The sequence below is a fragment of the Balaenoptera borealis genome (genome assembly GCF_965194805.1).
Source record: "Balaenoptera borealis genome assembly, chromosome: 17".
Lineage (NCBI taxonomy): Eukaryota > Metazoa > Chordata > Mammalia > Artiodactyla > Balaenopteridae > Balaenoptera > Balaenoptera borealis.
Genome location: NC_138876.1, coordinates 59,635,258 through 59,779,436, shown reverse-complemented (window position 1 = coordinate 59,779,436; position 144,179 = coordinate 59,635,258). Strand labels below are relative to the sequence as shown.

Genomic DNA, 144,179 nt, shown 5'->3' with positions numbered 1-144,179 from the left:
TTCTCCTTACCATTGTCCCTACCCTCATCCCCATATTACTGTCTTGTCTGGCATGTCCTACCTTCTTACCTCTGTCTATTGTCAATCCTTCAAGGCTTGGATCTAGTAGCAGCTCCTTCACAATATGTCCCTCAATAAATCCACACTGATTTATGTTTTCTTAGACCTACCACACCAGTCATAATTTATCACTACTTACTTACTACTTTGTATTAGTCACCGTTTTATTTTTGTTATCTGTTCCTTTTCAACTTGATTGCAAGCTCACTGAAAATAAAATCTATAGCTGGGTCATTTCTCATCTAGTATATAGGGTCAACTTTGTATAAATACATAAATACTCAGCGTATTAGATAGAATAGAGATTTTACATAGAAAAATTTAATATTCAAATTCTATTACAGTGGATTTTCCTAGGATTTTAAAAGAAATTATGTTTTGCTTTCTCCACTCACTGAAATAGTTTTCCTATTTATGCAACATAATTCAGCATATGCAACACAATACATAAACATCATACAACAAATGCATCAATAATAAAGCTTAGGAAAGACTAACTTACAGGTATAATAATCAAACTCAAATATTTTTTCCTCTCTTTTCATATTCATCAATGGCATTAAAGCAGATTCACTCAAAGTACTCCAGGGTAGATATGAGTTTATCATCCTCATGATGACTTTATGTGCTCAAGGATAAGAAGTTATATTCTTTTTTTTAAATTTTATTTTATTTTATTTTTGGCTGTGTTGGGTCTTCACTGCTGCATGCGGTCTTTCTCTAGTTGGGGCAAAAGGGGGCTACTCTTCGTTGAGGTGCTCGGGCCTCTCACTGTGGTGGCTTCTCTTGTTGCAGAGCATGGGCTCTAGACTCGCAGGCTCAGTAGTTGTGATGCACTGGCTTAGTTGCTCCACATGGCATGTGGGATCTTCCTGGACCAGGGCTTGAATCCATGTCCCCTGCATTGGCAGGCAGATTCTTAACCACTGCGCCACCAGGGAAGCCCCAGAAATTATATTCTTTTTTTTTTTTTTAAGTTATATTCTTTATCTAAGTTCATTTAACTACTATTTTATCTATGTTTGCCTTCCACAGTTATACTGGAATTATATATTTAGAAAAAATAGAATCTTGGAGGACCCATATTTAAAGAACATGTAAAATGGTAATGATTATAAAATTAAATAAATTATAAAATAACAAACCCAGCCATGAGAAAGTACCAGCACAGATAAGAACTGTCATCTGGGTACCGTTTCCTCTTGGAAGACAGAACCATGCATGTAGAGGGCCGACTGTAAGTTATACTCGGATTTTTGACTCTGTGTTGGGCGCTTGGCACCCTAACATCCACTTTGTTCAAGGTTCAACTGTATATCCTTTCAGTGCTTTTTAATGTAGTTTGGTTCATAACATATATCAAGTTATGTAACATTTATCAGGGACATTTTCCCATGAAATATATGCAAATACACATTTTTATAGGCTCATAGTCTTCCATTGGATTTAACCAATCTCTATCAATAGACATTAGTTTGAGTCACAATATTCCATTGTCTCTAACCCTTTTAACCATTTAGTTTGCTTGTTTATTTTGTCTTTGTGCTAGTATAAACACTGCACAAAAAACATATATATTCTTGTACCTACATCTGTGTGCTCTTGACAGATTAAGAAACATGATTTAAAATTTTTTCTTCTGCTTATGTATTCATTGAAAACAATCACAGAAATAAGCAAAATCTCAAAGAAAAATCACCCATAAGCTTGACATTCAGAGATAATCACTCATAACATAAGGATCTCTGTCCTTCCAAATTCTCTGTTTATCTGTATGGTTCATTTTATTTTATTTTTTTTATTGAAGTATAGTTGATTTACAATATTATATTAGTTTCAGATTACACCATAGTAATTCAATATTTTTATAGATTATACCCCAAAGTTACTATAAAATAATTATCTATATGGTTTAAAAGGATAACAATATTCATTTGTTTCTCAGTAGAATCAAAATTCAAAAATTCCTTTGTTCCCATTGCATCCAATGATGTGATTATAAGCTCTCATCAGAAAAAAAAAAAAAAAAAGTTTTCCTTGGAATATATACCTGGAACTAAATATCTTAGAAAATATATGTGCAGTTGTGAATGTTGCTTTTTCTGTTCCTTTAAAACCCTTGGAGTCCAGCTATTTTTCAGTAATGAAAACATCTACAATTCTGGAGGCTGAGCCATGCCAGGTGTTGGTGAAGACAAGATTGGGTAGAAGAGCAGGGCAGCCAAAATGTGCCTGCACTCACCTGCAAATACCTTTGGAGAGAGACCAGGTTACTATCTTATCACCTTCTCTGGGGAGGTGGGAGTTGGGTGTCTCTGTCCTAAGGAGGAGGGGAAAGGGCAATACCGTGATTTCCAGTTCTAAATTTCAGCTTTTTCCTTCCCTTGGAAAGATGGTTTGGGACGAACTCAAACTTCCATTTAAAGTACACACAGCACTTTGAAATGATAAGTTGTCATTTGGGATACGTCACTTGCTCTTAACTTACTTTCTGTGTACGAAATTTCTAGTTTATCAAGAAGTTTCATCCTCTGTAAAGTGAGGAACGTGGACCAGGTGATTTATACAGTTTTTCTCAGCTGCGAGCTACAGAATTCCAGGATTCTAACTCTAATCCTTAAATATTGAAGGGATACCATCACACATTGCCCAGCACAAAACAGGCTCTTGGTAAACATCTGTTGAGTTAAATTAAACAGGGACAGAAAAGATTAAAGCTAACTAGATTAATTACTCTATAAAAAAATAGAGACTCTGTATAAATGAAAAAAGCAAATTCCACTGTGGCAGGATGTCCGGTAATTATTTTGCTCTTAATTAGTCTTAAGCTGATGATTGCCAAAACTTTGACTGGTAATAGAAGTAGAGCCTCAGATATAATATAACCAGATTGAGGAAATAAATATTAAAGTTTGAATTCATTCTGACTGGACACTTAATTAAAGTATGGCAAATCAGAGAAGAATCCATTGCAGATATTCAAGAAAGATGGAAGGCACCTAGTGGATAAAAAAGAATGACCCCTATGTTTATACTTCATCTCACCCTCCTTTGTCATCAGAGTAGAACTAGTAGGAATTCTCTTCCATCTCACATACTCACCTCTTGTTCTGCATGCGGCCCTTTGATGACTTCTTGTCCTCAAGATTGTTCACTTAAACAAGTTTCCCCTCTCTAAATACATTGGAGGTGGGCCTGGGGGTAACCCAGACGTACCATGGAACTTGTCCCAGGTCACCCCCTCTTCAAGAGAAATGGGAAAGACTTGAAGGCACTGGTGCTGAAATCTGGAGTGAACTCATGGGAGGCTGAGCCACATGGACACCCAGGTTGGTTAAAATGTGAGTATCCTCAATGATCTATTCTCATACTCTTAGATTGTGTCTTTAAAGAGAAAGTGTCAAGAGGAAAAATTAGGTAGTTATGGGATCTGAAAAACTGAAGTCTCCAAACACTTTAACTCAATATAAAGTCAAACAATTTTTTAAAATTTAAATGAAATTGGAGGATTGTCTCAATGCTTTACTTTGAAACTGCATGTCTGGTTTCAGCCAATCTGACTCAGTATCTCAAACACCCATGGGACATACATGACTTTCAGAACATGAATGCCAACCACTGTTATCAAGTCAACACTGAGTTTAAGACACACTTCACTTTACCAAGCACTTACAGGTGTGAGGTAGCCCAAGTGCATTTAGTCTTTGAAAAGATTTATGGTTATCTGCAGGGGGTATATACGTGTGTGAGTATTCTCACAAATGAATATATGAGATTTGCATCTTTAGAAAATGTGCATATCTTGTTTTTGTTGTCATGCCATAACAAACTAGTACAGTTATTGCAAGAATGCCCAGGAAATTTCCTCATGACAAAAAATCAACCACGTTTTTCCTGTCACCATGGAGTATTCTGCCTGCCTATGATAGACTACTTGAAAAACAGAACTGAAATGATACTCAAGTAGACCTTGTCTACCAATGTGATAATGTAAGTCCAATTAGTACAATGTGTACCTGCATTACGTAGTGTGACGTCGGTCACTAAGGCAATTCCTGTAAGTCATATTTACTTTAACTTGTAGACCATTCCATTTATTTGCTTCCGTTTATAATCCTTTAGGATTTCCAGATTGTGCCAAATGGGTCATCTGAATCCATGTGCAGAGTGTACAGAGAATTTGAGGTGCTCTCACATTGTTGACTCCCTGTGGGGAGCCTTTTTTGGAATGTAAAATTGTGTTCACACCCTAGGAGGTCCTTTGCAGCCAAGGTCATACGGGGTCTGTCTCTCCTACCAGATCATCAGCAATGCGAGTTCGGGGACTATAGTCTCAGCGTGTTTGCCTCAACTTAATAAATATTAGTTGAATAAACAACTATATCCGCAAACAGGAATAATTAGCAAAATTGTTAAAGCTCATTTATTCTTTTCCTCTCAAGTTTGAATTAATATGTTCTGCTACTAATAAGGGCATTCGTGCTTGAGATGGAGGCTATTTTTTTCTAAAGATAAATGAGTAAAAGTTATCCTTCCTTAGGGTTACCGTTTGGTACAGTGCCTGACTCATCTTGGGTTCAGTAAATTGTTCTTGACTTAAATGGACTTAGCCACCCTATATATTACGAAGATCCATTCAGATGATAATAATTTTACCCTGCTGAGTACTTTCAAACTGAAATTACATAGGAAAATAATTTTTAAGTAATATAAATAATATCTAAAGTGCCTAGAAAAATACTTGGCATCTAGTAAGTACTCAGTACATATTAATTCTTTCCCTCACACATTTTTTTTTATCATTATTATTATTGTATTTTTATTTTTGGCTGCATTGGGTCTTCGTTGCTGTGCACGGGCTTTCTCTAGTTGCGGTGAGCGGGGGCTACTCTTCGTTGCGGTGCATGGCTTCTCATTGCTGCGGCTTCTCTTGTTGTGGAGCATGGGCTCTAGGCACGCGGGCTTCAGTAGTTGTGGCACGTGGGCTCAGTAGTTGTAGCTCATGCGCTGTAGAGCACATGCTCAGTAGTTGTGGTGCACGGGCTTAGTTGTTCTGCGGCATGTGGGATCTTCCCGGACCAGGGCTCGAACCCATGTCCCCTGCATTGGCAGGAGGATTCTTAACCACTGTGCCACCAGGGAAGTTCCCCTCACACATATTTTAAAAGCATAATGAAAACCCTAACTCTAAAGCTTGGTGGAAATACATAAAATTAATGTAAGTAGAGGGCAAATGGCAAAAAGAAAAGCTCAGAATTATCTTTTGACCCAGCAAAGAGGTTTAACTATCTCATCAGAATTTCCATATGTTACCCTGCCCTTCACATGTTTTTTGGCATCATAGTGAAAATGCATCTAAATTAAGGTTGCCAGATAAAATACACAGCACTTAGTTAAATTTGAATTTCAGACAAACAATAAATACATTTTTAGCATAAATATGTCCCATGTAATATTTGGGACATACTTATGCTAAAGAATTACTAGTTGTTTATTTGATATTCAAATTTAACTGGGCACCCTGTTCAATTTTTTTTAATTTTAATTTTTAGCTTATAAACAGTATAAATTTATTTCTCATAGTTATGGAGGCTGGGAAGTCCAAGATCAAAGCACTAGCAGATTTGGTGTCTATTGAGGACCCACTTCCTGGTTCATAGATATCTTTCTTCTTGCTGTAACCTCACATGGCAGGAGGGGTGGCACTGTATTTTTATTTGCTAAATCCGGCAACCCTAATCTAATAGCAATGAGTACCGGCAGTATGAAAACCAGTAATACTTTGGTGAGCTCTTTTTTTCTTTTTCTTAAAGAATGTTTGATTGGCAGTTGACCAATTTCTTTAAAGTTTTTAAGCTAATTTTTTCCTCATCCTACACCTATGGTTAGTTTGCAGGGTGATTTCACCTTCCTTTAAAAAAAAATGCTCTAGAATCAAAATGTCTATTTTGACTCTGCATGGTCACCAGAATGTGGCTTACAAGAAGGGAACAGTTGTTAGTCCTGGCTAAAAGCCAGACATTTGGTGCAGAATTATCAGTTGCTTATTCTACTAGAAGTTTCAGTGGAAGCTTGTAAAGCAGGTTTTCCTTATTGGTTTGGATCGAGTAGCCAGGAGACCATTTACATTGCTGTTTATTTTCATTGCATAGTGAAGAGCCCCAAGCATTCACACTGAAGAAGACAGGGCAAAGCTCGATAAGCAGTGTGGCTACGGGCTAATGACCAGCTTGTGACCTCACCAGTAAGCTCTGGGGCACAGAGCAGAGCAGCAGTGAGCCAAGTTTGGATGGACACCACCAGCAAAGAAAGAAAAACCAGAAGTTTTACTAAATTGGTCATTTTGTGGACACTTTTTTCCTCATTACTCACCACTCTCAAGAAGCCATATAAATCATCTCATGCCTGAAATCTAAAATTCCAAAGAGCTGGGTAGGTGAGCAGCTGTGAGAGGCTGAGGCCTCTTGCCAACATAAAACCCGAAGAACATTCCGGGTCTTTAGCCAGCTCCACCAAAGCCCTCTTCCCTTCCTACTCAGAGCCCTGGGGATTGGCCAGCCTGTTTCCTTTCCACTGTTACCACCTGTTATTTCCAACTGCGTTTCTCTCCTCCCTTGGTACAGAAGACAGCCCCACAGCTTCTGGCCTACCTTGTTCATACCATTTATTGACCGCTCACCGTGCATCAGGCTCTCTACTATGTACTTTTTTTTTTTTTTAAGTTTAATTTTATTTATTTATTTATTTATGGGTGTGTTGGGTCTTCGTTTCTGTGCAAGGGCTTTCTCTAGTTGCGGCAAGTGGGGGCCACTCTTCATCGTGGTGCGCGGGCCTCTCACTATCGCGGCCTCTCTTGTTGTGGAGCACAGGCTCCAGACGCGCAGGCTCAGTAATTGTGGCTCACGGGCCTAGTTGCTCCGCGGCATGTGGGATCTTCCCAGACCAGGGCTCGAACCCGTGTCCCCTGAATTGGCAGGCAGATTCTCAACCACTGCGCCACCAGGGAAGCCCTCTACTGTGTACTTTATACCATAATATTGTTTAATCTTTATTGTAGTCTTGAGATAGGCATTGCTGCCTCCCATCTTACTGAGGAGGAACAGAAATTCTGGGAGGTCAAAGAACCTACCAAGAGCTTAAGTAATGAAGATGCACTTCAAATACAGTTATTTTACCTCAGCTCAGTTCCTGAGTCAAGCGACATCACTTGTCTAGGTGACACTGCCAGTAAAACCATAAGAAATGGGCTTTCCCTAATTTAGCACCAGATCGTCTCACAGGAGAATACAGAGACCACAGACGTGGTAATAATGGATCTTTGAGGCTTAATGAGACTTTCTGAGGTGAGATGAGGAGATAGATAAGCAATCTGGTAAAGAAGTGGTTTTCAAACTTTGATGTATACGACATGGCTCCAGTTATTAAAGAGTTAAGTGGTAGAGTGTGGCTTCCTTCAGCACTGGGAGGCAGAATTGTAAAAAAGGAAATGCAAAGAAAGACAGTCAATGTTTTGAAAGTAGTTTGCTCAGGCCACATATATGATAATGGTGGAGGCACAGAGGCCCGAGTCAGTAACATCTGGCAGGGAGATGGGTGAGGTGAGGGCAGGGAAGGTTTTAGAAGAGAAGTACCACTTGATTTAATTTCACCTTATTACTTTATTTTTTCATTTTTATTTTTTTATAAATTTATTTATTTATTTATTTTTGGCTGCATTGGGTCTTCGTTGTTGAATCTTAGTTGCTGCGCGGGGGCTTTCTCTAGTTGCAGCGAGTGGGGGCTACTTTTCGTTGCGGTGGCTTCTCTTGTTGCAGAGCTTGGGCTCTAGGCACGTGGGCTTCAGTAGTTGTGGTGCATGGGCTCAGTAGTTGTGGCTCGCGGGCTCTAGAGCGCAGGCGCAATAGTTGTAGTGCACAGGCTTAGCTGCTCCACGGCATGTGGGATCTTCCCGGACCAGAGCTTGAACCCGTGTCGCCTGCATTGGCAGGCAGATTCTCAACCACTGCGCCACCAGGAGAGTCCCCACCATATTACTTTAGCTAGAACTCAATCTAGTCCCCTTTTCTGGGGATTTTTTTTTTTAAACCTCTTTTTTTTTTTTGGCCAAAAGAACGCTGCTTCCTCATATGGAGTCTATGAGATTCTTTCTGCTCTCTTTGGCATAAGAATAATCTTGGTCCTCTTAATTTCCTGGTTCTTCACTCTGCAGTGTGAGAGATACAAGGTCTGCTGATAGTTCAAGAACTAGCTTCTTCCAATACAGCAAAACTTTAACAATGATTCCTTGCAAACATTTGCAGGTACTTATATTTTACAGTTTGCCGCAAGCCTGTGATAAAATTGATTTACAGCATAAATAGGTTCTTAAAGGAAATGTTCCTCTTTTCTTCCTAAATATTTTGAAAGCATTCCAATAAAGCTAAATAATTTTGAAAAATAGATATTATTCACAGAAATAGAAATGGGATCACAGGGGAATCTAATAGTAGGTAATAAGGATGATACTGGCATAAGAAAATCTGTGCGGATTTAGTGCACAGCAGCTGAATTTTGTGTGTGGTCGCGAGCATACATCAAATATCTCCAGAGGAGGAAAGAGAGAAAGAACTGAGTTTTATTACCAGCCTTCTCTATGCTTAGAATGTTCATTCTCCATCTTATTTAATCCTCATAACAATCTTTAGCTGCAAATGATATTTTTCTGCACGTTCTTACCGATCCTACAATCCTTATACTTCCTCTCAGGACAACTTCTAGTTAATTATTTAACACAAAACAAAATGAAACAACACGTTGCTTTAATGTGATTTAGGGAAGAGTGAAGTAACAGATTCTCACTCTTTGATACGTTCTTTCTATACTTAGCAGTGCAACAGTAAAATCACACAGAAAGTAGTGTTATTGAATCATATAAAAAATACAGTAGGTAACAATTTATCAGTGTCTTGGAAAATGACATCAGGAAGATGTAGAGAGGAGGAGGATTCCAGTGAGAGAGACTCAGTATGTAGAAGGCAGGGAGGTATGAAATAATGGGGAAAAAAATGAGAAGGAAGACTGTAAATGATTCAGGATTGCTACAGAGCAAGGGTTGGCAAACTATGACCATAGGCCAAAGATGGCCAGTCATCCAGTTTTATATGGCTTGTGAGCTAAAAATGGTTTTTACAACACTTTAAAATGTTTGGAAAACAATCACAAGAAGGATATTTTATGATACATGAAAATTATATGAAATTCAATTTGTGTCCATAAATATAGTCTTATTGGAATGCAGATACACTCACTTGTTTACATAATATATATAGTTGCTTTCACGCAGCAACTGCAGAGTTGAGTAATTGAAACAGAGGATGCATGAAGCGCTCCCATTGCTTCCCACTGTGCATCATAGTGATGTCCTCATAACTCTACAGCATTTTGAGTATGACACATATCAGTACACCAGAACATTTACATTTATTACCAGTGCACACCTATCAGGTCAAAACAAGAAAAGTAGAGGTTTTTTTTCAAAATTAATTAATTAATTAATTTTTGGCTGCATTGGGTCTTTGTTGCTGCGCGAGGGCTTTCCCTATTTGCGGCGAGTGCTGGCTACTCTTCGTTGCAGTGTGCGGGCTTCTCATTGAGGTGGCTTCTCTTGTTGTGGAGCACAAGCTCTAGGCCCGCGGGCTGGCTCGCAGGCTCAGTAGTTGTGGCTCGCAGGGTCTAGAGCGCAGGCTCAGTAGTTGTGGAGCACAGGCTTAGTTGCTCAGTGCTATGTGGGAATCTTCCTGGACCAGGGCTCGAACCCATGTCCCCTGCATTGGCAGGCGGATTTTTAACCACTGTGCCACCAGGGAAGTCACGAGAAAAATAGGTTTTGAATGTCACGTTTTAAGGCAAAGTGGAGTGTGGATTATTTTGTTATTATATGGCAAAGGATTGTGTTTATTATGCAAAGACATGATAGCTGTGCTAAAAGAATACAATATACATTGGCATTACCAGACTAAGCCCTCATCACAATATTCCAACTCACAGGAAAGTCACAGTCAGAAGAAATAGACAGTTTTAACTTAACACAGAATATCTCATCACAGCAAAATTTCTGCACAAAAATAAAAAATGAAAATGGGGCTGCAATCAAAGGAGGTTTCGGAGTGATTTGTTATTCAAGCAGAAAGCCATTTACCAATACGAGTTAATTAAATTGTGCTTGATTCCAACAGCTGAAGAAATCTGTACATAAAAATAAACATGTTTAAGACTGTTAGCCTCTTAGTGAGAACAGTTGCTTGCAGAGTTGAGGACCTGCGGAGCAAAGTCAACAGTTAATTTAAAAACAAGGCAAATGATTTTGCATTGTGTTCCTTGGCTCTGGATGAGTTGACAGATGTTACTGAGCCTCCTCAATGGTTGGTTATTCAAGGAGTCCAGGTGGAGTTTGAAGTGACTGAAGAATTAGCCTCTGTGAAAAGTATGCCTGGAAAAAGCATAGGCGAGATAGAAGTTGAGAAACATGAATTCAGCACAACCTGAAGCGGAATCTGCTATGGCGTGTGACAACTGATGATGGGAAAAATATGTGTGCAACAGAAAAAGGCTCAGTTGGACAAACTTACAAAGCTTGTGAAAAAGGAAGGTTTTTCACTATTTGTTCATCAGGAGCTAGTTTGCAGAAAATACGTGACTTTATCGTTTTCTTGAAATCTACTGTGTGTTATTGCAGTTTCAGGGGTGAACTTCATTGCTGTCGAGGACTTAACAATCGTTAGTTCCAAGAATTCTTATCAGAAATTGAAGCTGAGGATTTCCCCGGTGGCACGGTGGTTAAGAATCCGCCTGCCAGTGCAGGGGACACGGGTTCGAGCCCTGGTTCGGGAAAATCCCACATGCCGTGGAGCAACTAAGCCAGCGCACCACAAAGAAGAGTAGCCCCCACTCACCACAACTAGAGAAAGCCTGCGCTCAGCAACAAAGACCCAACGCAGCCAAAAATAAATAAATAAATATATATATATGTAAAAGAAATAGAAGCTGAATGTCTTGACCTGCCTAATTACAGAGCAGTTCAATGGCTTAGTGGTAACGTTTTATTGTGATTTTTTAAAGTTTAGGGCTGAAACTGATTTTTTTTTTTTTTCCTGAATGAGAAGAACCACTCTCAAGTATTATTACGCAACACTGAATGGCTTAGTAATAGCTTTTGCTTCAAATCAGGTAATGTTTCTTAATGAATTCAACTTAAATTACTAGTTAAAACAGTTCTTGTATGTGCAAATTATACCGTGGTAAAGTCATTTTGAAGACAATGTTGTTTAAATTACAAATAATGTCAAGTTACTTTATATACTCCCATGTTGTGAAAAGTGAAAACAAGAAGTAACATCTCCATTTCCACAGAAATTTACAAACGATATATTTTCTAAGCTCTAACTACAGTACTAGCAGAGTTTTTGGATCTCAGTGCAAGATCCAAAGGAAATTTCCATGTTTCAAAATCCATTTAACTATGTCATTGAGGAGCTTCCACCTAAGTTTCAATTAGAAGTGATTAATCTGCAACGTAATGATATGCTGAAAAGCAAATATTGAGAAGAATCGAATTCTATAAATTCATTGCCTTCCCAGCAATGAATATGTTCAATGAAAATTCTATGCTAATGGATTGGTATCAGTATTTGACAATACCTGTCTCTGTAAAAAGACATTTTCAAAGATAAATACATAAAATCTCATTCTAGATTAGTATCAACAGATAATTGCAATACATTTTGATAATAGGAAACACTAATATTGAACCCTAATTAAGTAAAATGTTATTTCCACAAATTCCGTTCTTCTCATTAGACTTGTATTACGAATAATTGTACTCAATTACTATTACTATATTTTAAATTTAATCAATAAAACTTTGTGGAAATTTGTTTTCTATTTTATTTTTTTTATTATTATTTTTTTACAAACAACTTTGACAATGAAGTTTATGTCCCCTCTGCACACCAACTAATCACTATATTCACCCACATTGACCCAAACCTTTTTATCCCCCTAGGTCTACACTACCAGCCTTCTGTAGTGATCACCATAATGTACTCCAATGGCAAAAGGTAAACCACTTGTTCTATTGATAAAAATGTAAATCTGGAATAAGTAAATAGAAAAGGCATTTTTTAAATGAAGGGGTTTTTTTGTACAGTCAGGTGCTCATTCTTGTTTTTTTTTTTTTTTGACTAACTGGATGTTTATTTAAGCAGCTCCCTACCATTGATCATTAAGCTTATTTCCAACATTTTATATTATAAACAGCATTTTCATGACTATCCACGAAACTAGAGTTGTCTTTCTTTCCCATAGCATATTAGTTTTCTCAAAACTGCATTTTTTTGAATTTTATTTTACTTATTTTTTTATACAGCAGGTTCTTATTAGGTATCCATTTAATACATATTAGTGTATATATGTCAATCTCAATCTCCCAATTCATCACAGTGCCTCCACCTGCCCACCCCGTGGTTTTCCCCCCTTGGTGTCCATACATTTGTTCTCTACATCTGTGTCTCAATTTCTGCCCTGCAAACCGGTTCATCTGTACCATTTTTCTAGGTTCCACATATATGTGTTAATATACGATATTTGTTTTTCTCTTTCTGACTTACTTCACTCTGTATGACAGTCTCTAGATTCATCCACGTCTCTACAAATGACCCAATATCGTTCCTTTTTATGGCTGAGTAATATTCCATTGTATATAAGTACCACATCTTTATCCATTCGTCTGTTGATGGGCATTTAGGTGGTTTCCATGACCTGGCTATTGTAAATAATGCTGCAGTGAACATTGGGGTGCATGTGTGAAATTTGTTTTCTCTCTATTTTATTTTTATTTATTTTTATTATTTATTTATTTATTATTATTTTTTTTTTAATTAATTTTATTTTATTTTTGGCTGCATTGGGTCTTCGTTGCTGTGCGCAGGCTTTCTCTAGTTGCGGTGAGCAGGGGCTACTCTTCATTGCGGTGCACAGATTTCTCATTGTGGTGGCTTCTCTTGCTGCAGAGCACGGGCTCTAGGGTGCACGGGCTTCAGTAGTTGTGGCACGTGGGCTCAGTAGTTGTGGCTTGCGGGCTCTAGAGCGCAGGCTCAGTAGTTGTGGCACACGGGCTTAGTTGCTCCATGGCATGGGGGATCTTCCCAGACCAGGGTTTGAACCCATGTCCCCTGCATTGGCAGGTGAATTCTTAACCACTGTGCCACCAGGGAAGCCCTCTATTTTATTTTTAATTTTTATTTTTTTATTGAAGTATAGTTGATTTACACTGTTGTGCTAATTTCTACTGTACAGCAAAGTGACTCAGTTATACATGTATATACATTCTTTTTTATATCCTTTTCCATTATATTGGGTATTGTTCCCTGTGCTATACAGTAGGATATTGTCGTTTATCCATTCTAAATGTAATAGTTTGCATCTACTAACCCCAAACTCCCAGTCCATCCCTCTCCCTGTTGGCAACCACAAGTCTGTTCTCTATGTCTGTGAGTCTGTTTCTGTTTTGTAGATATGTTCATTTGTGCCATACTTTAGATTAGATTTAGATTCCACATATAAGTAATATCATATGGTATTTGTCTTTCTCTTTCTGACTTACTTCACTTAGTATGATAATCTCTAGGTCCCTCCATGTTGCTGCAAATGACATTATTTCATTCTTTTTTATGCCTGAGTAGTATTCCATTGTATATGTGAACCACATCTTCTTTATATAAATATCTACACAATATCTTCAATTTTGTCTTTTTGGCTATGAAGCCTATTAATCTGCCCTTTACAGAAAAATTTGCTGACCCCTACTCTAGAGTAAAAAGTGAGGGGTTAATTCTGGTTCCACTAATGGCAGCAGCTTGTATTAAACTAACCCTCCCACAGATAACATTTATAAAGTCTTTAAAAAAAAAAAAAAAAAGGAGTTCCCTGGCAGTCCAGTGGTTAGGACTTCATGCTTTCACTGCTGTGGCCCGAGTTTAATCTCTGGTCGGGGAACTAGATCCTGCAAGCCACATGGCATGGCCAATATAAAAAAAAAAAAAAGAGAGAGAGAAAAGAAAAGAAATCCAAGAGAGTTTCAAATATGCGGAAATTAAACAGCACACTTCTAAATAACACCTGGATAGGGAGGGTGGGAGGGAGACGCAAGAGGGAGGGGTTATGGGGATATACATATGCATATAGCTGATTCACTTTGTTATACAGCAGAAACTAACACAACACCATAAAGCAATTATACTCCAATAAAGACGTTAAAAAAAAAAAAACACATGGGTCAAAAAAGGAAACAGGAATATTAAAACTATTCCAAACTGAATGATGAAAATATAAACTAATAAAATTTGTGTTATTTGTTAAAGCAGTGTTCAAAACAAAATTGGTAGCTTGAAGATACAAAAGATATCTTTTGTTATAAGATATCAAAAGTATTGAATCAGTGATCTAAGTTTCCACATTAAGAAACAAGGAAGAAACTTCCCTGGTGGTCCAGTGGTTAAGAATCTGCCTTCCAGTGCAGGGGACACTGGTTTGATCCCTGGTCAGGGAACTAAGATCCCACATGCCACGGGGCAACTAAGCCCGTGTACCACAACTAGAGAGCCCACATGCTGCAACTACAGAGCCTATGTGCTCTGGACCCCACGCGTCACAACTAGAGAGAAGGCTGTGTGCCACAACGAAGAGCCCGCGTACTGCAACAAAAGATTCCACATGCCACAACTAAGACTCAAATCAGCCAAAAATAAATAAATAAAAATATTTTTAAAATGCTGAAAAAGTGTTTTACAAAATTCAGCATTTGTTCACGATAAAAATTCTTAGCAAATAACAAATTCCCTGAATCTGATAAAGAGCATCCTTAGCTAATCATATTTAATACTGAAAAACTGAATTTTTTCCTCCTAAGATCAAGAACAAGGCAAGAAAGGGTGTTCAGTCTCACCACTTCTATACAACATTGTATAAGATGGAATAATAGTAGAAAAAGAAACAAAATACATATAGATTGGAAAGAAAGAAATAAAACTGTCTTCATTCATAGATTATATGATCATGCACATAGGAAATCCTAAGTAGTTTACCGAAAGCTATTAAAACTAATAAATAATTTAGCAAGGTTGTAGGATACATGGTCAATATACAAAAATCAAATGTGTTTCTATGCACTAACTTGGACAACTGGCAATTGAAAGTATTTTAAATGTTATTTACAATAGCATTATATAATAGCATCAAAGTATATTAAATACTTAGGAGAAGACTTGTATACCAAGAACTATAAAACATTGCTAACAGAAATTAAAGATCTAAATAAATGGAAAGATAAACTCTGTTGTTGAATTGAATTACTCAATATGGTTAAAAATGTCAATTCCTCAAACTCATCTATAGAATCTGTGCATTTCCAGTCACAATCCCAATAGGTTATATTGCAAAATTGACAAATTTGCTGTAAAGTTTAAATGGAAATGCAAAAGATCTAAAATAGCCAAAATAATCTTGAAAATAAAGTCCAATGTGGGAAAAAAAAAAAAAAAGAGTCCAGTGTTGGAGGGCTCACACAATTGTGTTTCAAGACTTAATATAAGGCTACAATAATCAAGACAGCGTGGTATTGGCATAGACAAGGATACTTACACAGCTCAGTGAAACAGAATAGAGTCCAGAAATAGACCCACACTTATTTGGTCAATTGATTTTTATAAATTTACCTTTTCAATGGGAAAAGAAAATCTTTTCAACAAATGGTGTTGGAATAACTGAACAAATACATGAAAAAATTGGACTACATTCCCTACAGCACACTATATACTGAAATTAATTCAAAATAAATTCTACATCTAAGTGTAAAAGCTAAAACTACAGACTTTCCAGAAGAAAATATAGGACAATATTTTTGCAAACATGAATAGGCAGATTTCTTAGGAAAAGTACAAAAAAAGCACTAAACATTAAATAAAGATTAAATTTATCAAAAATTTAAATTTTGAAATTTTGCTCATCAAAAATGTCATTAGTAGGTCTTCCCTGGTGGCGCAGTGGTTAAGAATCCACCTGCCATTGCAGGGGACACGGGTTAGAGCCCTGGTCCAAGAAGATCCCACATGCCGTGGAGCAACTAAGCCCATGCGCCACAACTACTTAGCCTGTGCTCTAGAGCCCTCAAGCCACAACTGCTGAGCCTGCGTGCTACAACTACTGAAGCCCGTGCACTCTAGGGCCCGCATGCTGCAACTACTGAAGCCGGCACGCCTAGAGCCTGTGCTCCACAGCAAGAGAAGCCACCACAACAAGAAGCCCACGCACCACAATGAAGAGTAGCCCCCGCTTGACGCAACTAGAAAAAGCCCACGTGCAGCAACAAAGACCCAATGCAGCCAAAAATAAATAAAAATTTTTTTAAAAGTCATTAGTAAATGAAAAGGCAACCAACTAAAGACTAACAAAAGTCATGTATCTAGAACACACAGAAAGAACTACAAGTCACTAATAAAAAGAAAACCCAATAAACAAATGGGCAAGACTTAAACAGGCACTTTACAAAAGATTACAAATGATCAATAAGTACATGAAAAGATGTTGAACATTAGTAGTCATCAAAGAAATGCAAAATAAAACCACAATGGGATTCCATTTCAGACCCATAGAGTAACTAAAATGTTAAAAACTGACAACACCAAGTGCTGGTGAGCATGTGGGATAACTGAAACACTTCTACATTGCTGATGGGCAAATAAATTGCTACAAACACTTTGAAAAACTGTTTTGAAATTCCTTACAAAAGAAATCCAGGAATTCTCCCCCTAAGTGTTTGTTTATCCAGGGAAAATAAAAGCAAATGACCAATGAAAGACTTGCCTAAGAATGTTCCTAGTAGCTTTATCCATAATAGCCAAAGTATGGAAACAACAAATGTCCATCAGAAGAATGGATAAGCAAATTGTGATATATTTATACAATATGAAACTCCTCAGCAATTAAACAAGTGAACTATTGATATACAGGAGAACATGGAAGTCAGGCACAAAGATGTACACAGAGTATGGGGATATATGTATATGTATAGCTGATTCACTTTGTTATAAAGCAGAAACTGACACACCATTGTAAAGCAATTATACTCCAATAAAGATGTTAAAATAAATAAATAAATAAAGCTAATATTATGGCCAATAAAAAAAGAAAAAAAAGAAGTATACAGAGTATGATTCCTCTTATATGAAGTTCAGGAACAGGCAAAACTAATCTATACAGATGGAAATTAGAGTATGTGGGGCAGGTATTAACTAATCAGCTAGAAGGGGACACAAGGGAAACTTGTGGGGTGATGAAATGTTCCATATCTTCACAGGGAAGTTGGTTACACAGGTGTATACATTTTTCAAAACTCCTTGAATTGTACACTTAAGTTCTTTGCATTTCATTACATATAAGTATTAGCTCAATTAAATACTGAGTGCAATTAAGTAAGAGAGGCTGGGAAGATGAGGCAGGCCCAGTAATGCTTATCCATGAAGGGCCTTGTACACCTTTGTATGTGCTAAGGAGGTTGGATTTGGCTCTGTAAGCAATGGGGAGCTATTGATGGGTAACAAGTAGGGTAGTGCCATCAGGTATGCATTTTAGAAGGTTACTGAGGTGCTTCATGTGAAGAAAGAAGTTAACTTTCCTAATACCCTTTTTTTATATCAATATTGTCAATGGAAATGCCCTTGTCAGTTGCATTATTGCCAAATATTTTCTCCTATTCTGTAGGTTGTCTTTTCATTTTGTTCATGGTTTTCTTTGCTGTTCAAAAGTTTTTAAGTTTGATTAGGTCCCATTTGTTTACTTTTCTTTTATTTCTTTTGCCTTGGGAGACTGAGCTAAGAAAATGTTGCTAAAATTTATGTCAGAGGATGTTTTGCCTATGTTCTCTTCTAGGAGTTTTATGGTATTATGTCTTATATTTGGGTCTTTGAACCATTTTGAGTTTATTTTTTACATGGTGTGAAGGAGAATTCTAATTTTATTGATTTACATTTATTAGAGAAAATCCCACTGTTGGTGGGAATGTGAATTGGTGCAGCCACTATGGAAAACAGTATGGTGGTTCCTTAAAAAACTAAAAATAGAGTTACCATATGACCCAGCAATCCCACACCTGGGTATATATCCAGAAAAACTGAAAACTCTAATGTGAAAAGATACATGCACACACCAATGTTCATAGCAGCACTATTTACAATAGCCAAGGCATGGTAACCACCCAAGTGCCCACCAACAGATGACTGACTTAAGAAGATATATATAAAATAGTGGAATATTACTCAGCTATAAAAAAGAATGAAAGATTGCCATTTGCAGCAACATGGCTGGACCTAGAGAATATTATACCTAATGAAGTAAGTCAGCCAAAGACAATTACTATATAATACCATTTATATGTGGAATCTAAAAAATAATACAAATAAATCTATATACAAAACAGAAACACACTCACAGACATTGAAAACAAATGTATGGTTACCAAAGGAGAGTGAGGATAGGAGGGAGAAATTAGTAGTATGGGATTAACAGATTCAAACCACTATACATAAAATAGATAAGTAACAAGGATTTACTATATAGCACAAGTATTATATTCAAAATCTTGTAATAACCTATAATAATAATATAATCTGAAAAAAAAACTGAATCACTTTGCTGTACACCTGAAACTAACACAATATTGTAAATCAACTATACTTCAATTAAAAAAATATGGAATCAAACTGGATTTCTGTAGTCAATGTGTTCTTCTTCCAGAATTTTCTGGAATTACCCATCCATCTTCTCTGATAATTCTGCAGAAGCCAAGTCCAGCAGACGACTGGTCCTCAATGAAGTGGCTGTTTCCATGAGATTAAGCAAAATTTCTGGTTAAAATACAATCCTTACGTCTGCTCACTCAGCTGTATCACTTCAAAGAGAAAAACAAATAAAACGCAGCTTCCTGTCATCTCCCAGCATTAAAGGATGACAAACTACAGTTGCTTTCCATTTTGACTAGAAGCAAAACTGCAGATAAATAACATAACAGATCAAGAAGCCAAACAAACTGAAGTAAACTCTTCATCAGCAAAAGCCAGCCAGTTAAAGACAGGGTGAAAAACTCCCACACTGACACCCTCTCCACCTCCAATGGAGGAAAGAAAAAGAAAGGAAAGGAAGAGAAGCTCTTTTCGGAACAAGCCAATTATAACGTAATACTGTACCTAAATTACTGAAATCTATACGTTATTTTCAGCTACTTATAGGGAATTAAAAAGAAACTACTAAAAGAATAGAATTGTACTCACTTACCATGGAAGCTTTTCCTTTTCTAGAGATGAATCCCAACACGACATTGCAAATCAACTATACTTCAATTAAAAAAAGTTATTAAAAATGTATGCGAAGATCCCACATGCCACAAGGCGCGCCCAAAAATAAATAAAGATATTTTTAAAAAGAGTATAAAAATGAATCCCTCCTCTTGCTACCTGACAGAAAACTTTGACTATTAGAGACCAGGATGGGGACTTTTGGGGTACCCAGAGACGGTCCTCACACTGTCTGAACCTTTTCTCTCCTGTCTTCAGAGAGAACTCATTGTCTCATTCATTCATTCATTCATTCAGTGTCTACTCCCTCTCCATAAATATCGTTAGAGGACCCCATGAAAACATTATATATACCTTTATGGTTGTTGCTTTTTGATGATGACAACATTTGATGAATTTACTTTGTAAAGCAATGGCATATACCTTCTTCCACAAATTTTCAACCTTACCCCCATCCCCTTAGGGTAAAGGTAGTAGCTTTTCATAAGAAGGCAACCACATTCTGATCCCTGTTTTTTAAAAATGTAAGCAGAGGGATGTCGAGAATAGCTGTAGAAACACTTCGATGACAATTACATCAATTAGATCACCAAAGATCATGGGCAAGTCACGCCTTTTACTCTCAGCAACCTTACTATAGAAAGAAAAGTTTAGAGTAAGATTTTTCAATGTGCTTTCTGTGGGTTCAGGATTATGTGAGGTGCTTTTAAAAAATGTATATTCCTAGGCTCTAACCCAGAGTTACTGAATCAGAATCTCTGGGACTGAAGTCCCTAAATCTTCTTTTAGAACAGGCACCCAAGGAGAGTCTTATATGCTATAAAGTTGACAAGCACTGAACTAATGATCTCCAAGGTCCCTTCCAGTTCTAAAGGTCATGACCGCTGTGTAGCAGAGATAGTGTCATTGAGAGGATTTTTTTTTTTTTTTTCATTTGTCCATGCCATGCGGCTTGCAGTGATCTTCGTTTCCTAACCAGGGATTGAACCTGCGTCCTCAGCAGTGAAAGCGTGAAGTCCTAACCACTGGACTGCCAGGGAATTCCCCGAGAGGATGAGATTTTTTTGACTGAGGTTGGGGGATGTTGCAGTAGGGGGATAATTTTGGGAAACAGAGAACTTTAGAAATTATACAATCGAGTATACATAAAAAAAATTATATAGAAACAAGGATGATGACATTTACCCCTCGAAAGAGTAAAATCAATGTTATTTTGAAATGAATACTTCTGGCATGTTTTGTAATGGAGAAGCCTACTAGGAATAACCATCTTAAAAATGTGTGGTTGATAAATTAAGCTATAATTAGAAAGAGAATAAGAGAATAAATTCCAGATGCCTCTATTTCATGTAGCAGCACAGTGACACTTAAGCAAAAGCTGTTCAACTTAAGTTAGAGATGACAAATGTTTGCCACAGAATGGAGTAAATATTTTTGGTAGAATGCCTTTAATCATCATTCTCGTGGTAGATTATACTTTATTGGTGATAGAAAGAAAACAAACTGAAGAATCTTAGCGTAACTGAGGAAGCATAACATTTTGACTTACAGTTAACGGTGATTGTTTGGAAACTGTCATTTATTCAGCTGTTTTGAGAGAGCCACTGAAATAAAAAGCATATTTCTAGGTCAGAAGAATCACAGAAAGGAAAACATTTTAAAATCCAATAAATCCTCTCACTAAGTGAACCGAATTCTCTAGGCTGGAAGTAGCCATACACCCCGGAATATTCAGTCTCTCCTAGGAATACAGTTAATTATTGAAGTAGCCACTAAATGGGTTAGATGATGTCCTCAAAACAGACACAGTGAATTCTTGCCCTATCAACACTTTGGGCCACACTTACTATCTTTTCCTCTGACATCAAAATTAATTTTGAAAATACATGTTGCCCTTACAAGTTTCTGCGGGAGGGCCCTCTGGAGGCGTCTAACCTTATTAAATTCGCAAACTTGTGAGTCTTCTAGGGCTCCAAGTCCATCTCGACAAATGTAGAGTTTATAAAATTATTGTCTGCTTATAGCTCCGTGAGCGCTGCATCCTCTATGGCAGTATAACAACTATTAATTTGTGGAATGTGTTGCATGGTACTTTTGAAAATAATGCTACGCATCCCAATCCATGTACAATTATGATGTCCAGAAAAGTCACACGTGGCCCAGATTTCAGTTATCTTGTCTCACTGTCTGCTTAAGAGCATTGTCTGCTTGTTAGGCACCATTAAAAATAAAAAAGAATATGGGTCTCATTTCAGTCTTTTTAAACTTATCTTTAGACAACTCCCTCTTCAGCTCCCTTTTGTGTGGGACATTCCACATTTCAGCTGCTTCCTCCAACCCTGCCTTCCTTGGACCAGTAGCTATCTTCAACCATCTCTATGAAGAAAAAAAAAGTGTGACCATTTTATAAAACTTCTTGTCTACCTTTCCTCTTCTTGCCTACAAATGTACGTGCAGACCCAGTGTCCAATCCTTTGTTCTCAGAGCAACAGGTATTCCTCCTACTATGTAAGAGCTTTGGAAATAATTTTTACACAGTAGTATTACACACTCATTGTAGAAAAATAAGAAAATCAGATAGTATAGGTACTCAAAAATGACTTTTATCTTCTCACTACTCTGACTCTAATCAATCCTACCCTTTCACTTATTAATCATCACTTACTGCTGTTGACTCCCAAATCCTCATCTTCAGCCCAGACTTCTCTTCTGAGTCCAGACCAACATATCCCCCTGACTATCAGACTGTCCACATTTGGATGTTTAACAGACACCTTAATTCAATCCTCTTACCAGTCGTCTCTATCTTTTCTCCAACATCTACTCTTCCTTCCATAGTTATCTCTTCACTGGGGTCATGATCAGAGTTGTCCCTGATCCCTCCTGCTCGTCATCTCTTCATCTAATCAGTTCTCAAGACCTGCCAATTTTACATCAATATTCTTGAATACTACCCTCAGGCCTTCATTTCTCCAACTCCTTACTCCATCATTATATCCTACCTGGATGATGGCACTAATCTCCCAACTGGTCTTCTTGCATCCAGTCTGGCCCACCCTGCAATCCATCTTTGTTACATTCCCAGACATGCAATTATGTTCACACCCATCACCATAAATGTGAGCTACAGTTCCAAAGTGTGTTGGCCTCCTTGTCATCTTTGGGTACTTATACATTCCTCATATCTGTCGGAAATGCCCTCACTTCCCTTTGCTCTGCCGCTGAACATACTCTCGTCCTTCAGCTCTAGTTTTCTTCCTTCTGGGCATCGTTCCATGCATTCATGGACATGGTTAAGTGCATCTTCCTCTGTGCTCCCATAATACCTATATCTAATCCCCTTTTCATATTCTCTGTCCAGCCACATCAGACTTTTGTCATTTCCTCATATGTGTCAAACTCTGTATTATCCCTGAGCCTTCCCACATGCTTTTACCTCTACCTGGAACTTTCTCTCCCACATGACTCTTTTTCTATCTGTCCTTCAGTTCTCAGCCTAAACATCACTTCCTTTAGGAGGCCTTCTTGACCATACACTAGATTAAGTTCCTTTTTTATTTTATTTTTTTAAGATCACTCATAGATCTCCATACTTCCCCTGTCACAACCCTTTATTGTTACTACTTGGGTAACTGTCTGCCTTCTCCACTATACTAAATACTTGATGGGGTCAGGGGCTGGGTCTTCTTTCCTGTTGTACCCAAGACACGCACCATGCCTACCACCCAGTAGGAACTCAATAAATACTTCTTAAATAAATAAATGAATTAAACTACTTATCACATTGTTGTAATAATCTGTTTAATATGTCCCTCTTGGCAAGGATTGTTCTGTTTATAGTTGCATGATTAACACCTAGTACAATGCCTGTACATGGCAGGCAGTTAATAAATGCAAGTTGAATGAATGATCTGCAATCAGCAAATCAGAACAGCTGGATTTTTACCGAGCTGGTGTGGGCATCTTTTACTCATTCACTTTACAGCCCTCAGTTTATCTGACTATGAGCTTAGACCCACAGGTTATATAAATATGGTATTGTCAACATATTTCTCCCATCAGAAATATAAGCTAGAACCTAGATCACTTCAAATTTGGTTTCCTCTCTTATTTTTCAAACATTATGAGAGTGATATTAAATTATAAGTCAATTTCTGTCCAGAAAGGGGTGGGCAGAGAATATTCTATACTATGAGCCTAACTCTACCATAATAGCTCTGTGAGGCAGTATGCGTATGGTCTTTCTCACAGATGAGAACAATAATGCTCAATTAATTGAGAAACATATGAAGATAGGTGGATCACTAAATCCTACACTTTCCCCATTGTATCATACTACCTAGGCACAAAAGATGCCTTGCTTGGGGGCTTCCCTGGTGGCACAGTGGTTGAGAATCTGCCTGCCAATGCAGGGGACACGGGTTCAAGCCCTGGTCCGGGAAGATCTCACATGCTGCGGAGCAACTAGGCCCGTAAGCCACAATTACTGAGCCTGCGCGTCTGGACCCTGTGCTCCGCAACAAGAGAGGCCGCGATAGTGAGAGGCCCGCGCACTGCGATGAAGAGTGGCCCCCGCTTGCCACAACTAGAGAAAGCCCTCACACAGAAACAAAGACCCAACACAGCCATAAATAAAAAAAAAAAAAGATGCCTTGCTTATTTACCTCTAATGTCTCTATTGTGTTGTATTTCTTATGCTTAAAATTATTCATTGTTTAAACAAGTTAGCTCACATTTATTTGAACCCTACTATAAGCCAGGGACTAAAGTTAGATACTCTAGATATATTAAACTTCAGAAAGTTGTATGAACTTCTTGTCATATCATAGATGTCGAAACTGAGTCTTAGAGTGACTTGGAATATAGTTTGTAAGCAGTAAGCAACAGAACAGGAATTCAGACTCTGACTTGTGTGACTGTAAAAACTCTGGTCTTTCTGCTATACTATGGTGAACACTATATTTCTGTTGGGCTAAATAAGGATGATACTTCAGATAATCCAACCAAATATCTTTGGATCTTGCCTCTGCCTTGGAAGGGAAGGAAAGGTTCTTATAGGGGGAAAACATTTCAGTCCATCAGCTGACACCTTTGACCTCTTCAATGTACAAAGCAGGTCAGAGTAATAAGCCTCAGCCCTTAAGGGCAGGGAAAGGATGAACGGAATGGAGAAATTTTGTGCAAGTCAGTTTACATAGACCAAATAAGAGAGTTAAGTTGTCAGGTGTTAGACAAATGATGATGCAAATTACTTAATGACAAGCAAATATTAGTGTTGGACAGTAATTAAAAAACACAATGAATAATCCTTAAAAATGATGTCCACAAACAACTTCATTTGCAAAACATACAATAAAATATTGACTGTATGCAGAATGTACCTCTAGTAAGCACTTAAGTCTTTAGCAAGTTTCATATAAATAAGGAAGGAGCATCTCTGTATGCTAAACTGCTTCTTTTCAAGATTAGTATAAAAGCATTTTGGAATTGATGGAATTTTTCAGTTTTCCATGACTTCCATTCCCAGAGAAGTCATCTGAAGGTTCTAATCCAAATCAATTTTCAGCAATGTAAGAACTTCACATTAAAATGGTCATAAAAAAAAATCTTACCCTTGGGCTTCCCTGGTGGCTCAGTGATTGGGAGTCTGCCTGCCAATGCAGGGGACATGGGTTCAAGCCCTGGTCCCGGAAGATCCCACATGCCACAGAACAACTAAGCCCGTGAGCCACAACTACTGAGCCTGCCTGCCACAACTATTGAAGCCCGTGTACCTAGGCCCCATGCTCCGCAACAAGAAAAGCCACCGCAATGAGAAGCCCACGCACCACAGTGAAGAGTAACCCCCACTCACCGCAACTAGAGAAAGGCCGCACGCAGCAACGAAGACCCAATGCAGCCAAAAATAAATAAACAAAATAAAGTAGAAAAAAATTTTTGACCCTTTCTAGTTTAAAGGTAATTTTTTCCAGGTCATCTTTTGGCCATTAGTATCAAGTGTAGTCTAAATATCATATTGTTCCTGATTAGCAACGTTGTTTCATGTACATTCTAGAACTTCTTTAACAGTTTCTTTCAGATTCTAGGAAACAGGAACAGGAACTGAGTTAAACTAAAACGCTGCTTTTTAGATGTCCTTCAGAAATATTTCAGTGTGTCTGTATGTTGTGCTCATGAAATTGGCAATCATAAAATCCCAGCGTATTTATAACATTGCAGTACTATGAAAATTGTTCAAGTAATCATCAATCTATGCCAAGGCTGTTCAGGTGGCTTTCCCAAAATTTGTAAGAAAGGAATTGACTTTTCCTGAGTTAATTTTTTAAAATCCATGTATTATTATTTTTAAAATAAACTTATTTTTGGCTGCGTTGGGTCTTCGTTGTTGCGCGCGGGCTTTCTCTAGTTGCGGCGAGCAGGGGCTGCTCTTCGTTGCGGTGCGCGGGCTTCTCATTGCGGTGGCTTCTCTTGTTGCAGAGCACGGGCTCTAGGCACGCGGGCTTTAGCAGTTGTGGCTCATGGGCTCTAGGGCGCAGGCTCAGTAGCTGTGGCACGGGCTTAGTTGCTCTGTAGCATGTGGGATCTTCCCGGAACACGGCTCGAACCCGTGTTTCCTGCATTAGCAGGCGGATTCTTAACCACTGAGCCACCAGGGAAGTCCTTCATGTATTATTTTTAAGGATACTTTCTTTGATTCTGGAAAATATTAATTAACATATAACTAAGAACAGCAGTGGACCTTTAAAGAACATATTTTTCAAACCTGAATGCATGGTCTGATAAGCAGGAGTATAATGAAAGGAAAACAAAGTAGAATCTTTGAAATTGGGACTGTCCCAGGAAATCTTAGACATATGGTGACCATGACAATCATATAGCAGTTTTCGATTTTCATTATCCTTTAAACAAGTAGTCTGCAATTCCTAGCTGGCAATGCAGTGTTATGAATTTACACTGATGATAGTAAATCATCAGAATCTGTTCTTTGTGTCTGAAAAAGAATTAAGTCATGCAGAAAATTCCTTATGGTATCTTTTGTGTGCTCACGCATCAGTACACTTTATTGCCCTGAAAAAATTCTTGGAGAAGAGGAAGTGACAGATTCATATTCACTTCTTTGGAGAGTCATAATGTTCATGGTCTACTTTCAAGTTCATTTCCATTTGCTCAATCATTGATTCTGCTTGATTTGTAAGAATCTGAGAGTTAGGAAATCAGAAAAGATGAATGTATAAGCTGTTTGCTTCCACTTCCTGGGTAACCAATTGTCTTGCCTAAACAAATGGAGAAGAATTTTTAACTGCTTCCTGGTTGTCATACACATGAACCTTCAAATGTCTCAAAAGGTCAGAAAAATGTTAGGGACATAATTGATAAAAAAATTCCTTCCCAAATCAGTTAGACGTCTTCTTAATAAAACATATACTCCCTCTTGCTATTTACTTTATTTTATTTTTATTTCCTGCCCAGGAGAAAGAATGTATAGTTTATATCTAAAACAGAATTTCTTGGGGATTCCCTGGTGGTCCAGTGGTTAGGGCTCTGCACTTTCACTGCTGAGGGCCCAGGTTCAATCTCTTTTCCGGGAACTAAGATCCCACAAGCCGCATGGCACGGGCAAAAACAAACAAACAAAACCCCAGAATTTCTGGGGATAAAAAAGAGGAAGGGTTAGAATATCACACATAAGAGTAATTAGAGACTAAGAAGAACATCAGCAGTTAATTATAACTTGGAGTGTTCCAATAGCATAAAGCTACAAAATGGAACACTTTTCTCAGAATGAGTGGCATCTGTTGCCTCCACAAATGTCTGTACAGTTTATTTGCTTTGTGTCAAATATTCCAATTGGGTAGGCTCTAGGAACCACTACTGCATGTCATCGCCCCAGATTCCTGTAGTATCACACATCCATTAGAAAGAAGCCTTTGAACCCGGTCACAGTCAACAGGTGTCTAATCTTTCTAATACTACATTTTTTGCCCTTGATTCTGCCTCAGCTGTTACTGAAGTTTGCATACTTAAAGCTAGGGACATCAGCTCTTCCAAAGAGCCGCTTTACTTGGGGAGTGATTTTGGCTTGTGAAATTATTTTTGCGAGTTTGGCTTGTGTGTTAGCGTTTTGTGGACATCTGTGTAAATGTAGTCAGAATGCCTATAGTTCTAATCCCAAATAAAATTTGATCAAAAAATATTATCAGAAAAATATATAATTGAATTACATTAACCCTATCTGATGTAATCTTATATCTCTGAGCTGGAATCAGCTTTAAAGGCAATTAAGCTTTAATAATCCTTAAATAATGGGGTGGGCTAGCAGTTTCTTTCTCTCAAATAAAGTACAGGAAGATACTTTTGAAGGTGAAGGGCGACGGTGACAGTGATGATAATTATCACTATGGAGCACTTTGCATGTGCTAAGTACCTTGTATATATCATTACAGTAACGCTGCACAACAACCCGACTAGGTAAAAGTGTTTCATTTTACAGATAAGGAAACTGATACTCCAAAAGGCAGAGCAACCTGTCATAGGATGTACAGTTAAGCAATGCAGAGCTGGGACTCTCAGTGACTTTGACAACAGGGCACATCTCTTAACCGCCGCGCCCTCCTGCATCCCTGATTAACCTAGATAAATGAAGTATTAAAATCCTTGGCACATGTAATGCCACTTTTGTCTACCATTTGCTGATACTACAATTAATAAAAAATATTATTAGTTTATATTCTTTTTAAGATAAGTATAGGGCTTCCCTGGTGGCACAGTGGTTGAGAGTCTGCCTGCCAATGCAGGGAACACGGGTTCGAGCCCTGGTCTGGGAAGATCCCACATGCCGCAGAGCAACTAGGCCTGTGAGCCACAACTACTGAGCCTGCGCGTCTGGAGCCTGTGCTCCGCAACGAGAGGCCGTGACAGTGAGAGGCCCGCGCACCGCGATGAAGAGTGGCCCCCGCTTGCCGCAACTAGAGAAAGCCCTCGCACAGAAACGAAGACCCAACACAGCCATAAATAAATAAATAAATAAATAAATAAATAAATAAATAAATAAATAAATAAAAACAAATGCTACATCTCTTTTAAGAAAAAAAAAAAAAGATAAGTATAGGATAAGTATCTGCATCTCTAAGCCAGATCTATTTTGGGGGATACTGCTTCTCAACATGTCACCTCCACTCTCACGATCCTCAAACTCAACAAATCCCAAGCAGGCTTTGCACTGACCCTCAAAGGTGGTTCTCATCCTGTGTACCCATGGCAGCAAAGGCAACTTCATCCATCCACTCAGTTGCCTAAGCCAGAAACCTGGGTATCATCTACATTTCTCCTCCTCTCTCTCTCCCCACGTAAAATCACGGTCTGTTGACGCAATCTCCTACATATCTCTTAAATCCATTTACCTCTTTCCACCTGCAATGCTCAATGCCTCATTCATACCATCAGCACACATAGCTTAGGCCACTCCAGCAGTCTCCTGATGGGGCTCCCTCTCTTGTCACTCTCCAAACTGTTCTTCACTATTCAAATTGTACTGCTGCAGAGCTATTGCAAGTATAATTCCATTCTTCCCTCTCCCTTCCTTAAACTTTTCACATTTCTCCTGGGGTCAAGTCCCTTCTCATCATGACCTTCACATGATCTGGGTCCTGCTTACCTCTCTAGTAGGAGAGACAGATGACAATGCACAACAAGCCAAGAAACAAGTGCAGGGGTTTACAAGTTGCCCTAAATGGTGTGAAGGAAATAAACAAGGACCTGAGATAGAGAGAAGCAGTGTTGTGGGCTGTGGCCTTTGGGGTTCCTTCAAGTAAACGTAAACTGAGTAGAGAACAATTTAAAGGGACATCCCTGGTGGTGCAGTGGTTAAGAATCCGCCTGCCAATGCAGGGGACACAGGTTCGAGCCCTGGTCCGGGAAGATCCCACATGCTGCGGAGCAACTAAGCCCATGTGCTGCAACTACTGACCTTGTGCTCTAGAGCCCATGAGCCACAACTACTGGGCCCATGTGCCACAACTACTGAAGCCCATGCACCTAAAGCCCGTGCTCCACAACAAGAGAAGCCACCACAATGACAAGCCCGCGCACTGCAACGAAGAGTAGCCCCCGCTTGGTGCAACTAGAGAAAGCCCGCGTGCAGCAACGAAAACCTAACGCAGCCAAAAATAAATAAATAAATTTATTAAAAAAAAAGAACAATTTAAAGACCCTTAGTTGGGGGAGAGAAAGGCACGATCAAGGACTTGTAAAAGGTCTGCGCGTCTGGGACAAGATGAACAGAGGGAAAGTGGCATGAAATGAGCTTCACAGCCCTGCCCTCTGGGGTGGTGTACGGATTTTATCCTAAGAGAAATGAAAATCCTTTGTCATTTAAATAAATATCTCTGGCTGCTTCCTGGAGGGTGGGGCATTGAGAACAGAAGCAAAGAAGCCAGTAAAGAAGAGATTGCAGAGGTCTAACAAGGAGAGATGTCGCCAGACTAGAGTGGTGACAGAGGAGGGGAACACTGCTGAAGAGACCTGGGGTGAGTTTTACAGCTAGGATTGACATGATCTGCCAACGATTTGGATGCAGATGTCCTGGCAAGGGAGGGATAAAGGTAGACTCCAGGTTCCTGACCAAAAGTGCTAAATGGGCCATTTTCTGAGAAGGGAAACTTGGGAGAAGAGCAGGCCTAAAATCAAAACTCTTTTTAAACCAGTCATCTGTTGATGGGCACTTGGGTTGTTTCCAGTTCTTGGCTATTGTAAATAATACTGCTATGAACATTGGGGTGCCTGTATCTTTTTGAATTAGTGTTTTTGTTTTTTCCAAATATATACCCAGGAGTGGGATTGCTGGATCATATGGTAGTTCTCTTTTTAGTATTTAAAGGAACTTCCAACACACAATTGGTTAAAGAAGATTTATATACACAAACACATACATACACACACAATGGAATATGACTCCAGCCATAAAAAAGAGTTAAATATTCCCATTTGCAGCAGCACAGATGGACCTAGAGACTATCATACTAAGTGAAGTAGTCAGACAGATAAAGAGAAATATTATATGATACCACTAATTTGTGGAATCTAAAAGAATGATACAAATGAATTTATTTACAAAACAGAAACAGACTCACAGACATTGAAAACAAACTTATGGTTACCAAAGGGAAAAGGTGGGGAGAGGGGGTTAATTAAAAGTTTAGGATTAACAAATACAAACTACAATACCTAAAATAGATAAGCAACAAGGATTTACCATATAGCACAGGGAACTACATCCAATACTTTGTAATAACCTATAATGGAAAATAATCTGAAAAAAATAGAGAGAGAGAACTGAATCACTTTGTTGTGCACCTGAAACTAACACAATATTGTAAATCAACTATACTTCAATTTTTAAAAAATAGACTCTTTTTAGACATTTGAGATGCTCGTGAGACATCCAAGTGGAACTGTCAAGGAGGCAATTGCTTTGGGGTTTGGAATTAGAGAATAGATCTGGGTCATAAATTAACAGTGGGCATTTGTGCACACATGGGTAGCACATGTGAACATCTCCAGGAAGCTTCTCCTGACTTCCAGTCTGGTTTCAGGCCCTTTTGTGTCTGGCATTGCACCCTGGACTGCTTCCTTCTCCGTAAGGATGACTCATCCTTCACTGTGCTGAGACCCTCCTACGACTGACATGTGTCCCCCATCCGTGAGCTCCAGGAGGCCAGTGGTCAGTCGCTATGCACTGCTCTTCCCCCAATCCAGTCCTATGAATGTTATCCACCCAAAAAGAGAGAAAGTGGGCTCCCAATGGCAAATCTCACCAGTTTCACAATAGTGGTCAGTGTACTTGTACTGGGGGCACACGAGCCCAGGAAGTACATTGATCTGGTCCTCTCCAGAATATGCCTGGAGGACGGCCTTTACCTGCTGCCCCTGTGTAGTCGAGTCTACGTGCCACCTTCTTCTCTTCGTTCTGGCTGAGCTGTGTGTGAGCTAGTGGTCGGGAGGGACTCCTGTGGGTGCAGCACAAAAGGATGGAGTCCTGACCCCTGGGACCAACCAGGCTAAAGTGCCAGATGGCAAGCACGTATTTTATTTAAGAAAATTAAATTTTATTCTGCTTTACAAAGTGAGAATTTTGGAGCAATTTTTAATTTTTAAAAAATTTTTTATATTTATTTATTTTGACTATGCTGGGTCTTAGCTGCGGCAGGTGGGATCTTCGTTGTGGCATGTTTTAGCTGTGGCATGTGGGATCCTTAGTTGCAGCATGCGAACTCGTAGTTTTGGCATGCATGTGGCATCTAGTTCCCCAACCAGGGATTGATCCCGGGCCCCCTGAATTGGGAGTGTGGATTCTTACCCACTGGACCACCAGGGAAGTCCCTGGAGCAATTTTTTTAATTTATTTTTTTATTTATGTATTTGTTCTTTTTTAAAAAAAAATTTTATTGAAACATAGTCGATTTACTATGCTGTATTAGTTTCAGGTGTACAGCAGAGTGATTCAGTTATACATATATACGTATATATTCTTTTTTAGATTCTTTTTCATTATAGGTTATTATAAGATATTGAGTATAGCTCCCTGTGCTATACAGTAGGTCCTTGTTGGTTATCGATTTTATATATAGTAGAATGTATATTTTAATCCCACACTCCTAATTTATCCCTCCTCCCACCCTGGAGTAATATTTGGAGACTCTTGTGTACCTCAAAACTTTCCTGATGTCCCCCATCCATGGAGAAGAGAAATGACTTCCCCTTAGGTTGGAACATTTCCTAGTTGTCAGGTTTTCCCACCTGTCATCCTCATGCAGTTTGGCCTGCATGATGGTTTTCTATGATATTTTTATTAAAAGGTAATGGAACAATATCAGCCTGAAAATCCAGAGAGTTAAGTTCTAGTGTTGGCTCTGTCAACGACAAGCAGTGTGGTCTTAGGCAGATCAAATCAGCTCTGGGCTTCCCCTTTTATAACAGGTAACTCAGGCTCCTTCTGGTTCTAAAATTCTGTCACTCTAGAAACTGATTCATTACAAAGCTTCAAGGTATTACTGCAACAGATAGAGTTGTCAGTATTAGCAGGTTTTTTTTTTTTTTTTTAATATCTTTTTGCCGCTCCTCCCATTCCCCACCCCAGTCATGTATGTTTTTATTTTCTTTCTGGTTCAGATGAAATTTTCTTCTTTACTTGGTGTATTGGTTGCCTATTGCTGTGTAACAAATTGCCCTAAAACTTAACAATTTAAAACAACAAACATCAATTATCTCACAAAGAGGCGGGAATCCTGGAAGAACTTAACTAGGTGTCTCTGGCTTAGGACATCTCAAGTTATCACGCAGCTTTTGGCAGGAAGCTTTAGTTCCTAATCATGTGGGTCTCTCAGTAGGACTGCTTGTGACATGGTTTCCCCCAGAGTGAATGATCTTTGAGAGACAGACAGAGTCAGCAAGCAAGTACACAGTCATGCCACAGTTTTTGTTTTTGTTTTTTTTAAAATAAATTTATTTATTTATTTTTGGCTACATCGGGTCTTCGTTGCTGTGCATGGGCTTTCTCTAGTTGCGGCAAGCGGGGGCTACTCTTTGTTGTGGTGCGCGGGCTTCTCATTGCGGTGGCTTCTCTTGTTGCGGAGCATGGGCTCTAGGCGTGCGGGCTTCAGTAGTTGTGGCACATGGGCTCAGTAGTTGTGGCTTGTGGGCTCTAGAGCTCAGGCTCAGTAGTTGTGGTGCATGGGCTTATTTGCTCCAAGGCATGTGGGATCTTCCTGGACCAGGGACCAGGGCTTGAACCCATGTCCCCTGCATTGGCAGGCAGATTTTTTTTTTTAATTAATTAATTAATTTATTTATTTATTTATTTTTGGCTGTGTTGGGTCTTCGTTTCTGTGCGAGGGCTTTCTCTAGTTGCGGCAAGCGGGGGCCACTCTTCATCACGGTGCGTGGGCCTCTCACTGTCGTGGCCTCTCTTGTTGCGGAGCACAGGCTCCAGACGCGCAGGCTCAGTAATTGTGGCTCACGGGCACAGTTGCTCCGCGGCATATGGGATCTTCCCAGACCAGGGCTCGAACCCGTGTCCCCTGCATTGGCAGGCAGATTCTCAACCACTGCGCCACCAGGGAAGTCCTGCCATAGTCTTTTTACAACCTAATCCCTAAGGTGACAACTCAAGGCTTCTGTCAAATTCCTTTCTCTACTAGCAGCTCATTGAGTCCAGCCCACACTCAGGGGGCGAGCAATGAGCTCCATCTCTAGAGGAATGAGCTCCACATTCTTGAAAATGTCTTTAAAACCACCAGACTTGACTAAATATTCTTAGCCTTCTATTTGTTTGTTTGTTTTGAGTTTATGAAAGCAATTTCTGCATGAGTTGAAATATGAAATTTCATTTTTACTAGAAAAATGTTGAGATTGTGAACCAAATTTTGGTCATGAACCAAATTCTCACTCTTCTCAAATTTGACCACAGGGTTATCCTTGCTTTGAGACAAACTTGGAATTACCAAAAACTTTGTAACTAACAGAATTGTTCTTACTTTGAAACGAATATACATGAAAGAGCACTCGAGACTGATTAATTTCATTATCGCTTTACACTGATAGAATATACCAGACTTCTGGGACAAGAAAAAAACTACTACTTAAAAGAGAATGTGGGCTTCCCTGGTGGCGCAGTGGTTGAGAATCTGCCTGCCAGTGCAGGGGACACGGGTTCGAGCCCTGGTCTGGGAGGATCCCACATGCCGCAGAGCAACTAGGCTCGTGAGCCACAATTACTGAACCTGCGCGTCTGGAGCCTGTGCTCCGCAACGAGAGGCCACGATAGTGAGAGGCCCGCGCACCGTGATGAAGAGTGGCCCCCGCTTGCCGCAACTAGAGAAAGCCCTCGCACAGAAACGAAGACCCAACACAGCCATAAATAAATAAATAAATCCAAAAGTTTAAAAAAAAAAAGAGAATGCTTGCCAACCTAACAATGAATAATTCTGGGTTTTAATGTTAATTTACTTTTGTTAATTTACAGTGGGTAGTAAAATGGTTAATTGCTACTCTTATCAATATCTGTTCTTTCAAGAAGGTTTACTGAGAAGTGGAAATATTACTGCTGGTCATGAGGTTTTTGTTTGCTCTGGGATTAGTAAGGTAAAGAGAACCAAAGGCCAGTTGTAGAATCTGTGTGATATTATATGTTATCCTGACATGTTATTAGATGAAGGCTTTGCTAAATCTTTTTAAAAGAAGCTGGTAGGGCTTCCCTGGTGGCGCAGTGGTTGAGAATCTGCCTGCCAATGCAGGGGACACGGGTTCCAGCCCTGGTCTGGGAAGATCCCACATGCCGCGGAGCAACTGGGCCCGTGAGCCACAACTACTGAGCCTGCGCGTCTGGAGCCTGTGCTCCGCAGCAAGAGAGGCCGCGATGGTGAGAGGCCCGCGCACCGCGATGAAGAGTGGTCCCCACTTGCCGCAACTAGAGAAAGCCCTCGCACAAAAACGAAGACTCAACACAGTCATAAATAAATAAATAAATAAAAGAACGTGAATTTCTTAAAAAAAAAAAAAAAGAAGCTGGTAGAAGTCCCTTGTTTAGCTTTCCTTTTAAAAAACTATTTTCCAGTGTCATAAAATAAATCTATTATATTTTTTATCAAGGCGACAATGGAGATACAAGATTGTCATTTAGATGTTATAAATCTGAGAGGTTGTTAACTTCTTGGTTTCTTCTGAAATTATTGTGATTTTTAACTTTTTTTGTTCTACATTTTCTCTGCCATCACTGTATTTTCTTATACTAAACTGCTATTAGTATTTCCCACTATTTAAGACCTGACCTGAGCTTTACTCTTCAATAAAGTGCCAGATTACAGAATATTTTCACATAGATATATTTTCACTGTTTAAAAAATGGTGCTCTGACCAGGCAAAGAAAACAAACTTATGCTTACCAAAGGAGAAAGGGCAGTGGGAGTGGGGGGAGATAAATTAGAAGTTTGGGATTAACAGATACACACTACTATATATAAAATAGACAAAACAGCAAGGACCTACTGTATAGCACATGTAACTATATTTGATATCAAGTAATACTCTATAAAGGAAAAGACTCTGAAAAAGAGTAAAAAGAGTATATATATATATATATATATATATATATATATATATATATATATATACAAAACTGAATCACTTTGTTGTACACCTGAAATTAACACAACGTTGTAAATCAACTATACTTCAATTAAAAAAAAAATCCAGGGACTTCCCTGGTGGCACAGTGGATAAGACTCTGCTCTCCCATTGCAGGGGGCCCAGCTTCGATCCCTGGTTAGAGAACTAGATCCCAAATGCATGCCACAACTAAGAGTTCACATGCCGCAACTAAGAGTTCACATGCCACAACTAAGGAGCCAGCCTGCCACAACTAAGACCCTGTGCAACCAAATAAATAAATAGATATTTTTTTTAATTTTAGAAAAAAAAAATGGTGCTCTGTGAGGGCAGCAAAAAAGAGTAATTCCAGACCCTCATTTGCTTTTGCATTGGTGGGTCCATGGTCCTCTTCCCATTGAGGTGATCACTTACTTTCTGCAGAGGTGGGCGCTCAGTACCTCAGAAGTCAGCCAGTTCCATTTTTGGATGCCTATCATTGTTTTCTACAGAAAATTCACCTTTAAATAGACTCCTATCTACCTCCCTGCTCTTTTAACTGACTGCTACTATTCTGCCCTCTGGAGCTACACTGCATGGTCTCATTCCTCTTCTCTGTGACTTCAGTTGCTTCAAATATTCTTTTCTTTTCCTTGTGGAACAGTGTTTGTCACCTCCCTAAGCCTGAACACCAGAATACATCAATGTAGTTTAAATTCACACTCACTTCCCTTTTCCTTGTTGAACAGTTTTTGTTCTTGCAGTGGTTCCTCATGTGTTAGGTTTTCTAGAGCCTCTTCGTATTCATCAGGCTCCCAGTTTTCAATAGTGAACTTTCAGGAACCCCGTTCCTAACAAACAGTTTGGTCAGACAGACCCGAGTCTGCCCCTGGCCTGACCACACACCAGTCCAACCTCTCGGAGTGATAATGTCTTATCGACAAATGGGAGGCACTAACAGGACACGACCCAAAGCTTGTTGCGTGGAATAAGTGGGATCATGTGAAGCATTTAGCTCGTTACCTGGTATGTATTAAGCATGTAGTTAATGTCAGCCACATATGTAATTTAAACATACAATCCTACGTTTATCAGTATAGGGTGAGAAAAAATTGTCACCTCCCTAAGCCTGAATACCAGAATACTATCACAGAAGTTTAAGTTCGTATTAACTTTTTCAGCACCCTCATCATACACGGCTGATTCACACTGAGATCATCAAAAGTCTTAAATCTTTTTTACATGTGCTTCTAGTCGACCACATCTTTCTCATCTGTACTCGTGGAGTTTTTGTTTGTTTTATTGTTGTTATTCTTAATGTGGTTTTTATTATTTATCCTTATTCAGTTCTAACCTTTTAAGCGCTACTGATCATCCCAGCCTATGGAGATCATTTTGGATTCTGCGTTCACTCTACTTCCCAGCTGCACGGAGCTATTGGAAAGCCCAGTTGCTGTTTGCCTCCCCGCCTCTGAGACTTTGCAAGATACAGTATATTCTTTGCCAAAAAGAACAGCCTCATTCCTCACACCTCCATGCCGGGGAGCAGCTGCAAGCTCCTAGTGAGCTGCAGGCTTGCCATGGTGCTCGGAGCTTCCGGGAATCCTCGGATCGGTCCACTTTCTTGTGAATGCCAAGGGCAGCTGCCATGTGTTCCGTGGTGGTCACTTTTCACACAGAGTCTGCCCAGTAAAACTGTGGCTTATGTCTCATTTCAGGCTCGTAAGTCCTCTTATCCATCCTCCACAGTGCTGCCCAAATGATCAGTCAAAAATATAAATCTGGTCATGAGGCTCTCTGACCCATCAAAGCTCCATCCGAGCATTGGCACACCAAGACCACACAGTCCAGAGCCTGCCAACCTGCGGCCTCCTGCCCTGCTGTTCCGCTGGCTTCCCGGTGCTCCCCTCCCCCTCTCCTTCACGTCCCCTCCTGGTCAATATCACTGCCTCTTTCAAGACTCGGCCCAAGTGTTGCTTCATTTAGAGAATCTTCTTCAAGACCCCATCCCCTCCCTCCCCTCCGCATTCTAAGGAGGTGCTCCAAGAGCATCTTGGGTCCTTATCACAAAGTTTTACGATTGTGCGTTAGTCGTTTTTCCATATGCATCTGCCTTCACTGGGCTGGAATGTTCTCAAGTGCAGGAATGATATCTTTGATGGCAGTGCAGTAAGAATTCTTGTGAGCAAGACACATAAACTCAATTTTGCTGCCTAGATTTTTTTTTCCCCGCTATGGCACAAAATTTTATTGAAATCTCTCCTTTCCTCTTTAAATCCTTGAGACAAAATATATAAACCAAAGATAGCCTGGACAGTAAGAGTTCATCTAAAATGAATTCTGTCCAAAGCAGTTACGATCCCAAATAAAACTTTAATCTTCTTAAAATTCCTCAGAAAATATTGTACACTGAGGGAAAGTTTTCTTAAAATGCCCTCATTAATTAGTTTCCTTAGCAAATATTTACTGAGACCGCACTGTTTGCTGAGCCCTGAAATAAGCACTGGGTGCCAGGGTGAGAGGTGAAACCAAGTCTTTGTCCTCATGGGATTCAGAGTCTTGTGAGAGACCAGATGCTAAACAAGCAAAAACAATAACGAAATGCTAGAATACGAAGTGCCAGTTATTTGACAAATGCTGGGTATTGCTGTAGAAACTACCCGTGGAACCTGTGTAGATAATGCAGTCTGAGTTGGCCTCACAAACATAGTAACATATAAACTGAGTCCAAATGTGTAAGAAGAAACCAGCCACACAAAGAGTGTTCCTAGTAGAGCAAAGGGCATGCATGAGGTCCCAAGGTAGAAGAAACTTGGAGAAATAGAAAGAAAGCCTGTGCGGCTGCCACCTAGACAGTGCCGGTGAAGCTGTGGGAGCGGAGCTTGAGACGCGATCCAATTTATATATATATATATATTTTTTTTAAATTTTTATTTATTTATTTATTTATTTATGGCTGTGTTGGGTCTTCGTTTCTGTGCGAGGGCTTTCTCCAGCTGTGGCAAGTGGGGACCACTCTTCATCGCGGTGCGCGGGCCTCTCACTATCGCGGCCGCCCCGGTTGGGGAGCACAGGCTCCAGACGCGCAGGCTCAGTAGTTGTGGCTCACGGGCCCAGCTGCTCCGCGGCACGTGGGATCCTCCCAGACCAGGGCTCCAACCCGTGTCCCCTGCACTGGCAGGCAGACTCTCAACCACTGCGCCACCAGGGAAGCCCCCAATTTATATTTTTAAAGATGTGTGAAGAATAGGAGGAAATCTTTGGGGTCTACGGTTAAGGGAAGAATTCTTAGACGGGACACTAAAAGCATAATCCATAATAGGAAAAATTGATAAATCGGACTTTAACAAAATGAAAAACTTTCATTCTGCAAAGGCCCTGTGACAAGGATGAGAAGACAAGCTACAAACAAGGAGAAAGTATTTGCAAATCACATATCAGACAAAGGATTGGTATCTAGAATATATAAAGAGCTCTCAAAACTCAACAGTAAAAAAACCCAAACAAGCCGATTTAGAAAATGAGCAAAATATGTGAACAGACATTTTGCTGAAGAGGATATATACATATGGCAGATAAGCACATTTCAAAAAGATGCTCAAAATCATTAACCATCAGGGAAATGCAAATTAAAACCACAATGAAGGGGACTTCCCTGGTGGCGCAGTGGTTAAGAATCCGCCTGCCAATGCAGGGGACACGGGTTTGAGCCCTGGTCCGGGAAGATCCCACATGCCACGGAGCAACTAAGCCCGTGCACCACAACTACTGAGCCCGTGTGCCTAGAGCCAGTGCTCGGCAAGAAAGAGAAGCCACCGCAATGAGAAGCCCGCACACCTCAGTGAAGAGTAGCCCCCGCTCGCCGCAACTAGAGAAAGCCTGTGCACAGCACTGAAGACCCAATGCAGCCAAAAATAAATAAATAAATTTATTTTAAAAAACCCCAAAAACATAGTGACAACAGCAAATGCTGACAAGAATGTGGAGAAACTGGATCACTCATACATTGCTAATGGGTCTGTAAAATGGTGCAGCCACTCTGGCAAACAGTTTGGCAGTTTCTTAAAAAACTAAACCTGCAACAATCATATGACTCAGCAATTTTACTCTTGGTCATTTATCCCAGAAAAATGAAAACTTATGCTCACACAACAACCTATAGATGAATGTTCATGGCAGCTTTATCTGTAATAGCCCCAAACTGGAAACAACCCAGATGTCTTTCAGTGGGTGAATGGTTAAACAAACCAGAGTACATACATACCATGGATACTACTCAACAGTGAAGGGGAATAAACTTCATACAAAAACTTGAACGAATCTCCAGGGAATTATGATGAGCAAAAAAGAAGCCAAAAGTTTATATACTGTATGATTCCATTTATGTAATATTCTCGAAATGAAAAAAATTTAGGAATAAAGAGCAGATTAGTGGTTGCCCAGAGTTAAGGAAAGAGAACAGAGGGAAGGAGGAAGGTGGGTGTGGTTATGAAAGGGCAACCAGAGGGATCCTTGTGATGGACTGTGGTGGTAGATACACATAAGATAAAACTGTATAGAATGAAATACACACACACACACACACACACACACACACACACACACACACGAGTACAAGTAACTCTGAGGAAATCTGAATAAAGCTGGTGGATCATATCAATGTCAATATCCTGGTTGTGATGTTGTATTATAATTTTGTAAGATGTTACCATTGAGTGAAACTGAGTAAAGGTACACAGCATCTCTCTGTAGTATTTCTTACAAACTGCATATGAATCTACAATTATCTCAATAAAAATGTCAATGAAAAAAACAATCTCAGGAATTCCCTGGTGGTCCAGGGGTGCTTTCACTGCCAAGGGGTGGGTTCAATCCCTGGTCAGGTAACTAAGATCCCGCAAGCCTTGCAGGGGCGGGGCAGGGTGCAGGGTGGAGTGGGGACTCTCTGGTGAGACTGGATTGGATGGAGTTGAGTGAGGGCGGGAGCAGTTAGAGTGGCAGCCGGGAGATGTGTTAAGAGGCACCTGCAGTGGAGATGATGACTTAGAGCGTGTGGGCTGGTCGGGGAGTGGCAGTGGAGAGGAAGAAAACTGGGTTTGCTGTGAACTCTGTAGAGTCTAGCCCTCTGACATTTGAATGTAATTTTCCTAGAGAGCTTCCCAAATCTCCAAATTTTCAAGAACCATAACATAATAAGGATGTCAATATCAATTATGTATGCTTAAAAATTCATTGATATCCCTTAGTCTCTTGGGCCACGATACAAAAACAAGAACAAAGCCCAATGATGAGCAGAGACTGGGCTCCGGGGACCCCTGTAGAGTCTCACGTTCCTACACCCCCAACTCCTTGTAAATGGACTCTGGCATCAGGCTTCACTACCGGCCCCACCTCACCAGCCCAATCAGCTCCAAACCCAGCTCTGTGCTCAGGACCCCGCCCCTCTCCATCTTGACCTTGGATGACAAGGGGATAAGGAAGATGGCAAGGGCGGGGCTTACTTCCCATTTCCCAAGTCCCCCCAACCACGTCATCTCATACACACACCACACCCTCTTCTCATTCCTTGTGTCTTCTTCCCACCCCATCCCTGTGCCTGAGATTAAATACCATACCTTCAAAATCACACACTTTCTACACAAGACCTCTGAAGCACTTTTACAAGAAACATTATATTTCTGAATACGAAAGGCCTATTTGACTACTGTTTCCCTGTGGTGTGATAAAATGTCTTTTCCCCAGAAGGGCCTTCAGAGCCATGAGTAATAATTTAAGATCTAAACAAGGTCCTAGTTTCAAAAGATAGGAGATAATTCAAAGGAAGTGAAGTACAATTCTAAAGCAAATGTTAAAAAAAAAAAAGTAAATGATAAATAAGGAAGATACAACATTTATCTATATTTATTGTATTAAAAACACTAAAAATGAGGAGCACCAAGTGGTGTAGCTGTGAAATATCACGGATTGTGACTGTTTTCTCATCATTGGTTCATAGCGAGTTGAATTTTGAGGGATGCTCTAGACATCTGGCCCTTGGTAACTTCCATTGTGGCTTTCAAATCAGGCCAGAAGGAAGGAGGGAGGTGATGAGGTCCTGAATGTTCCTGATGAGACTGAAAAGGACAGTTCATTTGGAGGGTCCAAATGGCCCCTTCTCCACAGCATCCCCACGTGATCAGGCACAGAAGACATCAGCTCTAGGAGAGCTGAGTACTTAGGAATCACTGGCAAAGTTTGACAGATATTAAAAATTCAATATCAACAGGCTGACAGCTGACTTACAATTTTGGGAGATTTAAAGCTGAAAAGAAGGTTCAGAAGTGAATCAGATATCCAGATTCTTCAGAGTGGGAAGGAATATCACATTTGAAATGGAGTGGGAGGTGATAGAACCACCAGGAATGAGAATCCTGAGGGAGAATGATTAGAGGTAAAAAAAGAAAAAGAAAACACAAAATCGTATTAGGTACTGAAAACACAAGATAAAGCTTAAAAAAAAACCCCACATCTATTTGTTTCATGATAATTCACTATTTTACCTACTTCTTTATTCTTGAAAAATGTACTTTGAAAAAGATTTGCTCTGGAGCATAATGTAGGTGAAGATATGGACACAATTTTTTCACCTGTTAGGTATTTTACTTAAAGCTGCTGTTTCAGGAGTTCCCTGGTGGCCTAGTGGCTAGGACTCACTACTGTGTCAACTACTGTGGTCTGGGTTCAATCCCTGGTAGAGCAACTGAGATGACACAGGTTTCATGGTGTGGCCAAAGTATACTAAAGGTGCTGTTTCTTCCTATTCTTCTGTCTTTTTGTCCACATACAAAAAATGTCATTTAAATATCACTTAAAGTTTTAAACCCTAGGTAAAATTTTAAGTAGCCTTATTCTTTAACTCCAAGCTGACACGCCCTTTCTTTGTGAAGTCTTCCTAAGAGAACGTGTCTTCTCCTTGGTGCCCCACTTCTTCATTAGACAGTAAATATTTGCTTCCTCATCTGACCCCTTCTTTTGTCACAGTGGGAACTGTGAGGGCCTTTTCCACCTTCCACTATTTCTGAGATAAGTCCAGGCCCTGTAACGTAGTAGGACTCAAGAAAAGTCTGTTGAATAAAAGAGAAGCTAGAAAAGTACCCAGTGGGACAGATATTAAAATCATTAGGTCTTCTGGTCACATGGTTTGCAAAGCCCGTGACAAAGTTCCAGAAGAAGAAGGTCTCATTGGTCTCATTTATCGTTTTATCATTTGCATGCCAGCTTCTAGAAAATACTGAAGAATGACTTTTAGCTAAGGCTGCAGTACTGAGCCTCTGTATGACTGCCGGGTAATGACCTGACAACCACATCCATCCTATCGAGCTTCCTGAGCAGTTTGTATATTGTCATTAAGCAGAAAAACAAGCTCTTCTCATTGCAGCATGGCAAAAGTATTCACCTCACCCAGGGTCACTGCTTTAAGCTATAAGCTGATAGGTCCCACTAAAATCTGCTCTGGGGGAACTTGTCTGGACATGGATATTCAAAACACGAAACACACAAAAGCTGTAAAATACGTAAATAAATATACATATAAACAATCTTAAACTTAAGGAAAATTTGCAAGTACAGCACAAGAAACATTTTTTCCTTACCCATTTGAGAATAAATGGCTGACACTATGCCCCACTACTCTCCCATACTTTAGTGTGTATTTCCTACAAATGAAGACATTCTCCTACATAACTACAATATAACAGTAAAATCAGGAAATTAGTATTGGTACTTTAATAAAATTCTCAGGCTCCATTCAAGTTCCTCCAATGGTCCCAATCATGTACTTGGTAAGAAAAGGTGCAGTCTTAAATCCAGATCTTGCAAAACAGACACCGAATTTAGTTATCATGTCTCCTTAGTTTCCTTCCATCTGAACAGTTCTTAACCTTTCCTTGACTGTCATAACCATGACACTTTTGATGTTTACGGGCCGTTTATTTTGTAGAATGTTCTTCTGTTTGGGTTTGTTGGATATTTCTTCATGATTAGGTGCCTGTTATATATCTTGGGCAGGAGTATCACAGAAGTGATGATGTGTTCTCATTTTATCCTATTCAATCGACACATGATGTGTGTTTGTACCATTATTGGTGATGTTAACTTTGATCACTTAAGTTCTTGCCTGCTTGGCTTCTGCAGGGTGAAATTGCTTTTTTTTCCCCATTGTAATTAATAAATATTTTGTAAGGAGGTTTTTGAGATTATGTAAATATCATTCCTCATCAATTTATTATTACTATTAATTTATTCACTATTTTTTGTTTCTTATAATGATGCAATTACATAATTGTTTTAATAGGTTAAGTGATCTGCCTAATCTTTTATCTGTTTTTTGCATCAGCTTTATCTTTTTTTTAACATCTTTATTGAAGTATAATTGTTTTACAATGGTGTGTTAGTTTCTGCTTTATAACAAAGTGAATCAGCTATACATATACATATATCCTCATATCTCCTCCCTCTTGCGTCTCCCTCCCATTCTCCCTATCTCACCCCCCTAGGTGGTCACACAGCACCGAGCTGATCTCCCTGTGCTATGCAGCTGCTTCCCACTAGCTATCTATTTTACATTTGGTAGTGTATTTATGTCCATGCCACTCTCTCACTTCGTACCAGCTTACCCTTCCCCCTCCCTGTGTCCTCAAGTCCATTCTCTATGTCTGCGTCTTTATTCCTGTCCTGCCCCTAGGTTCTTCAGAACCTTTTTTTTTTAGATTCCATATATATGTGTTAGCACATGGTATTCGTTTTTCTCTTTCTGACTTACTTCAGTCTGTATGACAGACTCTAGGTCCATCCACCTTAGTACAAATAACTCAATTTTGTTTCTTTTTATGGCTGAGTAATATTCCATTGTATATATGTGCCACATCTTCTTTATCCATTCATCTGTTGATGGACACTTAGGTTGCTTCTATGTTCTGGCTATTGTAAATAGAGCTGCAATGAACATTGTGGTACATGACTCTTTTTGAATTATGGTTTTCTCAGGGTATATGCCCAGTAGTGGCATTGCTGGGTTGTATGGTAGTTCTATTTTTAGTTTTTTAAGGAACCTCCATACTGTTCTCCATAGTGGCTGTATCAATTTACATTCCCACCAACATTGCAAGAGGGTTCCCTTTTCTCCACACCCTCTCCAGCATTTATTGTGTGTAGATTTTTTGATGATGGCCATTTTGACTGGTGTCAGGTGATACCTCATTGTAGTTTTGATTTGCATTTCTCTAATGATTAGTGATGTTGAGCATCCTTTCATGTGTTTGTTGGCAATCTGTATATCTTCTTTGGAGAAATGTCTATTTGGGTCTTCTGCCTATTCACTAATGTTTTTGATATCTGTATGAACTCACAGCTTCCTATGTTATTCAATGCATTATAGTCTGCTACTATCATTATTTATTTTGTTGCTGAAATTGCCCCAGATTTGGGGAGCCCCTGCAAGGTGGCCTCTGTGGCACCATCATTCTTTGAGCACTTCTTTATTTCAGCCTCAACAGGAGGTTCCAGGCTCATCTTGTACTTTCCCCACCCCAATACCAAAGTTAACCACTTCTCCAAGGGCCTCTGAAGAATGGTACTTAGAAACCAAGATCTGAATGCTACATGTACTCAATTCTATTGGGGTATAACTGCTTCCAGATCCTCTCAGTGGACAAAACTAGGAATATACGTATTTGAATCTCTCTCTCTCTTTCTCCCTCTCTCTCTCAGTCTACTAAAAACTGTGAGTTCACACCCCATATCTCCAATTCTAGCCCAATATCATTATCCTTAATAATTTCTTACTTGATCAGTCCCTCTGTAGGTAAGGATTCTCCTAAAGCTAACACAACCACATTCATCCTGGGTGGATACCCTCTTTGACACCCCTATGCAAGGCAGTCTCTTCACGTGGATACCCTTCTCACCTTGCTTAGGCTCTGACACCCCACCTACACCACTGCGAATCTACTCTTGCACCCACACACTATGCACAGTCTTGTTCAGTCCCACCTAGTAACTTTCGGACTAAGCTGAGTATGGCTCGATTCCTCATCTCTGTGCTGTGTCTGTGACCCACCCCCCCCCCTTTTTTTTTTTGGCCTCACCACGTAGCAGGCAGGATCTTGATTCCCTGAACAGGGATCCAACTCACGTCCCCCGCAGTGGAAGAGCGGAGTCTTAACCACTTGACCTCCAGGGAAGTCCCTGTCTGTGACCTCTTGCTTTCTAGGTATGCATCTTAATATAAACTATGGCTCCGGGCTACAACTTTTGTCAGCGTCCTCTCAGGAACAATGGAACCCCATTCCAGTCCAGGGCTTTAAGCTGTGGATCTCACACTCTTCCACTGCCTGAAATGAGGCATCTTTATTCCCTGTTGCCCCACAAGGATCACACTTGTGGCCTGGCCTGCTTCCTTGCAGACCCAGAGCATGTCAAGCCACAGCTCCATCATGACCACTGCTCTAAGTTTTCTCTTCTTTCTGGCCCCTAAACATTGAACTCTTGTTGTGGGTACAGTCATATCTTTACAGTTTTTGTGCTTTACCTAACATTGCTATGTAATTTGAATACAGAAAACTAGACAGGATCTGGGAAGAGTTAAGAAATGGGAGAGATTTTTTGTAGCTTTAAACAGGATGATAATATAAGTATAGAAAGGATCATAAAAAGTTAAAGTGCCAAAATCCTTTTAAGAAGGATTTAAGAAGCAGCATGTAATTTGACTCCTTTGTTGCATTTACGTTTTTAAGATTAGAGTGCTATGTGAGAGAGTGAGAGGGCCACTGGTAAGGGGCTTCCAGAGTCTGGCCCTCAGCTTTGCAGGATGGGACTGTGCACCCAGAGCTGATAGGCTCTCAGACCTACACCAACCCAACTTCATTGGCTTTGTCATGATAATGACAAAGGTAAAACTTCGGGCCCACTCGCTTGCACTCATCCCTTCCAATGCCCTGGAAGCAATTTTATGTTTGCCATTTTGTATTCTTTTTCTCAAAGAGAGACCTCCCTAATTGTTAAAAAAAAAAAAAAAGATTCAGGTCTCATAAATTCTGCATCTGTAGCTGCAAGGGACTAATGGTTAAATCAGAATGCAAATTTCCAGTGAAAGGAGGTCATTTTCTAAGAGAGCATTCCGCTTACCAGTAGATAGAGGTGCTAGGAGGCTGAATTCATCTTCAGAAAGTAGCCTAGGTTGCTTAGAGAGTGAAGAGAGATGCGTGATCTTGGGGGTTAGCTTATGCAGGCCATGTAAATTTCAAAGCTATTCTCACCCACCTACAGAGTGTGTCTATAATTCCTGTATGGCCTGTTCAGTACATATGCCTATCTCTTTCCAAGAACATATTTGATTAACTCTGCCCCAAATCTTACTTACTGGCTTTTTCTTTTTTTAAGATTCCATATATATCACCTTCTGCCAGTTTTAATATATTCTTTCCTTGTTAGGATATAATATAGTTGATTAGGTAAACAGCTTTCAAGACTCATCCACCCTGGTTGCCACTTGATAAAATCTGATTGTTCCTTAATCCCCTCAACTTTATATTCACAGGTCATCTCTTAGGGTGGGTTAATTTTATCCCCTACTCTACAGATTTGCTGCTCCCAGGTTAGTTCTCTGAAGGTCACCTTGTTTCCAGATGATGGGATCACCTCTCTATTGTCCCCACCCATTGACTTGTATAGTCAGAGCCAGCATGACATTAAGTCTTGCAACTCTAAGCACAATTTGAAATTAATAATAGTTACATAATTTAACAATTAAAACAAATCTTATAGAAAGTAGACACATTGAAAAGCTTCTCCCTTTATTACCTTACTGGGAAAGCTTCTAGAAATCTTCAGGCAATTAAGTTATATAGGCACAAGCAGAAGAAATAGTTTGCATTTTCTTTAAGTGCAACTTCAAGTGATAGGGATTAATGTTACTGTAGACAACCACTGCTTTAGATAACAAGGCACAGAGAGCAGTGTACATAAAGCAGTAACAGTAGAAGACTTGCCTTCCAGGAGCTTAAATCTAACTCAAGAAGAAAAACATACAAATGAAACATGATTTTGAAGTTATTTTTAAATTACAAATAATTATAAATGATTATTGGAGATAAGCCAAGGAAGTGAAACCTGGAAGAAATTAATATAAAAACAATGATGACAGTGGCTGCCACTTATTGAAGGCCTGCTGTGTGATACCCCCGAGGTGGTACTCATAGTATCTACATTTTATGGATGAAGAGATCAAGGCTCTGAGAGGTCTATTCAAGATCACATGGCTAGTAAAAAGGAGAGTTATGGTTCAAATCATTACTCCACAGGGGCTGGGCAAGGGTTTGGAGAAAAGCAATCTAGTGAACAAAGGCACCCTAGGATGACCAGGCTGATTTAGCTGGAGGGCAGAATTCAAGTGGAAAGCAAGGAGGCCCAGGAAAGGAAAGAGAAGGGGTGGGCTGGCAGCAGAGAGTAGGAGGAGGCTGAGAGATTCCCATAAATTTAGCCCTTTGGAGCTGAGGTGATAAGCATGCAAGAATGACCAGGGAGTGGTCCTATTCTCTTACAGGGTTTTGCAGACCTGGAATCTAAAGACCTGGTGGTAAATGGAACAGTCTTTGCAACAAGTAGTCTACATGAATATTTACCCATAATCTAAGTGGTGCCTAGAGAAATAGTAAACAAAGATAGTAAAGCAAGATAGTAACATTGTGGCATGAGAGCTATGAATGCAACAAACAGGGTGACAATAGAGTAACTGCTCAGGGAATCAACTTTAGACAGGGAGATATTGGTCCCACAGGCGATCTTTTAGCCACACCTATTCACTTACGTAAACAGCAAATACTAATGAATTTCGGTAACTTTTTCTGAAATGCATAGAGTGAAGTATTTATATATACATATGTATATATATATATACACAGTGTATATAAATGTACTTCTAAATATACTTCATGAAACGACAAAAGTGTCTCCTACTTTTACAAGTGTTTCCTCTTATAAAACTAGTTATAAGAAATATGCCTTGAAGAGTATCAAAAAGAATATAAACTGAATTCAAAGTCTATGATTTCGTAGGGAAGTTTCCAATTAGAACAGAAATATTTGAAACACATTCTGAAAGACTTAGAGAATGGTGGTGTTATAAGGCAATGTTTTCATTTAAAAATATAAACACTGAGTTTGAAAACTGCTGGCTTCACTAGATTTGTAAGTGAGGGTTGTGCCATCAGAGAATGATCCCAGGGGTATCTGAAATTCCTACAAACTCCAGGAAACTCAAATGCCTCCACAGCATGTATCCTGAAGGAAGTTATCTTCCTAAAAGCAGAACACCCTCAGGTGTAGATATTCAGATCCCATGCTCAGAGAGCACAGCATGAAAGGTCACAGTTATGAAAAAGGTCACATTCTTTTTTTCATTAAAGTAACACTGACCACTACCGCAACAACAGAAAAGAGATGATTGACAGCAGAGGTGGTTATACCAAGTGGTTAAAGCAGCTTAAGTTTCCGGACCCACCCCCAACCCCTACATTCGCACGGCCCCCCTTCCAAGGCCCTACAAGGGGCCCCTAGCAATGTATCCTCAAGGTCATATATTTTTGAAAACTTAGAGGAAGAGAGAGATTCAAATTCTCTTTCTTAAAGAGGGGCCCCTATACTGTATAAACTTCAGGTTCCAAACCCTGGATCCTCCTGATGCCCACCTTGTACCACACACTACACTCAGTGTTGGAGATAAAAAGATGAACAAGACACACTCTCTCTTGGGGAGCAGCTCCGTGTAAAAGCAAGACAAGGAAACCAATTACAGTGGGACACCTGCTTGGTTGTGGATTGTGCAATGAGAACAAAGGCCCAAGGGATGCTCTTTTATTGTTGTTATTAGTCTTTTCACTAAAATTGTTAACTTATTCGCTTTCTTTTACTAAGTGACGAGTGCCCATTAAAGTCCAATGATAAAGAAATGTAGAAACAAACAGTTAATAACCTCTATAGAGATCTTTATTACCCTTCAGGCCCGATGAAATGCCTCATGTCATGAAGCTATTCACCCCAGGCTCTTTTGGATGCTTATGACTTTGTAGCACTCACATGACACTTAAAGTAACATAGGAACGTGGGACTGGTCAGGAGAACTGAAAACAGGAGAACTGAAAACTGAAAAGGTATTCAGGTCTTGGCAATTAATCCTTAAGGTTCACAGGTAAGAACATTAGGAGATAAGAATGGAGAAAGAGGCAGGACTGTGGGCCTGGAGTTCCAGATGGGGAATTCTAGACTCAACTCCAGATGGTTTCTCTGCAGGGCATCAGTGTAAATAAGCACTGCTTTAGAATAGCAGTTGTGGAACTTCCCTGGTGCTGCAGTGGTTAAGAATCCGCCTGCCAATTCAGGGGACACGGGTTCAAGCCCTGGTCCGGAAAGATCCCACATGCCGTGGAGCAACTAAGCCCGTGCGTCACAACTACTGAGCCTGTGCTCTAGAGCCCGAGAGCCACAACTACTGAGCCCGCACACCACAACTACTGAAGCCCGTGCAACTAGAGCCTGTACTCTGCAGCAAGAGAAGCCACTTCAGTGAGAAGCCCGCGCACCACAATGAAGAGTAGCCCCTGCTCACTACAACACGAGAAAGCCCGTGCACAGCAGTGAAGACCCAACACAGCCAAAAATAAAATAAAATAAATAAAATGGCAGTTGTGCCTAGAGTTGGATTTGGTGGTGTGGACACGGGCAGGGCAGGAAGGGCAGAGAGGAATGGGAGGCCTCTGAGTCCAGAGAGTAGCAGTGAAGTGAAAAGTAAGAGATGGGTATGAGAGACATCAGAAGACGTTCAAAATTGATTTGGATGTGATAGTGGGAGGGATAAGAAGGAAACTCATATTACTCTGTGGTTGGGTGGAGAATTCATAGTGGCAAAAATTAATAAGAACTCAAGCAGAAGACTGTCTGGTTTTGGGAGGAAGACAGTAAATTTGAGCTTGGTTTTGTTGCCTCTGAGATACCAGTAGGTCAAAAAAGTGGAAATGCCTAGTCCTTTGCTACCCAGAGTCAAGTGTGGTCCACAGAGCAGCAACATTGGGATGACCTAGGAAGTTATAAAAAATGCAGTGCTCTGAGTTGCAGACCTGCTGAATCCAAGCTGCATCGTAAACCTCTACCTGTAAAGCCCTGTGTTCTGACTTGGTTCCAAACTGCTGTGGAATTCACCAAACTTCCTCTACTCTGAAGGTTAAAACTTCTAGGATTTAGGGCCTGTTGTATAGATGTGGTTAGTGCAAAGGAGTTGCAGAAAAGATAGATCTGTAAAGTTGTGTGGGACCCTTTAAAAACTTCTGCTTCTGAAGTACACTGAAGCCAAACTGAACACCTGTGGACCATGTGTAGGGCTGTCAGGGCGGCTGACTCATCTGCCCATCCCTCAGCTGCATCACACATTTTCCTCTGTATTTAAGAGCAGTGATAATAACATCAAAGAGAACACAACTTACAGGGGTTTTAATGAACTTGTCAAATTGTAAGAGTTTGGGCATGGACAATAAGTGAGAATTTGAGTACACCACCATTATTATAAAATCAGGATCTCATTCTTCAAAACTCTCCATGTTTATAAATACTGCTGTTTCCTTGTTAATTACATAAGTCAGTTCCTCAAGTTCACCACAAGACAGACATCTGTGCGTAAGAAATCATCTCCTGATCTTACTGTAAAAAATCATAACATGACATTTTCTAATATCCAGTTTATACAAATGCATAGAAAATCCTTTTCCTTTCCTTTGTTTTCAACTTCTCTGTTAACTGTTAGAAGAGTGTTTATATAACAATGCAATGCTACCCTTTAAATACTTGCAATATTATTTGACATGTCAGTTGAATGTGTTGGGAATGGGTTTTTAGGTAATTTGACTCTAAACAAAGGGAAATAATGCATTTAAAGAATATGTAACTGGTAAAGACCATATGACAATATTGCCACTATTATAAGATACATTCACACCGATGACTTTTGTGCTGAGACATAATCACTCAATTCTGATTGCCTACTATGTACCCAGAATTTGGTTAGGAATGTTGCACATATAAATCCTTTATAAACACCTTAGAAGCTCAATTTCACAGATTTCTTGGATGTTCGTATTTACCTGAAATCCTCAACAAGAGGGAAAAAAAAGTCAGAAATGACATGAAGATGTGTAGAATGTGCAAAAGTAATATGTTTACCAGTGTAGCGAACTTTAAAAGAAGCTGTAAATGAAATGCCGCTGCTCCGTGAGCAGCTTCAATCTGTATCAGAATTATTAGGATGAATCAAATGAAATTGCTGTCCAATATCAAACTGGCATCTGACCATCAATTATTGGCCAAATATTGGCATTTTCACATAGTTCAGCCTGTACTGTAATTAGGCAATTTCTTCTGGGCCAACCTATGCTATAAGTAGACAACAAAGTAGACAGAAGACAAAGGGTGTACATGTAAGATTTTTTTCTTTCATGTGGTTAGTTTTCAGGGTAGAGCTGTCTAATACTATTGCTACACAGACTCTTAAAGACAACTCGGAAACTTGACTGCCAAGAAAGAGCCTAAATTTCGTGGTGAGCCATTGGTTACAGTGTCCAGGTCTGATCATTGCTCCAATCACCAGAGAGAAGCTGACAGTGTGACAGGGTGCAAATCAGCCCCACAGGAAAAACGTTTGTTGTTTCTTTAGCTGACTAGAAATGCACATGTGATGTTTCAGCTTATTGATTGTACCTTCTTTGAAAGGAAACTCTAAAACCCTAAACTGCAAAGACCTAAGGGTAAATGGCTATCTCGTTGTTTAAAATCTGTTGCCAAGAAAGCTGACCTGACACAAATCAGAAGCTAACTCTGTTTATTTTCAAGATATCTTATTTCATGTAATCAAATTTTGAATGCATGGCCAATTCATGCCTCTGACCTCAGGGCTAATTTTGTATCACAGCAGGATAATGAGATGAATAAGTTCTCAAACAGTTACAGTTAAGTCCCCTACATACGAACCTTCAAGTTGTGAACTTCCAAAGATGCAAACGTATTATAAACCTATTACAGCACAGTACTATACAGCCGATTGTGTTAGTTGGGTACCTAGGCTAACTTTGTTGGGTTTATGAACAAATTGGACTTACGAATGCACTCTTGGAACGGAACTCGTTCATATGTAGGGGACTTACTGTACAGGGAAAAAAATTGTTATCTGGGAGTTTTTAAAGAGATAATATATATATATATATCACATTTTAAATGATTTTATGAAACCTTAAATGGTCAGACAAGGGCCAGCAGAGTCAGGTAAAGTTTATTTAGCTACAAAAAACTTCAAGTGAATTATTTCCAAGTTAAAAAAAAAAGAAACCCAAAACCTGAAAGAATAAACAGGAATTTAAAATGGGTGACATATGGGACTTCCCTGGTGGCGCAGTGGATAAGAATACACTTGCCAATGCAGGGGACATGGGTTAGACCCCTGGACCGGAAAGATCCCACATGCCAGGGAGCAACAAAGCCTGTGTGTCACAGCTACTGAGCCTGTGCTCTACAGCCCTCAAGCCACAACTACTGAAGCCCGCGCACCTAGAGCCTGGGCTCCACAACGAAGAGTAGCCCCGGCTCACCGCAACTAGAGAAAGGCTGTGTGCAACAATGAAGACCCAACACAGCCAAATAAATAAATAAATAAGTAAAATGGGTGACATAGATTAGTGGCTATATTAGTACAATACTAGAAAAATAACTCAGTGCTGAACATAATAAACATTCAAAAATTTTAACTATTGCTAACATCAGCATTACTATTACCATTATTATTGAATACGTAGAATTGCCTTTGAAATAAGTTTTTTATTTTATTTTTATAAATGTTGGTAAGGTGTTGATTTGGTTGCAGATTCCTTTATTCGGGTCTAGAGAATGAAGATGCTTTTTTTTCCTGCAATAAATTATAAAATTAATTATGCATGCAACACATTACCTTATACTTATAATGGTGCTATAGTCAACTCTCACAGCAGAATGTGTACAAAATTGGAATCTAAAAACCTGGATTTGAGTGTGGGCTCTGTTACTAATGTTAACCAAGGAGGAGCCGCGGAGAGTCACGAGCTTTAGTTTCATTGTCTGTAAAACGGGGCTAAGCCTGTAGCAGTAATGATAGCTAACGTTTAGAGTGTCATGCTTCCTGTATGTCAGGGACTTTCCTAAGAATTTCATCCACATTGACTCAGTTACCAATACATCTAATGTCTAGCATTAATGTAGTAAAAGGGGGATTGTGTTGATCAATTTCCATTTGCCCTGCTCTGCTAGGAAGCTGACCCCTGCAGATGAGTCCCTGGGGCTCCCTGACACCTGACTTTCGGTTGGGTTCAGACAAATGGAAGCATCAGCAAAAGATCAGAGGGTAGGGCTTCCCTGATGGTGCAGTGGTTGAGAATCTGCCTGCTAATGCAGGAGACACGGGTTCAAGCCCTGGTCTGGGAAGATCCCACATGCCGCGGAGCAACTGGGCCAGTGAGCCACAACTACTGAGCCTGCGCGTCTGGAGCCTGTGCTCCACAACAAGAGAGGCCGCGATAGTGAGAGGCCTGCGCACCGCGATGAAGAGTGGCCCCCGCTCGCCACAACTAGAGAAAGCCCTCGCACAGAAACGAAGACCCAACACAGCCAAAAAATAAATAAATAAATTTATAAAAAAAAAAAGATCAGAGGGTAGGAGGAGAGAGAGGCTGGGGTATTTCCTCCCCAGTTCCTCCTTGATTTAGCAACCCTATTCGAATTTGTATATTTGGGAGGGAGGTGTTCGCCAAGACTAAATCACCTGCCCGATAGCCTCTTTTCCATCTTTCCTCTTCTCATTGGGCTCACTAAACACTCTGTCCTTCTTTAGCCTCTTCAGGCCCTGGGTGGTACTGACCTCCTGCCATGGCTAGTCTTCTGTACCCTCGCATCCCTCTCTCGTCCCCTTAACTCCCTCCCCACAGCTCTGTGAAGAGTTCCTTCATTAAAGTGGCTTGATTTGAACCCTATGAGTGGAATACTCTTTCTTGCTGGGACCCAGATTCTTACAAGGATTTACTATTTTAGCATTGCAGTCAACTACTTGTTACTTAGTATAAGGGTATCTTAAACAGAGTTTTGCTTTGAATGAATTGGAATGTTAGGAAATACGATCTTGCCATTTTTTTAAAAATTGAAAGGTTTTTTAACTTGAACTAGTTCACTATTTTTTTTTTTTTAAATAAACAAACAAGAAAACCCTCATTCATTTGGTTTACACTTCAGGGAAAGGATACTTGGGATTTGACTTAGTTTGGGAGTTCAACAAATTAGCTTGATATATCCCAGTTAAATTGTTCATGGTTTGATTTGGTTCAGGTTCAAGCATAAAACCCTAAAATAGGGCTTCCCTGGTAGCGCAGTGGTTAAGAATCCGCCTGCCAATGCAGGGGACACGGGCTCGAGCCCTGGTCCAGGAAGATCCCACATGCCGCGGAGCAACTAAGCCCGTGCGCCACAACTACTGAGCCTGCGCTCTAGAACCCCTGAGCCACAACTACTGAAGCCGCTGCGCCTAGAGCCCGTGCTCCGCAACAAGAGAAGCCACCACAATGGGAAGCCCATGCACCGCAACCAGAGAAAGCCCGTGCGCAGCAACAAAGACCCAACACAGACAAAAATAAAGAAATAAAATAAATAAATTAAAAATAAAAATAAAAAAAAAACCCTAAAATACTGGAAAAGGTGAGTTGGCGTAAACTGGTTTCTCTGAGTGGGACTAATGCGCGCTCTAATTATGGGGATACATTCCTAGAATGGCAGAAACTCAAGGTCATCTTAGTAATAAAACAAAATGAGTGATTTTCACTGAAATGAATGGCTTATCAGCCACTGGATTTCCCAGTGTATATAGCTTCCTAAACAAAATCATGACAAACTGTGTACGTGTGTTTTCTAAGCACTGTTATATCTCTCTTCTCTTTTTTCTAAATGAATTCCCTTTCCAATGAGATCAGTATTTCTCAAAGTATGAGCCCTACACCATCACTTGGAATTTGTCAGAAATGCAAATTTTTGACCCCCCCCCCCGCAACAGATCTACTAAATTAGAAATTTCTATGGGTGGGCCCAGCAATCTGTGGCTTAACAAGCCCTCCAGGTGATTCTAATGTACAATAAATCTTGAGAACCACTGACTTAGATTTTACGTTTTTTGAAGTCAAGTCCTATCTAGTATTTCTGCATTGGGATTGGGATCTACTCAAAGATCACGCTGATATAATGAATTTCATGTGTGTGTCAGTGACAAGCTAACAGGGGCAACTGATGGAGTGACCAAAGACATAAGTGACAGAGGTAGTGTTTGAACTTGGACAACATAACTCCAGAGTTTAGCTTCCTAACCATGAAGCTAGAATGCCTCTCTAATGGCCACACAGAGGGGAGACACAAAAGCATATGAAACCCTGAGCAAAACTTGAGAAATAATATTCACATAAACTTCTTAACCTTCAAACATGTTTAATACAAGAAGTATCTATTTAGAATAATACGCATTTGTTTCATTATTTTACCCAGTAGAAAAAGTCAAGACGGAATTTTGCTAATACACATCTAAATTTTCAAGCACAAGGTTCTGGTTATCCTGTAACTAAATAAGTTTTCACGTTTTTGTTCTTGAAAGCCAATTCTTTGTTTAATGAGAAGCAGGCAGAGCTGCACACAGAGTACAGCTACAGTCTGTGATAAAGCCACGTACACCTAGTTCTAAGCGTTCCAAATATGTTTAATTATATATTCTGGCTTTTGTATTTCTTTCTCTAGGACAATAGATCTGTTTTATTATATATGTATGTATTTTTGCCTGGAACCACAGCTTCCTGAGAAAGCACCAAATGGACAGGAGAAGCAGGAATGGGGGTGGCTTGGGGTTTCTAATCTAGGGATTCCCTTAGTCGGAAACTAATGATGTTTCACAATGCAGGCACATCTTTAATCTCTCAATGAATAATGTATAATGGTTTAGAGAAAGATATAATAAAAGATCCCTATGTTCCAAAGCCAGTAATTTGGTAGTTATGCTAGTTCCTCCCTCTCTCGCCCCTAAACACAATCTGTCACCAAGCCCTACCAATTCTAGCTGCCAAACTAGTCTCTTTCCTTTGCAGTCTCATTACAACTGCCTTAATTTAGGACCTAGACTCAGTTGGTCTTCCTTTCCCCTGCTCACTTTTGCCTCACTGTCATGACAGCTATACTTTTCTTAATATATTGTTTCTCTATTTTAAGTGTCACCACCGGGACCTCCCTGGTGGCGCAGTGGTTAAGAATTGACCTGCCAGTGCAGGGGACATGGGTTCGAGCCCTGGTCCGGGAAGATCCCACATGCCGCGGAGCAACTAAGCCCGTGCACCACAACTGCTGAGCCTGCGCTCTAGAGCCCATGAGCCACAACTACTGAGCCCGTGTGCCACAACTACTGAAGCCTGTGTGCCTAGAGCCCGTGCTCTGCAACAAGAGAAGCCACCGCAATGAGAAGCCCACACACCACAACGAAGAGTAGCCCCCGCTCGCCGAAACTAGAGGAAGCCCATGTGCAGCAACAAAGACCCAATGCAGCCAAAAACTAAATAAATAAATGAATTTTTAAAAACCCCAAAAAACAGTAACATTTTAAATGTCACCATCAACCTCTCCCATTCCACACCTGATTAAGTCCTCAGCAAGCTTACATCCTATCTCCCCATTGCTCGAACTATATTCCAGTAATTTGCTGTACAAGCCAATCTGCTTCATACCTTCTAGGCTTTGCTTCTTACCCATTTCCTCTGCCTGGAATTCCCTTTTTCCTCCTAGACAAAGAGGGCAAACTGTTGTATTTCTCTCAAAACCTAGTTCAAAGGGAGTCTTTCTAGCCCCACATGCAGGGATTTCTCTGTGTATTACCATTATTGTCTTATATGTGATCTCACAATCTATCTCTGATTATTTTAGTTTTTTATTTGTATGCCTTGTTCAGTTTGGATTTCCAGACATTGCACAAAATGCCTGACACAAAATAGGTGCACATAAGTTAAGGAATGATTGCATTCATCACACTGTATAATGGTCTGTAGCTATGATAAACGCTTTTAGGTGTGGATAAAACTTGAAAATGTTTTATCTCCCATAAAATGTTTTCAAAAGCCAGATGCTTGGAGTTGAAATAACTTTATCGTCTCTGTCTCCTGTAGCATTTGTTCACTCTTTGTCTTTTTTTTTAAACTAATTTATTTATTTATTTACTTTTGGCTGCACTGGGTCTTTGTTGCTGCGCATGGGCTTTTTCTAGTTGCGGAGAGCAGGGGCTACTCTTCATTGTGGTGCACAGGCTTCTCATTGCGGTGCTTTCTCGTTGTCGAGCACAGGCTCTAGGTGTGCTGGCTTCAGTAGTTGCAGCACACAGGCTCAGTAGTTGCAGCATGCAGGCTTCAGTAACTGTGGCTCGTTGGCTCAGTAGCTGAGCACGGGCTTTGTTGCTCCGTGGCATGTGGGATCTTCCCGGACCAGGGCTCGAACCCGTGTCCCCTGCATTGGCAGGCGGATTCTTAACCACTGCGCCACCAGGGAAGTCCCTCACTCTTTGTCTTGAGTCATGGAGTAAGTGCAAAAATTATTTCATCTACCACAAGTCTTCCTGTTGTTGAAGATATGTCGATAGGGTGTAATGGAATCAGAGAAAAACTAGCTTACCAATTTATTTGCCTTATTCTGCTCTCGTCCCGTGTTTCAGTTGTCTAGTCCAGATAAGCCTAGGTGTGTCCAAGAAATTTGATTTTGAAAATGAACTTGAACTGCCTAGATTATTAGGCAGAACTGTTAACCTCAACAGTCAAATTACAAACGTTTGAGATATAAAACAAAATGCAAATGTATTAATTAACAGTGCAAGATATAGACATGTTCAAAGGCCTTGCTATTTCTATCCACTCCTGCCTTCAACAGGAAGTAAAATTAGAAATCAGAGGGCTGTTTGTTGAGTGTGAACTTGGAACAAGGGGAAACTGCCAGTCTCCTGAGATATTTCTTCCAGACCAGAAAAAAGCCAGATGAACTATCCCTGCCTTCACTGTAACACAAAACACTTATCTTCCGGGACCTGGACATACTGTGTCTGGCAGAGTAAATGATTTTCTCCTGGACAATGCAAGAGAAATACGACCAACTTTCTGTTTTGGGGGATGGGTTTGGTCACTCTCATTGCCTAGATTCTTGCCTTCTGCTAACAATTTTGTTTTGTTTTGTTTAAACAAGATGTAATAAGCAGTGACCTCAGAACGCACCCCCTCTCACTCTTGACTTTCTCAACCACTTTGCTACTTGACACTTTGTCCTGATCTGACCTTGTTATCCTAGTTATGATTTTCACTTTCTCTTGATCACCTTACAGGTAGACCAGGGAATAAAAATAAGCAGTCACCCTGATAAGATTTGGATGGTCGCAGTTTTCTCAGGCATCTAATTATGATCTGTCTTCTCTAAAGAAGACGGGTCTCATCCTCCATGTTTTTAACTTACTGATTTTATTCTTAGAGAATAACATTCTGGATGTACCTAACAGTAGTTCCCTAGATACTGACTATACTTGACACATGATGGTCTTGACAACTACTGCCCCAAAATAATTTTTTGAAAAGGAAGAGGCAAATTTAAACATGAAGAGCTGAATCTTTCTCATAATTATCCTTCAAAACACTTCTCTTTCTGCCCCACTTAAAAACAGAAGATGGGAGGTGACCTTCATAAAGTTATATTGGGGGGGGGCTTCCCTGGTGGCACAGTGGTTGAGAATCCACCTGCCAAGGCAGGGGACACAGGTTCGAGCCCTGGTCTGGGAAGATCCCACATGCCGCGGAGCAACTAAGCCTGTGCGCCACAGCTACTGAGCCTGAGTTCTAGAGCCCGAGAGCCACAACTACTGGGCCCATGCACCACAACTACTGAAGCCCACACACCTAGAGCCCATGCTCTGCAACAAGAGAAGCCACCGCAATGAGAAGCCTGCACACCGCCGCAATGAAGAGTACCCCCCGCTCACCACAACTGGAGAAAACCCATGTGCAGCAACAAAGACCCAATGCAGCCAAAAATAAATAAATTTATTTTTTTTAAAAAGTTATATTGGATAGAATTACTCACTGCCAAAGGTTAGCAAGAGAGGCTTTCTGTTCACATCGCCTCCCGCAGTGGTTTTCTGTGGTTACAGAGGCTCAGAAGAGAGTGTGTGTGCGGGTATTCTCTGTGTGGCTCCAGAGTTGACTTCATTTTTTTTTTTTTTTTTTAATTCCACTCTTCAGATGCCTGACTTCTTGGTTGGCCACAATTATTCATGGCCTTGAAGGGCATAACTTGTTCATTATCTGCATTATCTTTCACATCTGTACAATAGGAATCAATATACTTGGTCTTGATCTACTATACAGATATAAACTAAGGTCAGCTCCTAAGAAGAAAGAAATTATTCAGTGTATTCTTTTTCTTCAGGTTTTAATCCTGGTTTCTGAATTTGGGGCACTTTTCTGAAATGTGATTCTAATTTTTCATATAATACACATACACAAAAAAACTAAGCCTCTTTCAGTACGTGACTCACAACATTTTTCTACCCACATGCAACTTTTAAAAATACCTTTATACAAGCATATTTTGGTGTTTAACCATACTATAGCTGGAGACTTAGAAATATTAAATAGGGAGTTCCCTGGTGGCCTAGTGGTTAGAATTCCAGGCTTTCACTGCCATGGCCTGGGTTCAGTCCTTTGTCGGGGAACTGAGATCCCACCAGCTGCGCGGCCAAAATAAATAAATAAATAAAACTCTCGGCTGTTCCTGGGAGGATCACTTGTTTCGGGGACCCTTTTCAATAGATTGACTACCCTCCTACCCAGCCTAGATTTCTGATGCTTCCTCCTCCTCATCACAAAATAGTTATACATCTGTGCTAGGGACCATACAGAGAACACTAAAGGAAATCAGCTTTATCTTTAAGAAGTTTACATTTTTACAGAATACACTGATATGTAAAATATGAAGAGCAAAAGAAGTAGAGTAAGTCATTATACAATTAGTAAAATAGACTTAGAATGTCTGTATGAGGGATAATTGTATTTAGGGTTCATAAAAATAGATGAGGCCGATGTTACTGACTTACACGTATAGAATGGGTAGCAGTATAACCCTGTGATGAATAGATGAGGATTGCAGCGAGATAGACCTGGGCTCATAGCCCAGCTCCACCACTTACTCGCCATGTGACTAGTTATGTGACAGCATCCTTTGGACCTTTGACATTTAACTGATCTAAGCCTTCATTTCCTCTTCTGTAAAATGGGGTTAATGAAAACTTCTTGTTTGTTTCTTAAGTAATATAAATCATATAAAGCACTGAGCACAGTGCCTGGACATAGTGAGAGCTCAACAAATAGTTGTGTTTTAGAATTACAATGCTTTGTATTTATTCAAAGAGTTTTCAGATACATCATCTCACTTGATCTGGACACCAATTTTGTAGAGAAGATGAGATAGGTATTATATACCCCTCACAACCCCCTACACTCACATCCACCTTCCAATTAGATGAGGAAACAGAGACACGGAAAATTGGAATGACTCGCTCAAGTTAGTGACAGAGCCAGTACAAACACTGGTCTAGAACTCTTTCCACTCCATGTCACCAAATAGGAGGCCCAGCCACAGGCGTTCTCAGGTCTAGACAGAGTGACTTCATGTAAACAATTACTGCTCTCTGACTAGCCTAGGAAAACATGAAAGCTTTCAAGGACTATCTGAATGGCGAGAAAAAGGTAACTTTTGGATGAGGTGAGGGATTGGTACCTAGCTCTGCTCAGGAAAAAGCTTACCAGAGGTGTATTCTAAGGGGACAAATCCTAATCCTAAAGAAAATTTTATCAAATGTGCCTTAGGAGAGTAGAGATGTATCAATTTTTTCTATACACCGAGGATATTACCCACTCACAGAACTGTAATAAAGATTAACTTGGGTAAAATGCATAAAAGAATTTGTACATGGAGCTGTTAGAGAAGCTAAGGCGCTGGAAATAAAGAAAATAGAAAAATTTGGCTCCTCTATTCTTTTTCCTTTCATATATCCTACCCTACATCATGTAAAACACTTTTACTTTGTTAGAGTGGCTGAATTTACATTAATTAGGGATTCACTTGGGCTAATAGGCAACCATTTTTTTTTTAACAGTATGAGGGCTTTTTTTTTTTTAATAAAGTTATTTATTTATTTATTTTTGGCTGTGTTGGGTCTTCGTTGCTGCATGGGGGCTCTCTCTAGTTGCGGCGAGTGGGGGCTACTCTTCTTTGCTGTGTGTGAGCTTCTCTCATTGCGGTGGCTTCTCTTGTTGCTGAACACGGGCTCTAGGTGTGCGGGCTTCAGTAGTTGTGGCTCTTGGGCTCTAGAGTACAGGCTCAGTAGTTGTGGTGCACAGGCTTAGTTGCTCTGCAGCATGTGGGATCTTCCTGGACCAGGGATTGAACCCGTGTCCCCTGTATTGGCAGGCAGATTCTTAACCACTGTGCCACCAGGGAAGTCCCAATGGGCAACGATTTTTAAAAAAAATACTTACTTGTTTGACTGCTCCTGGCCTTAATTGTGGCACTCGGGATCTTCGTCGCAGCATGTGGGCTCTTAGTTGTGGCATTCTGGATCTAGTTCCCTGACCAGGGATCGAACCCAGGCCCCCTGCATTGGGAGTGCGGAGTCTTAACCAGGGCACCACCAGGGAAATCCCAATAGGCAATCATTTTTAAGGTACACATGGTTTTGAAGTTTACTTACTTACCAGCCATTTATAGATTAATATATTGTTTAATCAGATTGCTTTCCTAATTTTTAAATGACACCGAAGAAAACAGAAGAATTTTGGTAAGGAGAGGAAGCAGGCAATTTAAGGATAAAGAGTAATTTTGGGAGTATGCAATATTGGGGTCAATCAACTAGTAGGTACTCAAGTAATCTGAGAACAGAGGACTCTCAGAGCAGAGAGTTGCAGAGAAGGAGATGGTAGAGTCCCAAAATTATTGTATGGCAAAATAATTTTCCAGAGTTATGCCTGTATCCAGAGAAAGTATGGAAGTATTTTTCTTCTTCACATTCCTCTTGCATAAGGGGGCCCTTATGCATCCTATAATTTTAACTTAAGGTACCACTCACTGATATTTGACTACATAATGGCTAAACAGATATTTGTGGGCTGGCCTGGCAGGTTATATTGTTTCTACAGGAAAATGATTCCTGAGTTTTAAATAAGCAGACTAAAAATCGCATTTTTTTTTAACTTAGGAAATACCTATGTTTATATTATACATATTGATATGGCGTGCTGATGTCTTTAAACAAGAAACAGGCAGCTATAACAGCATTTATTCCTTAGATCTCTCAAAATAGAGTACACGTCTTGATTTCTACTGTTATTCGCCAGTGTATTTTTCTGTATTACTTTTATTTTTTTTTAATATTTCTTCCTTCCTTTCTTTCTCCCTCCCCCGCCCCCGTTTCTTTCTTTCTTTCTTTTGCTGGTGCCAGGTCTTAGTTGTGGCATGTGGACTCTTAGTTGTCCCAAGCATGCTGGATCTAGTTCCCCCTCTAGGGATCGAACCTAAGCCCCCTGCATTGGGAGCACAGAGTCTTACCCACTGGACCACCTGGGAAGTCCCTGTATTACTTTTAAAATGTAACAAAAAAGCAGTGGAAACTGATATATTTTGTATTTTTTAAGGATAGTTCTGGTTGTTTATTTGCATCAAATTGGTTTAGAGAAATTGTTCAAAATAAGGAGGCCATCCTCTGAAAATATCTAGTCTAATGCTTCACAAATAGAATGTTGAATAAATTTAGGTATTTTTTAATAGAACTGGACAGCAATATCTACTGGAACTCTTTGCCAGTCATCAAGCTATCCCAAAGATACTTGATTTCTTTTTCTGAATACACTTTCTTCCTAACTTATTTGTAACTATGATTGTAAATCCCAAATATGCATGGCACCATATTCAGTACAAAAATTTCAGAGCAAATGACATTTATTTGGCATTACCCTTATCCTAGCTGATCTCCTTCATTTTTCATTGAATTTAAGTCAAGTTTACCAAATTGTGAGTTAATCTGAGGCAGCTTCTAAAGTATCACATTAACACTGAAGACATTTAAATACAAGAATTTAGGCCAGTACATCACCACTCACATGGTTTTTGCCTCTCCCTCTCCATCTTAGTCCAAGTTACCACTGTCCCTGAACTGGCTTTTACAATAGCCTCTGGAATTGCTTTCTTTGCTTTCAATCTGCCATCTGCAATCAAGTCTCAATACAATGGCCAACGTGATTTTTTTTTTTTTAATTAGGCTGTGTCATTTTCCAGCTTAAATCCTGCCAAGCGCTGGCAATTGTGCTTAAGATAAAATCCAAGTTTCTTACCATGACCTATGAGGATCCCTTTTCTTGTCCTTACCCAGTTTACCCCCTTTTTTGTCCTTCTTCCATTCATTTCTAGAGTCCAACCCCCTTGGCTCCTCTGTGTTTCTCAAGGAAGTTTAGCCTGTTCCTTACCCCGGTCTTTGCACTGTAACTTCCATCAGATGCCTGACTCCTGGATTTCACAAATCTGGATTCTTCTCTTTCTTCAGATCTCAGTCATTCCCTGATCATCTCTGTAACGTGGCCCCCAGACCACCTAGTTTCTCTCTAGAATATGATCCTGTCTTATTTCCTTCATGGGACTTGCACTGAGTACAGTTATTTTAATGCTGATTATCTTTTTTAAAAATATTTATTTATTTATTTTTGGCTGTGTCGGGTCTTAGTTGCCACATGCAGGATCTTTTGTTGTAGCGCCAGGGCTTCTCTCTAGCTGTGGTGTGTGGGCTCCAGAGTGCTCAGGCTCAGTAGTTGCACACATGGACTCTCTACTTGTGGTGCTCAGGCTCAGCAGTTGCACACATGGACTCTCTACTTGTGGCGCACAGGCTCCAGAGGGCCTGGACTATAGTTGTGGGCCTAGTTGCCCCGCGGCATGTATGATCATAATTCCCCAACCAGGGATCGAACCCACGTCCCACACATTGGAAAGCGGACTCCTAACCACTGGACCATCCGGGAAGTCCCCGAGTACAGTTATTTTATTTACAGCTATCACTCTGTCTTTTCCTTCCCACCAGAATTTAAGCTCTATGGTAGCAGGGATCCTGCCTTGTTCTTAAACACTGTCACTGAGAATTGTTCTGGTGCATATGGTAGTTAAACTGACGATATTTTAAACTCTTATAACCTATATTTTAGAATAGGAGGCTTTAAGTACTATAAAGTATAACCTTTTCATGTTATAGATGATAAAAATTAAAGCATAGAGAGATTAAAAAACATATTCGGTAAGTTGTAAGACCAGTACTAGAATCCAGTTTTCCCAACTCCACAACTTCACATGACCTCTTGATTATAGCTGGCTGCCCTGATTTCTCCCCAGGTCTTCAGCTAGCTTGATCATATTTCTCCTCTTCCTTCCTTATACACTTTTTTCTAAGCTACTGTTTTCTTCGTTCATTGCTGCTAACATAATTTATTTATTTCTGAAGCTTGCTACCTTTATTATTAACTCTATGATGCACTTTGTGATGCTAGTTATGAAGACTATCTTATGAAAATAAATGGTAACATGTGAAAAAAGCCACAGTGTACAGCAGTACCGCACACAGTGAATATAACAAAGGCTCAGTTGTGCTGTTTCAGGGAAGAGTCAATAATTAGTAACACATTTCTAAAGGTCTCTCTTGCATAATTTTTGTGTCCAGATGTCTATGACATTTGGGTTCTAAAACAGAGTTCCAAATACCACACATTCATGCACATTTTCCAAGAATAATTGGATGATTTTTGAATCTTTCTATTTAATAAACATCAGGACTAAAGATGGGCTACTTCACAATATCAAATTTATTCGTTTTAAACATCCATTTCGATGTGGAAAGTGTTTGGAACAAACACAATTAAAAGAGTGCCAGATTGTAAATCCTTTGAAGTTTTTGTTTATGATATGTCTCTTCCAACTGCTAGTAGCGTAAAAATGGAAAGTAATTTACATAAAATTTTTCAATTCACATGTTCTTGGAGATGAACTTTTTCTTTTTTTGTTTGAGTTTAACTATTAACGATTCCCTCAAAACCCTTTGTTGGATCCCCACGGCCTGGAGTATAAAGTCCAAGCACCCTAATAAGGTACAACCTCCTTTTCCTGCATCTGGCCCTGCCTACCTCTCCAGCTTCAATAGTTTCCACTCCTCCAAGGTTTATGCTCCAGGAACACTAAACTGCTTGTGATTCCTGGAACACAGTGGAATGCTTCTTTTTTCAATGTCTCTGTCCATGCTGTGCCCTTTCCCTCCACGTCTCCCAGCTTAGTCCTATGCACCTTTAAGTTCCGGTTCATGCACCACTTCCTGTAGGAAACCATCTCAAGTTGGGTGATGTGGTTCTTGGGAGCACAACTCCTCCGCTGGATGACACTGAATTGTAACTAACTGTTTATTCATGTGTCCTGTTGGGCCGTGGACTACTAAAGGGGGCTCACCTTTGTCTCCATGCCATTTAGTAAGATTTAAATAAAAGAAAAATGAATAAATAAGGGATTTTTTGCATAGAAAAATTAAATTACAGAAAAGCAAAGGTTAGACTTCAGTGATTGCTAGGTGCAAGAAAACCTCAATTAATTAGAACCAGCTAACTGCCTGGATTTACTGGAATTTTTGAAGAGAGAAGATTTACACTGTTGATGCTTAAAAAAATCTTAGGAAACAAATGGTTTTACCAAGGATCTCTTACAAATGAATGAAAGAGTGAAAAAACAGTTTCTAGGGTATGTCATAGCATAAGCAAGATTTAGCACAAACTTCTCAAACTTCTATGTCTATTTCAGTGGCTGCCAATCCTTCGAGAACTGGGGTTCCTCAAAATAATTTAAAATGATCTTTAATCTACTACTGCAACCTGAGTATCTATGTATACATAATATAATAATGATGCTATATGAATATTTTAAAATGTATGTTGATATTTGAGATTAATAAGATATAAAACCATTTAAAGCAATACTTGATTCACAGAACCAACGTCATTATATATTTTCTCAATCCTTGTATTCAGACATTCATTTGACAAATATATATTGGGAGCCTCTTGTGTGCCAGGCCCTGTGTAGGTCCTGGGGATTCAACAGGGAACAAGTTAGTTGTGGCTTCTGCCCTCAAGATATTTACAGTCTAGTAGGAAAGAGATAAACAAATAACACATTGAATGAGCCCTAGGAGAAAAAAAATGGGAGCTATGGTAGAAACCAATAGGAGAGAAGAAAACATATTCAAAGAAGGCTTTTCCAGGGAAGTGATTTTAGATTGAAATCTAATGATTAAGAAGCAGCCAACAGGGAAAGAGTTGAGGGAATAGCATTCCAGATAGAGGGATCAGCATGTGCAAAGAAAGGTCCAGTCAAGAAAGAACCTCAAATGTTTTGAGGGACAGAAATAAGTCCATTGTATTGATATATAGCACACTAGGCAAGGAGTGAGGTAGAGCTGGGGACAAAACCAGCTCATTCAGTTTGGGGCATCGTAAGGATCAGATTTCCCTCTAAATCACAGTGGGAAAAAAGTGGAAAGGGGTAGGCTACTCACTGTCTATCTAAATTACTTAATACAGTACTAACTTGTGCTGCGTGTAAATAAGCACTTAATTGTGTTTCCCAGATACCCAAGTATTATTTATGAAAGTCTTTATCTTTCAGAATACAGAAAGAACACTGGAATACTGAACATTTCCCCAAAATGTGAATAATTTATTCTAACAGATCTAATCAAGTGTGTATTGATAGAAGCTTGGACTTAACACGACACCCTTCTCAAGCAACCGTAAATGAATATCCACAGCAAAGAAAGGGCAATTTTTTTCTTTTTCTTTAACTCTGGGCACATTGGTTCCAAATGGCACATTTTGTCCAATTGTTTTTGTCCTGGCCATGAAATTTCAAGGGTTGTGACTTGAGATAGAGCTCATGACAGAAGCAGATGCATTTAGCCAGGGATGGATACCGTCTTCATACTTGAATTCCAGAGGATCACTATACTGTTTGCTCTAAATTCATTCTCATTGTTTATTCTCACATAAGCTGAATTTTTGTGCCCCCGAGGTATTTTTCCAAATGAGGAGGAGGATATGTTTCCACATCCTTTTGTGTTTGAAACACAGTCTGAAACTTAAAATAAGAATATGGTGATCATAAACATACCTTAATGAATGTCTACATAGTATTTTATGATTTTTAAACACCTTCATCCATTTGTGACTGCATGGATCCCATAACTGGAGGCATTTGCCCTCTACAGTACTCTGAGGAGACTGAGAAATCAGCTGTCAGTGATTTCCCTGGGGTCTCTGGAGCTTTGGTGATGTAAGCACTTTTCTTCATCATGTTAAAATTAGGAGGAAAGAAAAATCTGCTGAGTTTGTGTTTTTTATGGCAATAAGCCAATTTTCCTTTCCATATGTTGCTTGCCCTTGGGCACTCAGAAGGTACATGGGATTCATTTCCACTGAAGGAGAAGACTTAGAACATGGGGGAAAATTGAATGAGACAGGATAGTATGATTAGCTATTACTATGATCTGCAAGAGAATATGGAAATTAGGACTGGAGGCTGGGGATTAGGAAAGGGCACAGTCAGGCTGGCATTCAGGAGAGCATGTAGATTTTCTTGATTTGTTGTGCAAAACAGGAAAGTTGGAACTGCAGGCTCTCACTGAGATCACACTCCAGTAGATTTCAGGCTAAGAAGTGAACCATCGTTGGGTTAAGTGCTCTGATGAGGGAAGTGGAGATTACTGGGATGGTAGCGCATGTGAAGGACGTGGGGCCTGTGAGGAGGTAGGCTTTCTGGAGGAAGTCCTTTCTAAGCTGAGATCTAAATAATAAAAATGGAATTCCAGGCACAGGAATGGGATGGGGTGAGCTAGAATGTGGAGCCTGGAGGAGGAAGCGCTTCTGCAAAACAGAGTTAAATGGGAGGTGCATTCCAGGAACTAAACGTAATTCAGTGTGCTGAAGCATAGCGTGCAAAGGGGGCGGGCAAGGGGTGATTAAGAGAGGAGGTTGGAGCTATGTATCCATTTATTTGTTGTTGTTGTTTTTAAATTTATTTATTTATTTATTTTTGGCTGCATTGGGTCTTCATCGCTGCACGCGGGCTTTCTCTAGTTGCGGTGAGCGGGGGCTACTCTTCGTCATGGTGCGTGAGCTTCTCATTGCGGTGGCTTCTCTTGTTGCGGAGCACAGGCTCTAGGCGTGCGGGCTTCAGTAGTTGTGACACGTGGGCTCAGTAGTTGTGACTAGCGGGCTCTAGAGCACAGGCTCAGTAGTTGTGGTGCACAGGCATGCACAGTTAGTTGCTCCGCAGCATGTGGGATCTTCCCGGACCAGGGATCGAACCCATGTCCCCTGCATTGGCAGGCAGATTCGTAAACACCGTGCCACCAGGGAAATCCCTATGTATCCATTTATGAAGGGCCTTCCAGGACAAGCTAAAGACTGATCTGAGGACAATGGGGACCCAATATGGATTTTAAGATGGAGAATGATCTTCTGAGAAAGATCAATTATGCATCCTTGTAAAGAATGGATTGGAGGGCTCAGGTGGTAAATAGAAGCCAATAGAAAGCTGTTGCAATGATGCAGATGATAATGATGACCCGAACTAAGGCAGTCATAGTGGAGTGGGTAAAAGTGGATGGAGTTAGGAAGCGAAAATAATGAGAATTGATAATTGGTTGGAAGAAAGAGGTGGAAGAAAGGAGGCCTACGTTTGCCTAGTTTTCTGGTTTAAAGAGCTAGTAGAGGATGTATCTTTTCTCTAGGAGGAAACCCAAGGCAGTTGGGTCAGTGTTCTTTGCACTAAGTCCTCTGTCTCAGATCACACTGGGTTGAGAGGGAAATCTGGGCAGCCAAAATGCAGCTATGAATCAGGTACCATAGTTGTGATGTCCCAAGAAAATACTGTTTTATGCCTATTTTCCTGATATTTCACCTGGTTTAGCATTTTTCTAGAGAAGAGTGTCCTGGTTTGGACCATAAATTATGTTCGCCCTACTTATGGGTAACTGCCCGTAGCAGGAAAAGTAAGTTAGTTCTTTTCTTGAACACACATTTTACCATTTTACCGGGGTTGCAGTCTTAAACTAGTGTGTAAAAAGGATGAGTTGGCTGGAATAATTTAGTAAAGAATCATTTTCATTTTTCATATCATTTATCTGAGTAAAATTACTGTAGAAGGAATTCTAAGTTATATCTATCCTGATTGAAAAAAGTTCAAGTATTTGATGAACTTTGTTATTTCACCTCAACTTGCCATTTTATTTTTTCAATTGTGAGTATAAGTGATTCTAAATTCTCCAAAGGGGTTTAGTAAACCACGTGGACATGGCTACAGTATTATAAATGTTTTGCACAGCCTTTTTTTCATATAGATGTGATTTATGGTAGATGAGATTGTTTTTAGGATAGGAAGCCCCATTATAGCCTAAAGTGAATAGTTGATTTCAGGGCTATGGAAAAAGAAGATATTCAGGATGTCTGAACTTGGTGAAACCATTCTAGAACTCCGTCTTTAAAAAATCTCAAAATCTACCTAAATATTTTAATATAAACCCTTCATTTATACATTTACAGCCCATCTTCTCCTTCCAAAAAGTATATAAGATAGCTCCAAAAGATTCAGCCCCCATTAGAAACCAGTTTTTCACAGAAGTGGATATGTTTCTAACTGCAACTGTTTTTTGAAAGATGACTTTATACAGGCCACCCGGCTATTTCACTTTCAAACAGATTGCATTCCAAAAATGCGTTTGAGGGTTGGCTCTTTGAAAGTTGGAATTCATTTTTCTTTCAGAAACACTGTGATGGTTGAGTTCCCAGGCGAGTGCACAAAAACCTGGTCAACCTTGGATGTATACCGCTTGCTTGAATTCTGGGTCCTAAAAGTATTACTGAGGAGAGTGGAATGAAGAGAGCTTTCTCCCATTTTCTCCATAAAGAGGAAAATTCTAGAAAATGTGAAGGCTGTCTTGTTATCTCCATCTTTCCCTCTGTTCTCTCTCCTGCTGGTGTTTCTCCAGGCTGTCCCAAGTCCTGACTGCTTCCCCCCACTTGGGCCTGTTCCAACTCCTTAAAAATGTCTTATTTTCTAATGATTGCTTCTTTCTTCCCTAGTAAAACTCCCAGGCATTCAAGTGGAGTTATCTTAATTTTCTATTAAAACCTTCTAACTGAACACCATATGTGAATGACTAATGGATTCTGAATATTTGCAGAGCTCTTTTTTAAAAAGACAAGGAATATATTATTACTTCAAACATGTGTATTTTGGAGAGGAAGAATGTAATGCAATTTAATAGGGGAAATTCAGGTTAAGACAAGGTATTTTTGGACAAAGTTTCCAAAATTTGATTCTTTAAGTTCCCACTTTTATTTATTTTTAAATTTTATTTATTTATTTATTTAGGCTGATCGAACTGGGGCCCCAGCAGTGCAAGCACAGAGTCCTAACCACTGGACCACCAGGGAATTCCCATAATTTCCTACTTTTGTTTATTTGTTTATTTATAATTTCCGCCTTTACTTTTAAGTGACAGCAACAATTAGCATTTGTATATCACCTTATAATAAAATTTGATATACATTTGAACCTGTAAGGTATTTATTCCTGTTTGACAGAAAGGAAACCGAAGCTCAGAAAAGCTAAGTCTTGCTTAGGATTTCCAGCTCAGACTGGAAAGAATCCAGTTCCTGAGACTAAGCTTCCAGGAGTTCTGCTGTATTCGGCTGCCTCTCCATTTTCCAAAGTTCTCAATATCTCCACGCTGACAGCGAAGTTTCTGGCAACAGAGGTGAGGGGAAGGGCATGGAAAGTCAGGAATTTAGTTCAGGACTGCCATCCCTAGAAAACCATTTAGATGTGTCTCCTCTTACAAGAAGTGGTTGCTCTGCTAATAGCTGATATAAACTTGATACCCGGTCAGAAGGGGTGGAGGAAGGGAGTCAGGAATAAATGGAAACATTGCATATTCAGGGGATGCATCTATATACTATATAGATATAGGTGTGTATGTATAATAATGGTTTTACATTGCACATCAGAGAACACAGATCAATATCTACCATATTGTTTTTCAGTTTTCCATTATTGATGAGACAAATTATGTAGCCTATAAATGTCACTGTTTAGGAAACTTTTGGAGAGAGAGAACATACACTTGACCAAATAGTAAAGGAAAGAAAAAATAAAAGAAAAAAAGGAGGTACAATTCAAGAAGCCATAATTTTCATAATTGTAATCAGAATTAAAACAAAACCTGTCCAAATGAAATAAAAAAAAGAGCCTGTATCTTTGGAAGAAGAAAAGTGCCATGGTGGCAAGTTCTGATCATGGCAGACAAACTCTCTTCCTGTTCCTAAATGACACGTGGATCTGTTAAGAAGAACTTTCTCTTTGGGAGCCAATCCAGCTAATCAGCAGTGACAAAGTTTACACAGGAAAACACAGATGTTCAGAAGTCCTAGTCAGGGCTTTGGACATGAAACACCAAGGGGACCAATGAGGCACCCACCCCCTTGGGTGCTTAGAACCATGAACCCTTGAAAATCTTGCTTTGGTCTGCCTAGTACTAGAAGTGCCCTGAAAATGCAATAGGGAAGGGGACATCTCTTAACTCTTTCCATATTAAAGAGACATCTGGACTTAAAAATAATAGTAGGCAAACATTTATCAAAAGTTTGTCGAGGAAACAACAAACATTGCAACTGTGCAATAAAAGGAAGGTACTAGACTATTGCCTGCATTCAAAAAAAATGAGTCATATGACCTTTTGTGGAGAAAAAAGGGGGTTTTGGGGAGTGGGGAGGAGTGAGGAGAAAGACCTAAAGAGTCCTGTGATAGTGGGTCCTTTTTTTTAATTGCTGATAACCTATCAAAGCTAGATTGGAGAAAATCCCAACAATGAAAATGTTAATCCACTTACTCTAAACAAAGGCTAGGACTTGAAGTAGACAGGCTAGAGTTTGTCATTATTTGGGAGTGATTGGATTTATTTGAAATTCAGAAGCTCCTCAAAGAATGTTAAGGTTAAACTGGAGCAAAAGAAGCATTTTTCATTTTGTTTTGGTGGATATGGGGACTTCTAGTTTGTATAGCAGCATGTTTGGGTTTACTAAAGTATAGGAGAAGTCACTAAGATTAACTTACTATACTATATTTTATTAATAAAGGAAAGATTCTAAAATCAAAGACATATTTCTATGCAATGGTTGTTCTTAATATTCTTTACTCTAATTTGTCATTATTTATTTAGATGTAACCTTAAATTCCATTGCAAATTATGATTCCATTCTGTTATTTTCCATCAACATACTTTGCTCATACTTTGCTTATGCTAGCACATAATTCTCATAGTTTGATAAAGGAGCTTCTTTTGTATGTAAAGAGACGTTTACAGAGCAAGTATACAGTCAGCCCTCCTATTCTCGGGTTCTGCATTCGCAGATTTGACCAACCACGGATGGAAAGTATTTTGGAAAAAATAATTCCAGGAAGTTCCAAAAAGCAAAACTTGAATTTGCCATGCACCAGCAACTATTTACATAGAACTTATTTTGTATTTACAACTATTTACGTAGCATTTACGCTGCATTAGGTATTATAAGCAATCTAGAGGTGATATAAAGTATACAGGAGGATGTGAGTAGGTTATTATATGATGCAAACACTATGCCATTTTATGTAAGGGACTTGAGCACTCATGGATTTTGGTATGGGTGGTGATGGAGGTTGTCTTAGAACCAATCCCTGGTAGATCTTGAGAGATGACTGTAATCTTTGAATGAAAATAATATATAAACTACCTTCTGGATCAACTTATAGTCAAATCTGCTTCCTATATAGATTTATGAGAGCACAATATTTTTTGTTTAATGAATATTTCTTTTTTTTGGCCATGCCGCGTGGCAGGCATGCGGGATCTTAGTTCCCCAAACAGGGACCAGGGATCAAACCCATGCTCCCTGCAGTGGAAGTGCAGAGTCCTAACCACTGGACCACCAGGGAATTTCCAAATATTTCTTGAATAAATGAATTTTATATTGAGAATCTAAGAACAAGGTAAATTTTTTTAAAAGCAGATTTCATTGGCTAAGGTGGGTGATGCAGTACAGATATAAAGAGCATATACAATGAAGCCCCATTGGTAGCAGAATAACTCAATGCCATCCTCTCTGTTCAACAAGGCTCAGAGGGGTGATAATAAAACTCAAAGCATACCCGGTATTTTGTACTTTACTAAATTTGTTCAATTCATTATTTCATAAGGTCTTCATAATTTCTACCTCCAAAATATGTCTTAAGTATGTCTACTTCTCTCTCTGTCTACAGTGCCACTCCTTAGTCCAGGCTTTCACCATTGCTGCCTTGGGTTACAGTTGATGGCTTTTACTTTATTCCATTCTCCAAGCAACTGATAGAACCATTTAAATCAGATTATGCCACTCCCTGGTTTAAAACCCTCCTGCTATCCCTTAATCCTTAGAATAATATGTCTTATTACAGGCCAAAGGCCCTCCAGATCTGGTCCCTGCTTACCTCCAACATAATCTCATGCCATTCTCATCTCTCATCCACTGCACTCTTAGCAAGAGTCTTCTTTCAATTCCTCCAACATTAGAAAGACTTTCCCATCTTAAGGTCTCTGTACATGCTGTTCTACTTAAAAAAACTCATTCCCTACCATTAGCTAAGTTAGTTCCTTTCATTTTTTGGCTAAAATATTATCATACTCATCCTTTTCTGAAGTTTTTCTTTCTTGCTCTCTTCTTTATTTTCTTCATAGCATTTGTCACAATTTGTAACTGCTTCGTTTATTTTTGTTTTACTTTGTGTTTTTATCTTTTCCTTCTTGGATCCCTGAGCGTGGAGACTGTGCCCATCTTGTTCCGATGAATGCCCGGTACCTAAGGGCAGAGCCTGGTAGGTAGTAAATATACAATAAAAACTCATGAAGAAAGGAACAGTAACCCTGTGAAGGGCACGGGCTTTTCAACCAGCCCCAAATCATTTACTCACGATCACATACCAGTTAAATGGTGAACCAAATAGAGGTTAAGCCTTTGTGATGGATAGTTTAGGGTTCCGTCCTGTTCACGGATTGATTGTCTCCATTCTGCCACACACCTCTGTTTGAGAAAATAACTTAATAATAGGAGAAAAGCTGAGAGTAGTCATGGAACAGGAAGGGCACAAACAGATAAATTTGTTATTTTCTATACATGAACAATGAATGAACAGACCAAATATAATAATTGAGAAGTATGTGAAAACCAGACTGGAGAAGGCCTTGAATGTTCTTCATTTGGGAGGTAACGAACAGCCTTTGAAGGTTTCAGACTAGAGAAATGGTATGTACAAAATGGAACTTTTTTTTGCATTTAAAAAAAAGTTTATTTTATTGAAGTATAGTTGATTTACAATGTTGTGTTAATTTCTCCTGTACAGCAAAGTGATTCAGTTATACATATATATATATATATTCTTTTTCATATTCTTTTCCATTATGGTTTATTACAGGATATTGAATGTGCTATACAGTAGGACCTTGTTGTTTATCCATTCTATATAGAATAGTTTGCATCTGCTAATCCCAAATTCCCAATCCATCCCTCCCCCACTCATCCTCCCCCTTGGCAACCACAAGTCTGTTCTCTATGTCTATGAATCTGTTTCTGTTTCGTAGATAAGTTCATTTGTGTCGTATTTTAGATTCCTCATGTAAGTGATATCATATGGTATTTGTCTTTCTTTTTCTGACTTATTTCACTTAGTATGATAATTTCTAGGTCCATCCATGTTTCTGCAAGTGGAATTATTTCATTCTTTTTTATGGCTGAGTAGTATTCCATTGTATATATGTATCACATCTTCTTTATCCATTCATCATCTGTCAATGGACAACAAAATGGAACTTTTGAATGAAGAATGTGAGGATGTATGTCAGAGGGAAATGGCAGGGATGTCCACAAAGGAAGTTACTGCTATTTGATTATGTGGTTAGCAAAATCACATTTTTCTTGTACATGGTTTTAAAATGATAAAATGAGAGGAGTCCAGAACTGAAAGCAAGTGATCCCTCTTCTAGTCCTGCACTGACTACCTAAGGTTATCTTATAACCTCTCTGGGTTTTCCTAACCACTGAAATAAATAGCTTGTATTAGATGAAACTCTAAGCCTCTAATTCTAGCACTGAGGAAAGCTTTAAGCACTAAACAAATACTCATTTGTTAAACAAATTAACAAGTAAATGAAATCTATGACTATATGATACATTTTTCACATTTTAAGATTTATAGTTCCTTATAGAAACCTTGAAATTTCAGAAAAGTATGAAGAAGGAAACAAAAATCACACATAACCCCACCAATCTGAGACAACTCTGGTTAACATTCTCATGTACCACCTTTCTGTCTCTTTTTTCCCCCTAATTATTTTTTTCACTTTGTTTCTTCCACTCTACCTTTGTAAATATTTTTGTTATTAATGGGGTGGGGGGGAGCCTGATTAATATATTCTCTATGTGAAACATTTAGAAACTCCAAAAGAAGAAAATAAATCATTAGACTCCAACCCTGTATGTAATTTTGTATCCTACTTTTAAACTTTTTTATAAAAAATTAATTAATTAAGTTATTTTGGCTGCATTGGGTCTTCGTTGCTGTGTGCAGGCTTTCTCTAGTTGCAGCGAGCGGGGGCTACTCTTCATTGCGGTGCACGGGCTTCTCATTGCGGTGGCTTCTCTTGTTGCAGAGCATGGGCTCTAGGCACACGGGCTTCAGTAGTTGTGGCATGTGGGCTCTAGAGTGCAGGCTCAGTAGTTGTGGCGCACGGGCTTAGCTGCTCCGCGGCATGTGGGATCTTCCCGGACCAGGGCTTGAACACGTGTCCCCTGCATTAGCAGGTGGATTCTTAACCACTGCACCACCAGGGAAGTCCCTTGTATCCTACCTTTAAAAAACTGTTGTAGCACAAACATTTTCTCATATTACTAAAAATGCTTCAGGGCTTCCCTGGTGGCGTAGTGGTTGAGAATCTGCCTGCCAATGCAGGGGACACGGGTTCGAGCCCTGGTCTGGGAAGATCCCACATGCCGTGGAGCAACTGGGCCCGTGAGCCACAACTACTGAGCCTGCGCGTCTGGAGCCTGTGCTCCGCAACAAGAGAGGCCGCGATAGTGAGAGGCCCGCGCACCGCGATGAGGAGTGGCCCCCACTCGCCGCAACTGGAGAAAGCCCTCGCGCAGAAACGAAGACCCAACACAGCCAAAAAATAAATAAATAAATTTAAAAAAATTAAAAAAAAAAAAAAAGCTTCAGAAACATGGTTTCTAATATCAACAAAATAGACAATAATATGGATACCGTCTTTTTAAAATAACCAGTACCTGGCTTCATGTCCATCAATCATCTTCCAATGATTTGTTGAGCATAGATTGTGTATTATACATGAATGAAACTACCAAGCTCAGGGTTTTCCCCCCAATCTTATTTTCCTAGAATTTAGTACTCATCTTTTCATACTGGGAACACATCCTGGACTTCTACAACTTCAGCTGAATTACTTATTCCCTCCTCTGTGTTCCCATGACACTATATTTATCATTCTATTAACATAGCTCCTATTTTCTATCATAATTAGTTGTCTATTTCCTCCTGTTAATTAAGGGCTCCCTAAGGGCAACAGCTGCTGTTTATCCTTATGTCCTTAGGGCCTAGGATAGGATCTAGAACTAAATTGGGGTTTTGTTTTGTTTTGCTTAAAATCTCAAAATCAAAATGAATCTTATGGTATAAATAGCCATCCATCAGAAATTTTCACCTTTAGGGATTTACTGTCATTTCAACTCAACATATACAAAACTATTAAAACTCATATTTCCTCCTACAAGAAAACAAACAAAATAAAACAAAACTTTTTACTCCTCTGCAAGAGGTACCTTGTCCTTGATACTTTATTTCTTGGTCAAGCTTTAAACCTTGAAATTATTTTGGCTTTATCTCGTTGGTCCCCATTTTCCCGTAACTATTTATTCCACAAATAAATACCAAGTGTTACTTTACACCAGGCATTGTTCTGGGTGCTAGGTGTATAGTAATAGTAAATAGGGCAGACAAGGTTCCTTATCTTTTTGAGCTTATGTTCTAGTGGAGGGCGACAGTCAATAAGCAAAGAAGAAAAATGTCAGATAATGGTTAGTGCTTCATAGAGGATTAGAACAAGATATAGAGAGTAGCTACTTCAGGGTAATCATCAGAAAAGGCCTCCCTTTAGGATGCTTCTCCTCTGTCTCCCCTCCTCTTTAGTCCTCTGGCCAATAGGCCCTCATCACCTCGTGCCTGTGTTAGTCTAACAGCTTAATGGATGGGCTTCCTGACTCCAGAATCAACTCCATATCTTGCTGCTAAACTAATCTTCTATTTGATGGTTGTGGGAAAGAGAGAACATCCATGGAAAATTGTAATTTTCTCCTTTGCTAAGCACACAGATAAGAGCCTAAATTACAGAACTCAGATCCAATTTTTACTCACCAAACCAAAAACTTAATTACTCATTAAGTGAATAAGGGATTAAAATTGGAGAGATCTCTTTGAATTTCAGCTCAGAGACCTTTCTGATTAGTGCTGAGGGAGAAGGGATTCAGAATTACACCCTGGAGTGAGCAAGGAGTCCTTCTTCTTTAACCACTGAGGCCAGACAGAAAAGAACATTCATGGAGCTCCTACTAGGTGCTATGAACTCTACTGATTGCTTTATTCACCTTCTGTCACTGAGACCTCATAATAACCCTCTACAATAGAGATAATTAATTAACTTGCCTCAAATCCCCACAATTAGTCAGTGGTAGTACAGTGACTAGAACTCAAATTTGGGTAGAAACCTTAAATTTTATATATTGTTTGGTTATAAATGATATTCTGAGAAACGTAAACAAGAACTACAAATCAGTTGAAAGAGAGTGGTACCTAAAACAATTCTTTTTATTTTTTTAAATGCTGTCTATTCTACTCTGTTCTTTTTTTTAATAAATTTATTTATTTGTTTGTTTTTATTTTTGGCTGTGTTGGGTCTCTGTTGCTGCGCACGGGCTTTCTCTAGCTGTGGTGAGCGGGGGCTACTCTTCTTTGTGGTGTGTGGGCTTCTCATTGCTGTGGTTTCTCTTGTTGCAGAGCATGGGCTCTAAGTGTGCGGGCTTCAGTAGTTGTGGCACTCGGGCTCAGCAGTTGTGGCTTGTGGGCTCTAGAGCACAGGCTCAGTAGTTGTGGTGCACGGACTTAGTTGGTCCGCGGCACGTGGGATCTTCCTGGACCAGGGATTGAACCTGTGTCCCCTGCATTGGCAGGCGGATTCTTAACCACTGTGCCACCAGGGAGGCCCTAGAACAATTCTTTGTAGAACAAATGAATAAACAAATGAGAATAATTAGGAACATTTATACCTAAAGTAGTCATTTAGGAAAATGAGTTGAGGTAGGAATTAACCACAGTTAATTGTCCATTCATTAATGCAACAAATCATTAGTACTTTATGGCAGATGTTGTGCTTGGTATTTGGGATATTGTTCTTGCTCTCAAGGACCTTATAGGGTAGTGGGGCAGGAAGATATTAATATATATGTGTTTTGAAAGAGAAACACAGGCTACTTTGAGAGTTGGGGACCCTGAGCTACTCTGGAAGTTTATTTCCTAGGTTGGAACCTAAAAGGTACATAGGAGTTTTTCAGGCAAGTAAGTAGGTATGAGCATTCAAAGCTCAGTGAGCATTTCATTCAGCATTACACCATTACATCTCAAGGTAGAAAGCAGCATGGTAAAGAGAGTTGGGAAGTGGAGTGAAGGAGATCATGTAGGGACTTAAAGACTTGGGGTTTTATCCAAAGACATTAAAAGATTTTGAACCAGAAAGGGACAAGACTAGATGTGGGTTTTAAAGAGATGACTGTGTCTGCTTGGGAGAGAACAGATTGGAGGGAAATCAACTTGAATGCAGAAAACCTACTTAGGAGGGTTATCACAATAGTACAAGCGAGACTTGATAATGCCTCTCACTGGATAGAGAGAACTGGATGGATTCAAGAAATACCTAAGAGGTAGAATGGATAGGATTTGGTGATTGATTCCCTTAGAGTATGAGGCATGGGACTGTTTCTGGAATGACTGGCCATATTTCTAAAGTAAGTAAGAAGGTGGTGTTAATTAATGGCATTGGGACCCCAGATGAAATGAGAAGAGTATGGAGAGTGAATATCATTAAATTAAATCGGAAGAGGTAAGCAGTGAGAAGAATGAGTCCTAGGCTGGGCTGTATCAGCCAGTTGTGATAAAGGAGGGTTTGAAATTCATTGGCTAAGGACAGTGATCCCTAAGCTTTTTTTTTTTTTCTTTCTTTTTTAGGAGAAGAGACCCTGGAGCTATGGCAGGGTCCCTCCCCTCCAGGGGAGAGTGGGGTGAGGGCTAGATTGCTCCTGGGTATGGATCCCCAGTCTAAACTTTTTAATGTCCTATGCCTATGGGTCAAAATAATTTTTTTTAGTAAGCAGCTCCATAAATTGTATTTATTTATAAATCTTAAAATATTGTCAATCTCTATATTAAATATTAGTAATTATATTACTGTATAGATAAAATAATAGAAATACAAACAGTATCAATATCTTCATGTAACCTAATAGATCATGAAACTTCAGAGGTATCTGGTCTAGAGAATTTTGAAAAACAAAGTATTGTTGTTTCAGACATACAACTTCTAAAAGTACCAAAGCCACCTTTAAGTCTTTTAATTTAGATGAAATGAAGCAGTCAAGTTAAGCTTTTTAAGGTTAACGATCAATCAATCAATCATCAAATAAACAATAATACAAAGGAAGGCTCCTCAATTCTAAGCTAAACATCAAATTTCTTATCCAAACTCAGAGGCTGGCCAACCTGGGGCCAAGTGGGAACTCCAGAAAAGTACTCTAAGACTGGCTGCTCCCAGAACACACACAAAACTTCACATCTCATAGGATGTTAGATTGAAAGTATGTGTTTATCTATAACTTGTTAAACTAAACTGTTTTAGTTCTGAGTGACAGAGACACAATTTGAACCTACTTAAGCAAAAAAGGGGAATTGATTAGGAGGACTCTGGAGTGTTTTATGGGACCTAAAGAGGGTAATATGAGTATTGGGGAACTGGACCCAGAGACTTCAGTCACATCAGTCCCACAGTCTCAAGTCTTTCTTCCTTACACATCTACTTCCTTCCTTTCTTTTATATTAATTTAATTTTTGTAACCTATGAAGTTGATACAACTGTTGTTTCCATTTTATGGATGAGGAAACTGAGACACAGTAACTTGTTCAGGGTCATAAGGTTAAAATGTGGCAGAGCCAGGATTCAAACCCAAGCAGCCTATTGACAGGGCCCACACTCATTAACTTTTCATTATCGAATATTTTAAAGATACACAGAAGTAGACAGACTCATATAATTAATCCCACTTATGGACTAATCTTCTAGCAGTAACAATCATCAACTTATGTTGACTTCGGTTTCATACATACCCCCACCAATTACTTCCCATTGACACTGGTTTATTTTGAAACAAATCCCGTACATAATTTCATTTCATCCATAAATATTTCAGTGCATATCTCTAAAAAAGAATTTTTAACAATGGCAACACTATTATTAGACCTAACAATTAACAATAACTTCTTAATATCATCAAATACCCAGTGTTAAAATTTCTAGTTGTTTCACAACTTTTTTTCCCTACAGGTGATTATTTGCATTGGGATCCAAATGATACCCAAATATTACATTTGATGGCCATATCTGTTAAGTCTCTCTCTCTCTCTTTTTTAAGAGACTATACTTTATTAGGATAGGTAAGACCTAAATAGTTATATTTGAAGTAGAAATTGATAGGTAGCAAAAGACACAGAAAACGAAAGTAGAATGGGAATTCAAAAATAACTTTCAGTGACAGTCTCCAAGAATAATATTATTGTTCTGAAAAAAACAAAACAAAACAAAACAAAAACAGTGGAATAGTACATGATACCTATTACACCCCTTGGAAAAGACCTAGGATTCTTCTACTTCTAAGCACTCAAATACTTTCCTGTCTAGGAAATCCAATGTACAAATATACACAGGAGATGAAAATACATTTATTCCTAACTAGTTTACAGATTCCTAAAGACTTTATTATGGCAAATTTTAAACACACAAAAGTAGACATAATACCCTGGATAAGCTTCAACAATAATCATGGCTAATCTTGTTTCATAGATAACCCCACTCACTTATTCTCTCCTGTATTCCTTTGAAGCAAATCCCAGACATCATATCATCTTATCTGTAAATATTTCAGCATTTATCTCTAAAAAATAAGGATTTTAAAAAACATAACAAAAATGTCACTATCATCGCACCTAAACTATTAACAATGATCCCTTAGTATCATCAAATATCCAATCAGTATTCAAATTTCCAGTTTTCTCATAAATTTCGTAAAGGGGTTTCTTTCATACAGAATGTTTGTTTGAATGAAGATCTAAGTAAGGTCTACAAATTATAGTTGGTTGATAGTTTCTTAAGTTTCTTTTACTGTGTAGCTGTGTAGGTTCTCCCTCCATTTCTCTCTCTTTTTTTTAAATTGAAGTATAGTTGATTTACAATGTTGTGTTAATTTCTGCTGTACAGCAAAGTGACTCCGTTTATATATATATAAATTATTTATATATATATATATATATAAATTATTTTATATTCTTTTCCATTATGGGTTTTTCTTTTTTTTCGTCAGCTGCATTGGGTCTTCATTGCTGCGTGCAGGCTTTCTCTAATTGCAGCGAGTGGGGGCTACTTTTCGTTGTAGTGCATGGGTTTCTCATTGCGGTGGCTTCTCTTGTTGTGGGGCATGGGCTCTAGGCGCATGGGCTTCAGTAGTTGTGGCACTCAGGCTCAGTAATTGTGGCTCGCGGGCTCTAGAGCGCAGGCTCAGTAGTTGTGGCGCACAGGCTTACTTGCTCCAAGGCATGTGGGATCTTCCCAGACCATGGATCAAACCCATGTCCCCTGCATTGGCAGGTGGATTCTTAACCACTGTGCCACCAGGGAAGTCCTCCATTATGGTTTATCCCAGGACACTGAGTATAGTTCCCTGTGCTGTACAGTAGGACCTTGTCCATACATTCTATATGTAATAGTTCGCATCTACTAACCCCAAACTCCTAGTCCATCCCTTCCCCACCCCCCGTCCTCTTGGCAACCACAGGTCTGTCCTCTATGCCTGTGAGTCTGTTTCTGCTTCGTAGATAGGTTCATTTGTGTCATAGTCTAGATTCCACATATAAGTGATATCTTATGGTATTTATCCTCCCTCCATTTCTCTTTTTCCTCCCTGCAGTGTATTTGTTGAAGAAACTGGGTCCCATGATATATCCCGCAGCCTGGATTTTGAAGGCTGTACCCCTATGATGTCATTTAACATGTTCCTCTGTCTCCCGTATTTCCTGTTAACCTAGTAATTTATCCTAGAGGATTGACCTTGTACAGTTTTGGTTCTTTAAAAGACTGTTTCGGGAATTCCCTGGCGGTCCAGTGGTTAGGACTAGGAGCTTTCACTGCCAGGCCCAGGTTCAATCCCTGGTCAGGGAATTAAGATTCCACAAACTACACAGTGTGGCCACATACAAAAAAAAAAAAAAAAAAAGAGAGAGAGAGACTGCTTCACAGGTGGTGTCATGTACTTCCATCAGGAGTCACACAATATCTGGTTGTCTAGCTACCTGATATGTTGGCAGTTAGTGATGATCACTGTCTACAGCAGCACTGCCCAAGAGAAATAGAATATGAGCCACATATGTAATTTTAAGTGTTCTAGTGCCCCTATTTTTTTAAAAAATAAAAATAATTTTTTTTTTTTTTTTTGGCCATGCCATGCAGCTTGTGGGGTCTTAGTTCCCCTACCAAGGATTGAACCCAGGCCACGGCAGTGAAAACACCAAGTCCTAACAACGACTGGACTGCCAGGGAACTCCTTTTTAAAAATAATTTTAATAATATATTTTATTTAACTCAGTATATCCAAAATATTACCATTTCAACGTTTATTTAAAATGTTTAATGAAATCTTTTATTTTTTTATTTTTATTTTTTATTTTTTCTGATCCTTTTTTTTTATTATTATTATTTTTTCACACACACACACTGTATTTTATTTTTACAAGAGATAAATAGACTGACACCAATCATTGTAAATGGATGACCACAACAAAAGCAACAATGATTGCAATGAAATGAAATCTTTTATATTCTTATTTTCATACTAAGTCTTCAAAGTCTTGTGTATTTTTTCCACTCATAGCCGGTGGGTGCCTGTTCACACTAGCCTATGAGAGCCAGCTGTGAGCATCTCATCCCAACTCTATGCTCATGACATTCCTTCGGTTGTTCGAAATTCACTATGGTGGTAATAGTCACTCCACAGCAAACACCAAAAAGAGGTTTTTTTCCATCTCAGAGAGCCAGTTATTAAACATTTATCAGCACACCATTGCTTATATCACATCTCATTTTGGACCAGCCACATTTCAAATGCTCAATAACCATGTATGGCTAGTAGATATCGTATTGCATAGCCCACTAGGCGTTTGCAAATGAGTGTAACCTAGTCTATCATTCCTTCTTCTTTTATTAGCTGGCACAGATCTATAAATTCTTCTTTAACTATTTCGCTACCCTAATGTACAGTAAATTCAAGGAAGGCAGGATAAATCCTTGATCATTTTCCTTTATTAACTAGTGTTCAAAATAATGAGTTGGTTCTCCAGTAAAAGTGACCAATCAATGTTTTCTGGTATCACTATGGACTCATGGATTCTAACATTTAACTGTTTCAATCCATTGCATTTGTTGTTTTTATTGATGTTTAAATTGTCCCGTCTTTGGCCAGTGGAAGCCCCTTCGAGTTGAGAGCCTACGCTTTAGACCACTGTGCTACCACAGCACAATCCAGACTTTACATTTTATTTTCTAGATCAAAAGTTCAAAAAAATGTGGGATTCATTGGCCCAGCTTGTTTCAATCGCTCACCACTGTGAGTGGCAGTGTCACGTGGGAACTTGGCAGCTCTGATAGGAATTGAGGAAAGGGCTGTCTCAGAAGACTGATTGTTTGGTAGACAAAACAATAGATGTCCAACCATAACATATTTAAAATATTACACAGAAAATTTTAAAGCACATGATCCTTCTCATGTCATTGATGGGTTGCTTTGTTTATTCATTCAATACATACCTATTAAGGATGTATGATACTCACTCATGGAAATATTATTCTGACTGTAAAAGTTAATTAAAAGAAACATGAACCTATGTGAAATTCTTGAATCCCTAAGGATTTTTGACTTTATCAAACTGAAAGAGAGTGAGTGCTAAAAAAAATTTACATACATTAGAAAGTAGCACAGAAAGCATAGCTGCACGTATTTAAGAAGACAGAGAGCTTCTTTTTGTTTCATGTGAATTCAGGGAAGAGGCACCTTTTACTCAGACTGTCCTTCAGATATGAAAAGTAAATTTCACATTAAACAGTCTCATTTTAAATTCATCTATGGTAAATTAAATGGAACAAGAAAGAGTTCTAACCGAGCAACAATGGTCTCTCTGACTTAGCATCTTCTCACTGAAATCTCTGAGGGCACTAACATTGATCCAAAAATCCTACTAATCAACTAAAGATTGGCAGATAGGTATTTATGTCATGCCCATATGCTTGCATAATTTTCAGTAAGCAAAATATGAAGAACCTGTTTTCTAGTAAAAAGAGAGTGTACAATAACCAAAATATTCAAAGAATGTGTTGTTAAGATTCATCAGGTACTCCAAAATAAGCAAAGAAGTATTTCTATGATTTTCTTTTTAAAGACGAAAATATCAATAAAGCTTTCAAACCTGATGTTTAATTTTCTAGTTGTCTTGTAATATTTGAGGTTTTCAATAAAATCCTTGTGCAAGTCAACCATAAAACATGTTAGTGGGGAAAATAAGTAATTAACCTGGGGGATAATTAGGGAAACTTACTAGGCAAAGAAAGGCAGAGATTCTGAGAGCCACAAATGAGAAATTGTTATCTTGTTCATTTTATATTAGAATCTTGGTTATCAATTTTGGGGGGGAGTTTGGGGGGTTAGGGGGAGGCTTAGGAGATAATTTAGAAAAATAACAATGTTATGGATATAGACTGTATTTAAAATTTTTTCATATAATATGGAAATAGTACTACGGGGAGAAAATATGTACACTTTTAAAATTCAAATGATCTATTTTATTGAAGGGAAAAATGGGGCATAACTAGCCATTCTTTCTATTCTTTTTTTTTTTTAAAGCCACTATTTTTTTTTTTTTTAACTTTGGGTTTATTTATTTATTTATTTATGGCTGTGTTGGGTCTTCGTTTCTGTGCAAGGGCTTTCTCTAGTTGCGGAGAGTGGGGGCCACTCTTCATCGCGGTGTGCGGGCCTCTCATTATCGCGGCCTCTCTTGTTGCGGAGCACAGGCTCCAGACGCGCAGGCTCAGTAATTGTGGCTCACGGGCCTAGTTGCTCCGCGGCATGTGGGATCTTCCCAGACCAGGGCTCAAACCCGTGTCCCCTGCATTGGCAGGCAGATTCTCAACCACTGCGCCACCAGGGAAGCCCTCTTTCTATTCTTATAGTACTGATGATTCTAGTAGTCTTGTGCTTTCAAAAACAGTAATACATTTTTATGGATTTTCCTTCTAAGAGGGGCTTGTACTTCTCCAAAAAAAAAAAAAAAAAAGTTCTTTTGGTCTAAATATTTTCCTTTAGAAGTGTGTTACTTAACAATCCTGATTTGGTTAGCAACCTTTAAATATATTACTTAGTCATTTATGAGAGTTTGGCACTAAAGTTAAATAATTATACTTATTCATGTTTGTTATATTCATTTTAGCATTACAGGCTTCAATGACTTCTAGGGGACTTGAAGTACATCAGGAGTTGTTGTCCTTGCTTAGTCACTGTATTTTGTATTATCCGTTTTAGTTAATCTGTTGCAAATTCAAGCTGATGATATTATTGCTTCTACTTGTGTTCTATTGCATGCACCAATAATGATACACTCTGTCATTTTTTTTTCAGTCAACATCCATAGAAAGATTACCAGTGCAAGGCACTATGCTAGTGTGTTATGGATACAAAGGTAAATATGACATGATGTCTCTTTAGAGCGTTCATAGCATGGTGGTGCTGACAAATCCATGCACAGGCATGTTAATATAATGTGCTAAGGGCAATGGTAGACATGGATCCTGGGTATCATAAAGGCACAAAGGTGTGTGTGTGTGTGTGTGTGTGTGTGTGTGTGTGTAGGTAGGTAGGTAGAAAAAGACTTTCTAGGAAGAGATGGTAACTGAGGTTGGTTTTATTAAAGAATAATTAGGAATTAACCAAAGGATGAGGAAGAGGGTTGAAAGGGGGAAGGTGTTCCATATAGAGACAGAGAAGAAAAAAAACAGCACCATTGCTAGAGAGGAAAGTGAAAGACAAGATGTATAAGGAGATGATGAGGGATTAAAATAGAAAGTTAGATGGGGGCCAGATCACAAAATTCTTGAATTCCAGGTTAAGGAGCTTGAACTTTATCTTACAAGCAATGAAGAGTTGCCGAAATTTTAAAATAAGGGGTCGAAATGGTAAGATATGGTCAGGGCCAGAACAGAGATTGGAAGATTATTTAAGTGGCTGTTGCAGTATTCAGGATATGAGAGAACTAGGACAGTGATAGCAGAGGCGGAGAGTAAGAAAAGCATTCAAGAACTAGCTAGAAGGTGGACTGGAGAGACTTGGTGATAGATTGAATGTGGGAAATACAGAAAATGGAGGCGTTAAAGACAACTGTGGAGCATAGCATCAATACCAAACACAATAGAGATTACAGGACAAGAAGGAAGTTTGACAGGAAGGGATGACTTTAATAATTTGAGACTTGTTGAGGCTGAGGTGTACCCAGAGGGTTCATGTAGCAGGCAGCAGCTCGGGGAAAGTTTTGGGGTGTAGCTGTAGACTTAGTGTCATTACCAAATGATACTTAAAATCATGTCAACGGTTCAGGTAACTCAGAAAGAATGTAGAGTGACAATGTTTCTCAACTCACTGCGAAGTTATACTTTTAGAGCACTCATCTCCACCATTAACCGTAGACTTTAGATGCAGTACCTATCATGAGTGGATCAACCAACTTGACTTATCATTAACTTATATATCTTTGGGGTTATTCTCCAAAGCCTAGACATGGAGGCTCATGTTAAGTGAAGAAGCACAGAACAATACCACCAAAACAAAGAAGCAAACAAACAAAAGTATTAAAAGTTGAATGTACTGACAGTTCTTCAGGACTATTTATTACATTCCAGGGACTGGACAATAGCCCCAACATACTAATTCTTTTTTTTTTTTTTAATTTATGTATTTATTTATTTATTTGGTTTCACCAGGTCTCAGTTGCGGCAGGCGGGCTCCTTAGTTGCGGCTCGCCGGCTTCCTTAGTTGCACCATACATGTGGGATCTAGTTCCCTGACCAGGGATTGAACCCAGGCCCCCTGCATTGGGAGCGTGGAGTCTTAACCACTGCACCACCAGGGAAGTCCCCCAACATACTAATTCTTCAGTTTGTTCTACCTTAGTTCAGCTTTTACACCAAACTCTACCCATCTGGCAAAGACGTCACTAAAGTTTCAGTGATCGAGTTCTTTGTCTAGTACTACATCTTTTGATAATATGCTGTCAAAGTAACAATTAGCAATAACACCATAAGATTATTTGTGGAACTTTTAAAATGGCAGTGGAATTTTGATTAACTTCAAAAAGACCAAAACAAAACACCCTCTATTATTTTCGTTGACTTTTAAGTTAAATCAAAACTATTTTCTGAGCAGCTTCCAGGAGAGAACTGTGAACAAAACTCTTGTAATGACATTTCAGAACCGTGTGTGGCAACCTGCAGATTAGCACTAACACAATTTCCAAGAGCTACTAAAAATAGGCCTTGTGCAATTGGGCAAAATGAGTGGGTGGATAAATTTTTTTTTAAAATAGGGCCATGACCTCTGGGACTTTCTGTTGTTTTTGCTATGATCCATAAACGGAACAAAGTGCTGTTTTCTTTCTTATAGGAGTAGTCCATGACTAGTCTGGGACCAAGACATTGTATAGAAATGAAGGCATAGTCCTGTATTGCTTTTAGTGGCAAATATGGGCTACCCATGCCTCGTCTCCTATGTCCCATGTCCACGGTAAACAGTTTGCTAGAGCAATTCAGAATTCTAAGTCCCAGCAGTTCCAACTGGCCACAGCAGGTTTTGATGATCCAGGACTCTGCTTCAGAGTCCTTCTAATCACATTGCTCAGGAATAAGTAAATTACTACCAATCAATTGGAAATGACAAGCAAGATGGAAGTCAAATGCCATTGCTGGTCAAGACCTTCCTTTTCTACACTGGATTTAAGGTAGGCATCAAATGTGATTTTCCTTGAGATAAAAAGTGGGCTAAGGGGGCTTCCCTGGTGGCGCAGTGGTTGAGAGTCTGCCTGCCAATGCAAGGGACACGGGTTCTAGCCCTGGTCTGGGAAGATCCCACATGCCGCGGAGCAACTAAGCCCGTGAGCCACAGCTACTGAGCCTGCGCTTCTGGAGCCTGTGCTCCGCAACAAGAGAGGCCACGACAGTGAGAGGCCTGCGCATCGCAATGAAGAGTGGCCCCCACTTGCCGCAACTAGAGAAAGCCCTCGCACAGAAACGAAGACCCAACACAGCCATACATAAATAAATAAAAATATTTAAAAAAAAAAAAAAAAAAGTGGGCTAAGGGACTTCCCTGGTGGTCAAGTGGTTAAGACTCCGTGCTTCCACTGCAGGGGGCATGAGTTCAATCCCTGGTTGGGGAACTAAGATCCCACATGCCATGTGGTGCAGCACCGCCTGCCCACAACAACAACAAAAAAAGTGGGCTGAGAATATAAAGATAACCAGAATTGTGCTCCTCCTTCAAGGAGCTCTCAGTGGAGTAAGGGAGACAAACATGTGAGATAAGAGAAATAAGGGAGGTTCCTTCACATTTAGAGTTTAATCTGATTTCACAGTGTAAACGAGAAAGGAGAGATGAAAAACAACATGCTCTTAATCTATGTCATCCTTTGCAAGTACATGGAGTACAAAGCTTTTACCTCCTGCCCAAACTGATATCCATGAGACCAGGGACAGATAACTTATTTCATTTGGTCACAGCAGGGTATTGAGAATTATGTCTTTGAAACATCACAATCAAAAGGGACTTAGTGTTAATAATAAATACAAGCTAGTTAGACATAAATAGCCAAAATAAACTGGTTTACGAGAAATCCTGTATTTCACATGGAACAGATCCAAGCATAACATTGGGATACATAAAGTTACCATATAAGAAATTTAAGAAAGTTCTTCCATAATTCTCAGAGTGAATCTCGAAAGTACAATGCCCAGCCAAGGCTTCTGCAAGTTAAAGATGTTTGTGGAGAAAGTGGAAGGGATTCAACAGAGTCACAGAGATGATTAAAGGGTTGGAAAAATAGGAGCTAGAAATTATTTAGCCTGAGTTAGAGATGACTACCAGGTTTCTTAATAACAGTATTCAAGCAAAGGAAGGGTTGTTATACACAAGATGATGAACAGCTGCTTTCTATCTCAGCTGGAGAGCGGACAGAAGAAATAGACATTGATTACAGCAGGACAGATCTAAGTTAGATACAAAGAAGAACTTTTGAGAATGAGCATTATTGGATGAGAGACCTTCTCAGGATCCTCTTCTTGCACCTGTTCCTTAAATGATGCCATTTCACTGGGTTCTTTTTAAATTCTATATCTCTTCTCACTTTACATGTTCTCCTTAGTTTATTTCATTTATTCTGACTTTAATTACCCATTATAAGCTGATAATTACCAAATATATATCTCTAAATGCTTCCAGTCCAGACTACCTTCTAAGCACCTCCTGGAAGTCAGGCTTTTATCTTTCACCTGCACTATCGCAATAGCATCATAACTGATACCTCTGTATCTCCAATTTCATTCTCTGGTGTGTATGATGGTCTGAACATTTCTATCTAAAAGCAAGTCTAATATATCATTTCTTTACCTACAATCTTTTTCTTTTAAATTAATTAATTCATTTATTTTTGGCTGCATTGGGTCTTCATTGCTGCACGCAGGCTTTCTCTAGTTGCGGTGAGCAAGGGCTACTCTTCGTTGTGGTGCGCGGCCTTCTCATTGCAGTGGCTTCTCTTGTTGTGGAGCACGGGCTCTAGGCACACGGGCTTCAGTAGTTGTGGCTTGCGGGCTCAGTAGTTGTGGCGCATGGGCTTAGTTACTCTGCGGCATGTGGGATCTTCCCGGACAAGGGCTCGAACCCATGTCTCCTGCATTGGCGGGCAGATTCTTAACCACTGCACCACCAGGGAAGTCCCTGACTACAGTCTTTTAATGAGTCCCATTACTCACTTGCTTTCCATCATTTGGTCCCTTTACCTAGCCAATATCATCTCCTGTCACTCCCCAAACGTTATTAATTCCAAGATAATTTCACTTCCTTCATCCCACTGTGCTTTTATGTACCTGTGCTTTTTTTTTTTTAAGTTATTTATTTGTTTGTTTTTGGCTGTCTTGGGTCTTCGTTTCTGTGCGAGGGCTTTCTCTAGTCGCGACGAGTGGGGGCCACTCTTCATCGCGGTGCGTGGGCCTCTCACTGTCGCGGCCTCTCTTGTTGCGGAGCACAGGCTCCAGACGCGCAGGCTCAGTAGTTGTGGCTCATGGGCCTAGTTGCTCCGCGGCATGTGGGATCTTCCCAGACCAGGGCTGGAACCCGTGTCCCCTGCATTGGCAGGCAGATTCTCAACCACTGCGCCACCAGGGAAGCCCTACCTGTGCTTTTTAAAGTCTCTGTACTCTTCACTCCTCCTAGAGGATACCTTCTCACTTCTTTTTATGGTCAACTTCTACACTTCAGTTCCGGGGATTTTTCTCTGACCTTACCACGTTGGACTCATGACCCTCAATAAACGTTCATGAATTTCCATGAAAACTTCCTCTGAATACTTTAGTGTTGAAGTTATTATTAATAAGAGCCTTCCAGGCTTCAGATTCAATAACTGCTTATTTAGAAAACATCTGAGTTAAGTAGCCCACTAACAGATCTTGTGACCTTCAGACGTGGTATATATCAGACTATTCTCATCACACTGGATACAGGATGCTGCTCGTCTGACACTCCCTGTAGGATCTTCTCAGGCATTTCCATATTACTCTTCCGCTACTGGACCCCGTACCGTTCCCTTACTCTCTGTTAGCCTAGCACAGTCATTCACATATGCTTAGGTACTTTATGTTCATCATACAACATTCCTATGAAGCAGGTGTAGTAGTCCCACTTTACAGGGGAAAATGTCACCACCTATAGGCAGATGACATGTGTAGTGCACGCGCGTGTGTGTACACGTTATACTTGTTTATGATACGTATATATCCTCTGTGCTCTAGCCATGAATATCCAAAAAAACCCTCAAAATCAAATTTCCAAAAAATGAGTTCATAATTTTACCCCCAAACTTTGTTCTTCTGACATTAACTGCCTCAGGGAATGGTGGCCGAAGCCTAACAGTGATCCTCAACACTTTGCTCCTTTTTAATCCCTATATCCAATCCATCACCAACTCCTATAAATTATCCCTCCTAAATATCTCTCAAATGTGTCCAGTTCTCTCCACCTTTACCATGATCAGTCCAAGCTTTCATCATCTTTTAAAATTTTGCCCATGCCATGCAGCTTGTGGGATCTTAGTTCCTCAACCAGGGACTGAACCCATACCCCCTGCAGTGGAAGTGCAGTGTCCTAACCACTGGACTGCCGGGGAATTCCCTCATCATCTCTTATAATAGCCTCTATTTCCTCTGGTCCTATTCCTATACATATTCTACAGCCAAGATGATCTCAAAATCCAAACCTGATCATGCTGCCCTTTCCTCCCACCTCATTCAAAAGCCGTTCAGCAGCTTCTCATTGTTATCAAAAAGACAAACTTACAGCTGCTACACAATGGATCCCGCCCACTTCATCTCAAACCCACCTTGTCTCACATCCTGCTCCCCCCACCCCCTCAACTTCTCCAGCCACTCAGGCTTGCTTTCCAACCTTCAAACCTGTGATGGCCCATTCCTCTGCAGGCCTCGACACAGGCTGGAAAGCCATCTTTCTTCTCCATATCACTGAATTAACTCTTCATCAACCTGCAGGTAGCAGCTCAAGAGACACTTTCCCAGAGAAATCTGCTCCAATCACCCTCTGGAGTCGAGTCAAATTTTTCTATTATAAGCTCCAAAAGCACCATGTTCTTCCACTTCTTGCCCCCTCTCTTCTTTTTACTTTTTTTTTTTATGATTAGTTGATTGCCAACCTCCTCCATTCCATTAGACTGTAAGCTTCATGAGAGCAAGAACTGTGTCTATTCTTGTTCGCCATTTTACCTCCAGTACTGAGTATAGCACCTGGCACATAGTAAGTATTTGAAAAGTTGAGTAAATTAATTTGTTGGTTGATATTTACCCCACACTGAGCTAAGTGCTTTACATATATTATCTCATTACGTTTTTAAAACAGAGTTATGAGGTTACTACCATTCTATTATTAGCTCCATTTTACAAATGAGTAAAACAGGATCTAGAGATATTAGGTGATTTTCCCAAGTTTCACAATATGAACACTGAAGTCCTCGGCAGTAAAACTACATGTGTGACTGTTACCCATCATTTGTGGATATCTTTGTAGATGTAAACATATTAACTAAAGTACCATTATTGAGCGTATGAAAAGGAAGGAATCTCTGAATCACAAATTGATCATTTATGTCTCTTGAGCAAACTTGAAAATCCTGACATATTTAAGAGTCAACAACAGAATCCCGCGGTTGTTAGGTCAGGTTACTTAAACAGAAGAAAAAAGTAGGCTGTACCTGGATTGTACTTGTTCAATGAGCCTAATTGTTTCACTGACCAGTGAGGCATAATAACTTTGCACAGTACAACACTAACTATGACTAGCCTGGGAAACACATCTCAAAGCGGTGAAAAAACACATCAAGCCACAATTAATGACTTGATTCTCATCGCACCGACAGGAAAACAACTTACCTCACTTATGCTGACTGTCTTTATACATGCCCATGACACTACTGAGCCACTGTTAAGTAGCGCTACTACTTTGAGCAGTCTAGGCAAAGGTACTTAGGAATTTTTCCTTCTCCCCCCACACCATCTGGTCCACGCAGATGAGAATAGAGGTATGACAGCACGGCTATTCTTAATGGCTCTTGTTGCAAGAGCAATAACTCAAAGTTTGAGGCAAATTTTATGTTAGTTGATCACATATGTTTAGAAGAATTTCATCTTCATTTCTGGAAGTTGTGTTAAGGATTTTTAAAGTATCACACCATCTTTTATGAAATTATTGCCATTGTGACTGTGGAATTCTCAGTATACCTGAGAGGTGGGAGGCTGATAGGTATGGAGTCTTCAGGGTACTATACAGGATGTCGTTAGAAGTCTTATTAGCTTCTCAGGCAGGACTTCAAGAGGTGGCAATAACTAGATCTCAATAATACCACCTCAGATCTCCAACTCAGGTATGGGCATCCCCAAACTGGGCTTGATCGCTATATTTAAAATCTATGAGATTTTGGACACTACCTCAAACCAATCAAATTTAGAAGAGACTGCCAATTCACTGTTTTTCAATGGAACATTTATCTGGCAGGATAACCCACTTCATTTACTAAGGGAATTTCTTCCTAGTGGATGACTACATAGAAGGCCCAATTAAAGATCAGATTTTTGGATGAGTGACAATTAGGAATTAAATATTATTAAGAAGTATCCAATTTAGTCATTTCCTTGCTTAAAAATCTTTCATTCTCCCCATCGCTTTCAGGAAAAAATACAAACTCTTTATTGATCTTTCCCCCTCCTTTCTTTTCAAATCTCACTTCAAGCATTTTTATAGTCCACACACACTGAACTACTAAAAATTTCCTTACTTTTATGATAAATTTCCTTTTATTTTGGCCACATTCATATCTATATCTCAAAACCCTGCTCAAGGATCTATATTCCTTAGCAATTCAATTTTTCAAACATTCTATCCTCCATGTTTTCATAGCATTTTGTACATATCCCTATCAATACTTAACTGTTATAATTGTTAATTTGCATATTAATCTCCCTCACTGAAATGTGAGTTTCTTGGGGGTTGGGACAATCTTATTTATCTATTAAATTCTAGTGTTTGGCATGCAGTAGGGAAAAAAAAAAGACTTTAAAATGCTTGTTGCTATGTCCATTAAACTAGGTGGTAAATTGGCTGTCTCAATTCCTCAACAATTCCAGAATATTCTATTTTATAAAATATTCCCCTTTACATTCTGTTAGACCAGTGGTTCTCTCAGGGTTCTGAATTTTGTGAGTTAGTAAAAATTTTTTTTTAAATATTTTGGGGAGCAATAAAGAGCATTAAAAAAAGCTACCATCTGTTAACATCTTAGTTTCAAAATATATATCTTAAGCTTAAAACATCAGAAAGGATATAATTTCAGAATAATCAACAGTCTTAAAATGAACAAATTTAACTTTATGAAAAGTTCTGTAGATTGTATTTATTTTTCATTTCACCACCAACTGGTGAAAAATAGCATTTGGGAAATGCTGAAATAGATCAGTGTCCTCCCCAAAATAATTTTGAAAAATTAAGTACCCTTTTATGCATTCTTTTTTTTTTTAATTTTTATTTTTTATTTATTTTATTTATTTATTTTTGGCTGTGTTGGGTCTTCGCTGCTGCAGGCGGGCTTTCTCTAGTTGCGGCGAGTGGGGGCTGCTCTTTGTTGGGGTGTGTGGGCTTCTCATTGTGGTGGCTTCTCTTGTTGCGGAGCTCGGGTTCTAGGCGCACGGGCTTCAGTAGTTGTGGTGCGAGGGCTCAGTAGTTGTGGCGCAAGGGCTTAGTTGCTCCGCAGCATGTGGGATCTTCCTGGACCAGGGCTCAAATCCATGTCCCCTGCATTGGCAGGCGGATACTTAACCACTGCACCACCAGGGAAGCCCCGCTTTTATGCATTCTTAAGGTAGCATCTGAGATATTTTCCTTGTAAGTTCAAATTGTTGTAATGAATGTCATTTCTGGCATGTTGTAAATATTGACACTAAAAACTAAAATTGTATCTTCTTAGAAAATCCAATCAATGGAATCTTTATACCATATTTATTTGATACCCATAATCATTCACTTAAAAATATCCATACTGGGGACTTCCCTGGTGGCACAGTGGTTGAGAATCTGCCTGCCAATGCAGGGGACACGGGTTCCAGCCCTGGTCTGGGAAGATCCCACATGCCGCGGAGCAACTAGGCCCGTGAGCCACAACTACTGAGCCTGCGCGTCTGGAGCCTGTGCTCCGCAACAAGAGAGGCCGCGATAGTGAGAGGCCCGCGCACTGCGATGAAGAGTGGCCCCCGCTTGCCGCAACTAGAGAAAGCCCTAGCGCAGAAACGAAGACCCAACACAGCCATAAATAAATAAATAATTCCCATTTAAAAAAAAAATACATGAACAGATGGAAAATCTACATTATTCCTTTATTTCCATTCCACTTCCCCACAGAGTTTTATAATATTTATACTGAGAAGTCTATTATCAATTTAAATTTAATTTAAAAAATTTCTATGACCCTAAATGTTATAAAATATCCTGAAATGAGTTACCATTATAATTATTAGTGCACATTTGGTCAAAGGAACATAAATATATTGATATTAAATATGACAAACATTTATTGGAAATACATTCCTTAATTAGCTGAGTTTTTCAACTAATTAATGTGCCAAGAATTTGTTTTCTAGGGAATTCACTGGCGGTCCAGTGGTTAGCACTCGGTGCTTCCACTGCAGGGAGCACGGGTTTGATCCCTGGTCAGGGAAATAAGATCCCCACAAGCCGAGCAGTGCAGCCAAGAAAACATTGTTTTCTAGAGTGAAAATGTTCTTCTTTTTTTGAATACGTGCTGAGGACATTTGTTCACAAAAAATTATGGATGATGGGAATAGAAAGGGTTTTGTTTCAACTACATCACAAAATTCTTTACACTCCTTCCAAGATATGTGCAAAAAACCCCTAGTGATCTATCGTTGAAAATTATTTTTAATGATCAACTGACACTTCAATTAGGGCCTTCTTGAGTTTTGATGAAAGTAAAAGCTGGAATCTATTAGAGCTGCAAAAGCGTAGCTACCAAATAATTATGACATTTACTTTCTCAATTTGTCTCTGTGCTCTTTTTCCATCCTAGGGCAATGTAAAACAGGAATATCAGTGATGAGTGGACCGCTTGCCTCTTTTGGTGAAGTGGAAGAAAGGTGATTGTGAAAAGGGAGGTGGGAAAGGAAAACCAGCTTGAGAGGAACATTCTCCAGCAGTCCAGTTTTGGAAAACGAATGCGTACGGAAGTTGAAAGCCTGACAGCTTATTATCTTAAAAAACCTTCTATGTGCTCACATATCCCTTGGAAATTCTGTGTATACCTCCAGGGCTAAGCATACCCCAGTATGAAGGGCACTGGACTAGACCTGAAAGTATCAAGTGTTTTCTTTGAAGCAGTTACATTCCAATCCTGGGATGTACCCTCAATCTTGAACACATGGGAGATACCCTAATCACAGCTTTGGGATGGTATGTTTCTTTTGTAAAGACCGATCTCATGATTGACATTGATTCTCTCAGCTTTAGTTTCAAAGTGTGGTATTTTCTGACCTTGACATGACCTTCAAATTCTGGGAGAAAGGAGTTACCCTATTCAGAATGTAAGCCTCCTATGAAGTTATTGCCTGAAGTTATGTAAAAAGTCCTGCTTTAGGGTATTTCTTCATGACACTGTACCATTACAGCCTGGCCATCTTTCTGTCTTCCGTGTTTTCTCACCTGGTCCTTCTGAAGGTAATTGGTTTGCATTTGCAAATTTATGAAAAAGGTGGGTTAGTGTGGACTCTGTGGCTACTGAACAGAGCCTAGTTAATCAGCCTAGCAGGAACATGAATCTGTGAATCAAACAGTATCTGTAAACTAAATATTTGGGATGGAACTCCTACAAAAGTCAGTAATCTATTAGTGGTTTTAATAATTCAGTTTTCAATAAAAATAAATATTGACCTCCTTCCCTACTCCATAGTTCTCATCCTTTGAAGCCTATATAAAAATTCATATTGTAAAAATAATCTATTTTTGTGCAACTCATATATACAAAGGAGGCATTTTACTTTTTACTTCCTCTCTCTGAGAATAGACTGAACTAACTCATATTTGTGATTAACTAGAATATAGACACTGCAATCACAAAAGGGTTAGCTATCATTAAATTTAGAATTTAAAAGCATAACTTCAGGGGCTTCTCTGGTGGCACAGTGGTTAAGAATCCGCCTGCCAATGCAGGGGACACAGGTTCAAGCCCTGGCCTGGGAAGATCTCACATGCTGCGGAGCAACTAAGCCTGTGAGCCACAACTACTGAGCCTGTGCTCTACAGCCCGTGAGCCACAACTACTGAGCCCGTGTGCCACAACTACTGAGCCTGCGCTCTACAGCCTGTGCTCCACAACAAGAGAAGCCACCGCAATGAGAAGCCCGTGCATCGCAATGAACAGCAGCCGCCGCTCTCCGCAACTAGAGAAAGCCCACGCACAGCAACGAAGACCCCATGCAGCCAAAAATTAAAAAAAATTTTTTTAAATGCATAACTTCACAGATAAAGCGGTTTTGTGTAAATTTTTAATGACCTAGTAGTTGAAATTGGAATTTTTATTCACTAGGTTTAATTTTAAAAAATTTCAAAACCTTTCTACAACTATGTATTTTATGGAAATGCCTTACGTTGTATAACATGCAAATATTATCAACACTTAAAACCTACCATAACATATTTCTGTTCTACTAGTTTATTCAGTAAAAATCTGTTTTAGTCTTTTGTTGAAAACTCAAGGTTGTGTGTACCTAGTGCCTGCCAATCTGCACATTCATATATTGATTCATTTAACAAATCCTTCCTGATTGCATGCTATGTCATAGTCACTGTTTCTAGATGCTGGAAATACAATATTGAGCGAACCCAGAAATGGTCCTTGCTTGCATGGAGCTGTCAGTCTGTTGGCGGAGTATGCAATAATCAATTAAAGACTGCAATTTTGGACTTCCCTGGCAGTCCAGTGGTTAAGACTCTGTACTCCCAATGCAGGGGGCACGGGTTTGATCCCTGGCTGGGGAACTAAGACACCGCAAGCCGCAGGGTGTGGCAAAAAAAAAAAAATATATATATATATATATATATATACATATATATATATATATACACAAAAATAAAAACTGCAATTTTGACAACATGTTTAAAAACTGCTGTTGCAACAAGTGCTGTGAAGGAGAGGAAAAAGTGCTGGGAGAATCTGCAACAGGATATTTGAATGTTGGGGAGTGTGGGTGGTCAGGGAAAGCTGCCCTGAGGAAGTGATGTAAGAATGAATGTGGGGGGACTTCCCTGGTGGCGCAGTGGTTTAAGAATCCACCTGCCAATGCAGGGGACACGGGTTCCAGCCCTGGTCCGGGAAAATCCCACATGCCACGGAGCAACTAAGTCCGTGTGCCACAACTACTGAGCCTGCGCTCTAGAGCCCGCGAGCCACAACTACTGAGCCCGCGTGTTGCAACTACTGAAGCCCGCGCGCCTAGAGCCCGTGCTCCGCAACGAGAAGCCACAGCAATAAGAAGCCCACACACTGCAACGAAGAGTAGCCCCCGCTCGCTGCAACTAGAGTAAGCCCACATGCAGCAACAAAGACCCAATGCAGCCAAAAAAATCAATCAATCAATAACTTTATAAAAAAAAAAAAGAATGAATGTGGGTTCATTAGAAGAAGGGAAGGAAGAGTGTTACAGACAGGGAACAGTGCAAAGGCCAGACAGGGATCAAAGCAAACCTGAAGGACAGAAGGAGGCTAGCTTCTGGAGGAGAGGGTTAGAGGAAGAAGGAGAGGCTGGAGAGGTGGAAGGCAGCCAGACTTGCTGGGCTCTGCAGGGCTTTAAGGTGTTTTGATACGTAGACCAACAGAAAATAATTAAAACTTTTGTAGGGTTTTAATGTGGGTGGGGTGATAAAATCAGATTGGCATTTTAAAAAGATTACTGGCTTCACAGTAAGAATGGATTAGAGGGCAGGGCTAGAATGTATGGTTTAGTGAGATAGATGCTACCCTGAACATATGCATGTAAACACAAGCTTTTGAAATATAAATCATGTTTTAAAGGGATTTAGAATTTTCTAAGAAAAGAATCACTGGTTTTTATCTTTTAAATCTTTGTGTTTATTTTTGGGGGGCAGGGCAAAGTTGGTTCACGATACATGGAGAAAAAGAAGAAAGGACAGTATTTTCCAGAAGCCCTGGGGAAAAACATATCATCAAAGTTAACTTTTTCCCCAAAACCAAAAACAGCTTTATTTTTTGTATTATATACTCAATATAAATTATAATATCAGTATAAGACAGTATGGAAAGTACATCCTTTTAAACTACTTTTTATGCTTGTACTCACATACAAACTTATATATACGCTCTTGGGAGCATGCCTTTTTCGTTCAGTAACGAATGTATGCCCAGTACTTAACAAAAGTAGGTGCTCAGTAGCTATTAATTGCATTAATTATTCCTGTTATATCTGTTAATATACATATTGCTTTTTTCACTCAGTAATAAGCCCTGGACTTACATAATACCACATCAACCTTTTTAATGGCTCAATAATTCATTATAGGCATGTGCCATAATGTATGTAAATAACCCCACACTGATGGAAGCTCAAAAGTTTTAGGCTTATAAACACATCCTTGTGATTCAATGAACATCCTTGCACAGACATTTTAATACTTTTCTAGGATAAATTCCTAGAACTGAAGGTGCTGGGTAAAAAGATATATACACATTTTATATTTTGATACCTATAGCCAAATAGCCTACAAGAAAAGTTGTTCCTATCCCCATTCTCAATTATATTCATTTTCCTATACCTCTGATGGGTTAAAAAATTTCATCTCCTGGTGTTTTTTGTTTTTTGTTTTTTTTAATAAATTTATTTATTTATTTATTTATTTTTGGCTGTGTTGGGTCTTCGTTTCTGTGCGAGGGCTTTCTCTAGTTGCGGCAAGCGGGGGCCATTCTTCATCGCGGTGCGCGGGCCTCTCACTATCGCGGCCTCTCTTGTTGCGGAGCACAGGCTCCAGATGCGCAGGCTCAGTAGTTGTGGCTCACGGACCCAGTTGCTCCGCAGCATGTGGGATCTTCCCAGACCAGGGCTCGAACCCGTGTCCCCTGCATTGGCAGGCAGATTCTCAACCACTGCGCCACCAGGGAAGCCCTCTCCTGGTGTTTTTAATGCACATTTCTCTGATTATTGGCCAGGTCTGCACATCTTTTCATAAGTTTACTAGTCACTTGTATTTTCTCTTCTGTGATTTTCTAATACATGTCCTTTGCACATTTCTTTTTCTTCTACTAGATATGTGTTTATCTTATGGATTTATGAGAGCCCTTTGGATATTAGTGATATTAAGCCTCTTTCTGTCATATATATCCCTATTTCTTTTTCCTAGTTCACTCTAAGAAATCTTTATTACGTTTTTGGAAAACAAAAGTTTTATAATTTATATAGTCAGTTCTGACAATCTTTTCCTTTAAAGTTTCTGGACATTGTATTCCGCTTAGAACTAGGTCTTTCACTCCCCAGCATTATAAAAATACCTCCCTAATAACATTTTCTTTTGGTACTTTTTACACCTTTGAGAACATTTCTGGAGGGCAATCAGGTGATATTAATACAACTTTATAAAATGTTCATTCCCTTTGCCAGCAATTCCCCTTTTAGAATTTATCCTAAAGGAATAAGATACAAAGTTTTAGTTTCAAGGATACTCACTAAAGAGTTATTTATAATGGCAAAACCCCCAAAACTGTAAACAATGAAATGTTCAACAATGGAAGACTGGTTAAATCAATTATCGTATATCTATATCCATTAAAATACAAAAAATATTTAATCATATTAAAACATATTAAAAACTAAAAGCAAAAATATGCTAAGTCCAATTCATAAACACCAAAAAAATTTTTTGGCTAGGCACAAAAAAGAAGACTGTATTTGCACAATAGTGGTTAGTTCTGGGCACTAATGATCTTTTTTCTTTTTCTTTTCTTCTATGAGAGTATTTGAACAATAAAAATATTTAAAATTAAGTGTAGCCTACAATTATGCAGATACAACATTGTTAAGTGTATTATTTGTGTTTTAGTAGCTAAGGGTGCCTTAGACTAGAGAGCATTATCCTTGTCTTCAACTTGCAAAGGTAAATTTTGCCTCATCCAATAACTTTAAGCAAGTCAATTAACCTTTTCGTACTTGGGTATCCTCATCTGTTGAATGAAGATAATAATACCTGCCCAGATTTAACTCACAAGGAAGTTGTGTAAATTATGATTCACTGTAAGCAACACAGAAAATGGTGCTAATGTTATTTATATTCAACTCCATGATTATCATTGTTTTTGCTTAAGCCTCTTTATTGAGGTATGATTGACATATGAAAAGCAGTACATATTTAATGTACACAATTTGATGAGTCTGGAGATAAGTATACACTTATGAAACCATTACCACTACCTATGCCATAAACGTATCCATCATCTCCCAAATAGACTACTGCCCAGTCTGTTTACTGATTTTTTTTGTGATAAGGACACTTAAGATCTATCCTCTTCCCAAAATTTTAAGTGTATGGTACAGTATGGTTAACTATAGGCACTATGCTATACAGTAGATCTCTAAGACTATTCATCTTGTATAACTGAAACTGTACCCTTTGACTGATACCTCTTATTTCCCTCTCCTCCCAGCCCTGGCAACCACCATTCCACCTTCTGCTTCTATGAGTTTGACTAGATTCCTCACATAGGTGGCATCATGTAGTATTTTTCCCTTTGTGTCTGGCTTATTTCACTTAGCATAATGTCCTCAAGGTCCATCCATGTTCTTGCAAATGGCAGGATTTCCTTCTTTTTAAGGGCTGAATAATATTCCATTGTGTATTATATGATTATTATTGCTTTTAATGTAAATGCAATGGAAACAGTAGGTCTATATCTTTGAAAAGAGTATTTTTAATTATCTAAGGGAAAGAAGAAGAAACAAAAGAAAAAAGTGGCCTACCAAAACAGATTGCAAGGAAAGATGATTATCCAATAAACATTTATTAATTGCCTACTTTGTGCTGGGGTGGTGCTGGGGAAGGGGAGAATAAGAGTGAATAATACAGAGTTTCTATTCTCAGTTACTTTATTCTGGTGGATGACTCATGTCAGTGCCACAGATGGAATCACAGACCATTGTCCCTAGAACCTAAAGAGGCAAAGCGCTGACAGAGGCAAAGTGCCTCTACCAAGGCAATAAAGGACAGTCAAGTTTGACTGTCAGAAATCAGCTGAACCAGGTCTAGGAGCTCAGCCTCATCACAGAGTTACAGTGGAAGAGTTATCAAGGTAACCTGCAGCAGTTCCACATAGCCTAAAGTGAAATTAGGGGACAAATTGGTTGGGGGTGCCCCATTCTGGAGGGGTTCCCCTGGTAAGCATAAGGGGGAATCCCCTTAAATATGGTAGAACCCCAACTGTAAATATAGGGGCTAGAGGGGAGAACAGATCCTGGCTTGCTGCTAGGAGGCTGGAAGGGGTGGGGGAATTCTTAAAAACTCCATTTACAGAACAGGAGATCCCCTTCTGTTAACTCAAAGTTCCCTTGTACAGGGTATTCTGAGCCATTTGTGGATTACTGTCCTCTTGAACTTTGTTTCTGATTCGATCTTCCTTCAGGGTTTAGAAGACACCTGAGTATATATTTATACATATAAAATGATAAAAATATAAATACATACACACACATACACCACACACTCCCACTGTTTGGCTGTTAGGTGGTCAGTGGCCCTAGAATTTAAGTCATTTATTTGTACCACTTGAATCTAGTGTTGTTCATTCCTCATCAGTGCACGTTTAAACATAATTCCAGACAGAAGATGATGTGAATTTTACAAAATATAAGGTAAGATATATGTCTGAGAAAAATACAGTTCGGACACAATTAACAACTTTATGGATTCAAGCATTTCTGGTGATTCTGGTGCTATCGGAATCAGCAAAAATAATAATACTAGCATAAACTTATATATTGCCTACTATGTACTAGGCATATAAGATGAAAAGAAGCAAAGATATGAATTTAACAGTATGGGAATGAAAATAATCTTTAAAGTTGAAATTAAAAAATTCTTAGGTACATTTTACTTCCCATCACCTTAACCCTAGATAAGCAATTAACTCCAGTAACTGTTCCCTCCTTTTATGGAGGAGGCAGTGGTGGTTAAAATTGAATAAATAATGTATATATATTTATTTGCAAAGTGCCTGGAATTTTAAAAAATGCATTAAGGACAAAGCACAGTATTATTATAACATTCTTCCATATATTACATGGAAGCACATAATACATACAGCCAAGCAGGCAGAATCCTCTCATTTCTCCAATGTACAAATTAGGTCACCATAGATTCCACTGTCCTAAACTTTCCAACTAAAACAAAGCAGGACAAAGTTTTTTAAAAACCCACGAACTGTACCAACCTGAGGACCTATATTGGAATTTCAAGCTGTTGATCACTGGTGGCCAGGTGACAATATGGACAGGTGGCAATATGATCATCACTGAAAAAAAACTCAAAGCCAAAATCTTTTTGTGGCAAGTTAGTACCATCATTCTTTACATTAAAATTACATTTCATCTATAAGGTAGAACTCATATTTTTTGTTTGATAAACAACACTGCTCATTTATACAGATACTAAAATTACAGTGAATCAAGTGAAAGCTGTTTTGACTAAATCTATATAATCAATAATATATGAGTCTGGCTGTGCATGCATGTGCTTAGTCCATTTAAAAATATTAAGACAAATGGTATTTTATAATAAATCTGTTTTTTTAAAAGTTAATCTTGAAAAACATAGCATATTCCATATTCCTCATGGTATACTCAAAGCTTTAAATATTATTTTAAAAGTAGAAATTTCTGAATCACAAGACTAGAGAACCTAAAAATTGTAACACATGCTCTTTATTAAACATACATAATTTTCATTAATATATAATGTAGAAGATTAAAACCTCTAACACAAGATAATCTACAACTGTAGAGTTTGTATTTTTTCCCCCATGCACATCCTGACATATATTAATGTAAGAAGTAACATATTTTTTCCCACTCAATAATTATCTTGAACATATTTTATATTAGTTTGTGATTAAACCTTTAATATATATTTTTTAATTTTTAATTTACTGAGTTATTTTATTTTTAAGGTTACATACATTGTTTCATTTAGTCCTCTTATTATATTTCTTAAAAGAGTAAAAAGCTCCTCCATAGTTTGAGAATCTTTTTAACCTGAAATAGGTTTGAATAAAAATAATTTAAGATTTCACACTTCTTGTTTTTTTTGCTTTTCCTTTCATTTTTTCTTCTTGTGTTTTTACAAGTTTGTTTCACATTTCAAAATAGTAAAATGAATCTAAACACTTTAGATTTTGCTAAATTCAGCATATTAAAAAATTTTAAATAGGAGTATAAGGGCTCTAAGCTGGAAAATCTTCTGAAAAACTTGACTACGATTATTATTGTAAGAGTTTCATTTCCAGCTCCATCTGTTCTTCTAATCATTCTAAATTCCAAATGCAGTGTAAACAGTTAAAAAAAACAAGTCCTACAAATCAATTCTTGCCTTTACACACACGATCTTCGGAGTCGCACGCAGCGTCTGTATAAGCAGACTCCTCCCCACTCTTGGGGAAAACCCTGCCTAATATTTATAACGTTATGACATACTGTAATACTCACAAGGTGGTTGTAGAAGTATAAACACGACTGGAGTTATCTGATTGGCTGCTGGTGATGTAACACCCATGTCAATACTTCCCACTGAACGCACGTGTTCGACCTTTTATTTAAATTTCCATTTCATCACAGCAATAAGACACTCGGGGCGGTGCATTTTCTGTGAAATGATTATTGCCTTGGGCCTGAAGTGCTGCCTCGCACACACAATGCCTCAGACGAGGAGGTGTCCGTGGTTGCAACCTCCTCGCGTGAAAGGCACAGCCTGGTCCAGTCTTTGTGAAGGAACAAAATAAGTTCACTTCCTTGGGCACCGCCACCCACCCTCAGCAAATGACAAGGCTGGAGCGCAGCTCCCACCGCACAGTTATTTCCAAAGTCCCAGGTGAACTCGTGGCGAGAGAAGGAAAATGTGCTTCCCGGGCGCGGGTAGGTGCGTGCGGGTAGCGGGGAGGCGGCCAGACCCTGACACTCGCCAGCTGTTTGTCCTCCGCGGAGCCCGGCCCCGGCCGCACACGCCCGCCCCCTCCCCGAGACCCCCAGCCCGCCGCCCGGCCTTTTGTCCCCCGCTCCTCGGCCGACTTCCTTCCCCGCGGCCGCACCCCCGCCCCCAGGCCGGAGGCGCGGCCCAGCCCCTTTCCCGGTCCCCTGGCGCCCCCACCCCACCCCACCCCAGCCCAGCCCCAAGCCCAGCCCCCCTCCCCCAGCCCGGCCCCCACCCTTTCCCCCTCCAGCGGTTACTGCTACCCCGGTGCATTGTGGGCGCACGGTCCGTTGTTCATTTGCCATTCGACCTCCGCCGGGGCCTGGTCGGACGGAAACGCTCCGCCGGCTTTATTGTCGGTTCGTTATGTGGCGGAGCCCGGCAGTTTAACGTGCTTCTCGCCCTCAGCGCCTCGGAAGCCGGCAGCGGGTTGGGACTCCTCGGCGCGCCGGAGGAAGGATATCTGTTTGGAGGATCGGTGTGTGCGCGCGGCTTTAAAGAGGGGGCAGCGGAGGGTCTCCCCGCACTCCGCCTCTCAACTTCGAAGGCCCCACGCGCCCCGGCTCGCTGCTCACCTCTCCGCCGCCCGCCCCCTTCTCCGCGCGGGACGCTGCCCGGAGCGCAGCGGGGCGGGGGTGGAGGATTAGGAGGCGGCCGGAGGCGGCGGCCCGGCGGGCGGCGGCGGCGGCGGCGGCAGCGGACGCGTGAGGCAGCCCCGGGGAGCGAGCGCGAGCCGGGCGGGAGGGCGAGGCCGAGCCCCGCGAGACCGGAACGCCCGGGGTGGGGGCGGGGGCGAAGCGGAGGGGGAGCGCGCGGGACGCGGCCCGAGGCCGGGCGCGAGCCGGGGCACCGGGCGGCGGCGGCGGCGGCGCGCGCCATGTCGTTCAGTGAAATGAACCGCAGGACGCTGGCGTTCCGAGGAGGCGGGTTGGTCACCGCCAGCGGCGGCGGCGGCGGCTCCGCGAACAATAACGTTGGCGGGGAGGCCTCGGCTTGGCCCCAGCACCCCCAGCCAAGACAGCCCCAGCCGCCAGCGCCGCAGCAGCTCAATGGGCGGGGGGCCGACGAGGAAGTGGAATTGGAGGGCCTGGAGCCCCAAGACCTGGAGGCCTCTGCCGGGGTGGCCGCCGCCGCCGAGGAAACCAAGGAGTTGCTGCTCCCCCAAGACGCGGGCGGCCCCACCTCGCTGGGCGGCGGTGGCGCAGGGGGCCCCCTGCTAGCGGAAAGGAACCGTCGGACTCTGGCCTTCCGAGGCGGCGGCGGCGGCGGCGGTGGGGGGCTCGGCAACAATGGCAGTAGCCGCGGCCGCCCCGAGACCTCGGCGTGGCCCCTGAGGCATTTCAATGGGCGAGGGCCCGCGGCCGTGGAGTTGGAGCTGGACGCGTTGGAGGGGAAGGAGTTGATGCCGGACGGCGCGTCCCTGAGCGACAGCACCGAGGACGAAGAGGAGGGGGCGAGCCTGGGCGACGGCAGCGGGGCGGAAGGCGGCAGCTGCAGCAGCAGCAGGCGGTCGGGCGGCGATGGCGGGGACGAAGCGGAGGGCAGCGGAGTGGGAGCTGGCGAAGGGGAGACTGTCCAGCACTTCCCGCTCGCGCGGCCCAAGTCCCTAATGCAGAAGCTCCAGTGCTCCTTTCAGACCTCCTGGCTCAAAGATTTTCCCTGGCTGCGCTATTCCAAGGATACTGGCCTTATGTCTTGCGGCTGGTGCCAAAAGACCCCCGAGGACGGGATAAGCGGGGACCTGCCTCCAGTGGGGCACGACGAGCTTTCGCGAGGGACCCGCAACTACAAGAAAACCCTCCTTCTGAGGCACCACGTCTCTACCGAGCACAAACTCCACGAAGCCAACGCCCAGGTACGGTGTATTCTGTTTCTACTTCGGGGGAAAGGTTTATCAGCTGAAAACCCCGTTTTCCTGGGTGAAGACATCTTTCCTGTTGGGAGAGAGGTGTCGGGAGCTTACGCGTGGGGGGGTTAGAAAACCTGGGAACAAGTTTTCAAAAGTTACCGGGGGAGGGGGGAGGGGGGGAATAACAATTTTCTAATCGTAACGCTGAATTTGTTTTAATTTTTTCGTGACGCAGATTTCTTTGCCCATCAGGTTGAATCAAAAGGAAAGTTTAATACGCGAGGTGGAAGGGTTTAACCCTGTAAGGTTGGCTTTGTGGGGTCAAAATGTTATTAGCTGTGGTTTTAGGAAAGCTGCTTTATGTTGGTAGTCTTTCAGCTTGCTGGTGGAAGTGAAATCTGGTAACTCTTTGAAGAATGAATTAAACAATTTCCTTAATCTTTGACGCTACCCCTTTTAGGAGAACATCCAACGGAGAAAAATATTTTTTATCATATCAGGATAATGTGAAATATGAGAGCAGTATGTAAATGTAGAGGAAGCTATTTGGATAAGACTCATTTTTCGTGGGTTATTTTACTAAATTCATCTCCGTTAAACTTGTTGAACTTCTCTTTCCAAAGGCATACTTTTGGTAAATTGTGGTAGTTTTTGTTTCCTTCTACCCAGATTTTTGTGCTGAGATTTTCTGTAACCCCCCTTTTCAAAAAGTTTCTTGTAAGTGCAGTTTACTTTAAACTTAGCATATTTGAAATGTTTAATGTAAAGTTACTTATACCAAGTAGTTGATTTGGACTGGTAGAGAATGTATTTACCAAACTCCTTAAAATCATAAGTTCTTAGTTATAAAACAAATAAAGTTATATTTTAGTTGTTCTTAGCTCTTGTTTTAATATTTCTAGTCTAAAAATAATAGTCTTACCATTTTGATAATCCTTTTTCAAGCCAAACAGATGTTGATAAGTGCTTCGAAGACTTTTAGACAACCTGTGGTGGTGGATGGAATTTATTCTTTTGTATTGCTAGCCATTGATTTTAGAAAGTCACCTTTCGGATATTAGTCCCTTTGTGTGTTTATTGGAATGATCTTGCTGTTCAGAACACTTATAGTGGAGTTAGTTAGGCACTATCCAATAACCCCGTAGCCCAGAAGTTTCTCAGAAGTTGAGGCTTTAACGTTAAAGCATAGGGTTGTTTTTCTCAGGGGGCAATGGCAACAGTTTTTGCACAAGTTTTAGTTGCCTAAGCCCTAGAAGGAAGGTCACTTAAAGATATAAGGCCCAGAAAGGTTAAGTAAATTGTCCCAAGTCTTACAGTTCTTGTGATAAATGAGACTGAAGTCTATAAGGAATGTTGCAATGGAAAAAAAAAGTTTTGGAGTAAATCTAGGTTCAGATCTCAGCTTTCTGCAATTACTAGCTTTGTGAGCTTGGGCACTGGAGTGCCAAACTTGTCTTCTGTATGCTGAATACAGATGTCCCTTACTCTGGCAAGTAATTATTCTGTTCCCATTTTACAGAAGAGGAATCTAGAGGCTTTAAAGAGTTATATATTCTTGAAGTTATTTAGTAGTATGATGGAGGTGGAAGGCTTGTGAAAATGAAAGTGTGCTTTTCTAAATGGTAAGTTGGTTATTTAGAAGCATTTAAAAAGACAATCAGAATGAATTTTCCTAATCCAGTGGACCAGTTACTCTTATCTTCTTCAGCGTAGTCTACGTGTAGGCAGATCTGAATGGGAGTACAAATTATAATTAGCTGCTTAGTGAACCTGAAATCAGAGGAAGGGGAATTAGTTGGATAACCTTATGATAGACTTAGTGTGGTGTATCCTTCTCCCCTAGGCATATGTCTGGATTAGGGAATTCATTCCTAGGTAAACCCTTTTCTAAACTTAATCCCTGCGTTATCCCTCCCTTACCCTTTGCCCCCTTAAACTCCCTTTTTACAGATATAATCTGTAGACCACCTTTTTTCTCTTAGGACATTATTTCATTAGACAGAGAATAATAAAGTTTAGTAGTCATGTTTGCCTAAGGCTATTTATTGGTTCTCTGGATTGGATTTTGGATGTTATTTCTGTTTTCATTCTAACTAACCTTAGTTTGGGGTGTTACCTTGTGATTGACCCCAGGTACCACCTATAGAATCCTTTTGTCTTGTTATTACATGAGTGTCAGGTTCAAGAACTGACTTATTTCTTCCTATGGGCAGAGTTAATCACTTTTTTTCCGTTGCCATGTAGCCTTTGATTACCTGTAGGAGGCAGTATAACACAATGTGTAAGAACATTCTTGACTTTAAAGAAGGGGGACCTGAGTCCTAATCCTCTTTCTTGGCAGGAAAATGAGTTAACTTCTAGTTTCCTCATGTGTGCAAAGTATATATGCCAGCATGTAATCACTCAGTAAATGATAACGGTTATTACCATCATTACTTATTTTCATTGTAGATAACTATAACAACGTTTTTTGGGGGGACTTGGTACCTCATGTCTCAGTGTTACCAGTTTTCTCAGTTTGGAAGCCACTTTATCTCATGGAATCACTCTTGATTCTAGAGAGCAAACCAATTCTCTTCTTCATACTTTTAGAGACTTTGGCCATTCAATTCTTTGAAGATTGAGACTTTCTCATCATACATGCAATTTTTCTCACCTTCGTAAGAAATATCTTGCATTAGCTTTGTCCTGTCTTAAAAATGCTGAAATAAGAGTTCCTCTGGAGTTCTCCGGCAAGAATTAAGTTTGAGGCTAGGGTGTAATTCACTCCCTTTATCTTCCCCTCCCTTTTTTTTTTTAAAACCCAGAAAACTAGCAAGATAAGTTTTATTATTATGAAAATAGTATGTGCTCATTTTCAAAAATTGGAAAAGTATACAGAAGGATAAATAATAGCAGATGAGTCTCCCTCTTACCTAGTTCCCCCTCACCTCCCAATAACAGTTTTCTTCTATCTACTTCCAGTCTTTGCATATACATGCATCTGTGTGTTTATCCTCTCTTATTTAAATGTAATCAGGAGCACATGGAGGCCTGTTTGTTTTGAGAAGAGTTTGGCCAAATCTTAGTATGTGAATAAGGGTTACTTTACTTTTTGTTTCTTATGCCTTCTGTAAGAGAAAAGTTATTTTCCATTAATTCCTTGGTGGTGGCCAAAAAACTGTGGCACATCCTTTTTTGTTGTTTTTTTTTTTTTTTTTTTTTTTTTGGCTGTACCTCATGCCTTGTGGGATCCCTAACCAGGGATCGAACCTGTGCCCCCTACATTGGAAGTGTGGAGTCCTAACCATTGAACCGCCAGGGAATTCCCTGTGGCACATTCTTAAAACCTTTGATATTCTTCTGTTATTTGGATGTTGGTTGTTAAGGATTGCTCATGTGAGAGTCCATAAAATATGCTTTCAGAATCTGTTCTGGAGCCTTGTATTTCAGAAATACCCTTGTATTTATAAGGATGTAAGGGACAACATGTAGTTTCTATTTTGAGTAACAACTGCCTATATCTGAAGAGTCAGGTTCAGTGATTAGCTCATATAGGATTTGACCATTTGGCCCAGAGGACTTTAAAATTGCTTTAATAACAGTGATTACCACTGTATCTTGGTTCAGATCACTTTCTACCCAGTTGTGAAATTTTCGTAGCCTAAATCACACATTCTGTCAACTCTTTCCAGTTTAGTAAGCCTAAAACATGCACTCAAACGTGTTATTGTTACAAATTTAGTTAACCTTTCCAGAAAGTAAATATTTAATTCAGATCAGTGATCTAATTAAAATTACAAATTGGAATATGTTGGTGAGCAACAAAAGCAAAGGTGAGACAGATCTACCAGCCTTCTTTGCATTTGGCAAAAATAAGTTGTTTTGTTTTGTTTTAAAGATTTTGGAAGAAAGACTGAAAAAACCTTTCACTAGGAAGGAGAAATAGGTATTACAGATGACTACAGAGCCTATGGCCCATTAAGTAATCAGTTTGTATAATACTTACATAGATTCTAACAGTCATTCATTGTTTTTGATTTGGTAAAAGCTGGTTCCTTTCCCTTGTGGTTTTTACTATATGTTACAGTGTATCTAAGATTGGCTTGTTTCTCCCTCTTAAGTTTACATACACATATTAGGTAGATACAAGGCACTGAAGATAAACCTATATAAATAAGACATTTTTCTGCCCTCAAGAAACTTGTACTCTAGTAAGGAGAGACAGACATAAAATGATAGCTACCATGTTAGAAGTATATTCAAGTTACAGTTAAGACACTAAGAAAGTCATCAGTTCTATTTGTGAAGGTTGGGAGAAGCTTGTAGAATTGACTCCTAACTTAATTGTGTTAAGTGAGTAAGTGTTGAAGAGGGGAGGGCATTCCAGGCATTGCAGTTGGAAGCAGCTTGAGCATAGTAGAAATTGATGTCTTGATGTGTCTGAGAAGTAGATGATTTGGTTGTTGAGCAAGATGAAGAATCAAGTTTGAATGGGTAGACAGACTCCAGGTTATGGACGATCTTTTTATGTTGAAATGATTGTACTGACATTTTATTCTGCTAACAATGGGCAAACTATTTAGCAGTTTTAAGCAGGGGAGAACCATGATGAAATATGTGTAAGTTGCTGTTTAGAAGCACCTGTGTAGTGTGTATGTGTGGGTTTTGAGGAGAGCTCATAATAAAGCATATTTTTGGCATCTGAAATTGGTTGGAAGTTGTAATCACCTGAAGGCTAATACCCCAGGCCTATAGATTTAGAATTTCTGGGGATAGTACTTAAATTGCAAGAAAAGATGCCATCACTCAAGGAGATCAGAGAAGTGATAGAAGATTGCAAAGGACATCTTCCTTTTTTTCTCTACTGACTGTTACATAATTTGTCAGTACTACTAGCAGGCATCTATTTGGCATCATGTTTGCTGTGGCCTTGTTTGTCCTCATTACTAGAAATCGAATTTGGGTTTGTAAGTGGACATTGATGTTTTAAATCTTTCAGTATACTGTTCCAGTGGGTTGCTGCATCAAAAGTAGTAAAGATTTTTGGTTTTAATTCTTTTAGCTTACACTTTGATGTTTGTGTTGGAAATTGTTTTTTCTACTAATCCATTTATCAAAAGAGGACTATAATTCTGGGTAGGGAGGTAAATACTAATTACTTGATTTTTTTAGCCAAATAGCACTTTTTTAATTTATGGATTGACTACAGGTGAGCTCACTGCAGCTGAAGTTCTCTCTCCCATTGTACCCCTCAGAAGGGTGGGGAGACTGGGTAGTGTGGTCTTGGATTCTCTACAGGTTGGTGGCATTATCTAGCTCCCCCAGCTAGAATGCTGTGAAGACCCTATGATCTCTCTCCCCACCCCTACCTTGAAATCTAGTTAATCACTCAAGTTTGGATTTTACTTTCCAAATTTTTTTCCAGGCTCTGCCTCTCTACCTCTCCCCCCATTGATATTCTCTCTCTTACCTAATTAAGGTCCTTGTTTCTTGGCAAGTGCAGTGTGTTGCACTATTAACAATAGATTCCCCTGGTCACAGTATCTCTAGTCTTCATCCCCTGATAATTATCCTCCACTTTGCTGCCACAGTCATCTCTATCTGCTAATTCAATCAGATCACTACTTCTAAAGCTCTGTAGGCACCTATAGCAATGGTTAATCTTGTGCAGGATTTGAATCTCTTGATAATCTGATGCAACTTATAGACACTTAGCTCCAAAAACATTCATAAGAGCATATTTGCATTTCTTGGACTTTTTTGGGATCACCTTGAAGTTCTTTCATAAATCTAGAATTGTGAGGATCCGTAGACCATCTTGGTTCTTTTTCTCACGCCATCTCATTTGCTTAGAGTGCTCATCCTACCATTCCACTCTTGCATCCTTTAAGGCTCAGCTCAGATCTTTCTTTCAAAAAGCATCTCCTCCCCCACCTCCAAAAAAAATGGATTAGATACACTTCCTCTCTGCTCTCTGCTCTCATAACATGCTTGTTATACTCTTCAGTACCTTAAGAATCTTGCTCAGCAGTGATAACTTCAGGTTGGGAACTAATTCATTTTGGGTCTGCAGTGTACAACCTGTCTAAAGTAGGCATTCACTTAATGCTTATTAAATAAGTGAGTAAAGTCAGGATTTTTCTAGCTTTTAGCAGCTTTTTCTCTGAGTAAAATACTTACTATTTTTTGGCCTCTCTGGAAATAAATTTGAAGATAATAAGCTGTGAAGATTTTAACCAAATGTATACTTTTCTATATTTTCTTCATTTTGGAAAAGTTAGTTAAGGTGTCTTCCAGATCTAAAATTATAATTTTACATATGGGCGTCTTCACAAATAAAATAACAGAAGACTTTTCATATTTATAGATTCTCTGGTATAGCACATTTTCTGATTTTTGAAGTCTGACTGTCCATTTCCTTAAAATCTCCTTGTTTGGGCTTCCCTGGTGGCGCAGTGGTTGGGAGTCTGCCTGCCAATGCAGGGGACACGGGTTCGAGCCCTGGTCTGGGAGGATCCCACATGCCACGGAGCAACTAAGCCCGTGAGCCACAACTACTGAGCCTGCGCGTCTGGAGCCTGTGCTCCGCAATAAGAGAGGCCGCGATAGTGAGAGGCCCGCGCACCGCGATGAAGAGTGGCCCCCACTCGTCGCGACTAGAGAAAGCCCTCGCACAGAAACGAAGACCCAACACAGCCAAAAATAAATAAATAAATAAATAAATAAATTTATTAAAAAAAAAAAAAAGACTGAGTCTTAAAAAAAAAAAATCTCCTTGTTTATCTAGTTTAGACTAATGTCTGGGCTAAGTCGTGTTTTCCTTTTCGGGAAAGGGAATAGAAAATTTTCCAACTAGTCTTTAAAAAGACTAGTTTTGGAAATATTTAAACCTTTTTATCAGTATATTTTTACTTATCAGTGATATCTCATGTTTATCAATATACTGAGAATGGACATAGAATGTTAAAGAAAGAACTAGAGAGACAGATGACTTCTTAGGGATCTATTAATTTTTGTCTTTAGTACTAGGAATTTATTTGGTTCAGCAAATAATATTGGCAGTTTATTTTAGTGCTTATTTTTCTCTGTTTTACCCATATCCTCAAATAATACTCCCGCTTGTTGAATACATATACTCTTGACTTGTAAACCCTTCATTGTGAAGAGCATGTTTAATAGGTGCTACAAAAACATGGCATAGTGCTGTGATGAGTACTGAAGGAGAAACAGCTAGTGTTGCTTGTAAAAACAGGTAACATTACTGTTCTTGCACAATAGTAATGAGAAAAAATAGTAGTTGAATAGCGTGCTTGGTTTTGTATAGTTTGTGTCAAAAATGGAAGGGGCAAATATTTTGGTGGATAGGCTTTTGTCTAAGTTATTTTTAAAAATTAGGACATTTGGTCTGATAATGGCAGAGAATTACAGAAATTAGGACTGGCCCAGAATATTCAGAACACATTGACCATGGCCTAAAATAACTGCTGTGACGTAGCCACCTCCTTTTTAAAGTGTTTTGAATTGCTTAGTGTATGAACTTCAGGCACTTCTTGACTTGTAAATGCTAATTCACTGCTTCCACAGACTCTTCATGATGTGCTGGTAAATTATGATCAGTGCTTAAAATTTTTGCTTCTTCCAAGTATTGATACTGTTACTACAATACCTGTTAGAACTTCGAACCGAATGAGCTTTGCTGGGCAGGTATGGCATGCATAGCAAAGCTTAGTTTTAGGCTTGCATGAAAAAAAAGATGCAGTTTGGAAATTTGCTGTAGTGAATAGAGAGCATAAGCAAATTAGTAAAAAATCTTTTAGTAAAAGTAAACAGTATGATACTTCTGTAGAAAATTATACTACAGCAGTAACTATTTTAGATATTTTTAGTATTGGTTTAGTTCTTTATATATTCATACAAGTCCTAAACATTTCCCATCCCCTTTGCTAAATAGTTTGAAACTTCACAACATACTGGTTTATGTACAAGATCTAAAAGTTAAAATGTCTTTTTTACCTCACTTCCTTTCCTCCAGCCCCTCAAAGCAAACATTTGGGACTTAATCATGAATTCCTTGATTACTTTACTCCAACTGTGGCTGTTAGCAGTTTTTGCTTAGGATTGGGTGTTTCAGTAGGAGAATATAGCCAATTTAGAATATTTTGGTCTGACAGAGCAAGAATGTGGGGGTGGGGTTAGAGTATAAGTATGCAGTATAAGTATGCAGTATAAGTGTGCAGTATGAAAGTATGAAGTATAAGTGTGCAGTATAAGTGTGCAGTATAAAAGTATGAAGTATAAGTATGTAGTATAAGTATGCAGTATAAAAGTATGAAGTATAAGTATGCAGTATAAAAGTATGTAGTGTAAGTATGCAGTATAAGTATGCAGTATAAAAGTATAAAGTATGCAGTATAAGTGTGCAGTATAAAAGTATAAACTATAGGGGCTTCCGTGGTGGCGCAGTGGTTGAGAATCTGCCTGCCAATGCAGGGGACACAGGTTCGAGCCCTGGTCTGGGAAGATCCCACATGCCGCGGAGCGACTGGGCCCATGAGCCACAATTGCTGAGCCTGCGCATCTGGAGCCTGTGCTCCGCAACAAGAGAGGCCGCGACAGTGAGAGGCCCGCGCACCGCGATGAAGAGTGGCCCCCGCTTGCCGCAACTGGAGAAAGCCCTCTCACAGGAACTAAGACCCAACACGGCCATAAATAAATAAATAAATAAATAAATAAAATTAAAAAAAAAAAAGTATAAACTATAAGTATGCAGTATAAGTGTGCAGTGTAAGTGTGCAGTATAAAAGTATGAAGTATAAGTATGCAGTGTAAGTATGAGGTATAAGTATGAGGTAAGAGTATGCAGTATAAGTATGCAGTATAAAAGTATGAAGTATGCAGTATATGCAGTATAAAAGTGTGAAGTATAAGTATGCAGTATAAGTATGCAGTGTAAGTATGCAGTATAAGTATGCAGTGTAAGTATGCAGTATAAAAGTATGAAGTATAAGTATGCAGTATAAGTATGCAGTGTAAGTATGCAGTATAAAAGTATGAAGTATAAGTATGCAGTATAAGTATGCAGTGTAAGTATGCAGTATAAAAGTATGAAGTATAAGTATGCAGTATAAAAGTATGCAGTATAAGTATGCAGTGTAAGTATGCAGTATAAAAGTATGAAGTAAAAGTATGCAGTATAAGTATGCAGTATAAAAGTATGAAGTATAAGTATGCAGTATGAAAGTATGCAGTATAATATGCAGTATAAAAGTATGAAGTATAAGTATGCAGTATGAAAGTATGAAGTATAAGTATGTAGTGTAAGTATGAGGTATAAGTATGAAGTATAAGTAGGCAGTATGAGTAAGCAGTATAAGTATGCAGTATGAGTAAGCAGTATAAGTATGCAATATAAGTATGCAGTATAAAAATGAGGTATGAGGTATAAATATGAAGTATAAGTATGCAGTATGAGTATGCAGTATGAGTATGCAGTGTAAAAGTATGAAGTGTAAGTATGAGGTATAAGTATGAAGTATGAGTATGCAGTATAAGTATGCAGTAAGTATAAGTATGAAATATAAGTATGCAGTTGAAGCGCTGGGAAGTGATAGGGATGCTGCCAAGGGTCAGTTGGAAATGCAAAGGAAATTCTCCACTTTCTGCGCTTCATTCTGTAGTGATCGTGTACTCCAGATTTGCAGGGTTTTCTGTAATGTTTCATTATTGTGAAATACTGAAGTGTCCCGGAATTCTAGTGTTTTGGTTCTTTCAGTTGACTTCTCATACCTGGAAGCAGCACGAAAATTCTTAGATAGATTATGTGATCTGGTTTAGTTTCAGAGAATTGGGATTGTTATGTGCATGACCCCCTGTGTTCAGGACTCAGAATGAATCCTGTTATTTTTGTAATTTAGCCCTACCCATGATGGGGTTAAATGGAGATGTGAGATTGCTTCAGGAATCTCACCACCATTTAGAATATTCAATGAGAAATATTTTGCAGTCCTAACAGCTTTGTTCCCTACAACCTTTTTCCCCCTAATTCCTCCTTCTCTCTTTTCCTCTCCAAGCATATCAGTCCTCCCAGCATGTATCTTTTCCATGTTTTTCCCAGGCTCATATACTCATAGATCTGTATATATGTATCTCATTATTTTATAGTAATGACTTTTATTTAAGTTAATATTTTGTGCCAAAGAAAGTAATGAATCTTTAACACTTAAATAAGGTCAGCATTGTCAGTTATCTTTTCTACTAGAAATGTCTAAGCACTTTTTTTTTGCTGGAAAACAATTATTACTTCAGTTATCTAGGAAAGTTATTGAGCAAGGTGCTGAGAGAATAGACACCTGCCTCATTTAGGGAGCTTACCCACCTAGTCACTCTGTGAGTAAAGTCCTGAAGTTCGTAATTAGAAACATTCGTAGTACTTACTGCTTTCTAGTTTAAGAAGGCATGGTGACTTTCCCAAGGACACACGCTTAATAACTAGCATAGGCAGCATTCCAAATCTAGATCACACTCCTTTTTCTGTTGATATCACATGTTATTTTATAGGAAATTACCATAGCTTTAGTGATGCTAAAATGAACTGTAATGAGTACTTATAAGATTGCTGAGAGGGAAGGTTATAAACATTAAGAATTTTGAGTTCAGGAATTTTACCTGATGGATAGTATTTATGATCCTAAAGAGATAAGTCATTTTGAAAATTGATTGGGAAATTATATACTTGGTTGTTCCTGTAGCTTGAAGCACATTTTTTATTAGGGTCTTAACTTTATCATTAGTTAGATTTAATTAACTTTGTTGACCTAAACTGTTTGACTCAATGTTTGCCAAGAGTTTTATGTATTTATTATTTTATTTATTTTTATTTTTGGCTGCGTTGGGTCTTCGTTTCTGTGCGTGGGCTTTCTCTAGTTGCGGTGAGCAGGGGCTTCTCTTCGTTGTGGTGCGTGGGCTTCTCATTGCGGTGGCTTCTCGTGGTGGAGCACAGGCTCTAGGTGCGCGGGCTTCAGTAGTTGTGGCTTGTGGATTCAGTAGTTGCGCACAGGCTTTGTTGCTCCGCGGCATGTGGGATCTTCTTGGACCAGGGCTCAAACCTGCACTGGCAGGCGGATTCTTAACCACTGAGCCACCAGGGAAGTCCCTTAAATAATTCTTAATCCATGTCTTCAGCTATATTTGAAAAGATAGCATGATATGTGATACATATTCTTTAAATGAAATTCTGCTGATACTTGGGATGTTTCTTTTTTTTTTTTTTTTATGTTAACAGTGGCTTGCAGCAAGCTAAGCTGTTCACTCCTTTCCTCTCAATATTTGGGATTGTGAACACTTCAGTCTCCATATGTAATGATTACTAACAAATTAGTGTATTTGATAGTGCTTTTTAAAAAGTTACTGATAATGATTTGTTGTCTTTGGTCTGATGGCTTTAAAAAGTAAATAAAATTTAATATTAATGTTTTCCATCTATTACAGGAGTCAGAAATACCATCAGAGGAGGGGTACTGTGACTTTAATAGTAGGCCAAATGAGAACTCTTATTGCTATCAACTTCTTCGACAACTAAATGAACAGAGGAAGAAAGGTATTCTTTGTGATGTCAGCATTGTGGTGAGCGGAAAAATCTTTAAAGCTCATAAGAACATCCTGGTTGCAGGCAGCCGTTTCTTTAAGACTTTATATTGCTTTTCAAACAAAGAAAGCCCTAACCAAAACAATACTACCCATTTAGATATTGCTGCAGTTCAAGGTTTTTCAGTCATCTTGGACTTCTTGTATTCTGGTAACCTGGTGCTCACAAGCCAAAATGCCATTGAAGTAATGACAGTGGCCAGCTATCTTCAAATGAGTGAAGTTGTTCAAACTTGCCGAAATTTCATTAAAGATGCCTTAAATATAAGCATTAAATCAGAAGCTCCAGAGTCTGTAGTTGTGGACTATAATAATAGAAAACCAGTTAACAGAGATGGCCTGTCTTCATCACGGGATCAAAAAATTGCCAGTTTTTGGGCAACACGGAATCTTACCAATTTGGCAAGTAATGTAAAAATTGAAAATGATGGTTGTAACGTCGACGAGGGCCAAATAGAAAACTACCAAATGAATGACAGTAGTTGGGTCCAGGATGGTTCACCTGAATTGACAGAAAATGAGTCTCAAGGTCAAACAAAAGTGTTTATTTGGAATAATATGGGCTCCCAGGGAATTCAAGAGACTGGCAAAACAAGGAGGAAAACCCAAGCTACGAAGAGATTTATTTATAATATACCACCTAATAATGAAACAAATTTAGAAGATTGCTCAGTGATGCAGCCATCTGTTGCCTATCCAGAAGAAGATTTGTCGTTCATCAAGGAAGAACCAGGTAAATATTGTATATACAAAGGTATTTAAGTTTTCATTCTATTTCTGGTTGGATATAATCTTGTGTGTATTCTTAAAGTATTTTTTTCATTATAAAAATAATATACATAAGTAATACTAAAATTTGAGTCTTTATAATAGAAGGGAGGAAAATCACTCAAACAAGCACATATTATATCTTACATAATCTTATACTAAATGTAAGATTTGGCATGTCTTAGTTTTTTTCTCTAAGCATGTAGATGTGAGTTTCTCAAAGGTTGTGTTAAATATAGGAATTTGCCCGTATTTTACGGAATGTGGACTCCATGTATAGTTCTTTGACTTTCCTGATCTTTAGCCTCTGATCACTTTTTGTACCCAGTGCTGGAAAAGATAAAATCTTCTGGTTGTAATGTGTGATCCGTTTGTCATTTCAGGACATTTTTGAGATCTAGTTAATATTCTTTACTCTCAGTTTTCTTCGTAAACATATACTTGTTTTATAGAAGTTTGCAAATGTTAATGGGATTATTCTACTTTGTTTAGAGCTACTGTTCTGTGCTCCCCATAAATCTTTCAGAAGCTGGAATATTTTAAGTTTGTCCCACTGTTACCTCATTTTCATTCTCATTTACATTAGTTAAGTAAGAGAGAGGCCTCTGAGACCTTTCTCTTCAATATATTACCAAAGGAATATATATAAGAACCTTAGCATATTACATTTGTAGTGCGGGTTTTTTAAAAAATGGAGTGAGTGAGGGACCATTGTTGAAGAGTGAAAATAGATTTGAAACTTTTCTTTACGTTTAATTTGATTGTGTTTAACTTATTTGAAGAAGTAGCCCAGTGGGTTTGAGACTTTCCTTTGTGGACCCCAGACTTGTCTACCACTGTCATATACGATTTAGTGCTTGTGTTGCTTCAGAGCATAACTGTTCAGTGTCTGATTTACATGATGGTGATCATCTGGGGATGGAGTACTTTCTGTTAAAGAGAATCATTGTTGTTAGTTCCCAAAGGGCAAAATGCCATAATCCTGTGAAATGGTTCCTCTGGCTGTTTAGGTTTGGGTTTAATTTTCATTGGTAGAAATTTTTAATCATGTGAAAATCAGCATGCATGTGTAATGAATACTATTTGCTGATCTTTCCCCTCCTACTTATCAAGTCTTTAGCAATAAAACCCCAGAAGTAGTTTCTTTAAAGTATTAATGGTAAATAGACTTTCTTAAGAAAGTCTATTTACTATTAATACTACACTACATAAAGTGCTCAAAGCTTTGAGCACTTTATGTTTTGTCTTAATTTTTAATGTAGAAGACCTTGAAGCAGTTCTCAGAATTAGAGCTACATTGTCTTTTTCTGCATGAATTAATCATTTAGTAGTATGGTGGGAACCCTGTAGTGTGTTTTTTTTTTAATTTATATAGATAACACGCAATATAAGGAGTTAGCAGATTTTTTTGTATAGTAGTTGACTGACAAAACTAATTAGAGCTAACCCCATTCTTAAAATTAATGCCACACATAATTGGAGTGATTCAAAGAGAAGAAAAGCAGTAATTTGAACCACAGTGCATGCTTTCAAAAATAACATTGCTAGTGATTATCTTAGCAAGCACTCCTAGCTGTATCAATGGACTAGGTCTATCACAAATTAATTTTTGGTAGTCTAGTATGCTTTTAACTTATCTCTAATATCTTATAAATGAAAATTCTGTTATGTCATTGATACCACATTAGTATATGATGAACCTTGCTTAACTCACAAGTTTGGTTGTATCAGTGATGTGCTACATTCCAGCTGTTAAAACTTTTCACAACTTTTTAGTGCCTCTGAATACACCTTCATTCAGTGGCAGAAAATGGGTCCTGTAAGAGCTAGAACATAATATGATACAGAGCCAGAGGCTGGCAAATTTTTACTGTAAAGGGCCAACCAGTAAATATTTTTGGGTTCGTTGGTCATAAAGTCAGTTACTTAAGTCTGTCATTGTAGCATGAAAGCAGTCACAGACAGTATGTAAACAAATGAACATGGGTGTGTTCCAGTGTTGCCAACTTTTGGTATAGAGCAGTGGGTCTTAATCATGGCTGCATGTTGGCATTACTTGGGAACTTTACAGGCCGTCATGATTCTTGGATCTCTCTGCTAGGGATATAGATTTAATTGGTCTGGGATGTGGCCTGTTTGTTGAAACTTTTATAAACCCTGCAGGTGATTGTGTTGTGAACCAAGGTTGAAATCCGCTGATGTAGAGGAAAGAGCCCAAATTGAATCAGGATTGGGAAGTGAGCTCTGCCACTTACTATATTACCATAATCAAATTAAGCTAAACTCGTGCCCTCGGTTTCCTCTTCTTTAGAATATGCTATTTATTTTATAGGGTTATTATGAAAAATGACAAATACAAAAACATAGCTGACATGGTCATCTTAGTCCCCCTTTAAAGGCTGTTGAGATTATTTAAAATCAGTTTTCCAGTGCAGTGTACTTTCTACCAAATTCTAGATAGGTGGTCTTATAGCCTCAGCCTGACCTTTTGTTTTAATACTTAGAATACATTTTTAAGCAGCCTGTTCCAGGGTAGAATGAATATCATTATTAGGAAGTTACTTTATATTGTGCTAAAATTTGCTTCTCTTTAACTTCCTAATTCTACCATTTTTAGTAGTATAATCTGAGCCTGACCTCTAATCTCTCTAATCAACCTGATAACCCTTCAGATATTAACATTTAAAAAATTCCCCTGAAGTCCCCTTCTTCTAGGCTAAGTCCTGTACCTCCCACCTTGTGAACTCCAAACCCTTTTACACCCTTCTTAACAGTCATAGACAGTTTGTTTCACCCTGAAATTTTGGTGCACAGAATTGACTAGAACTCTCCAGGCAAATTCTGACCAGTAAAGAACACAGTGGGTCTGTATTTACCAAGGTTAAGGCCTTTCTCAAGGTCATTCAGTTAGTAAAAATAGAGGCAGGTTCCATGTTAGGACTGTCTGGCATTAAAACCTTGGCAGTTAATAAACTAGTGACCCAGTCTTTTAAAAAATGAGGTCCATTTAAAACTTGTAACATTTTAATGAATTCCACATTAATGGTTATACCTTTTTTCATTTTCACTTATTGAAAAAATAGTGAAATTTTTCAGTGAAATAAATGCTTTTAAACGTACTTAAAATTCTATACCTAAACATCTGAAAAGTAGTGGTGAATTACACATTTAGTCTATAAGCAGTGCTTGGCATATTTGGATTTGTGGGTCTCTTGTAGGAACTGTGACTTCCCAGATTCTTAAGCCTACTATTTGTAAATCACAGCTCTAAATAATGTTGTCTTCTTGTCATATAATGTTGAAGGTGGTATTTGGATGCCTCATAAATATAATTGAGATATTGAGATAGGAAGGTTTAGGGATTGTATTCAGATGGTATTTTTTTTAATCTTAAAGAAGCTAGTATACCTATTATTTGACTCAATACTGGGATTCCCTTCAAATCATTTTTGATATATGAAGATATTTGGAAGTGGAACTCAGGAAAAGTTAGAAACTTCTGTCTTTTTTACTGTCTTATTGGGGTTTATGGGATAATTAAAACTGTTAGGAAAAACAATTCTGGGTAATAAAATAGGAAAAACAGGAGTCATTTAATGAGTTCCTTTGATAATGTAAAAATTTCAAAACCTCATCTTCCTGATTTACAGCCAGAAAACAAATTTCAGCCAAATAAAGTACATGTAAATCTAAGATTAGAAATTAAATTGTAGGGGCAAAAATAACTAATGCCTACATTGTTTCACACAGTGTGTTCATCTGTACTGTTAGAACAAGTCAGGTGTGTTAATCCCATTTTTGATCTACTCTGGACTCATGGAACATTGGGTTTTCTGAATCTGTATTTTTGTATTATTTGTGCCAGTCACACTGGCAAGTTGCCCCCATTGTAAATAACTGTACTCTGCATGTAATACGTACATTTTATGTATGCATGCAATACATACCTCATTTTGAACAAAGATTTTGAATGACAAGAAACAAATTATCAAAATACAAATAAAATTTAGCAATAAAGAAGTGTGCTAGCCAAGGGTGTTAATATGGTTAGCCTAATTAAAATTGCTTTTTGTTGGTTCTAAGATGATAAGAAACCCTTCAAAGTGAGGAAACATACCAGTTCTGTGGGATGACAAACTTTTCTGGTACTGAATTCTGAAAGGAATTTCTCCAGTGGGGTTTTGTATAGTTGACACCAAGTAGTATAATCTAGAATTTCCTCAAAAGCATTTTCTAGTAAATGCAACAGTATATTATATAATTAATTTTTATCTAATAAAAGCTGGTAAAATTTCATCTAGATAATTGAATTTTTCATGATGCCGTACAAATACTCAGATGCAAGGTGGTTTTAGTTGATCAAAGGATATAATTTAGGGTTCTTTTAAACAATCTAAACGTTCCTTTCTCTCATCTGTACTTTGGATGGGAAAACAGCTTTGTGGCATTTGTGAATTTTTATTAATTCCAACAAGTAGAGTTGAATTCATGTTTAAGCTTTAACATCTTTAATTTGTGTAATTGTCTTTTGGTTAAAAAGCATTTAATTCGAGTATTTAGAAAACAACTTTGAGAAAAGAATGCTCAAATTATATATCTTTAAGATATCCTAATGAGTCATACTTGAAGTAGTGAATTACCAGCACTTATGCCCTTCTATATTTGGGGTGATAATTGATACACGGCATCACTTTCAGATGTTGCAGAATCTTGAAATGCTTTCTTAAATGATCTTTTTTTTTAAATTTAAACATTTTTACAACTTTGAAAATTGGCCGTCTGATTTGAGATTTTCCAATATTTTGGCCATGCCATATAAAGTTACTGTATGAACTACTTAAAATGTTTCCACTTAACTTGGCTTGAGTTCATCACACATAATGTCTCTAATTAGAAGGAAAGAAAATTTCATAATTATGAAATCTTGGAGGCTATAAATCAAAGCTTTTAAAAATCATTTTGGCAACAAAACCTGATAATCACTTGGCAGCAAAACCACCTATTTATATTTTTTACTTATTTCCTAAAATGTGAATATCCATATGTTTCCTTGCAGAAATACCATTTTGATTACAGGTTACTACCCTACACCCACTGGGGGTGTTGTAGTTATTACTGGCCTAAAATCTGAAAATTTATGCATTCTACATCTTAGCCCAAGTGTTTTACATAACAGGTTTATGGACCTGGATTAGTTCTTTCTTCTTAAGGGATTCCAGATGTACTGCTTTACGTTGCAGGCATCCTTTTGGTTGAGTATGTTACAAAGGATGAACTACAAGTGACTTAAAGTCATTTTTCTCTAGAACCTTACATTTGGGTATTAAATGGTAGTTTGAAGGCCTGATGCTCATTTTGAAAAATGAATGTCCACCACTAGCTAATGGACTGCAAACTATACTAATATATAAGACTCCTCAATATTTAATCTTAAAAGGATGATAATAGGTAACTATATGGTAATAGGAATATTCTGCCATCTTTCTTTTCCTTCTTTACTTTCCTCTGCCTAGTGTTCCTTTCCCTTCCCTGTCTGCCGTATCTGATCCAAGAGGTGGCTACACTAATGATCATTCTCTTCAAGTTATAAGCCTTAAAGAAATAGAATTTGTGTGGCCAGACTAAAGCTGTGTGTTGAGGAAGCCTTATGTGGATCAGTTATAAAAGCATTTTTGTGACTTCTGCCTGTTGATGGGATTAAGCTGTCTAAACCCTGTGTCAACCCCTGAAAATTTTTGTAAGACTAAATTTTTTTTTTCTGATATAGCTTTAATATTCTGGGGTGACCAGAAATTTTATGTTATAATCACATATTATTACTTTTCTGGGACTCCAAAATAGCTTTCCACATCATAAGAGGAAATTTGGTAATAAAATTTTTATTTAAATCTGCAAAAAACTGAGCAACAGGTCAGGTGATATTGCTGTCAAGATTGAGAACTTGTTCACAGTAGGATGGCTGTGGGGTAGAAACATACCAGTGCAGTGTGATAAATGTTAAAATCAGAAGTATGGCAGAGGGTGCAATGGGGGGGGGGGGGGGTTCCTGACTGCTCATAAGAGTTGGAGAAAGCTTCATAGAGTTGGATCTTGTATTGTATAGGAGTTTACCAGGAGAGGGTGCAAGGTGGCGAGAAATTGGAGTAAGTGGGTGAAAGAATAGAAAGGGGAGTGTCGTAGGGGTAGATGAGGTTGGGTCAAACGTTAGGGCCAGATTGTAATTCTCTGTTTGACATGGTAATAAATTGTGAATTTTATTTTATAGACTCTGAGGCAGTGAGAGGTTTTAAATTAGGGATCCGAGCTGTATATATTTGCCTTTAACACAAAGGCATTTGGAGGGTGTTGTTTATGAATTGGAGAGAGGAGTGTCCCGAGGAGACCTGTTAAGGCCCAGTCATGGAAGAAATAACAGCCTTGTTTGAATAGAAGCAAAGAAGAAACAGTAGAGCCTAGTCTGTCATTTGAATCATCGAGTTTGGAGGTAAAGGGAAACTGCTATTTGTTGAGTTTCTAGGCTGCTATAGAACTGTCAGGGGTGCTTTGTATAATTCATTTGCAACTGAATTTACTCTCCACTGAAAGGGAAAAAAACTCAAAAACAGTGAATGAATAGAAAAAAATCTATAACTGTTTATGAAAAAAAATCAGACTTAGTTCTCTGAAACTGTCTTCAGAGAAATTTGTTGCTAGTATATATTTACATGAAAACAAAAGTTGAATAGACCTTACTGAGTTTTTGTAGGATGGAGTTGTAGTTATTTCTAGAACTTTGATTTCTGATGTCCTCTCTCATATTTCATTCTTTTCAAGAATATTTGTGTTTTAAGAAAATCTGGATTAGTCTACACCTGCCTTATGTTTGGAATTTTGAGAACCAAAAGCAAACGGTCAGGGAGACCTCCTTCCCAACATAGCTTTGTTTAGCACTACAGGCAGGTGCCTTACTAAGCACCAAAGATGCTTTGGAAGTGATGCTAGCCCAATGTGGTCCAAGGGAAACCTATAGCCACATGCACCAAGATTAAACTCATTTAAGGACATCATGATTTATGTTGCACTTTATAATTTATGCAGTATTTTTATTTTCTAATGTTACTTTTCATAGCAACTTTGTGAAGTGGGTAAATATTGCTACTCTTTCCTTGTGAAGAAAGTTAAGTTATGATTGTTATAAATTTGGGAGAAGGTAGAGACTGAGATTTATACTATTCTTTTTCATCTCATTCTCTTTGCATTGCTTGGTAATCAGGTTTTTAAAAAACCCATGAATAAGATGTCATTTTTTTAAAGAATGCAATACATGGTTAATCAGAGAAGTATAAAAAAGTGCATTCTAAGGAGGAAGTTGCTTTGAAGATAGACAAAAATGTACTACTTAAAGAACAATGACAGGTAATAACTAGGTACACTTAAGATTTTGGAGGTGCTTTTGTTAAGTAAAGAGGTTAATAGAGTGAAGGCTGGTTTGGCACAGAGTGTAGGTAGGTTTGTTTTTGTTCATTTAGCAGTAGATATCAAGTATCACTAGGAAAGTAAGTTTAAGATGTTTATAATTCTGCACTCTCATTTCCAACATTGCAGATTGTACTTTTTTTTTTTTTTTTTAATTGCCTGGTTAGTGCCAGGTTTGGTGCTCATGTTGTCAGGAGGCAGTGTAATACAGTTAACAAACAGTGCAGCACTCTGCGCTAGCTTTAGTTTCCTCTTAAAGGTTGAGGATAAGAATATTCTTAACTATATAAATATGTAGTGAAATTTAAATGAGATTGCATATACAAAAAGACTTTATGCATAAAACCTTTTTTTTTTCTCTTATGGAGGGGGTCAGCTATTATCTGTTCACTGAAGAAAATACGTTTGTAAAAATAGAAGAAATTGCACGTGGCTTAGCATTTAGCTCTGATTATTTGAATGGTATTACATAGTGTACATATACCTCCTATTTTCTTATAAAACTAATGTTTTAATAGCTCTTCAAAAAAGGTCTTTTGTTGTTTGCAAAGAGGTCTCAGCCCTTTTTGCTAAGTTTACATTAAGAGAAAGATTTCCATAGGAAGGTCATGAATGTCACAAAAGCAAAGTATATTAGAGTTTACTTTTTTGAGAAAAAGATGATGACCAAGAGTTCCTGGTGAAGCAGAATATATATATATATTTTTTTAAATTTATTTATTTATTTACTTTTTGGCTGCATTGGGTCTTCGTTGCAGTGCGTGGGCTTCTCATTGCGGTGGCTTCTCTTGTTGCAGAGCACAGGCTTTAGGCGTGCAGGCTTCAGTAGTTGTGGCTCACGGGCTCTAGAGCACAGGTTCAGTAGTTGTGGTGCATGGGGTTAGTTGCTCCGCGGCATGTGGGATCTTCCCGGACCAGGGCTCGAACCCGTGTCCCCTGCATTGGCAGGTGGGATCTTAACCACTGCGCCATCAGGGAAATCCCAGAATATATTCTTTTTTTTTTTTTTTAATTATTTTATTTTATTTATTTATTGTTTCTGGCTGCGTTGGGTCTCCGTTGCTGCACGCGGGGCTTTCTCTAGTTGCGGCGAGTGGGGGCTTCACATTGCGGTGGCTTCTCTTGTTGTGGAGCACGGGCTCTAGGCGTGCAGGCTTCAGTAGTTGTGGCATGCGGGCTCAGTAGTTGTGGCTCGCAGGCTCTAGAGCACAGGCTCAGTAGTTGTGGCACACCGGCTTAGTTGCTCCGTGGCATGTGGGATCTTCCTGGACCAGGGCTTGAACCCACGTCCCCTGCATTGGCAGGTGGATTCTTAACCACTGAGCCACCAGGGAAGCCCCCAGAATGTATTCTTGTATCAAGTGATTGGTTGGTTGCCTGGCTTCTATCTTACTCACATCAACTCAGCTGATTAAAAATAAGTTGCTAGGTGGGTTGTGATTTCAAATAAGGTACAGCAGTGATATGATGTATTGATGCCTAAGTTAATCGTGGTTTTTGAAAGCTGTTGTCAACCTGGACGAGCTCACCTATTTTAAGATTTATTTTTGGTATCAAGAACCAAGTAGTTGGTACCTTTCAAATGGGTTTTAACATCTGTAGTATGGATGTGATTTTGTTATTGTACGCAGAAAGAATACATTTGCCATCTATTAAGTTTTTAGGTTGAGGTATTCTGTATTAGTGTCCATGTAGCATTAAAGATCACAAATTAAATCTTCATACTTGAAAGCCTTGAACAAATCACTATAGAATATTACGTAAATAGAAACACCCTGTATTTACAAACCTGCTTGGCAGAATTTTAAGAAGTGCCCTCGGAACAGACTGTACACTTTAGAATAATGACTTATTTCAAAAGATGCTGGGAAAAGTAACATTTTTTAAATAATGATTTAAATTTTATTTTTTGATTATTGAAGTATATTTAACTTTTCATAGGAAAGCAAAGCCACTAAATTCCAATTAATTAATTTTCAGTTAATCGATGTTTTAGTGTTATTATATACCAGAAAACTGAGAAATTATGTTTTTTTTTTTTTTTTTTTTTTTTGCTGCGCCACATGGCTTTCAGGATCTTAGTTCACTGACCAGAGATTAAACCCAAGCCACGGCAGTGAAATTGCTGGATCCTAACTACTGGACTGCCAGGGAACTCCGGAGAAATTATTCTTCATAAGTTTAAATTAGTAACACAGGTTGCAAAGGGCAGACTACTGAAGCCAACATTTAACAACATTTGTTGAAAAGCCTTTTATTTGTCATGCATTATGATAAATACTGGGAAAATAAAATCTAGATAGTATCCCTGCTCTCAAGGAACAGGAAAGGAGTCTGTGTCTATTTACTGTTCCTTCTGACTTCCAACCCATTTACTCTAGGCAGTAACCTCACGTTCTACTGTTTTAAGTTACGAGAAAATAAAAGCCAATAGACATTTAGTCTTTAAGTGCCTGTCTTCAAACTTCTCTCTGTATATACTGATTGTCTTAACGCTTCTGGATCCCAGACTCCTTAGCAATCTTACAAAATGGATAATTCCTTCTTTTTGCAGTATTTCTTCAGTGTCTTCTCCCTTTCTTGGTGACTTATTCCTTTTAGTATTTAAACATGTTTGTTTATTCCATCTTAAAAAAAACCCAAAACTTGTACCCTATATCTCACTCTTGCCCTTTACAGTCACATTTCTCAGATTGTCTGTATGTATCTTTAATTCATCTTCCATTCACAGCACAGGCCACTCTCACTCTTTCTACTTGCCAGCTGATCCACCAGTACCACTCTAAGATCACCAGGTGACCTCCAAGGTGCTCAGTATTTATTGAATGAAATGAAAGTAACACATACTTCAGTCTCCATCTTGAATTCTTGGTAGTATAGGATGGTGACACCAAAGATGAGTCTTGAATGGGAGGTAGAGGAGAGATTGCTTATTAAAAGTGGCATTTGAAAAATGTCTTCTGAGACTTTGATTTGAGGAGTAGATAGTACCAGTGGGATGATGCTAGATTCATAAATAGAAACCTGAATATTAGGACCTTGTATTCTAAATTAAGGAGTTTGAAGGTTATCCTAAAAACTGGTGAATTGATGATTTTAAGTAAAGGAGCAACATGTTTTATGTTGTCAAAAGATCTTTCTGGCAATGTTGTGGGAAATGAAGAGTGAGCACTGTATTTTGCAGCAAGGGGACCAAGAAACTGTTGAAGTAATTCACTAACTAATCCAGGAGAATAATGATGAGTGCCTGAATTAAGGCAGCGGTAGAGAAAAAGAAGAGATGGAACAGATTCAAGGGAAATAACAGATTGGAACCAAAAGTACTATCTCATTAGTATGCCCTTTATGCTGCTTTTCCATATTTCAAGATTAACTCTTAGGAATTACCTCTTCTCTGAAGTCTTCCTTTACTAATCTAGTATTAATTGGTCTTTTCCATTTCTGAACCAGTACAGAAACAATGTTTTACACATCTAGTGCTTAATACTAGCAGTAGCAGCTATCTTTTGGGTATCAGACACCATAATTGTAACACTTGGCTTGGCATTAACTAATTAAATTTCCTTATCAAATCTATGATATAGGTAGATGCATATGAGGAAACTGAGGCACATGCTTGTACAAATGGAGCCAGGCTCTAAAGCTCATTCTTAATCTAGTGTGCTGGTGTTCCTGTGGAGTGTGCACTTGTTCCTGTGGTTGAAAAACATGTCTTATGTATGCTTTTGTGCCTTGTAGCGTTAACCACATAGTAGCTATTCAGTACTTGCAGATATCCTCTATTTAGTCTGCATAAGAAACAATTCCAAGAGAGTGGTGTTCTGGGTGATGGCTATTGTGTGGTTGTAAATAACAGATTATTCTGTATCTCCTTTTCAGATCTGGATGGTGCTCTACTCTCAGGGCCAGATTGTGATAGGAATGTGAATACAAATTTATTGGCTGAAGCCGGCTCCAGTCAAGATGGAGGTGATGCTGGTAGGTACAATAGAATTTTAGCAGGAGTACCTTTAAGAGGATTTGAAGATTGGGAGGTATTTGTGTATGTGTTTATTAAGGACCTACTGCAGTTTCTCTTCCTTAAAGGAAAGTATTAGGTATAAACACTTTCAGTCTGCGGCAGCTATGTTGATTGTAGAATTTAGAAGCCTGGTAAATACAAATGGATAGGTATTTCTTGTTTGAGGGAGTCATTTATTCAGAGTTGTTAAAACTCTTAAATATCAAAAGCAATTAAGTTAATAGAGCTTGTGGCTTTCTGCTAGTATATAGATGGAATAAGAATGGTAACTATCAGAATGGTTGACTAATGTATTTTAGTTAGCTTTGATGTAAAATAATAGTGTGGTTGTTGATGACTATAGAAAACGTTAATTCTAAATAGTGATATTTATAACAACTACTTTGGGGGAAGTGCACATGAATACAAAGAATCCATGAATATTCCAAAGAATAATATAGGTAAATTAGAAAGGGAGAAAGCTTTTTTAACAGAAGAATGCCAAGCTAATAAACATAGAAGAATGATAGAATTGGGAAAACACCTGTTTTTCAATGTCCACGGGAAATAATTCAAGGTCATCATTGGATAGTAAGCCACCATTGATGGGCTTATCCCATGATGACTGGGCGAAAGTTTGTTGTAATAGCATTTTCACGTGGTCTCAGTATCATACCACAGGTTACTTTTATTCCCAAAGGAGAAAAGATATCTGTACAGTAAAGAGATCTGATGAACATGATCATAGCCAAGTGATTAAACTTAGTATGCCTCCTGGTATGATGCACTTGCTGGCACACATCACCTATGTCTTATAGTGTACTTGCCAGAATGTTTCACTCGACTTTATTCATGAGGAGAAAAAAAGACGAATCTCTCCAAATCCAGCACGTCCAGATTCTAAAATGTTAATGCCAAGAAAGACAAGCAGAGGAACCACTAGGTCGAAGGAGACCAATGAGACCAACTTAAATGCATTTTGCATTATGTCAATCTTTTATTATATCATTGATCCAAAAAATAAAAGAGAAAAATGAAGAGGTATTTTGGGGATAGTTGGAAAGGTGAATACGTAGTCTGGGTTAAATGATAGTCTTAACAATTTTAAAAATTCTTAGATGTGATAAAGGCACTATGGTTTATATAGGAGGAAGTTCTAAAAGATGCATGCTGTGTTTAGGGGTGAAGTGATGAAGCATGCAAGTTGTTTTCAAATAGTACACAAAGGTATGTATATGTATACATAGAAAGCACATGTGACAAGACTAACATTTGTTGAAGATACATAAAGGGATATGGGATATTCAGTGATTCAGTTTCTGTAGCTTTGGAAATCTTTATAAACAATTGATGGGGACCGGGACAACTATGGGGGTACTTTTACAGAAAACCCTCAGGGGCTTTTGAATATACAGTGTGCACGGACCAAAATTAAGCCATAATTCTGAAGAAACTGCCTTAAGGTGGTTTCTCCTAACTGTTGAAAAGAATTTACAAAGATTTTGAAGTTAGCAGTTTACAGATTAGATGCGTTGAATTTTGAACACTTGTCTCTTGTACAGAAAATCACTAATAGTGCCAAGAGTACTTTATTGCACTTTGCTTTCTTGTTTTAGAAATCTGGCTCAAGAATGGATTTATTTAGTTGGGCATGTGAATTCAGATGTAAAATTTAAATCTGTGCACATAAACATATTCAGTGGAGGACGGTCCATATAATTCACTTCATTCTTAAAAAGCAAATCCTTGATTTAGAGTCATTTCTCTTTAGGGGACATTCTAATGCATTAATGAGTATTTTGGGGAATTCCCTGGCGGTCCAGTGGTTAGGATTCTGTGCTTCCACTGCAGGGGGCATGGGTTCAATCCCTGGTCAGGAAACTAAGATCCACGGTGCAGCCAAAAAAAAAAAAAAAGAAATAGTATTTTTGCAACTGAGATCCCTTGTGTTACGGTTTTTTTTTTAAAATTATTATCACCTTTAATTTTTTTTTATTTATTTATTTATTTATTTATTTATTTTGGCTGTGTTGGGTCTTCGTTTCTGTGCGAGTGCTTCCTCTAGCTGCGGCAAGCGGTGGCCACTCTTCATCGCGGTGCGCGGGCCTCTCACTATCATGGCCTCTCGTTGCGGAGCACAGGCTCCAGACGCACAGGCTCAGTAGTTGTGGCTCACGGGCCTAGTTGCCCTGCGGCATGTGGGATCTTCCCAGACCAGGGCTCGAACCCGTGTCCCCTGCATTGGCAGGCAGATTCTCAACCACTGCGCCACCAGGGAAGCCCCTGTGTTAACAGTTTTGACATCAAAAAGAAGTGCTTTCTTCTTAGTTTGCCATTATGGAATAATGTACCCAGAAGGGTGTTATTAAACAGTAAGCACAATTTTAGAACTTAATGACCTTAATGATCCTTCAGTTTTATGAATTGCAAAGGAAATACCTTTTTCAGTTTTCAAATGGGTGTTTTATCAGATTGTTTGAACATTAAATGTATCCTTCTTTGCAATCCAAAATAGTTACCTGAAATTTGCTGTTTTTGTGTTTACTTTTACTGTATATTTGTTTTCTAAATGCGTTGGCACAATTTTCTTGGGTGGGCGGGTACTGCCATGATACTAGTCAGTTGGTACTGCCAATTCTGGGCATTTAAATTTTGGTTTGTTTGGGTTGTGGCTTTCTTTTGTTTTTGAAGTCTCCCTTTATTTGTAACAATTGTATTTTAATTTTCTGCATCCTCTAACTCCAAAGTATCCTTTTTCTCCATCCCACTCGAAGGCGTAATACCTTGATTCAAGTTGCTCTTATACTTCCTAAAAGTAATTTGTACTGGTTATAAGAATTTGGAGAGACGAAAGAAGTTTGAGATGAGGCTTTCTTAATTTGAATTACCATTTTGTATTCCACATACGGTTTTCTTGCCTGGACCATGGATGCTTTTTATTGTATCTTACTATAGGTCTAGAGAAATATTTCACGTGTTAAAAATCTTCAATTCTGAATCTTGAGTTATCAAGTCATCACTTGTTTTAGGGCTGCTCTCTTTATTCTTATGCAGTGAATAATATTTTGTTGGATATTAGCATATCTAACATGATTTATGAGGTTAGTTTTCCAAGTTTTTTGAGCAAGTAAAAAATAGTACATGTTAGCACTTTGCTAGATACATTTATTCAACAAATAATTGAATGGTGTATGTTTTGGACATTAGAAATACTGAGGTGAGTAACAGGCACAGTCCTTGCTCTTAGAGCTTACTTTGTTTTGTACTGATTTGGACAAGAGCTATGAATCATAAAACTCAAACTTTATGTAGAAATGTGAAACTGAAAATTGATGAACTTTCACAGGCTACTACTCCCAACCTTATCTCTATCACACACATATAGATATGGTGTCTCACTTTAGGATTCTGAAACTTTACCCCAAGCAGTATTACAGTTAAATTATATAATTATGGATACAGAGGGCTTTCCTAACATTAAAAAAAAAGTGGGTGAAGGTATTCCAGGTACAAAACAATTTACAATAGTAGTAATGAATTGCAATTTTTAAATACCTTAAGACCTTTCTGTGTTGTTGGGTATTGATACTTTCAATTTTTCCTTAAGAGGGAAATCTTAAGTTCTTTTTTTTTTTTTTAAATTAATTAATTTATTTATTTATGGCTGTGTTGGGTCTTCGTTTCTGTGCGAGGGCTTTCTCTAGTTGCGGCAAGTGGGGGCCACTCTTCATCGCGGTGTGTGGGCCTCCCACCATCGCGGCCTCTCTTGTTGCGGAGCACAGGCTCCAGACGTGCAGGCTCAGTAGTTGTGGCTCACGGGCCCAGTTGCTCTGCGGCATGTGGGGTCTTCCCAGACCAGGGCTCGAACCCATGTCCCCTGCATTGGCAGGCAGATTCTCAACCACTGCGCCACCAGGGAAGCCCCTTAAGTTCTTTTAATTTTTAAAAGAAACAATGTATCTGGGAAGTAGATACAGGAAATTGAATTCTTAGAAAACCCATTTGGCAAGCATTCTTTTATAAAATCGTGTATATGGGAGGAAAATTATTAAATTGCTGCACGAGTGTGCTGTGCATATATCCTAGAAAGCAGTGTTCTAAGCAGGGGAAGGAGTAAGTGCAAAGTGCAAAGGCCTTAAAGTGGGAGCCAATTTATCATGGTGGAACAGCACAGAGGCCAGTATGATTGGAAGAGGTAACCAAGGGGGTGGTTTGGAAACAAGGGCTAGATCAGGTAAGGCTTTGTAGTATATTGGAAGTTTTTGGCTTGTACTATGAGTACGATGGTTAGTCCTTGCTCTGATTTAAAGTTTTAAAAGAATCTCTGATTGCTGTGTTGAGAATAAACTCTAGGAAGGCAGCACAGTGTGAGCTGGGAGACAAGCAGATGGCTATTGAAGATAATCCAGAGGCAGCAGTTGATGGTCAATTGGAATAGGATGTCAGTAGTTATGGGGGATTCTGGATATCTTCACATTGCCAAAGGATTCCTGGATCCGAGGAATTACATACATATTCAAGATGGAATTAAATGCAGAGGAGATGATTCCTACTTTAGCTTGTCTGAAGATCCCCAGGCACAAATTCCCTAAGGTTCATTGAGTCTACTTTCCAGACTTTTATTTATTTAAGGATGACATTAGAGAGGTGTTGATGAACCCCCAGATTCCCCGTTACCTTGCACCAGTGTGTCTGAAACAACAAACAAGGGTCTAATAATACAAGAACTTTACATTTGTAATTACCCTATATTTATATTCTTCAACCTTAGCCCATTTCTTCTCTACTGATACGAGACTATGCCATTCCACAGCTGGGTTTCCCATTCCACAGCTGATACTGGTCTTAAGTGATAGTATAGTTAGAAACAGCAGCTATTAAAAGGGTAGTTTCAGGTGGCTCCACATACCATTAAATAGTATTTTTATTTTACTGAATTTTTTTTTCTGTGGTTGAATTGTATTTTAAACTTTAGTTTGTTTTCTATTCTAATAACCTGCCAACCAGGATATTATAAATTGGGATAATAAGGTATGAGGCCATCTCAGCTTTAGACTAAAATATAGTTTTAAATTCAGCTATTTTATATTAAGCTGTTCTATCATAAAATATAGATTTTTTTTATTCTAATAAGAGACAGATCTTAATTACCATCATTACATCAGGATCACTTTTCAATTGTTTTAGGTCCTTCACATGATTTCAAGTATGGCCTGATGCCTGGCCCTTCAAGCGATTTCAAGTATGGGTTGCTACCAGGTACTTCAAATGATTTCAAGTATGGATTGCTACCAGGTGCTTCTAACGATTTCAAGTATGGATTATTGCCTGAATCTTGGCCAAAACAAGAAACTTGGGAAAATGGCAAGTATTAGTCAAACATCTATAGAATTCTTAATACTTTTTATCAATTAAAAGCTTCCACATTCTGGGTTCTAAAAAACTCAGATACTAGTAGCCCTATAATAATCCCTGTTCTCAGGAATAGACAAGCTTTTGATAGCAAGTTTTCTGTTTAATATATAATAAGTGCTTTTTTTTGTTTGTTTTTTAATTCTCAAAGGTGAATCATCTCTAATCATGAACAAGTTAAAATGCCCTCATTGTAGCTATGTAGCCAAATACAGACGAACACTAAAAAGGCATTTGCTCATTCATACGGGAGTCAGATCATTTAGCTGTGATATTTGTGGGAAACTGTTTACTCGCAGAGAACATGTAAAAAGACATTCCCTGGTAAGTAACTTTAAATGTAACTGATCTTTGAGATAAACTATATTTGTGTCAGGGAAGCTTAAGATATTTTAACACTATTACCTGCAAATTTAAGGAAGGTAGATTATTAAATAAATTGCTTTAAACAATGAATGTGATTTATGAACCAGTACTGAACTTGCTACAGAAAGATAATGATGTATTTACTCACTGTTAAATGGGATGTTTAATTTGAATGGTTCAAATGTATTATATTGTCTGTACTATCCTTACATTGGATTTTTTCCCCCCTTCAATTAGGTGCATAAAAAGGATAAAAAATACAAATGTATGGTGTGTAAGAAGATCTTCATGTTAGCAGCCAGTGTTGGAATAAGACATGGATCTCGACGCTATGGTGTTTGTGTAGACTGTGCAGATAAATCACAACCAGGAGGGCAGGAAGGTGTAGATCAGGGACAGGATACAGATTTCCCTCGGGATGAAGAATATGAGGGGAACGGAGGAGGAGAAGCTGACGAAGAGCTGGTTGATGATGGAGAAGATCAGAATGATGCATCTCGATGGGATGAATCCGGAGATGTTTGTATGTCTCTAGATGACTAACTGACCTACTATACTCCTCAAGGATGCTGCATTTGGACATAATATGAATCAACAATTTGAACTGTTGAACTTGAAGGCTTGCAAAATATGGTACATGCTGGATGGTAGTTATGTTGCTGTGAAAACTGTAGGGTCAAAGCCTTATAGCAAAAAAAATTTTTTTTTATATTTGCACAGGACTGTACAGCAGACAACCTTGTGGCTGGATTACATGGAGTCCACACATCTTCAGTCAGTTATCAAAGTAAAAATATTTTTTATTTATAGGATATACAGTAACTATTTGGGTCCTATGGAAATATAGTACCTGTTCTTAAAAAGCTTACATTCATGTGCCACTTTAACATGAATGAAGAAAATCCATTATTAAGAGTACAGTGACAGCTGACCTAATTACTCTGTCCATCAAACCACTCAGGCTAGTTTGTACTAGTAGAGTTTTGTTTCTATTTTTATTTTTATTAATTTTATTTTTTTTAATACAGATTTTCAGTGAGGGGCCTTTTCAACCCCATTGGTTCTACTTTTCTGTATTTTCCATTTTAATTTGCTTCATAACTTAAACCAAGTCTCTTCTAGTCTTAGGTATTATTTCTCAATTTTGTGCTGATGGGCATGTCTCTAAGAACTGGAGAGGTAATTTATTGGAATGAACTAACTGACTTCCTCCATTCCCCTTTTCCTTTTTGACATGAATTTTACTACTTTACAAATGAAGAATGATGTTGCAAAGTACCGTGGTGAGGTTGACAAATACCACTAAAATGATTATGATTTAGAAGTAACTTTTTCCTGCTGCTCTAATCTGATAAATGGTTACTATATGACGTTTTCTGACAAGGCATTCGGTTTTGGGTATCTGTTACTTTGGCACTACTCTTGTTTGCTTCTTTTTATTTTTGCCAGTGTACTATACCTCAGTCCTATTTGAAAAGACAGAAATCTAATCGAAAGAAAAGTCATAGATAAAATGATTTGTTTTATAATTTATCCTCCATGTCCAGTTTTGGTTAGCTTGTTATGCAATATAAGTGAAATATCAGGTTTTTACTCCTGTGCCCTTTTTATCATTAAAATTAACACAAAAAGTGCATTCTCTTTTGTTTCATACTTACTGGGGTATTCAGTGTTTGAAATTATGATAGATAATTTAGTTAATTTATTTTTCAATTCCTTGAAGTCACTACATCTTGATATATAGTCTTTCTAGTAGTCACCATGATTCAACAATCTGCAAAAATCTTACAAATAAAGCATTGAGAGGCTTTACAATTTTTATTCTGTTAACTAAATTCTTCAGGGTACAAGGGGGTGATGTGTTAAGTTGAAATTGCCAGACTTATTTAGCCTGATGACAGATGAATTAGCTGATTGACTCACAGCAGCATTTCACGTAATTGATATTAACATGCACAACATTTATCAGGAACATATTGTATATTATATAAGATTGAGGGATATCATATTTTCAGCTTTCTTTTAAATAGAAATTGAGTATATTTTCCTATTTTATATCAGGTAACTAAATTATGCTAGTCGTGTGGAAAAAATTGCAAAGTACACTTTGACAGACATAATCCTTTTGGTGCTCCATCCGATCAAAGTTGAAAAGATGATAGGTTTTTTAAGAGACAGGCTTTCTTATCATCTCTGATTTCAGTAGAAAAATGGTTTAACGTTAGACACTGATGCTTCTGCTTGGATAAATCAAAGAAAGATAAAGTACAGTTACATGGTTAGATGCATCATTTGTCACCTAAACTTTATCATAGTTTCTACAAAACTGAAAAACTGACATGAATAGTTTTGGTTTGACTTTTAAGACTGAAGAGTACATCTTTTTCTCAATGTTCTAGACAAATGAGTAAAATGTAATTCTGGTTGGGTCCAAAGTAGACGTTAGTTGGGCAAAGATACTATGAATGGAAAAGTATTTTAAACGTAAAATGTTCTGCTTTGTGAATATGTAAGTATAGTATAAAGATTTCTTTCATCCCATTTATCCCTCTCCTTTAAAATAAACCATAGTTTACAATTGGTAGATCTGTCTATATATAAATATATATTAAAGAGAAAAGATATATATCTAAAAATCACCTAAGTCTGCTTTATTAGATTCACTTAAGTGAACTACAGTTCACTTATTGCATAGAAACTGGACTTGGCTTTACATTCTTAATGTACTTTTACTTTTCCTTAAGATATGAACTTACTCTCTTTAAACTGAATTTTCTTTTACTACTTAAATCATTTATGTATATCTGGTAAATTATGACCAAATTTTTGTTAGATTGCATACAGTAAATTGAAATACACTCTTGGTACACTACGGGATTGTTGTGCTTTTGTTTTGGTTTTAGTTGGAAACAAGGTTTGATGTAGATGGCTTGTTACTGTTAATTTAAAATATTCTATAATTATTGTCCATTACCTTTTATGTTGTGTTGTGACAGATTTGGCTATATTTTTAGTCAACTGAAATATACTTTAAGAGTTTGTTTTTAGAAAGGTAATCCAAAGGAAAAATGTTTATACTCTTGAATATATTAGCCTCAGCCTATATAAAAATTTCGTCTTTAAAGTAAACATTTTACCAGAAACAGAATTGACAGATTTTTCTACTTGCTGACTGCCTAACTTATTTTGTTTCATGATCTCGAGGGGACTGCCTTTTCCCTTCCAGATCTTTTTTAAAAAAATAGTTTAGTACTAAGGTATACTACTGGATGTTTCTATTTTTTTAAGTATATTCTTTTTCTGACTTACAGTACAATTTCAGGAAGTTGATAGATACTAAGAACTTATGATTGGTCTCAGAGAGGTGACAATGGAATACTCAAAATTTTGTCTGTGGAGCCCTGGCGGAATTATGTGTTACGCATTTGCTGAATTTTTCTCTTGTAACTTATATTTTAAATGAAAAATATTTTAGAGCTTTTATTTAATGAAGGGGAAGAGTATAAACTGTTCATTTCCTATTCATTTTGTAGTAACAGACCCTCTCATAAATCAAGATCATGCATTCTTTCTTACGAGTCTCAGAGACAGTTACGTCATACGGTCCCTGATTTTTCATTGTTATTGGCCCTCATTTTTCATATTCACTAGATATTTTGCTAAATTTTAGCACCATAGCAATTAAGAGCTAAAAAAAAACATTATAGGAAGGGGAAACTGAACAGTAATGAGTAGCTCTGAAATCTGGGGGGAAAACATGAGCTGGTTTTGGTAGAGTCATCCTGATGAAGGAAGAGTGAGATGAATGAGTTAATTCATGTAAAGCGCTTAGAACACTGCCTGGTGCGTAATAGGGGCATGACACATCTTAGTTGTTTAATAATACATGGATACCAAGACGAAAAGAAGTGGGGAAAGGGGTGGAGAATAGGGAGAAAATAGGAAATGAAAAGATTGGGGCTTAGAAATTTGTAGTAATACAATGTGCTGTAAAAGGCCTGAAGATGACTGGCGTAGTATAATAGGGGAAAGTGTGATGGAAGATGGGTCTTAAAAATCATAAAATTTAAAACCAATAAGTTTTATTTATGTTTTTAGGATGTTAACATAGGATGAAAAAGTTATTTTTCTGAATAATTCCAAAAGCTAGCATTTTTTTTTAGTGCCTGCACGTGCCATGCGCTTTACATTATCTTATCAAATTCCCTATAAGTAGGTGCTATTGTCTCCATTTTATAGAAGAGGAAAGGCTCCGTTGAAATTTGCTTAATTTAATTTCACTAATGTAACACAGTTACTAAGTGGTAGAGCTGGATTTTGACCAGGTCTGATTCTGAAGCCCATGCTCTTTTTAGGGGGCTCTATTGCCCCAACTTTTGTAGGATTTTAGCTCTTTAAAGGAGTCTGTCTATGGAGACATCTTTTTCCTGTAAAACAGCTATGTTAGGAATTTGAATGTCTAATCCTTCCTCCCCCAAATATCCTTAATACTCTTTCCTCCTAGTACAGCAATTGTTACATCACATGATTATAAGCAAGATACCCAACCTCAGTGTAGCACATGCTGTTAATTGGCTATAGCATTTTCATTTTTAAAAGGATGATTTTTAACTGAAGAACTAGATGTGAACCCCAGTTTTTGTGCCGTTCAGTCACCCAGATCCTTAAACTTAACTATGGTACATAATATACATGCTTAGAACTAACAGGTGTTTTTTTCTTAGTCACTTTAGGATTTTAAATGGAAAGGTTTTTTTTTCTTGCTGTATCCCTACTTTCAAGTGAAGTTGAACCGTTCAAGGTAGTTTAAAATGTATTAGGGATAAGCACACTTTAAAAGATGTTTTCTAGCCCTGAATTTTATGACATTGGGTACTTAAAATTTGGAATATGCTGGCTATTGAGAACAAAATTTTGGATTTAGGAGAGGGATGGTTGAGGCCATTATGAAATGGGAGAATCAGCATTTTAAACACTGTAAACATAAAAGAACACTTTCTTCTGCCTGCTGTTTGTAAAAGCTCTTTGGGAAGATCTTTTACGAAGACCAATTTTTTAATGTAATTTACCTACCTAGTATAAGTGTCCTAAGACATGTATGTAAACTTCCACAACTGTTTTGTCTGTGTATTTAGAAAATACACAAGAATCTTTATCAAACCTAAAAATATAAACTTGTGAGCACTGAACTGCTTCTGGCTTTGTGAATTTTGTTGACTCTGACATTTAATTCAGATTTCTTTGCTTTTAACATATACTAATTTAGACTAATTGGGGTCGGGAACACCTTTGTAAAATTTGACTTATGTATAATTCAGATACCTTTGTACTTAAGGTTTACAAGTTTGAATTGTAGAATATTAAGGGTTTTTTGGTTTGTCTCTTTTTATGTGAAGTGCATAAAAGACCCAAACTACCTCCTAGTAATGCTTGGAGAGCTGCTTTAATTAATAGCAGTGCTTTGTAATCAGCATATTGTCTTTCATCTTTATTACTTTTTTGGAATTCTCTACAGGTTGTAGAAAACATTGAAATATTCCTCCTGAAATGTACATACTTTTGGAAATGGGTTGAAAAGCCAAGGTGAACTACTTCATCTCATATTTGCTGCATACTAGTGGATTAATGGATTATAAGTAAATATATAAATTTCAAGTCTGAAACTTTTTAATAATACAGAAAAAACATACTTTTAAGAGGTTTTTGTGGTGGTGGTGTTAGTAATAGCCCAAAGGAAATCATAGAATGACTAGATATCCAGGCTTTTAATTATTAAAGAAATGAGTTTTGATTTAGTTTGGAAAACAGCAAATTAATGGGTGGGATGCCTGTATTGCATATAATTGTTAGTATCTTTAAACTTTTAAAAGAACTGTCATGTGGCAGAATTAGATATATTCTAATGGTTTATATAGATAGACTCTCTGCGGTTCCAAGGGATTAGGATTGGAACTGCTCAGAGTGCTCAAGGTTTAAAAAGCAGTTTTTAATAAATGAAGATGAAGTGGGATTACTCCAGGAAAAAACCAAACCCCCTCACCACCGGAGATGTCCTAAATAAAATGAAAGATTACCTGAGAAGCATTTTGGCTAAGGCAGTATTGACCAAAAATTTCTATTTCAAGGTGGATTTTTTTGTTGTAATTTTTTTGGACCATTGTAGTTATCAACTTTTTGTTTTGCTTAGAATGTTGATAAAATTTTGTGTAAATATCTCATGAAGGATATTTTGACACCAAAATGAACACAGTTGAAACTTAGAATATCATGTTTAGCTTTATGGAAAA

At 38.9% G+C, this 144,179-nt stretch overlaps 1 protein-coding gene and 1 long non-coding RNA gene across 3 annotated transcripts; one reads left to right on the top strand and one right to left on the bottom strand.

The window, feature by feature from the left end:
- Positions 1–86,206: 86,206 nt before the first annotated feature.
- On the bottom strand, positions 86,207–97,266 carry LOC309614850. The gene is made up of 2 exons (XR_014236428.1): positions 89,707–97,266; positions 86,207–89,391 (listed from the first exon to the last, which is right to left on the bottom strand). It is a non-coding gene; the product is annotated as an uncharacterized lncRNA (long non-coding RNA).
- Positions 97,267–101,052: 3,786 nt separating this feature from the next.
- Positions 101,053–143,081, top strand: ZBTB10 (zinc finger and BTB domain containing 10). Of its 2 annotated transcripts, XM_082363407.1 has the most exons (7): positions 101,053–106,366; positions 106,826–108,272; positions 119,736–120,624; positions 131,994–132,092; positions 137,302–137,478; positions 137,678–137,850; positions 138,130–143,081. In XM_082363407.1, exons 1-7 carry the CDS (start codon positions 106,344–106,346, stop codon positions 138,433–138,435), a joined length of 3,114 nt encoding a protein of 1,037 aa, XP_082219533.1. In that variant the 5' UTR covers positions 101,053–106,343; the 3' UTR covers positions 138,436–143,081. The 2 variants fall into 2 exon arrangements, with proteins under 2 accessions (XP_082219533.1, XP_082219534.1); XM_082363408.1 differs by lacking the exon at positions 106,826–108,272 and having other exon boundaries at positions 101,054–106,362.
- The last annotated feature ends 1,098 nt before the right edge of the window (positions 143,082–144,179 follow it).

Excerpts from the sequence above, each read along its gene's own strand:
- ZBTB10 (XM_082363407.1), top strand. The coding sequence starts at position 106,344 with ATGTGCTTCCCGGGCGCGGGTAG. Across the intron at positions 106,367-106,825 it reads TGCTTCCCGGGCGCGGGTAG|CGCCTCGGAAGCCGGCAGCG; the intron begins GTGCGTGCGGGT and ends TCTCGCCCTCAG. Across the intron at positions 120,625-131,993 it reads GTTCATCAAGGAAGAACCAG|ATCTGGATGGTGCTCTACTC; the intron begins GTAAATATTGTA and ends TCTCCTTTTCAG.